Genomic DNA, 102,747 nt, shown 5'->3' on the forward strand with positions numbered 1-102,747 from the left:
CCAATTTTTATGTAAAGCCAATAATAAAATGAGAGAAGTGGAAACGTTAGTTGAGATATTTGTACCATTCTTATGAATAGCCCTGCAAAATTGCTAGAAAGGAAAAGAGATCTATCGTGTCAAGTAAACAAATGGGAAGCTTAATATTTTTTGTTTTTTTTTCTTTTATGATATAGGAGTAGATTTTCTGATCTCACATATGTTTAATATATTTCTTTTTTGCCAAAATGAATTATTATATTCAGAGCCCCAGCTTATCTGAAGCATACATTTCTTGTCTGTTACGTTAGTAAGAAAATGGCTTACCACTTATCATTATAAAAACAAAAAATAATTTTTTTCACTATAAAAAGAAAAATTCTTTATAGAATTCATGGAAATAATTACCTTTTGTCTACATTCTAAATTCACATCTCATCTTTATGGGAGACTAAAACTTTCTAAATTCTCACTGAGGTTGAATAGCATTTACTTATGCAGAGAACCATACAATGAATACCAGTTCACAAGATAAAAAAATCTGCAAAACCAGTAAGACCTCCTTATTTTGAATTAGTAAGAAAACCATTCCAAACAAGTGGAAAAAAGCCACCCTCAGTTATAAAATATCCTTAGAGCAAATTTCCTAGGGATACAAACATTAAAATTAAGCTCAGAAGCTCATGGACAATTACAGTGTAAGTCCTTTGAATATATAGGCAACCCTCCCTTTGCACAGTTCAAATATGCACAAATTTTAGTTATTACAAATTAGTTGAATAATACTAGGCTCCCAAAAACATGATTCCTATTTTAGTTACCATAATATATTAACTGGGTATAATTGCATAACTATTACAGTTCATGCACACACAGCAAACCATGTAGCTGTGTTGCTTCTTTGTCTCCCAGGGATAAACTCACATGACATTTTACAAAAATGCAACAGAGAACCGGCCAAGAAAGACGAAAGTGCACCACTAAATGTTACGTGAAACATTGGAAGTAAAATCCGAATCCGTTGCAAATGGAATTATAGAAGAAAGAGCAGACAGCGAGAATGTTGATACTGCTGACCTTTTAGAGACTAGAGAAGGCAAGTTTATCCATGTAAATGAGGAAAGTAATTGTGACTAAAAGGATGAAGATGTTCCGGAGGTAGTGATGCTAGCCAAAACAAATAAACAAACAAAGCTTCACATTAAAGCAATTCTCGGAGATATTTCACAACATTTAAAAGCACAGAGGACAAAATGTTGGAAGTGGATCCAAATGTGGAAAGGAATATGAAAAGTCAGAGTGGATCTGTGGATTTATTTTAGCTACCTAAAGCTGACTGTAAAGGCTGAGAGCTTTGCAAAGTTCTCCCTCTCTTTCTCATGTTAATGGAAATTAACATTTCCATTTCGTGACTACTTTCCACAATGATGATTGCCTTTTCTGTACCCTTCCCACCTTCTCTAGAGTGTTAGATCTCCCCCAGCTAGGATAAGATCATTTCCCTGAAAGTCTCTCTCTCAAAATCCAGTCTAAAATTTTAGACTTCCAGTTATGTAGGCCTATCTTTGATTTATGCAACAATAACCTTTATATTTGCTTTGACCAAGGGGAATATAGGTCATCATTTTTTCCCCCATGAATCTCAGTCTAGTCAGTATCTTCCATGAACTCAACCCCAAGCTCACACATGTATGCTACACTCAGGTTCTTACCAATCACAGACCTCAGATTAAACTATGTTAGTACTTCCTGTCAAAGTAGTGTACATACTTCCCATATCATATTTATGTCTACCAACAATATACTAGGAGATAGAATCAGTAATGAAGAATGAGAAAAATAATTGATTTTGCAGAAAATATCAGGTAGAGAAAAGGAACATACATTTTAGGTCATCATCTATCCTGGGAGCATTTGTATGAAGCCAATATCTCCAGTGTAAAGGTGAGATTTTCGTGAAAGAATTCAGCACGTTCCCCATTAATGTGGATAATGACTTAGAAAAAAAAAGTTAAAAAAAATTCATTTGCTCCCATCCCCTAGCTAAGAAATGGGAACAAAAGAAGATTTTATGAATAAGAAGGTTGGCACCTATCATTTAGTTTCATGGGAATACTAACTGATCAGTTCTTCACTCTTAATTGGTTTTGAAACTTTATGAAAGCTTTGTGAAGCTTTAAGAAATCACATGGAGTATATTGCTCTGTCATTCTACTTAGTGTCAAAAAAATAAAATAAAATAAATAACCTGCATTCAACCTCTTCTCTTCTGCTTCTGGACAGGCACTCCTTTCTCAGGAGTTCCTGACTCTGCTTGCTGATGGTGAAGAGAGAGTGGCAATAAACTCTATCTGATAGTCTGGGACAAACTCTGTTGCAGAAGCCCTGAGCCTGGCACCAGAATCAATGACTCTTTGTTTCTCGTGGGCTGGTGACTGATGCCTGCCTCATCAGTACAGTCTCCCAGGAAGAGCATTTCCAGCTTCTTCACCCTATCCTCCGAGAATTCAATCACGTCTGAGGCACACCTTCTCTCATGTGCCAGGCCCACACAATGGAGCTTTCTGTGCCAAAAGCAATGTCAGCTTCATCTTTTTGTCAGGGTGTGGTGAACCTGACTCATGCATTGATGTACAGTCAACTCACATGGTGACAGGAATCTATAATAGCATGTCTTCTAAAGTGACTTATATGACTGCATTAGTTTATATAATTATACAAGAGGAGAACCATGTCTTTTTCTTCTGTGTCCTAATATCTAAGCACAGTCAGTGCCTCCAACATATATAAGCTCTTACTAAATGTTATACTAAACTGTATACTTTTTGTTTGCTGTGTTTCAGGACTGACCCTTGCAATTAACTTTTGATCATTGCAAGTGCTGTGAGAACTGGAACCAAGTTGCGCAGAGTAGGCAGGCAATACATAATTGCATTTATCAAATCATTCATCTTACCATTCTGTATATATGACAGGACAATTTTTATTTCTGAGCTGTTCCACTTAAACAAATAGTATCTTCACTCTCCTCCTGTGCTGTTCATTCTATTTAAAACAACTACTTAGCTTTTCTTGCTTAATGTTACTAAGGCAAAAGTGGTTGATTGAATGGTGCCACTGAACTTTTATATACAGAGAATCTGCCATTGGAAGTTCTAAACAAAGCTTAGATTCCTGACATAATAAGTTTTATTCATTTTACAAGGTGATCTGGCAAAAACAGAGGCAGCAATCCTGAATACTATTACTAGGTACTTGCCTACAGGGTCTCATTCAGGATGTGCTCTTTCCAAATGTTAAGAAATATACTGAGGCAGCAGCATTTAAATATTTGCCCTGAGATACTATCAAATATATCCAGATGGAGACATTCAGCAGCAGTAAATAAGGTTATCCATTTCCCTATTGTTTATGCCTGTGAGGAACAGATGAGTGGCTCTAACATTTTATTAAATGAGTAAAGAAAAGCCTTTTGAAAATCAAATAATAAAAAAGTTGTAAATCTCTTTTAAAAATTAATGTTCCATCCATGCCATATACTGGAAGATTAATAAGAAACTCCTTATTAATTTGTTATGGCCTAAATTTCTTTTTTTTTTTATTTTTAAAGTTTTTTTTTTATTATTATACTTTAAGTTCTAGGGTACATGTGCACAACGTGCAGGTTTGTTATATATGTATACATGTGCCATGTTGGTGTGCTGCACCCATTAACTCGTCATTTACGTTAGGTATATCTCCTAATGCTATCCCTCCCCCGTCCACCCTCCCCACAATAGGCCCCGGTGTGTGATGTTCCCCTTCCTGTGTCCAAGTGATCTCATTGTTCAATTCCCACCTATGAGTGAGAACATGCGATGTTTGGTTTTCTGTTCTTGCGATAGTTTGCTGAGAATGATGGTTTCCAGCTGCATCCATGTCCCTACAAAGGACATGAACTCATCCTTTTTCATGGCTGCATAGTATTCCATGGTGTATATGTGCCACATTTTCTTAATCCAGTCTGTCACTGATCGACATTTGGGTTGATTCCAAGTCTTTGCTATTGTGAATAGTGCCACAATAAACATACGTGTCCATGTGTCTTTATAGCAGCATGATTTATAATCCTTTGGGTATATACCCAATAATTGGATGGCTGGGTCAAATGGTCTTTCTAGTTCTAGATCCTTGAGGAATCACCACACTGTCTTCCACAATGGTTGAACTAGTTTACAGTCCCACCAACAGTGTAAAAGTGTTCCTATTTCTCCACATCCTCTCCAGCACCTATTGTTTCCTGACTGTAATGATTACCATTCTAACTGGTGTGAGATGATATCTCATTGTGGTTTCGATTTGCATTTCTCTGATGGCCAGTGATGATGAGCATTTTCTCATGTGTCTGTTGGCTATATGAATGTCTTCTTTTGAGAAGTGTCTGTTCATATCCTTTGCACACTTTTTCATGGGGTTGTTTGTTCTTCTCTTGTAAATTTGTTTGAGTTCTTTGTAGGTTCTGGATATTAGCCCTTTGTCAGATGAGTAGGTTGCAAAAATTTTCTCCCATTCTGTAAGTTGCCTGTTCACTCTGATGGTAGTTTCTTTTGTGGTGCAGAAGCTCTTTAGTTTAATTAGATCCCATTTGTCAATTTTGGCTTTTGTTGACGTTGCTTTTGGTGTTTTAGACATGAAGTCCTTGTATGGCCTAAATTTCTAAAAACTCTATTTTAAAAATCTGCAGATGGCATTGATCAGTAGCACTACCCACTCCTTTTCCATCATGGCACATTTTCATCATTTTTCATGACCAAGGAGACTGGATCACCCCACATTTCAATAACATCATAGAGACCCAAAACTTAGCATCCATATTGTCAATAATCAAGTTGATGTGACCCCCACAAATGAATTCATCAATATAAAACATTATAATTTGTTATTGTATCTCCTCAAATTCTATGCAATTAGCCTTTAACAGCAGAAGATAATTCAGGAAGATTAGGGTTCAGACAGATTATAAGGGCAAGTTCAAAAACTCCTATGTAGGATATATTTTCTATGGCTTTTGACAAAGATGAAGTAATCCTAGGAAGGTGTTTTTGACAAGACCATGAGTCTCACATTTTTTTTTCATTATACTTTAAGTTATAGGGTACATGTGCACAACCTGCAGGTGTGTTACATATGTATACATGTGCCATGTTGGTGTGCTGCACCCATTAACTGGTCATGTACATTAGGTATATCTCCTAATGCTATCCCTCCGCCCTCCCCCCACCCCACGACAGGCCCCGGTGTGTGATGTTCACCACCCTGTATCCAAGTGTTCTCATTGTTCAGTTCCCATCTATGAGTGAGAACATGCGGTGTTTGGTTTTTTGTCCTTGCGATAGTTTGCTCAGAATGATGGTTTCCAGCTGCATCCATGTATCTATGAAGGACATGAACTCATCCTTTTTTATGGCTGCATAGTATTCCATGGTGTATATGTGCCACATTTTCTTAATTCAGTCTATCATTGATGGACATTGGGGTTGGTTCCAAGTCTTTGCTATTGTGAATAGTGCCACAATAAACATATGTGTGCATGTGTCTTTATAGTAGCATGATTTATAATCCTTTGTAATCATGGATTACAAGTAATGGGATGGCTGGGTCAAATGGTCTTTCTAGTTCTAGATCCTTGAGGAATTGCCACATTGTCTTCCACAATGGTTGAACTAGTTTACAGTCCCACCAACAGTGTAAAAGTGTTCCTATTTCTCCACATCCTCTCCAGCACCTGTTGTTTCCTAACTTTTCAATGATCGCCATTCTAACTGGTGGAGTCTCACATATTTCTAATTGGAGTTAAAGGAGACAATAGAAAAAGAAAAGAAAATACTTAGAGAGACAGTGGTTTATAATCTTCCAGAATGAATGAAAGAGCAAACTCTCTGATCCAAAAACAAACAAACAAACACCACAGTGAATTCCAAACAAAGCAAATAAGAATAAATGCATACCTAGAAAGAACATGGTGAAACTACAGAATGCCAACAATAAAAAGAGCCTTTAAAGAAGCCAGAAAAAGATATTGCCATCAAAACATTGCCAAACTGACAGCTGATTTTTCAGCAGCAATAGTGGAATAATCAAAGTGTTTACAACTTTAAGTTTTCAGATAACCATCTTTCAAAAACAAAGGAGAAATAAACACAATTTTAAAGACTATTTTTAGGGCAGTTGTAAAATTGACAGTAAAATTGAGCAGGAACAACCCTGCACACGTACAACCTCTCCCACTATCAACATCTGGCATCAGAATGGCATATTTGTTGCAATTGATGAAATTAAGTTGGTACATCGTTATCACCCAGAGTCTATAGTTTACATTAGGGTTCACTCTTGGTGTTGTACATTCTGTGAGTTTGGACGAACGTAATGACACATATCCACCATACAGAATAGTTTCACTGCCCTAAACATCCTTTGCGCACCACCAATTCAGCCTTCCTTTTCTGCTAACCCCTGGCAATTCCTGATCTTTTACTGTCTCTATAGTTTTGTCTTTTCCAGAATGTCGTATAGTTGGAATAATACAATATGTAGCCTTTTAGATTGGATTTTAGCAATCTGAGTTTAATGTACCCCATGTCTTTTCATGGCTAGGTAGCTCACTTCTTTTTAGTGCTGACTATTATTTCATTGTTGGAAGGTACCACAGTTTATTTAATCATTCATCTAATGAAGGAGACCTTGGTTGTTTCCAAGATTTGGCACTTATGAATAAAGTTGCCATAAACCTTCATGTGCAGGATTTTACATGGATATATGTTTTCATCACCTCTAGGCAAATATCAACAAGCGCAATTACTGGATCATATGTTAAGAGTATGTTTAGTTTTGTAACAAACTGAAAAACAGTCTTCCAAAGGGCCTGTACCATTTTTCATTCCCATCAGCATTGAATGAGAGTTCCTATTGCTCCACATCCTCGCCAATATTTGGTGTTGTTGGAGTTTTGAATTTTGACCATTTTAATAGATGTATAGTGGTATTTCGATGTTTTAATTTGCATTTCCCTGATGACATACAATGTGGAATTTCTTTTCATATGCTTACTTGCCCTCTGTATAACTTCTTTGGTGAGATAATGCTTAGTTCTTTGGCCCATTTTTTAAAAATTGAGTTGTTAATTTTCTTTTGTTGAGTTTTAAGATTTCTTTGTATATTTTGGATAACAATACCTTTATCAAGTAGGTCTTTTGCAAATATTTTTCCCCCAGTCTGTGGTTTGTCTTCTCATTCTCTTGATACTGTCTTTTTCAGAGCAGAAGTTTTTAATTGTAATGAAGCCCAATTTATCAATTATTTCTCTCAAGAATTGGGCCTTTGGTGTTGTACCTAAAAAGTCACCACCATACCCAAAGTCATAAGCTTTTTCCTGTGCTATCTTCTAGGAGTTTTATAGTTTTGAATTTTACACTTAGGTCTATAATCTATTTTGAGTTAATCTTTTGTGAAAGGTGTGAAGTTGTCCCATATTCTTTTTTTTTTTTTTTTGCATGTTGATATTCAGTTGTTCCAACACCATTTGTTGAAAAGATTGTCTTTTGTCTATTGAATTGCCTTTGCTTCTTTGTCCAAGATTAGTTGGCTATATTTGTGTGGGTTTAATTCTGAGCTCTCTATTCTGTTCCATTGATCTATTAGTCTATTGTTTTGCTAAATACCACACTGTCTTGATTATCAAAGCTTTATAGTAAGTCTTGAAATTTGGCAACATCAGTCTTTTGACTTCATTCTTCTTTTTAAATATTGTGTGACAATTCTGAGTCTTTTGCCTCTTCCTATAAGCTTTAGAATCAGTTTGTTGATATCCTCCAAATAACTTGCTGGGATTTTGACCAAGATTGCATTGAATCTATAGATGACATTGAAAAGAACTGATGTCTTGACAATTTTCAGTTTTCCTATACTTGAACACGGACTATGTCTCCATCTTTTTATTTCATTGATTTCTTTCACTGCAGTTTTGTAGTTTTCCTGATGTAGATCTTGTACATATTTTATTAAATTTATACCTAAGCATTTTATTTTTGGAGATGATAATATAAATGGTATTATGTTTTTAATTTCAAATTCTGTTTGGTCTTTGCTAGTGTATAGAAAAGCAATTGATTTGTATATATTAACCTTCTATACTGTAACTTTACTATAATCTATTAATTTGTTTTGTTGTTGTCATCTTTTTTTTTTTTTTTTTTTTTTTTTTTTTTTTTTTTTTTTTTTGCTTTTTAGAGACGGGTCTTGCTCTGTTACCCAGGTTGGAGTGCAGTGGCACAATCATAGCTCACTGCAGCCTCAAGCTCTTGGGCTCAAGTGGTTTTTCTGCCTTAGCCTCCCAAGTAGCTGGGACTACAGGTGCACACCACTGCACCTAGGTAATTGAAAAAATTCTTTTTGTAGAAACAAGGTCTTGCTTTGTTGCCCAGGTTGGTCTCGAACTCCTGGCCACAAGCAATCCTCCTGTCTCAGCCTCACAAAATGCTGGGATTACAGGCATGCACCACTGTGCCTGGCCCCAGGAATTTTTTTTTGATGTTGTTGATTCTTTCAGATTTTCTAGATAAACAATTATGTCATGTGTGAATACAGACAGTTTATTTCTTCCTTCCCAATATGTATATATATTTCCTTCTCTCATCTTACGGCATTAGTTAGAACTTCCAGTATCATCTTGAAATGTGAGTGGTGAGAAGGGACATTCTTGCCCCGTTCCTGATCTTGGCAGGAAAGCTTCTAGGTTCTCAGAAACAAATTTTTTGAAGACAAAAACGGAGATTTCTACCAACAGATTTATGTCAAAGAAATTTTTTAATGAAAGATTTTTGTTTCCAAAATGAAAGAATTTTGGAATTTTGCTTTGGTTTATGCGTCTTTGTTTTGTTTCACCTGCCATTCTCTATTACTGAAAGTTGATGGTGGTAGCTGAATACTCCATGTTTTCTTGGTTGCTTATTATATTCTTTTTAAAAACAACAATAGTACTTTATTGGGTACCGTTTACATATGGCAATATGCAGAAATACTAAGTGTACAGCTTAATGACTACACAAACAAATATGTGTAGATATATATATATACACACATATACATACACACTAATAAAATTTAGGTAATGCTGATATTCTAATATTAACAAAGTACACTTTAAGGATAAAAGCATTAAAAGATTTTCTTGATCTAAAATAACGGTGAAATAAAAACCAAGGAAAATTACAGATTAATCTCCTTTATGAATATATATGAAAGTCACCAAGGAAATATTCACAAAATAAACTACACAACGTACTTCAGGCTCAAGTTGAATTTGTTTCAGGAATGCAGGTTGATTAAACGTTCTCAAGTTTATTAATCTAATACTACCTTAACAAACTATGAAGAAAGAAAACATACAATTATCTCAATATGTAAGGCAATTATGGAGAAAATTTTAAAAATTAATTGGAAATGCATTATCGAGTTTCAGGTTGGACAAAGGACTTACATGTGAAAGGCAAAACTTTAAAACTTTTAGAAGGAAATAGAGGAGAATAAATTACCTCATAATAAGTAGGAATTTCTTTAACAAGACATCTAAAACAAATCATAAAGAAAAAGGTTAATACATTGAACTACATTAAAATGAATAATTCTATTCATCAATAAACCCCAATTTGTGACATATATACCTAGCAAAGGATTAGTCTCCAAAATATATGGAACTCAAAAGATAATTTTTAAAACTCAAAATCACTGAAAAAAAGACAGACAACCTAATAGAAAAAATTGGCAAAAGACACAAATGGGTATTTTCCAGAAAGACAGCGGGACTGGCAACAAACATATGGGGAATGCAAATTAAAATAACATAAAATACTACTTGTACCAATCACACCAGCAATAATTACAAAGTTGGATCAGTAACAAGTGTTGGACAGATTCTCAAGCAATAACAGAAGGCAAGTATGAGTACAGTTGGCCCTCCATATCCATGGGTTGTATATTCGTGGATTCAACCAACCACGGATAGAAAATATTTGGAAAGAAGAGGGTGCTTGCATTTGTACTGAACAAGTACCAACTTTTTTCCTCATCATTATTTCTTAAACAATACAGCATAACAACTATTTACATAACATTTACATTGTGTTGGGTATATTAAGTAACCTAAAGATTAAAGTATATGGAAGGTTATGCACAGGTTATATGCAAATCCTATGCCATTTCTACATAAGGGACTTTATAGTATCTGTGGATTTTGATATCTATAGGAAGTCCTGGAACAAATCCTCCACAGATCCTGAAGGATAACTGTATAAATTAGTACTGGAAAACGAGTTGGCATTATCCAGTAAATAAAGTTAAAGGTGTCCATGTCCAATAACGCAACAATTCTACTTCTAGGTAGATAAACCTAGATAAACTTTTGCATATGAATACCAGGAGATATACAAGAATGTTCAAGGCAGGCATGTTTGTAAGAGCCAAGCAGACACACAAATAAATAAAAGTCTATAAAAATTTCAATATTCATCCAAAGCAAAAATAAATTATGCTGTAAATTGTAGCATATTCATAAAATGGAATACTCTTTGGTGATGAAAAATGAATTATTCCTACGTGCCTCAACATGAACAAATCCCAAAAGATAATTTTTTAATATACATTTTTATTGCATATATTTAAGGTATCCAACACGATGTGATGGGATACATATAGTTACATATAGTGAAGCAAATTAACATATCCATAATCTCACATAGGTATCTATTTCTTCTTTGTTTCTGTGGCAACAGTAACTAAAATCTACTCAGCAGGTTTCCCAAATACAGTGCAATTTTATTGCCTATATTCTTCATGATGTACATTAGATCTCTAGTCTCATTCAGTTCACATATTTGACCTTCATCTCTCTATCCCCTGCCCATAAAAACAGTTTTATTCTCTATCTCTGTATATTTGACTTTTTCTTTTAGATTTCACAAATAAGCAAGATAACGCAATATTTTTCTTTCTGCATCTGGCTTATTTCCCTTAGTATAACGTCCTCCAGGTTCACTATGTGTGGCAAATGGCAGAATCTTCTTTTTCAATATTGAATAATATACGTTCAGTGTAAGAGAACTATATGTATATGTATATGTATATGTATATCACAGTTTATCCATTTGTCCATTAACGGACACCTAGGCTCTTTTCACATCTTGGCTATTGAGAATAGTACTGCAATGAACATGGGAGTGTGGATGCCTTTACAAGGTGATTATTTCATTTACTTTGGGTCTATGCTCAGAAGAAGGATTGCTGGGTCAGATCATGATGGTTCTCATTTAAATTTCTTTAGACATCTCAATATTATTTTTCATAATGGTTGTACCAATCTATAACCCTACCAACAATGTACTAGGGCTCCCTGTTCTCCACAACTCCACCAACATTTATCTTTTGTTTTTTTGATAACAGCCATCCTAATGGGTGTGAGACGATATCTCAATGGTTTTTGTTTGCATTCTTCTGACGATTAATGATGTTGGGTGCCTTTTCATATATCTGTTGGCCACTTTTATGTCTTATTTGGAGAAGTGTCGACAAGTGCTCTTTTCCCATTTTAAAATCAAGCTATTTGATTTCCTATTATTGAGTTGTATGAGTTCTTTATTAATTTTGGATATTATCCCCTTATCAGATGCATGGTTTGCAAATATTTTTCTCAATCCATAGGCTGTCATTTTATTTTGTTGGTTATTTACTTTGCTGTACAAATCTTTGTAGTTCAATGTAGTCTCATTTATTTATTTTTGCTTTTGTAGCCTGAGCTTTTTTTTTTTTCATTTTTTGGTGGGATATTCAAAAAATAATTTCCAAGGCCAATGTCCAGGAGCTTTTTGTGTTCTCTTTAAGGAATTTTATAGTTTTAGGCCTTATATTTTATAAATTTTGCATATGTGTGGAAATTCAATTTTCTCAGCACTATTTATTGAAGATCCTATCCTTTTCCCACTGTATCCTCTTGGTGTCTCTGTCAAAAATTAGCTTACTGTATATGTTTGAATTTATATCTGCACTCCATTCTGTTACACTGTGTCTGTTTTTGTGTAAGTACTATACTGATTTGTTTACTATAACATTGTAATATAATTTTAAATCAGGAAGTATGATACCTCCAAGTTTTTTCAGAAGACAATTTTTAGTGAAAAAACTGAGGTATGGAAGGAAACAAACAGCATGATTCTACATATGTAAAGTTGAAAATTATGTAAATTTAAGCAATAGATTGTTTAGACATATATACACTAGTTGCAAAAACTATAGAGACAAGGAAGACAACAACAAACATAAAATTCAGGCATATTAATATTAGCAGCCTGAGGAGAAAGACTTGCAACTCATATTTATTTTTAACCTACTCCTCTCCCTGCCCCCATTGTATAGACATAGTTAAGCAGGGAACTCAGTGCATTGCAAATTGGACACTGAGAAAGTATTAGATAAACCAGTTTGTGCTGACTTTCCCTGCTGTTTTCTTCTGATTTACTTCTTGACTTCATAAAATAATTTTTTTTCACAAAGCATGGAGTGGTACTATAAGTAAAGAATATTTATGTTTTCAAACAATTCTTCAGTTTCTCTTCTCTTCCCTCATGTAGTTCTACAGTCCTTCTAGTTGTTTTAGAAATCAAAGCTGTGCTAAGAACAGCTACCTTGAATATTTCAATAGCGCCTTTTCAAAAGCTGCCTCTCTGAACCCTTCAGATGAAAAGGAAATCATTTGGTCTTTCAAGTGACCTGATTGAGACTCTACATCTGACAAATCCAGCTCATAATTTGGATGAAACTGTCCATGATCTCATCCATAATCAGCATAAATTTTTGTGGTATGCTTCTTTTCAGTAGATGCATTTCTAAATAATACCTGAATCCCATTTTGAAAGAACTTATTTCATATGTACCAGAATTATTGACTATAACCGTGAGACGTAGACTTCCAATTATGGGTTCATGCTACAGTTTATAATTGCACCATACATTTCCTTTTGTAAAAATACGTATTTTCCTCATGTCTATTCTTCTTGGAGCTCCACTTTTCATGAAGAGTATCTCTGCAAGAAGAGAAAGCTGGTTTCTCCATCAAAGCTGAGGAACTGGCATGTCAGTGTTTTGTAGGATCTGAACATTTTTCAACAACGTTTGGGTCTTAATCCTAAGAAAATAAACAGAAGTTAATATGAGTCAAGCAATATAGACCTCTTCTTTGGAGCATTCTTGTGCTTTGGTGTTTAACATAGTCAGTGTCTGGCAGGTAACTAAAGTCAAAAAGAAAAATAGGGAGATTATCTTTCAAAATATAGTCATGAACTGATTTGTCATAAAATTTAGTATGTAATGCCAGAGAAAAAGCAGAACTATGTATAATTCACGGTTATATACTTCAGTTTTTTCTTTGCCACTCTTAGAGTATATAAATTCTCTAAAATATGCAAATTAACTCATTTATGTAATTGATTACTTATAGTTAATAATTATGTAACCATTTATTTTAAAAGGATACTGTACCCACTTCTGAAAAGGCTTCGGGGCAGTTTACATATTAACCCATAGTTCAAAGGCACATTATCATGTCTCAGTACTAAATGAATTAGACCCTGGAAAACATAAAGGAGGTGGTACTATCAAAGACCAGTTATGGTCGGAGTTTTTTGAATGGCTCCCACCTCAGACACTACCTCCTCCCTGCACTCTTAACTGGAGGTTGCTTGTTCTTGAACCTTCCACTTAACCACATGGGTTGGCTGGGCTGGTGGGCAGAAGCAGGAAGAACGACATGGGCAAGAGTGTAGACTTTGCAGATGACAAACTACCTGGTTTAGACACAGTTAGACTTTGGGCAAGTTATTAACCATCTCAGAGCCTTAGTTTCCTCATTTGTAAAATGGGAGTTATGGCATTAACCTCACAGATGAGAATTACATGAATTTAGTAAATGTACATGTAAAGCACTTAGAACAGAACCAGGTACACGGTAAGTGCTAAATAACTATTAACACTTGCTCATTCAATATTCCTCAAATGTCCTATGAAAATCCTTCTTCCTTTGAAACTTATGCCTCTCAAATTCACCATTGCCATCTTTTCTTGTTGTTCTTATCATTTCCTGACATGGTTTATGATTTTTCTCTCCCTCCCAAATCTACCATAATCCTGGTGTCTTCAGTGTCCATGTGGATGACCTTTGCAATACCCAGTGCCTTCCCTTCTTCAACATCACTGACCTTCATCTCCACACAGATATCAGCAACTCACCCCTTCCCCTTCATATTACCTGGAGCTACTCCACCTGTTCAGACTTCTTTCCATCAGCTCCTACAATCCACATTGCTCCAATCATACCTGCTTATCCTCCACAGTTGTGAAGCCCCATCCCTCTCTTTCCTCTTCTGGTTTTACTTCCTTCATCCTGCTTTGGTTTAGCTCTTCAACCTGTCTCTTTAAACAATACTTTCAACTTCTCACTCTTCTTGCTTTCTTTTCCTTCTGCAACACTTACCCAAATGTGGATTGATCCATCCTTCTTTGCTCCTAAAACCACTCTAAGTAAATCACTCGACCATGTGCACTAGAACCATTAACTCTTGGTCTGTGCCCTCACCTGAGCCCTTAACACACAGTCTGGCAGCCTCCTCCATGCCGCTAACTAGCTCTGTGTTTCTTTGCCAACCTTGCACTCCCCTCTTTGCTGAACTCTGATATACACTCACCAAGTTCTAAACCATTTCCTAAGTATGTCTCGAATCTAAAAGCCTCTTTTCATTGCTTCTCTGCAGCACATCAACTCAATTGGTCTCCTTTCCTCTTCTCCAAAATATTCTTTCTGTTGCCAAAGTGATCTTCCTAATATGCAGGTACCATCATGTTCAGCACATACTTAATATCCTTCAGTAACTCCCTCCCTACTGTTTGCTGAATAAGTCTCACTCATAGCTTGGCCAAGGTGCTTTGTGAGCAAGCCTCTGTTTACCTCTCTTACATTCCCTCCCAATTCTTCTAACCTGCACCCTATGCACTCAATTACTTGTACTTCCTCAGCTGTGTCATATTCTGTCGCATCTCCGTGTATCTCATATGCTACCTTCTTTGCAGGGAATACCCTGTTTTTCTTTATCTACCTGGATAATTCCTACTGTCTTTTTGGGTTCATTCAAGTGTCACTGCTTGTCAGCTCTGGTACAGAGTCTTCCCAAACCCTTCCTCTTAGAACCCACCACCAGGCTGGTTGAGTATCTCCCTTTGCTCTTCTGTAGTGCCGATCTCTATGAAGTACTTACCATGCCTGCCAGCAATTGGCACACAGGAAATGGCTAGTAAATGAATGAATAAGTTAAGACATCCCATTTCCATAAACTAACAATAAGAACTATCAAAGCATTTCATTTTACATGTGCGTTTGTAATAGAGATTTCGAAAACTGTGGAGCTGGTTTTGGTAGGGTATGTATTACAGAGTGACTGATACTCCAATTATCTGGTTCCTGGGCAGCCCAAATGCTCAGGTAACTATCTTAGGAAAACCAAAGACTTGACTGAGAGCTACCACTTTCTGAACAATGCTGGGAGTCCAACAGTTTCTTAGGCCCCTGGGGTTGTCTTCTCATTCCCCTCCTGGCAGCAAGATGGCTTCAGGAGCTGTGGCATCACATCTCTATGCAACAACACTTAAGAGTCAAACAAAGCTCCGTTTCTCTCTTGTGTTTCTTTGTTAAAGAGGCAACAGAAATCCTTTCCCAAACTCCTCCCCCATCTGTACCATCAGAATATTTTTCTCCAATCTCACAGCCAAAACCAGGTCACATTCCAAACCTCTAAACTGGTTACAGAAATGGGGAATGGGGGCAGATCAATGAGGATTTACTTGAATCACTTAAGGGTCTAGGGCACTAGTACACAATTAAGGTCTGTCCTCAAGGACATGGAGAGAAATGACAGTTGAATAGCCAACTCTCAGTCTTTGCTAAAACAAGTGACATAGTAGAACAAATATTGGATTTAGAGTCAGGCACACTGTAATTGGATTTCCATTTCTGTTGTTTCCTATTTGTGTGACCTTGGGCACCTTCCTTATCTCCCTGAGATTCAATCTCCTCATCTATAAGATGAGGATACCAAAATCTAATTTTTAAGATTACCAAGAAGATTAAATAAAATAACATCTATAATGTTGCTAACCCACAACGAACATTCATTCACTTAAAAATATTTTTGGACACTTACTATGTGCCAGGCACTCTGCCAGGGATATAGGGGTGAATGAGACAGATATGATCCTCCCTTCGTATAATTTATTAACAATTGATGTTAGTTTTTTAAAGTTTTCTAATTTTGCCAAGAAGTTCAGTCTTCTAATTTTGCCATGATGAGGATGACAGCAAAATCTAACTTTTTAAAATTTATTTCATTTCATTTCATTTCATTTCATTTCATTTCATTTCATTGAGACGGAGTCTCGCTCTGTCACCCAGCCTGGAGTGCATTGGCACGATCTCGGCTCACTGCAAACTCCGCCTCCCAGGTTCACGCCATTCTCCCGCCTCAGCCTCCGGAGTAGCTGGGACGGCAGGCGCCCACCACCATGCCCAGCTAATTTTTTTTTTTTGAATTTTTAATAGAGACAGGGTTTCACTGTGTTAGCCAGGATGGTCTTGATCTCCTGACCTCATGATCCGCTCACCTTGGCCTCCCAAAGTGCTGGGATAATGGGCGTGAGCCACCGTGCAAGGCCAAAATCTAACTTTTAAGATTACCAAGGAGATTAAATAAAATAACATCTATAATGTTGCTAACCCACAACAAACATTCATTCACTTAAAAATATTTTTTGAACACTTACTATGTGCCAGGCACTCTGCCAGGGATGTAGGGGTGAATGAGACAGATATGATCCCCTCGTCATATAATTTACTAACAATCGATGTTAGTTTTTAAAGTTTTCTAATTTTGCCAAGAAATTCAGAAGCACTTTGATTACCTTGACGATCAAGTTTTAAAGAAACCTAATGTCTCAGACGTGCTTACAGCTTCTGAGATTTTATATTTAATGTGTGATTCAAAACTTTTTTTTGCTTTATTCTATTTAATTAAAAGTTTCCTACTAGTTCAACCATTGTGGAAGACTGTGTGGCAATTCCTCAAGGATCTAGAACTAGAAATACCATTTGACCCAGCCATCCCATTACTGGGTATATACCCAAAGGATTATAAATCATGCTGCTATAAAGACACATGTACACGTATGTTTATTGCGGCACTATTCACAATAGCGAAGACTTGGAACCAACCCAAATGTCCACCAATGATAGACTGGATTAAGAAAATGTGGCACATATACACCATAGAATACTACGCAGCCATAAAAAAGGATGAGTTCATGTCCTTTGTAGGGACATGGATGCAGCTGGAAACCATCATTCTGAGCAAACTATCGCAAGGACAGAAAGCCAAACACCGCATGTATCTCACTCATAGGTGGGAATTGAACAATGAGAACACTTGGATACAGGGTGGGGAACATCACACACTGGGGCTTGTCTTGGGGTGGGGGGAGCTGGGAGGGATAGCATTAGGAGATATACCTAATGTAAATGATGAGTTAACGGGTGCAGCACACCAACATGGCACATGTATACATATGTAACAAACCTGCCCATTGAGCACATGTACCCTAGAACTTAAAGTATAATAAATAAATAAACAAATAATAAAAGTTTCCTGTCAAGAAAATGAAAAGACAAGCCACAGACTGGGAGAAAATGTTTGCAAAAGATATATCAGATAATAGGCTGTTACTCGAAATACAGGAATAAATCTTACAATTCAGCAACAAGCATATAAACAATCCAGTTTTAAAATGGACCAAAGAATTACACAGACACCTCACCAACAAAGGTATAGATGGCAAATAAACGTTTGAAAAGATGCTCCACAGCCTGTCATCAGGGAAATGCAAAATAAAGCAGCATCGAGATACTACTGTAAACCTATTACAATGTCCCAAATCCAGAACCCTGACAACACCCAGTGCTGGTTGAGGATGTGGAGCAACAGGAATTCTCATTCATTGCTGGTGGGTATGCCAATGATATAGCCACTTTGGAAGACAGTTTGGCAGTTTCTTACAAAACTAAACATTTTCTTAGCATATGATCCAGCAGTCGTGCTCCTTGGTATTTACCCAGAGGAGCTGAAAACACATGTCCACAGAAAAGCCTGCACATGAATGTTTCTGGCAGCTTTATTCATAAGTGCCCAAAGTGGGAAACAACTAAAATGTCCTTCAGTAGGTGAATGGAAAAATAAACCGTGGTACCTCCAGACAATAAAATAATGTTCAACACTAAAAGGAAATGAGCAATTCGACCATGAAAAGGCATGGAGAAACCTTAAATGCATCTTCGGTAAGTGAAAGAAGACAAACTGAAAGGCTCCATGTGTACATATGATTCCAACTATGCAACATTCTGGAAGGGCTAACCTATGGAGCCAGTAAAAGATCAGGGCGTGCCAGGGTTTAGGGGAAAGGGGGAAATGAATAGGCAGAGCACAGATGGTTTTTAGGATAGTGAAACTATTCTGTATGATACTCTAATGGTGGAGACATGCCATTATATGTTTTTCCAAAGCTATAGAGTGTACAATGTCAAGAGTGAACATTAATGTAAATTATGAACTCTGGGTGATAATGATCTGTCAATGTAGATTCATCTGTTATAACAAATGTATCACTCTGGTGGGAGACGCTGATAGTGGGTGAGGCTGTGAGTGTGCTGGGGACAGACAATATATGGGAACTCCCTGATAACTTTTGCTCAATTTTACCATGAACCTAAAGCTGCTCTAAGGAATAAAGTTTATTGAAACAAAACACAATTATCAGAGACATTTGTATTTTTGTGAGTATACTGTCACTATGAATACCATCCTGTTCCTAACCTAAAGATGACTGGCAAAGTGCAATTTTTAGAAAGTGGACAATGAAGACAATATCCAAAACAACCTTATAAGCCTAGAAAAAAGTTCAGATACATATGGTCACCTTATCTGAGTAGTCATGTACCTGGTCCAGAGTCAAGGCAGATGCAATTCACAGGAAGGGTTAACCTCCATTTAGTAGGAACAATCAGGTAATTAGAGTGACCCATTCCCCAGCCAGGTCCACTGAGAGTTTTTCCTCTTTTATATCAAATAAACAACATAGTTAAGAGGGATTATCAAGATACATTTGCTATGTTTTGGTGATAAAACAAAAAAATGTTCTATTAATCACAAACTCTATCCCATTACAAAAGTTTACTGTTTTGAGTTGGACTGCGTTATTTTTCAGCGAACACTCACTCCCTCCCACCTTTTCCTCAGAGCAGAATATGTTTTTCTACCTTTGGGCTTAGCTATGTGACGTGCTTTGGCCACTGGAAATTAGCAGATGTGACGCAAGCAGCAGCCCTCAATATGATTGAGTGGTGGACACACTGTGTTGTTCTCCAGTGATCTGCCTGGAGAGCAGGGCCTTTTTGGCCTCTGGCCCATCATCCTAAGTTGCAGAATAAAAAATGTAGAGGTGACCCAAACCCAACCCCAAACCTAGAAACAAACCCAGCCAACGTGCAACTTGAAGCAGAGCTGCCCTGCCCGGCTGAACTTGCATCAGCCCAGCTGAAGTTGACTGTGAGTGTGAGAATAAGTGCTTGCTATTGTGAGCCACTGAGCTGTGGAGAGTTTTGCCATTATGGTGGCAATAACTGTTTTACAGCTATAATCAGAAGTGTAAAGGTCAGGTTGCTATGACTCCTCTAATAGTAATGGACTTGGCTCCATTTACCTCACTCTGCACTGCTCTATGAAACTAGGGATTCAGATTTCAAGGTGTTTTAGTGCCTTGAAGGCCCAGGGGATCCCCATCAGATCCCTGTGAAATTTGAAGGGAGGTGGAAGGAGACAGAGATGGGTGTCCCTGGGGTTAGTGAAGAGGAGCTAGAATTTGGGACTTCTAGGGCCATAGCAACAATGGGAAAAATAGTGGAAGAGACTATACCTGCATTCAGGTTAGCAGGCATGCTGTTCGGCATTTACTTAAAAAAACGGGATGTCCTCCTTTGGAGGAAGATGTACAAAGAGTTATTTTAGAACACAGGTAAGTTATGTTTTTTAACAGCCAACTGTTGAGATCAGCAAAATTATAACCTAGGAAAAGTGTCACTTTCGAGGTAAAAACTGCATATATTTAGAGAAATGATACACTGTATATGCTTGCAGTGGGAATGTCAATTGGTCTAAACCCTTTGGAAAACTTTGGAGTAACTGGGAAAACAAACACATATTGGGTAAAGTTGAAGAAGATCGTATCTTATGAGACAGTGGTTTTGCTGCTGGGTATGTACCATAGGCCAATGGGTCTCAACAGGACTGGTGCCACACCTGGGAGGCAGGTCTGCTTATAATAGTGACGGAGGGTGTGTGCGTGTGTGTGTGTGTGTGTGTGTGTTACTGCCATTTAATAGGTAAGAGCCAGATATCCTGTATGTCCTGAAATTTGGATGGTCTCATTGAAAAAAGAATTGTCCTGGGTCCTTCATGACTTTAGAAGGATTAGTAGAACATTTATATAGATGGGAAACCTGATTATAATTATCTAAGAGTATAATATAACCCTCTTTTAGATATAAATAATAAGTACTCTGTAAGGTCTTAATTGTATGCCAAATTTTTCAGAGATGCAACTACTAAATAAAGGCAGCCTGAATTGTGTTTTGTTCAGAACGTTACCAAGAGTTCTTCACATCACCAATAGTTGCATCACTTGCAATGTTTGAGTTACCAGTCTCACAATCTTCTATCACTCTTCATCTGTGAAATGCCTCATCATGTCTCCTAATGTAGTGTAGTGTATTTGTGGTTACTGACATATTGAAACACATATTATTTTATTAAAATTACTGTTCTTACATTTTTACTTTACATCATAGAAAGTATATTGCAGTGATTTTTTAAAATGTGTGAAGATAAGTTATGAATTTCATTTCAAGATAGTAAGTGGGGTGATACAAAATATTTATTAATAAAGAGTATATCAGGTCTGATTGTGGTAAGAACTACAGCCCAAGATTAATTCACGTATGTGCCCAAAGGTAACATTAGGTAGAATTGTGTTCTCCAATACAATAGTTATTAATCTCATTAATTAAAACTAAACAGACTAAGAATGTGATTCTTCAGTCATGCTAGCTACATTTCAAGTGCTCCATAGCCACATGTGGCAAGTGGCAACAGTCTTGTTGAGTGCAGATATAGGACATTTCCATCATTGCAGAAAGTTCTTTTGGACATTTGGCAACAATATTTATGGTATCAAAAAACTGGAAACAACCTACAAATATCTCACTTATCCATTCCCCTTTTAAGAAACAGGGGACATGAAAGAATGGATAAGTAAGGCAACAGGGGACAGGGAAATGCATGAGAAAGTGAGATATTACACAGCAATGAAAATGAATGCTTACGTGTATCAACACAAATGAATCTCATAAATAACGAGTGAACAAAGCAAAAAGAAGACATGCATTTTTAGAGCATTTAAACATAAAATAGTACTATATGTGGTTTATGGATCCATATATAGCAAAGATATTTTTAAAATGCATGAGGTTGATAAATAAAATATTCAGGTTAGCAGTTACCTATGGCAGCAAGGGAGGAAATGGAGAGGAGTAAAATGGAGGTTTACCTGCAATGGTAATGTTTCATTTCTTCATGGGTGAGGAAGGCATATAAGAATTCATTATTCTTTATATGTTTTTGATATAAAGAATATAAGTTTTAAATGTATTTTTATATATTAGATATTGCAAAATAATTTTTTCAGTGAAGAAACATTCATGAGCTCCTAAGGGCATGGAGACCTGTTTTGCTCATGGTTCTATCCTTAATGCCAAACAAAGTTCCTGGCACAGAGTAGATGCTCAATTAATATTTGTTGAATAGTCAGCCAAACATATAAAGTAAAACTTCACATATTATAGTTTGGACTCTAACACAGATGTAATGTGCTTCCATCCCACCCAATCAGGGTATCCAGTAACATAAACTCTTTTTTTTTTTTAAGAGACAAGGTCTCACTCAGTTCCCAGGCTGGAGTACAGTGGTGTAATCATAGCTTACTGCAGCCTTAAACTCCTGGGCTCAGGTGATCCTTCCACTTGAACTTTCAGGTAGCTAAGACTACAGGTACATGCCACTATGCTTGGCTATTTTTTTTTGTATTATTATTCTTATTATTTTTGTAGAGACAGTGTCTCACTATGTTGCCTGGCTGGTCTCAAACTCTTGGCCTGAAGCGATCCTCCCGCCTTGGCTTCCCAAAGTGCTGGGGTGATAGGTGTGAGCCACCATGTCTGATCAGAAACATTTTCTTAATCATGCATTAAAGTTACAAATATCTATTAAGGGCCAGCTATAGGGCAGGAGCTCCTCCAATGTTAGGGATACAACAATGAACATAAACTAACTAAATACGGCAGGAGAGGGAATACAGATAATAAAGAAAAAATAAGTACAGTAGATAGTAAGTCACATGGAGACAAGTGCCCTTAAGAAAAATAAAGCTGGAAAGGGAAGGGGAAGAGAAAACGTTAGATGTTAGGCATTATTAAATAGGGTAGTCAGGTTGTTCTCTTTGAACATGTGACCTTTTAGCTAAGATTTGAAGTGAGGGAGGGGGTGATGAGCATCTGAGTGGGAGGGAAGAGCGTATACAGACCTCAAGGCAGTGGCTGCTAGGAAAAAGAGGCCAGCAGGGCAGAAGGAGTCTGAGTGCCTGGGGGAGGGTCAGAGACTGGGCAGAGCTTTCTAAATCACTGTAAGGACTTTGGCTTTTATTCTATGTAATACTGAGGATTTGCAGCAAAGGAATGACATCACCTGGCTTACATGTTTAAAGAATCACTCTCTTTTGAGAATGAGTGATGGTAGAGAAGTAGAAACAGGGAGACCAGTTAAGATATTATCACAGTCATTCAAGTCAGAGATGATGGCAGCTAGAACCAGAGTAGCAACAGAGGAGGTGATAAGAAGTAGTCAGATGCTTGGCTTATTTCGAAGATGTGGGCACAGCTATCATGTATCCAGGGTATGAGGAAAAAAAAAAAAAGAGCACTCAGGGATAACAAGAAGATTTTTGGCTTGGAGCTGCCATTTGCTGAGAAGAGGCAGGGAGCTGGTTGGATGGGGTTGGAAGTGCAGTTCAGTTTGGGAAGTGTTAAGTTTGAAATGTTTACTAGGCACCCAAATGGAGTTGCTAAGTACATAGCTGGTATATGAGCTTGGGGTTCAAGGGACACGTAGAGGCTAGAGGAATAAATTGGAGAGCCATTGGCATATAGGTGGTATTTAAAGGCAAAAAATAAGATCAGATCATCCAGGGAGTAACTGTAACTAGCAAAGAAGAGAGGACCAAGGGCCATGTCTTGAGGCACTGCAATGTATAGAAGTCAGGAAAAGGAGGGGGTGGAGGATCAGATAATGAGGTAGTAGACATCCATGCAAAGGCAGTGCCTTGGAAACCGAGTTGAGAAAGTACTTAAAGGAGGGGAGGAGTGACCAACTGTGTCAAATTATGCTCAGGATTTAAGAGGATGACAATAATAGACCATTGTATTAAGCAAAATGAAGGTTATGGAGGACCTTGGCCTGGGTAGTTCTGGAGGAGTGGTACAAGGGGTGTGAGACGCTTCTTGTACAGGGCTCAGGAGAGAAAGGAATAAAAAGATAGACAACTCTTTTGAGGCCATTTTCTGACTAATATGACTTTTAGACAGAAAGAGAATCCATGTATTCCTGACTAAATAGACACCAATACATACTGGAATCCAGAAATCTAAACATATCATATCTTATCTCAAAAGGATAGAACACAAAGCAGCAAGAAAAGTTCACTTAAGTATAAGAGTTTTCTTCACTTTCTAGAAACGAAAAGAACCACCCAGAGAAACTGTCTGAACTAGGGATCCTGGTAGAAGAAATACTCACCTAAGTGAGTTGATCAACTTTCTCTAATTTTATGTGATGTTAAATAAGCCTCCTTTAGTTGTCATTGAATCAGATTTTCCTACTTGTACATTAGTGATTGGAAAAATAGATTAGCTCAGCTCTATTATGTTATTTGCTAGAAAAGCCACTTATCTCATGAGAACTTTAACCCCAGGGACCAATTAACCTGTCGATTTATCCAGGATCAATACAGATGATTCTCAGATAAGTCAAGCTTAACATTCAAGAATCACGACAGAAAACCAAGTGTGGTCATGCGTGCCTGTAGTCCCAGCTACTCAGGAAGCAGAGGTGGCAGGATCTCTTGAGCCCAGGAATTTGAGGCTGTAGTTGTGCAATGACTGCATCTGCGAGCAGTCACTGCACTCCAGCCTGGGCAATATAGCAAGACCCTGCCTCTTAAAAAAAAAAAAAATAGAACCCCCAGTGAGCTCAGGAGAGTTAATAAACAAGATGTGCCGGAAGGACAGGCCTCCGACCCCTACACCTGCCTCCTCTCACCTTTACTCAGCCACTGTCTAAGGGGAAAGACTTACATGTGAAAGACTGACTTTAGCTTATCATCAGAAACACTTTTGGACACCCTTCAACAGCTGCTGTCAGACCAAGAGCTGAAGAAAAAAGAATAGACAAAGCAATTTCCTTCTTACAGTAAAATAGTTTGCTAAGTTATTATAATATAACCCCAGCGCAGTCCATTATAACAGAGGGTTAATTTTCTAATATAAGGCACTATTAGCTCTTCAAAAAATACAAGTTAAAACAGTGTCCAGAATTTTTCAGTAGGAATCAGTAAAGGAAGGAATACTTTTACAATTAAAAATTCTTATGGAATATGAGCAAATTATTGTTAGAGCTGAGAAAGCTGAAAGAGCTAAGAAGACAGACAATTTTCATCACATTTACAGAACTGAATAGTATTTATTGGATACATTCTTTCAATTTAAGTATTCCCTTTGTAGAATTAACTATTTTAACAGACAACAAAAATCTTAAAATGTGTTGAAGAAAGTCTTTTTTTTTTTTTTTGGTTGCTTTTTTGATGAGAATTTCCCCTTGCTCCAAAAACCAAAATGCAATCAGATATTTGTAGTCTTTTCCTCAAACAGAACATTTTCACATGAGCTCTTTATGTCGCGAGTAGAAAAAAATGAACTTTTTGTTCTCTCTGAACATATACACCCTCTAGTGGTTCTAGAATTTAATAATAATAAAAAAAAAGAATGAGAAATAACTGTATGAGCTAATAACTCGAATTATAGACTCTAGAGAGAAAGAATGCCTTAACCCTCATGCAGTGCGGGTAGGAAGGTAAATTGGAGGAGCCACTATGGAGAATAGCTTGGAGGTTCCTCAAAAATCTTGAAATAGAATTACCATATGATCCTGCAATCCCACTGCTAAGTAAATATCCAAAAGATAGGAAATCAGAATATCACAGCAATAGCTACATACCCATGTTTACTGCAGCACTATTCACAATAGCCAAGATATGGAATCAACCGAGGTGTCCATAAGCAGCTGAATGGAAGAAGACAATGGGATACTATTCAGCCATAAAAAATAATAAAATTCTGTCATTTGTAGCAACAGGGATGAAACCAGACGACATTATGTTAAGTGAAACAAGCCAGGCATTGAAAGACAAACATCGCATGTTCTCACTCATGTGGGAGCTAAAAAATATTGAACTCAGAGAGAGAGAGAGTAGAATAATAGTTACCAGAGCCTGGGAAGTGTAGTTGGGAGGCAGGGGATAAAGAGGGGTTGGTTAGAGGGTTCAAAAATACAGTTAGATAGAATGAATAAGATCTACTGTTCAGTAGCACAATAGTGCAACTATAGTTAATAATAATTTAATGTATATGTAAAAATAACTAAAGAATGGAATTGAAGTATTCTTAACACAAATAAATTCTTGTGGTGATGAATATCCTAATTACACTGATTTTATTATTACGTTATATGCTTGTATCAAAATATCACATGTACCCCATCAATACATACAACTAATATAGATCCATAATAATCAAAAATTATAAATGTCTTATAAAAATATTGCAAGGAGGGAATTATAAGAAAATTAGGGTTTGGCATATTAGAATATACTAGTCTGCATATTAAGTTTATCTTTGAATGTTGTCTCGGTATCTGTGGATTTGACACATTTGTAAAAGTTAGGGGAGAAATTAAGAAACTATTATCTGAGGAATAATCATAAACTTATTTAAATCTGAAAAGAGAAATTAAACATTCATTTGTAATGTAAAATACTTATATAAGCATTCAATATTTAAGTGCATTCCATGTTATATAAAGAGTATACTAGCATTCAACATTTATATGTATTTCACTTTATACTATATATTCACTGTGTTCTAATACCACAAATTATAGGGCCTTAGAAATCAACCAGTCTGTTTTCCTCATTTTACAGGTAAGAAAATTGAAGCCAAGGGAAGTTAAGTGCTTTGCTGAAGGCTGCAGTCATGCAGTGGTAAGATCAGAATTCAGATTTCTTGAATCTCAACAAAATGTTTCTCCCACTACCCCAGAATGATGAAGTAAAAAGTGGTACCCACAGCAAAGACTAAAATCCAGACATAAAAATAAATAATTTCATCCTTCTATGACAGAGACTAATAAGGGGACCCAATTTAGATTGGAGAACTTTTCTCTGCAGACCAAGAAGAGACTAAGTAAAGGAAATAAGCGGTTCAGGGAGCAGGGAGAATGCAAAGGTGCATGAGCTTTCTCACTGCTGAGGTGAAAAAGAGACCATCTTAGAAGAACTGAAAGATGGCCTGGAGTGTAGGGACCAGGACAGAGTCCCCAAAAGGCTCTGGGGAGACAGACAGGCCTGCCCAAGCAGACCGTGTAGGCCTGGACTGGGTTTATCCTCACAGTAAAAAAATTCACAGACAGATGTTAAGCAAAGGGGCCATGTGACTATATTTTGACTCTTTAAATTTTTTTGCCCTTGAATATACAAACTACATATACATGATCAAAGTCAGGAAAATAGTATACATTAAAAATTATCTCCCTCTTATTTCTGTCCTACAACCTCCAAGTTCTCTGTCCTGGACCAAATAACTTAAATGTCCATCAGCTGGAGACAGGTATATCTGCATATAATGTGGCTGTTAAAAGGGAAATTAAGAGGAATGAAGTCTATACTCTATTTGGTTAGGAATGCACAGTGTAGAATGGTATGCCTTGCTAGCCACCTGTGTAAAAAGTGGAGGCATTGTATAGAATGCTACTTTTTGGTTAAAAAAAAAGGAAGAACTGTACGTAAATGCTTGCCCATGCATAGAGTACCTCTGGAAGGATTTGCAAGACAGTGTTGACCCTTGGGAGGGGAATCAGTGACTGGGAGTTGGGGTGGAAAGCTGACTTAATTCTCATTCGATTTTCTGTTGTCTCTTTGAATCTGTGCTATGTGCATGCCTTTTAAAAGCTTAGAAAGTAAACACATAAAGAAAATCATTCCTCCCAGCTTCTTCCACACATACTGTCTCCCTCTTATTCCATTCACCTGCCTGTGGGAAGCTGGCCCAGCCTTTTGCCTGCTGTGCGGCCTCCACCCTCAAATCTGCACTCACTCCTTGATTACATGACCCTAGCCAACCTCCACTTTCTGAATTAATTCTTCACCAATTGATGTTAATCCCTTTTAGAAATGTTACATGCCTCATGGGAAAGCTTCTGCTTGAACTCAACCCTGCTGATAATCTTAATTTATTCTAACAACAAATTACATCATTCAGACTTCTGTATATCACTCTTGCTTCCTATTCTTTCTATTCTGTCATCCCAAGTTTTCCTTGCCCATGGAAAACTGAAAACTGTAACTATTATAAAATGTTTATGATAAAAAGTAACTTGATTTAAATTTCAGTAGTAAAGCTGAGATAATTTTAGAGTTGAGGCTTGATAGGAACGCCCCTTTTGAAAGACTGTGAGACCAAAGTGCAGGAATGAGTTGACCATGTGTACCTTTGATCCCTGAGAAACTGCCTTGTCCTAACATGTTCTGTTGCAGAAAAGGAAGCGGCAAAAACACATTTTAATGATGCATTCTATATATATATAGAGAGAGAGAGAGACAGAGAATACGTATACGATTGACATCTCATTACCTAAAGTTAATCTACAGAAGTATCTATCATATTATCAAACTACAGGAATCTGAAGCTTAGCACTCTCCACAAAGTAGTAATTTCCGTCCATAGTATTAGCCTTCAATTTTGGTTCTGTTGAGTTCAGCTACATGTTTTAAATTATTCTATTTATCTAAATTCAGAAGACAAAAGCTTTTTTTGAGTGATACTTCCCTTCAACCAAAATGGGAGAATGCAGAAAACTGTTAAACCAAGGACCTTTCTTAAAGTGTCTTCCAACACACTTATGGGATCAGTCATAATATTTATATATACTCAAGCACTTTGAAATCTCAAGCTGTTTTAACCATCTGTCATGTTGGTGTTAAACTTCGGTCATTTTAATGTGAAACAAAGGTCAGCAGCAAGTTTGTCTTATTCTTTTCCTATTAGTGAAATCCTTTATAGCTACTGAACTCTGCTTAAACTCCCAACAAAGTCACTAGTGCATACTCCTGTTATCTAGGTCACATGGAATATTATGATTGTTCACAAACAAAGTACACAGAAGAAAATTAAAAACACAAATTAGTATTTAAAGTATTATAAACAGCCAAACATACAAGCCTTTACATATTTGGCACTGATTATAATGACACATGTATATCTAAGACTAACCTCTTGTATGTACACAGCATCAATTCAATTGTCTATGTATCTCAAATAGGACAGCATGGATACTTCTTCATCCTTCATTCTAGAACCTATACTGTAAAGATTATTTCAATTTTTGTTAAATTTTTGGTCTTTAAAATAAAGATATGTTATTTATTTTTGAAGCTCATTCTCTCAGTTTATTGTTTAATTACAAAATAATATCTTTTGTCTTCCAATATGTATCCCTGATTTACCTGGAGATTTTTTCTAAATTTTTAACTCTGACCATAAAGAAAATTAGCTAATATTCATCAGGATAGTAAATTGAACATAATTATTTTATTATAAGGGTTAGCCATCATATAAAAAGTAAGGGCTTAGAATTATGCATTAAAATCATGACAAATGAGGAACAGTATTTGAATATACCCATTTAGTTCCCTTTAAATGAGCTTTAGCCCGTCTAAGAGATACATTCTTCTGTATAGTATTTTTGCCATCGTTGGCACCTAGTTAATTCATCCATCCATTGACCATAAATGCATTGAGCACCTACTATGAGCCAGGATCATTCTTAGTGCTGGAAAGCCAGTAGTGATTACAACAATAACTTACCCTCTGAGAACTTACACTTTAAATGAAAGAAATAAACACATGAACAAGTAAGTAGTAAATTACAGACTAAAATAAGAAGGGTAATAGGACAGAGAGTGACTAGGGGAGGCACTATTGTAGTTGTGGTGATGGATGCTGGCCTCTCTGGGGAGGTTGCATCTGAGCTGATACCCAATCATGAGATGTCAGAACAGCGCTTTCCAGGGAGAAGAGGCAGCAGCAAGAACAAGAAACCTGGGCTTGCATGTTCAAATAGCAAGAAGGCAGTTTATTAGGGGTGAGAGGTGGGAGGTGAACTCAGTGAGATGGGCATAGTCCCTCTGAGGAGGGCTCTGTGGCCATGGAAGAAGTTTGTTTTCTGCTCTAATGGCAGTGGGACACCACCACGAGGTCACTCTGGACACTGTGTGGAGACAGGCTGCAGGATGTCGCAAAGATAGTGACTGTAGGAAGATCAAAAGTTTTGGAGCAATCCAGGCAAGAGAGGAGAGGGATTTAGACTGAGGTTTAGCACAATTATGTGTGTGGTGTGTGTACGTGTGTTGGGGGGCAGGGTAGGCAGTACTGGAAGCAGTGGGTGCTGTCAGAAGATTATTGAACAAATGAACCAGTATGGATACTGTGGAACTGACTTTGAAGATAAAGCCAACAAAATTGCCACTGGATCAGATGTGGCTTGTGAAAGAGAAGAGTCAGGGATGATTCCATGGGTTTTGGTCTGAGCAACTAGAAGAATGGAATCACCTGTTACTGAGGGGGGAAGACTGTAAGAGGCACAAGTTTTGGGAGTAGGTAAGAATGGAGAGCTTGATTTTGGACATGGTGGATTTGAGGTACTAGATATCCAAGAGGAAATGTTGAGTAGGCAGTTGCATACATGAATTTAGAAGCTGAAAAGGGAGGTTGTGGCAGAAAATATACTTCAAGGAGGCACAGACTTTCATGAATCCCTTTGAAAGTCTGTTAAAACCCTCAGATTCCTTCTCTGAATATTTTTTTTTTTTTGAGATGGAGTCTCACTGTGTCACCCAGGCTGGCGTGATCTTGGCTCACTGCAAGCTCTGCCTCCCTTGTTCACGCCATCCTCCTGCCTCAGCCTCCTGAGTAGCTGGGACTACAGGTGGCCGCCACCACGCCTGGCTAATTGTTTTTTGTTGTTGTTGATTATTTGTTTGTTTGTTTTTAGTAGAGATGGGGTTTCGCCGTGTTAGCCAGGATGGTCTTGATCTCCTGACCTCGTGATCCACCCCCCTCGGCCTCCCAAAGTGCTAGGATTACAGGCATGAGCCACTGCACCCGACCTGAATAATATTTTAAATGCATAAAATAAAACATTTTTATATTTTTGGTGTATCTAGAATTGGTATAAAAGGAAACAAATTATAACAAAATATGTCATCAAAATATTTTAAAAGTTACCCTATAGTAAAATACATACCTTTAATTAACACATTAAATAATGAGATAAATCAGTGAGCATAGTAACTACAGTTACTTCAAAGCAGTCACACCCATACTTATTTCAAGATATCTGTAAGAAGTGATATGAGATGCAAATATCTGTAGATTTTTAAATTGGAGATACAGTCACAGCTACAGCTAATATTCCTATGGTTTGACTATCTAGGTTGACAATTGCAAGAAATGCTAAATTTCATCTCCGGGTCAGTGAAGATAAAGAAAATGGAGAAATGTGGGCTTAAAGAGGAAAGCAGTTACACGGATGTAGATCCAGATAAGTTTGTAGATACGATGATGATGGGAGAAGGAAGAAATTATCTTCTGTTGTTTTCATTTTCTTAGTGAAATATGATGCAAAACCACCAGTTGGGAGTGTGTGAAGGGGGACAGAAAGGAGATAAGAAACAGTGATCTAGTCCTGCAGGTGAGTGAATGGATTTGAGCTACAGAGTCAGACCCATAAAGGCCATAGATTCATGGTCATAAATTAAAATAAGGTCCCATCAGTGCAGTCATGTTTTTATTCAATCAGATTTGGCTGCTCAGGTGCTGGCCACAGTTGGCTGGCAATCTAAATTATCTTTCAACCTAAGTTCATATGCGTGCATTTATCATCAAAAGGCCCTGAGAAAAGATGATGAGACATGTCTGTTTCAGTGTAGTTTTATGTCTTTAGTTTTTAAATTATAAATAATTCAAACACTGGAAACTGACTAGTCCACTGGGAGCAGAGAAGTTCATTGTTAACAACCGGGGTGCATATTAGGAGAGTGTGTGCACCTTGGGCTCCTGTGGCTGATGCTGCGAGGAGCTGAGTGTGAACATAAAAGTTTCAAGTTTAATGGGACCTGCAGAGGCCAAAAGCTTGTGGCCAGTCCTGTAGAATACAGCATACACCAAAGCAGTCCAACAGGAACAAACACCACCCCATCTGACAACTTTTTATACTTTTGCACGATTTTGAAAATGCTTGTAAATTTACCCAAATCACAGTCATCCTATTTTAATTTATTTACAGATTAAATCTGTATGAAAATTAAAAGAGACAAATAAATCATCAAGAAATTTGCGCCTGTTTAAATATCTTCGATCTTATTCCTGTATTTGGCAAATAATCTCTGTGTACATGCTCCATTTCTTTATCAAGTCTTTTATTTACATGTTTGTTTCAATGTTGTTTTAGAAGTCCAGTTCCTTGATAAGGAGTCATGTCTGTATTTGGAAAAACCCAGTGTTTCCTACTGTATCCTGCATCCAGGGAACATTAATCACCAGCATTTTCAATTTCATATAAAGTAAATTTAATTTTCATATGAAATACCTCCATCTCAGTCACTGGGTTCTATTTTATTAATTAATAGTTCTACATACCATGCTCATGGATAGGAAGAATCAATATCGTGAAAATGGCCATACTGCCGAAGGTAATTTATAGATTCAATGCCATCCCCATCAAGCTACCAATGAGTTTCTTCACAGAATTGGAAAAAACTGCTTTAAAGTTCATATGGAACCAAAAAAGAGCCCGCATCTCCAAGACAATCCTAAGTCAAAAGAACAAAGCTGGAGGCATCACGCTACCTGACTTCAAACTATACTACAAGGCTACAGTAACCAAAACAGCATGGTACTGGTACCAAAACAGAGATATAGACCAATGGAACAGAACAGAGTCCTCAGAAATAATACCACACATCTACAGCCATGTGATCTTTGACAAACCTGAGAGAAACAAGAAATGGGGAAAGGATTCCCTATTTAATAAATGGTGCTGGGAAAATTGGCTAGCCATAAGTAGAAAGCTGAAACTGGATCCTTTCCTTACTCCTTATACGAAAATTAATTCAAGATGGATTAGAGACTTAAATGTTAGACCTAATACCATAAAAATCCTAGAGGAAAACCTAGGTAGTACCATTCAGGACATAGGCATGGGCAAAGACTTCATGTCTAAAACACCAAAAGCAACGGCAGCAAAAGCCAAAATTGACAAATGGGATCTCATTAAATTAAAGAGCTTCTGCACAGCAAAAGAAACTACCATCAGAGTGAACAGGCAACCTACAGAATGGGAGAAAATTTTTGCAATCTACTCATCTGACAAAGGGCTAATATCCAGAACCTACAAAGAACTCAAACAAATTTACAAGAAAAAAACAAACAACCCCATCAAAAAGTGGGCAAAGGATATGAACAGACATTTCTCAAAAGAAGACATTCATACAGCCAACAGACACATGAAAAAATGCTCATCATCACTGGCCATCAGAGAAATGCAAATCAAAACCACAATGAGATACCATCTCACACCAGTTAGAATGGCGATCATTAAAAAGTCAGGAAACAACAGGTGCTGGAGAGGATGTGGAGAAATAGGAACACTTTTACACTGTTGGTGGGATTGTAAACTAGTTCAACCATTATGGAAAACAGTATGGCGATTCCTCAAGGATCTAGAACTAGATGTACCATATGACCCAGCCATCCCATTACTGGGTATATACCCAAAGGATTATAAATTATGCTGCTATAAAGACACATGCACACATATGTTTATTGCAGCACTATTCACAATAGCAAAGACTTGGAATCAACCCAAATGTCCATCAGTGACAGACTGGATTAAGAAAATGTGGCACATATACACCATGGAATACTATGCAGCCATCAAAAAGGATGAGTTTGCGTCCTTTGTAGGGACATGGATGCAGCTGGAAACCATCATTCTTAGCAAACTATCACAAGAACAGAAAACCAAACACCGCATGTTCTCATTCATAGGTGGGAACTGAACAATAAGATCACTTGGACTCAGGAAGGGGAACATCACACACAGGGGCCTATCATGGGGAGGGGGGAGGGGGGAGGGATTGCATTGGGAGTTATACCTGATGTAAATGATGAGTTGATGGGTGCAGCACACCAACATGGCACAAGTATACATATGTAACAAACCTGCACGTTATGCACATGTACCCTACAACTTAAAGTATAATAATAATAAATAAATTTTTTAAAAAAATAGTTCTAATATGCCCATAAAACAGCTACTTTATCCGCTTGGATAAAAAGTATGTTAAATTTACCATTTTAAAATGAAAGCAACAGTTTATAATAGTTATTCAAATAGAGGCTTTAACTGGTTTGCAGAAGAGATAATATAGATATCTTTTATCTATCACACAGTACTCAGCCACAGTCAAAGTGGAGGATGCAAAGGTTGGTCATCAAATTGGGAAGTAAGAGGATACTGCTGAAGAGAAAAGCCAATATAGGTTTCAGTTATACATCCACAGGCAGATACTGTTAGTGTGTGCATCTAAAATGAAAATCTAGAAAGACTGGAAAAGCCTTGACAAATGGAAATGAAATTTCAACATTACGTCTACTGCTAAAGGGCACTTCCAAAGCTGTTAGATTAATTTATAAAAAAAGAAATGTAGTTTTCAAATATTCTTCTTTAGCTGAGCGTGGTGGCTCATGCCTGTAATCCCAGCACTGTGGGAGGCTGAGTCGGGTGAATCACTTGAGGTCAGGGGTACAAGACTAGCCTCCCCAATGTGGTGAAACCCCATCTGTACTAAAAATACAAAAATTAGCCAGGTGTGGTGGTGTGCACCTGTAGTCCCAGCTACTGGGTAGGCTGAAGCAAGAGAATCGCTTGAATCCAGGAGGCAGATGTTTCAGTGAGCCGAGGTCGTGCCACTGCACTCCAGCCTGGGTGACGACTCTGTCTCAAAAAAAAAAAGAAAAAAAAGAAAGAAGTATTCTGCTTCAGACTCTTTGCGTCAAAAGACAATTTAAAGACAAGTGGAAAACTTAAACACACTGAAGTTTAGGAATTATATTAGTGTTCATTCTGATTAGGTGCAATTCTTGCATTGTGATTACATAGAAGAATGTTCTCATTCTTGCTGGATGAATGCAGAAGTATGTAGGGCTGAGGTGTCTTATTGTCTACAACTTAAAGTTTTAGATGGTTCAAAAAAAGTGTGTGATGTGTGTAAAAGAAAGAAAAAGAAAGAAGAGGGGAAGGAAAATGTGAGGAAGTGTTAATTAGTGGAAGTCAGTGAATGGCATGGGGGTTGTTCACTGTACTCCTTTTTCAAGTTTTCTATATATTTGAAAGTTTTCAAAATAAAAAGCTGTGGGGAAAAAATCCACATAAATATATATGTAAATTTATAAGAGACATACCTATAACAAAACAAGTAGGTAATAATTTATACAGTATAAACACATTTTTTAAAAATTACAGTATGAATTTTATACAAACAGTTCAAAATCAAAAGCATTCAGTAGGATGTTTTATATTTACAAGAAGTATAATATAAATGAAGAATAAGATTCTTATATTCACAAGAATTATAATATAAATGAAGAATAAGATTCTCACTGTCTGGTCTTCACTCTTTGATAAGTCACATAATTCTCTAGGCATGTGCCCGATCAATCTCTAATCACGAATGAAATCTCAGTGTAGTTTAGAAATCACTGTTTCATCAGTCCCCAGTTTTTCAAGTTCTCCAAAGAGGGCATTTCCTATTTTCACCACTCTCAAAAGTTCTATTCCTGACTTCACAGATTATCTGATTTCCAATTTCAGAAACAACAGAAATATCAGATGGGAAGTCCTTCACCTGCATGCTACCAAATTTACAAATTATCTGCACTTGCTCTGTGGTAGATGCTGCCATTTAACTAATCTGTCATTCCCAAATCTTAACTCTCTTGCCTTCTCCTACTACAAGGGTAAAAAAAAAAAATCTTTCCCAGTCCCCCTTGTAGTTATGAGTGGCCATGGGACACAGTACTGGCCAATGAGCTGCAAGCACAAGTCTCCCGGAGGCCTCTGGAAACACTTTCCTGATTAAATGACCAAGTGTAGCCAATACCATCCCTTCCCCCCTTTTCCTGCCTTAAGCACAGTTTGAAAGGAAAAGATGAAGGCAAATGCAGTGATGTCAACCCCTTAGTGCTGACATCAACTTGCAGAAGCAATGTCAGCAACTGCTTACCCTAAATTGCTTGTCATACAAGGAAAATGAATATCTGCTTGAGTGAGGTACTATTGGTAGCTGGGTTTTCTGTTATTTGCAAGTGAAAGCACTCCTAACTGCTACTGATCTCACTCTTTCCTCCCTTTACAATTGAAGAGAGCACCCTTAGATGGGACTGTGGATCCCATCATTCTCCACCTTCTCAGAGGCCCCCTTCTATTGATTGCAACCCTCCCCCAGCCCCTCAGTATCTTCAGCCTTCCCCTCTCCTCCAGTTATTTCACATTACCAGTGCTTAAACACACTCAGGTCTCTCTCATATTAAACAAAAATGAAACCGTCCCTTGGCTTCCCATCTTCCTCCAGCTACAGCCTTATCTTTATCTCCCTTTCATTAACATTCTTCTTACAAGAACTGTCTACATTCACTATCTCCAATTCCTTATTTCCCATTCATTTCTCAACCCGCTGCATCTGGATTCACCCCTGACCACTTGACTGAAACTGTTAAGCGGTCACCAGCAACATCCTCAATGCAAAATCCAATGGGAACTGTTTTGTTCTTATCTTATTTGACCTCTTTGTAGCATTTGGCATGATGATCATTCAGTCCAATTTGAAAGACTTTCCTTCCTTGAATGTTTAAAAGCATTCTTTGTTTTTCTTCTCCTCTCTGGCAGATCCTTCTAAGCCTCCTCTTATTTTGCAAACCCTTTGGGTATTGGTATGAAATTAATATTTTTATGCTGGTGTCTCCTCAGTCTTTATCACCAAAGCAGCTCCCCACTGGACATCCTGAAACGTCCCAAAGACTACCCCCAAATCTGCTTCTTCTCCCGTGCTGTCTTTCTCCATGCATGACACCACAACCACCCATGTGCCCAAGGTGTCTGGAAAAATCCTTGATGCCCCTTCCTCTTCCTTGTTTCTTGAAACCTGTTAATCAGTAGGTCCTCCTCTTGAATCTGCCCATTTCGCTTAGTGCCACTAATCTCATCCCAGGTCAGGCTTTTTCCGTTATCAGTTCCCTAACACCTCTCTCTTGCTTGACCCCATCTCTCTGCTGCAGCTGAAGTGAACTTAGTTTAGTTTCTCCATAGCTGCCAACCTCTCTTTCATCTCTGGGCTTTCATACACGTTATTTCCTCTAACTATGATTCTTTCCACAAGGCTCAGCATCATTACTAATAATCTTTCCATTCTCAGTTTAAGCATTACTTCCCTGGTACCCGAGGCTGCAATGGATGCTTCTGCTGTGTATTGCTATAACATATTAGACTCCCACTATCAATGTTTCTGTTTTGTTCCACAAGGATACTTTTCATCTTTAGTAACCAGTCTCTTCCAATAGACTTTCCAATTGGATTATAATGCTAGGCTTTTAATTTTATTTGCACCAAGCCTACAACTGTCTATATAAGATTGGCACTCATCAAAGGTTGCTGATCAACTTCATGGAATATGAAAGATTTCCATTTATATTTAAGAACCACTTACTGTAAAATGAAAAAGAAACAAAAATGCTGGAAAACATAGTCATTAAAATGACTTTGGTCTCATTAAAAGTTATGTTCCACTTACTGGAATGTTTAAAAGCAAAAAGTGATTCTCCATTATCCCTGAGGTATATAAATTAGTTATTTCCTATTGCAATACAAATTTCTAGAAAGAATAACTATACAGAATACGTATATTTCACTACATCTATAGACATTGTTCAAGTAGAAAAATGTATAAAATGCACTCAAGAGCCTTGACATGACATATAAATGTAAAATCTAAATCATATAAGTATTAATAATCATCAGAGAAGCAGAGGCCAACAAGACTTAAAACAATGTAAAAATAAAACTCTTATGTAACAGTGTTACAAGTAAATTCAGAAAAAACAATGTGACATTATTGAAACATCCAGCTTATTTCCAGGATTTACTGCAATTAGTTTTCTCTACTTAATATGCATGTGCTTCAGATTATTAAACTAAGAAGCACATTTGTATGATGAACCAAAGGCTGAAACTTTCATCAGCTGAAACTTTTCACACATTTTCAACAATCTAATTGCCAACAAAGTATAACTTAGTGTGCAAAATGCTACTAAAGTACAGATAAATTTTAGCGTGAGCTAACTATTTTTTTTATTTCAAGGAGGAAATATATTTTTTTCCTGTTATATAAGCTATGTTGATAAAGCATAAGATCAAAAGGCTATATTGTCATATTTATTGCTAAAGCAAAACATATTCCAGTACAATAACATAACTTGTCAAAGGAAAAGTCTCTAAATACCAACACAGTCAACATCCAAAAAAAAAAAAATAGATAAAAAAGCAAAAAGTTCAAGGAAAAAAAATCAATTTTAGATTTTACCTGTGATCTTTTAAGTCAAATATGAGTTGGCTTAGGTATATGACTTGGGGCAAAATCTTTGGCAAAAAAAAAAAATAAGCTAGTCTCTTCCTTCAAGTTCCATATTCATCTGCTGTAGGATCCAGATCATTTCCTAAAAATATTATTATATAGTTTATTTGCAGATAAGACTCCATACTGTGTTTCCTTTTATCTATAGAATTCGATTTAAGCTCCCTGAATGTAGGTTGCAATGATGTCTTATTGCCCATTAAGCCCCACACAACATTATTATAGATAATAAGGGCCTGAAAACAAATTAATAAACCCCACATTACATATTGTGGCACACTACGTTTTGGAATCTGCATTGGTCACAGACTGGGGTGGCTGACTGCCTCAAAACACTTCTCTGGTTGCCTGCCTTTCTCTAGTTAAAAACTCCACTCCCTGACCACAGGACTGGGCACACAAACCAAGCTTAGCTAAGCATCCTTCTGAACCTTAGAAACTGATTCAGAGAAAGAGGAGCTCTTTTCCTTTCTGACCTCAGAGCTATTTGGATATGAACCTTGGTACCATAGAGGCTGCTTCTCCAGCTTCAAGGACAAGCTGGTTTTTATAGTTCACACACAGGGAAAGCAGAGAGGGGAGACAGGCCAGATGGGCCAGACCCCCCAAAGCCAGCTTCACCCCTGATCTTCCACAGTGAGGTTAGGAGAGCCAATAAATTCTACTTACTTAATTTCACAAGGTCATGTAAGGATTCCATCACTAGAAGCCAGAATTCTAACTAGTACAGACCCAGAATTGTATTACTGTAAGAACTCTTGGAATTCATGGGGTCCAAATCCTCATGTTACGTATTAGGAACATGGATTAGTTAGAGAGGTTAAGTATCTTGCCCCAAGTCCCACAGTGAACTGTAAGGAAGCAAGACACTGTGGCTGTAGGCTGGCTCACTCTGCACTCAACTCCTCTGTTGCTTGCCTTACTGTACTCCAGGGGCTGGGAACTGAAAACATTTCCCCATCTTCCCGTAGCTAGAGTGCAGGCATACGGCCGAAGCTTCTGACAAACAGAGGTGTCTGCCCAGGACTCGGATGAGAAACAAGCATCGAGACAGAATTTGTGTCTTCTGGAGAGCATGGAGGCGGAGCCACGTGGTTCTTCTGAGAAAACTGAGGTGGACTCTCTGGCATGCTGTGTCCTACCTGCCGAGGGCAGCAGTAGCTCCCTAGAACCCTTGGTATTTTCAGTTTTTGTTTTGACCGAAGTGTCCAAAATGGTTGATACGGCTCTCCCAAAATTCTGTGAGCCACCTAATAACTTCCAATAAACCCCTTTCAGGTTAAATTAATTAGAATGCTGTTTGAGACCAATAAATTTGACTTAGATAGAATTTGGTACCTGGAAGTGGGGTGCTGCCACCTGAAATGTAGAACTGGATTACTGAAGGAGGTGGGGCTTTGAGCAAAGATACAAATATTGGAAACCAGAAAGCTGTAACTCTTGTGATGCAGTAACATCAAAGTGTGTCAGACTGTCCCACCCTGCCCCCCAGAAAGCAGACCACGTGCTGCGAATGTTCTGTTAGAAGAAAGAGTAAGAAAAATTTGGTCCAGCATGAAAATGTTTAACAGGATTTGGAAAATAATTCTTCGTACGCAGAGTTCCCAAATTCCTTCCCAAATTCAGCATCATTTAGATTATTTTTAACTACGTCAAAAACTGAAAAACCAACCAACCAACAGCACAAAAACCCACAAAAAACTTAAACAAGTTGGGGGTTTATTTTTCTAATACCTGTAGAATAATGGACATTAAAGGGAGAATTAGTCTACCCATTTCATGTGCTCAACAGAGCAATCCTAAATCATCAATGAAAAAGTAAAACGATGGGAAATGTGCTAAGAGGAGAGGAGTAGGTCACATGCTGCAGAAATATCTCATTAAGATCACTTTGTATTTTGCTCATGTATATTGCTTTGCAGCTCAAAACATACTTTCACATTCTCTCCCCGTCCCTTTCTATCCTTCTTCCTTCCTCTTGTCCCCTTCTCCCTGCTGTCTTTCTTTTACAACCCCACAAACCTACATGCATCTGAGCAAGCATTATTATTATTATTCTTGTTTCAGACACAAAGAAACTGAGACTTTAAAAAGTTTGGTAACTTCCTCAACATTAAAAATTATGTTAACTAGACTCAATATTAACCATAAATAGAATGGATCCAGGGTTTTGTGAGGCCTGAAGCTAATACAAGTTATGGAAGTTTTGTTAAAAACTGCAGATAAAATGTCTTAGAAAACTTACAAAAGCATCTTGACTGTGTGAGCACAATGGTAAGGACTTGGAAGGGGACCGCACCAATGAGGTGGCTGGAGCTTAAGTTTCACTAGCTTTACAGTGAATATGCCTCTGCTCTTTCTATAATGTGGTTCTTGTTTTAATTTTAAAATGTAATATTATTTTGTATTTTAATTATAGTTTAGCCAACATTCTATTTCTCTCTTCATTTTTAATCATTGGGAGAGGAAGAGGCAAGTGGAAACAGAACAGAAATTTTCCCCATGGCACCAGTATTTCTAGGAAATGCTATTTCTCCTCATAGGAGTCAGAGTAGGGTTCCTGCCTTCTCCCATCCCCGACTTCACCTCTCTAAGCCTCAATCTCTCCATACGTAAACATGGAAGCTGGAGGTATATTGAATGTTATGGTGCAGTGAAAAGTTAGTTCATTGCATAAACTGAATTGAAGCCTTGAGAGGCCTGGTCCCTTAATGATCAGATCCAAAGCAAGTCCATTTCAGTTGCAGTGTGGGGAAAGCAAGGGCACTGTCGGAAAGGGCCCAGTGGGCCTAGGGCTGCACAGCCCAGGACACATGAGACCTCATTAGAGGGCACTAGGACAGAAGAGAGGCGTGCGGGGACATGGGATCCTAATGTAGAGGAGACTGGAACATAGGATGGGGATGGAGGTGGGGCAGAGGAAAAACTAAAGTGAACTTTACCAAGTTTTTTGTTTTTTTTTTGTCTGGGATCATCATCCTAAATTCACAATTCAGCTTACACAGAATCCACAAATATATACTGCCATAATTAATGTCAAGACTGTTTTAATGTTGATAAACTTGAAATAAATGTTACAAAATAGGGTATATTCTTGACAAATGCTTAAAGATATTAACATGCTCACAGGCAGCAGGTTATGCGTACTGCATAACCCATATAGCTTAGCACACATTGCCAAGCTCAGAAGGGCTAACTAATGAGTATTATAACTGATGATGGTGAGAAAAAGGAGGGATTCTTAGAGTTGTAACTGTAAAAATATGTGTAGTTACCCATTCCAGTCCCTGCTAGTGCAGTTTCTCTAGAAAAGATTTCCACTGCCATCTTCCATTTATGGACTAAAAGACAAAACACAACTTCTAAAGAATCCTAATAACAAATAATAGAAACGAACAAAAGCATACCTCAAAATAAGGCACAAATTTGTATTTGCATACCATGAAAGAGAATTTTTTTGTGGGTCATCTAGTTTGTATGATTACTATGAGAAGATTATAAATTTTTGTACTTATGCCACACACATACACACAAGATAAACAACTTGTTAAAAACAGAGAATAACCCTTTTGATCCCCTATAAATTAATAATAATTAATTTTATCTTAGGAATACAACTTGACACATGATAACGAAAGCTTGAAAAAATCATTTAAATTGTATTTGTAAAATTCCTTTGTTTTGTTACTCTTTTATTTAACTGATAGCCATTGCTTTGTTTCATATGACTGCTGATTTTAAATGACATGTATGTAACCGAGACAGCTCAATTTCCCCTATAGAATATCTGTAACAAAGATGGTCTGTAGTAAATAGATAGCTTATTATGGAATGAATCAATTCTCCTAGTTTGAAACAGACTTATGGTATAAATATGTACATTAAAATATCTAATTTGAACATTTTAAGAACTTGTCAATCACCTTTGAAAGGTGCAGTCATTTGGAAAGTCTCTGGAAAGGAGCGGAAGTCTGAGGTCTAGTTCTGCTTCTTATTCTAAATACCTGCCTGTCCTTAATTCAGTTCATTTCTTCATAACTTCATTTTCCTTTTCAGCAAAACATAGATCATATCAGCTTCCTAAGTGCTTCTTAGAGCTATTATGATGAAAAAAAAATGTTGCATCAGATGTGAAACACTTCAAGTACAAATGTGAGATATAATTATTTTAATCAGACCAATAATTACAGTAAATTTCTACCTTTCCCATCATGTTTATTCTCACTCACTGTCTCTCAAAACCCAACTTAAGGAATTCATTTGACAATTTAATTATGTGACTAAATTGGAGTTTATAGTCAGACCATGAAAAATAGACATAGGTACTGTTTTCAAGCATGTTTAATAAAGAGAAACTTCTAAACAAGATACCGTAAGTTGCTTTCACAATAACCTTTCATTTTAAGTTTAATATTTACTAATTTTAATTTAGTGAATTAAAATATGGCAATTACACTGCCAGGCAATTAATAGAGCACATATTTCTGTGTATCGTGAAATATCTGCACTGTGACACCTACTTTCTGTTTCTGGATTTTATCAAGCATCTAAACTTTCCCATATAATTCTAAATAGTCCCTAAGTTTATGTCTTGACCTTACCACACACTGGGCTACAAAATAAAACACAAGAAGTTCTTGTCGTTTTTAGAGCTTGATAAAGTAAAATTAATAACAGGTTGCAAGAATTATGAAAACAAGAAGCCTTTCTCCAAAAAGTGTTTTGAAGTAAAATATTTAGCCAATATTTTGTTTTTATTCTTATATAGAAGAATAAATTTTCTAAATAGTAAAAAAGTCTCAATAAAGATATTTGAGTTATTTTTACTTTACTATATCTAGGACTCCAAAATACATTATTTCAATTTTATTCTCTTCTAAAATTTAATAAGTGAGCTTTTCATGTTATTCAAGCTTTAATAATTCAGCTACAACAATTTTATATATTTTTAATTGATTCTTTACACCAAATGAAACTTGTGATAAATGGAACTAGACTGTAGGGGATTCAATATCTGGCCCTGTCCCTCATTAGCTGTAACATCTTATATATGACTTATAACCTCATGTATATACGTAGGACTCAATCTCTACGCCTGTTTTCTCATCTTTAAAAGGAACTACAAATGGAACCTACCTAAAAGAAAGTTGTCAAGAGCACTAAATGACTTAACACAAGTAAAGCACTTAACAGCAGCGCCTGCCACATACTAATCCCTCAATTAGTGATAATTGGATTTTTAAATAATACTATTTGTTATTATGCTATAAGAGCATAATTATTATTATTTCGTTTTTACAGAAATCACTTCTGGCTTTTGATACTTGAAACTAGTACAAAGTGATCTTCCCCCTTTCTAACCCTTTCCCTTTTGACATTCACCCATTTTTGTCTAGTGTAAATCATATACTAATGTAAACTGCTTCACAAAAGCCACAAAAATTACTTTAGTAAAATGTAGCTCAAATTAACTTTGGTATCAATGCATATAATTTAAGTAAATTCTAAACAAAAGAATGTAAATGCATATAATTTAAGTAAATTCTAAACAAAAACTAAGCTGGTATCAATGCATATAATTTAAGTAAATTCTAAACAAGTTTAGTTTTGAGAAATAATATATATTTGCAGAATGTCCCCTACCTACATTTAAAAAATATCAACTTCCATAGGATAAACAATAGAAGATCATTTGTACAATTGGCAGTTTCTGGTATTTAATAAACAAGAGTTTATGCTTCAATTCAGTGATTTAGGAGATATGATATTGAAGTCTCAGAAAAAATAATAAAAATTAATACCATTCTATACTCATCACATCAGGAACAAGAAAGTCTCTTTTCATTCCATTAAAACAGAGAACATAACCAACCAGGTGAAGGGTAATTACCTCTGCACTGCAAGTGTTTCCATTTATGTAATTTAAGGAGAAGTCATCACATACTGTACCTCAAATCAAGAAAACAATGGTTTTAGTTAACACCTGTTTCTAGGAATTGACGTAATGGTTTATTTTAAAAGCAAATTTCTACATCAATTACTTTCAGCAATTTAAGCTGGTATTCAACACATATATATTTTAAGTGTTAATTATTATTGTTACTGTTGTCATTATTACTTCAAACATTTTCCTATCTTTGATTAACACTTACTAAATGAAAATAATTACTATAGACCAAAATGTCTATAAATATAATCCAGAATTAGTAAAATGACCAAACCTTTGTGAATATGATTACTGACATTAAAAGTTCTAAAAAATTATTCAAACAGATAAAAGATGTGAATAGAAAGCTTATAAATAATACAAGACACATGAGTAATAATGCTGCTAGAAATAAATATATGGATAGAGGAAAGAAACTACCTAGACAAGGTGAAATTTATTATCCATAATTTAATAAGATATTGATTATACTTTGTTTAATTCTCTCATTTATATTTTTAAAGTAATCTCAAAATGCCTCAAATTAAAATAGATTAATGAAATTAATTTTAATGAGTAGTCACAATAGATTAAGACATGCGTTATAGGTTAAAATTTTTTAAAGGTAAGCAAAAAAAAAATCTAATTCTGAATATTTGATCCCTTTTCTAGTGAAAAGCTAGAAAACTTTCAGCAAAAATAGAAGAAATATTACTTCTGTTTTTATTGATAAAGAACAGCATGTATTAAGAAGTAGAAGTTGAAAATTTAAAGATTCACAACTCCCTAAGAATTTTTAAGAAAACCACATATGTGACACCCCAGTGCCTGAACATAGCATAAATATAAAGGTGGAGCAAGAAAGAAAGAGAATAGGATTGGGGTATGCTTTGCCATAGACAAATATATAATTCAAACTTGTCATAGAAATATAGATCTTTCAAAATATACACAATATGTGTATATATATATATAATAAACTTGTCATAGAAATATAGATCTTTTAAAAAATACACACTATAAAATAGAAGTAGTCCAAAATGTATAACCCATTAAACTGGGTTGGCCTGTACAATAAATATTTTTACACATAAGTGATTAACAATATTCCAACCCATTCATTTATACTGGAATAAGAAATCTGTTCTGCTTACTCCATTTAAATTTACTGTAGCTTATGCCACATACGTTTTTTCAGATCCTAAAATTTGAATGTGAACCTCACTATAATCTAAACCAGCTTCTTGAAACATGACACTAGTTCTGCACCAAAGTATATGTAATAAGTATATCCATGAATGTGTGGTAGATCAATTCTAACATTCCCTTAGTTTGGGATCCTGATAGAGTTTACCCATTTTGGATCTCAATAACAATTACAGTTAAAGCAACAGGGCAATCTAAATCATTTAAGGTTTATAAGTCATACACTAGTATAGTTTTAGCTTCAAACCACATTTGATATGTCATAGACTCAATATTCTTATTTTGTCATTAGTCTAAAATTGAACGTTTCTTCTTTGATCCAATAGTTACATATGACAGTGCTTTTTATATCTATAACGGATTAGAATTTTTTATTTTTGTTGTTGCTTAAGGTTTAATTATTAATTTATTGTACTACACGTGCCCAAAAAAGTGGTCTATAAAATACCTACTTTCTGAAAAGGATTAAGGTAGTTTTGAGGATACTTGGAAACAAGGTGTATGCGTGGTTTGATGGGGGAATGTTCTATCTGCAGCTATGAATTAAATCCTATTATATTATTCTAATATTTTCTGTCCTGTTAAAAAGCAATGGCGACAAAGGCCTAACTTGACAAATGGGATCTGATTAAACTACAGAGCTTCTGCACAGCAAAAGAAACTACCATCAGAGTGAACAGGCAACCTACAAAATGGGAGAAAATTTTTACAATCTACCCTAATATCAAGAATCTACAAAGAACTTAAGCAAATTTACAAGAAAAAATCAAACAATCCCATCAAAAAGCGGGCAAAGGATATGAACAGACATTTCTCAAAAGAAGACATTTATGTAGCCAACAGACACATGAAAAAATGCTCATCATCACTGGCCATCAGAGAAATGCAAATCAAAACCACAATGAGATACCATCTCACACCAGTTAGAATGGCGATCATTACAAAGTCAGGAAACAACAAGTGCGAGAGAGGATGTGGAGAAATAGGAACACTTTTACACCGTTGGTGGGACTGTAAACTAGTTAAACCATTGTGGAAGACAGTGTGGCAATTCCTCAAGGATCTAGAACCAGAAATACCATTTGACCCAGCCATCCCATTACTGGGTATATACCCAAAGGATTATAAATTATGCTGCTATAAAGACACATGCACACGTATGTTTATTGTGACACTATTCACAATAGCAAAGACTTGGAACCAACCCAAATGTCCATCAATGATAGACTGGATTAAGAAAATGTGGCACATATACACCATAGAATACTATGCAGCCATAAAAAAGGATGAGTTCATGTCCTTTGTAGGGACATGAATGAAGCTGGAAACCATTATTCTGAGCAAACTATTGCAAGGACAGAAAACCAAACACTGCATGTTCTCACTCATAGGTGGGAACTGAACAATGAGAACACTTGGACACAGGAAGGGGAACATCACACACCGGGGCCTGTTGTGGGGTGGGGGGAGGGGGGAGGGATAGCATTAGGAGATATACCTAATGTAAATGACGAGTTAACGGGTGCAGCACACCAACATGGCACATGTATACATATGTAACAAATCTGCATGTTGTGCACATGTACCCTAGAACTTAAAGTATAATAATAAATAAATAAATAAATATGTATTTATTTATAAAATTAAATTATATTTAATTTTATTTATTATATTTATTTATTATTTATATTTATTAATATAAAATTAAATTAATAAATAAAATTAAAATAAATCAACTTGATAAAATATTAAGACCTGTTAAAAATCTTCCATAGTAATTGTATTTCTTTTGTTTCTCTTTTGGTACCTAATAGTTCTGATTTAAGTGCCTCTATGCTGTTATTTGGCATATGAAGATGCATGACCACGTTATTTTCATTGGGAATATTTTACGCCACTTGAAGCCAACTTTACTATTGTTAACGCAAAATTTCTGGACAAGTCTCAGCCAGTTTAGGAAGTTTATGTTGCCAAAGTTAAGGATGTGCCTGTGACACAGCCCATTTGTCCTAAGCAGTTCCCAGCTTGACTTTTCCCTTTAGCTTAGTTATTTGGGGGTCCCAAATTTTATTTTCCTTTCACACTATTAATACCATCTCCTCTCCCCTATTTTTCCCCCTCTCATTCTCCTCCTCCTCCTCTTCTTGCTCCTCTTCCTTTTTCTTCTTGTTCCTTGCCCATTCTGGTTTTTTTTTCAACTTTCCCGCATTTTTTGTTCCAGTGTGCTTCCCAGCACATAGTTGGGTTGTGATTTTAATCAACTGCAAGACATTACCTGTCTTGCAGCATTATAGTATTTGTTTATTTCCACTACTATAATTTTGATTTAACTTGAGAAATCTTGTTTTATGCTTTCTCTTTTAACACATTGTTTTCTCATGTTTTGGAAGAGCCATTTACTGATTCAACAATATTAACTGAAGAATAAATGTCATATATTGTGACATATAACTGTGTTTTCATTGCTTTATTTTAAGTGCCTAAGAAGGTAACTCATACTCATCTTTCAGGTTTCTCGGTTTTTTGTTTTTTGTTTTTTGTTTTTTTAAGACGGAGTCTCGCTCTGTCACCCCGGCTGGAGTGCAGTGGCCGGATCTCGGCTCACTGCAAGCTCTGCCTCCCGTGTTCACGCCATTCTCCTGCCTCAGTCTCCCGAGTAGCTGGGACTACAGGCGCCGGCCGCCACGCCTGGCTAGTTTTTTTGTATTTTTACTAGAGACAGAGTTTCACAGTGTTAGCCAGGATGGTCTCGATCTCCTGACCTCGTGATCCGCCCGCCTCGGCCTCCCAAAGTGCTGGGATTACAGGCGTGAGCCACCGCGCCCGGCCTGTTTTTTTTCTTTTTAAAAATCATTTAGGTAAAGACTTCCTTAGCGGCTAAATTATGTTCCCCTATTATTCTTTTTCACAGCATCCTTTATTTTTTCCTCAAAGTATTTTGCAATTCTTTGTTTGTGAGGTTATTAGTATAATTTCTATCTACTCACTACATCCCAAGAGGATAGGCACCTTGTGTGTCCTGCTCACAACTATATACCAAGGGCCAAGAAGGGATTGCCATGTAGCAAGGGACTCAATAAATGTTAGTTAAAAGAATAAATGGCTGAATGTATGAATTAACGATATAGATAGTCTTGAAAATTCAACTGTGATTATCTTTAATTTAAAAACACTTTGATTCTCTGTTGAGTGATGAGATCAAAGACTGTTTTCATTTATTTTGCTGTTTACATTTTTTGTATTATTAAATGTTTTATGATGTTCGTTTTTGATAAAGAATGACATGATTTGATATGAGTCTCTTTTCATGTAAAGAAAAAACAATTTTTTTTACATCTCTCACCAACACTTATTTTTATTAATAGGGCTTGCATTTTTAAACCTAGGTTTTCTTGATTAACTCTATAACATACTTTAAATACATGATATAATTCAATTTGGTTACAGAAATAATACACAATTTCTTTATCTGGATATTTTTAAGGAAAAGAGAAGTTTCTGGAACAAATGAAGTGCTCTCCAGACACCAAACAGTGGGATGTACCATATAAGTGGCCAGAAGGTCTGTTACTTCCGATTCTACCACCTGTGTACATTACATTACCTTTCTGAACATAATCTCTAAGTCAAGACAAAAAATGTACAGGTTTTCTGGTAAAATTTGGCATCTATAAAACTTTCCTAATGCTTAACTTTTTTATAGGTGTGTTACTAAACTGTAAAGTTGTTAGTACAGGGCTCATTTGTATTGCCAATAGTATCTGTTGCTTAACATACAATGTGCTGAGTGAATACATAAATACTCTAGGAAAAAACACTGAGCGTAATAATGACTTCTGTCAAATAATTTGATCACTATCACACTTTAAATTTAGTTAGTCCCAGCTACTCAGAAGACTTAGATGGGAGGATCATTTGAGCCCAGGAGTTTGAAAGCAGCCTGTGCAACACAGCAAGACCCTGCCCATAAAAAAAATATTAGCTACACTGACATTCCGTCTTTTGCTTCACATGCAAACCTTTAAAAAATACTTTCAGCTGTTCTCATTTCCTTTTCGGTTGCTTTGGGCCCTCCTACCATGCAGACTGCGGTTGCTCTGAAACCATCATGGTAACAAGCATTCACCTGAACCATTTTTGAGTCAAAACTGACTTTGATAAACAATTTAAAATTGTCAAAGATTACAAATATAAACAATGAGATTATATAGGAATAACATGCCCTAGAATGGATCATACTACTGTACATGAGAAACTTTTTTAAATAAACAAAAACTATTCTAAATATATAAATCAGTAATTATGTTATTAATGAAATAATAATATTTATAAAGATAAAATATAGGTTTGAAAAAAATTGTGGGGAGATTATAATAGAAACATAATTTCTAATTGTAGAAAATTAGAAAAATACCAAAAAATTAAAAACTGTTTTAACCCTAGGTGGCTCTATTTTTTAACAAAGGCATATATAGAGAATATGTCTATAACAAAGTTTCAAGTAACTCACGGCTCTAAAAGTGTAACTGCAAACTGTATCATAAATGTTACAGATACTGGTTAAAATTATATGCCGAAAACTTGAAAGGCTGGCACAGTGCAAACTGACAAAAGCCCAAAACAAAACAAAAAAAGACCAAAAGTAAATTGAGACTTTAAGTTCATTATAAGAAATGTGTTAAAAACTATTTTTGAGTCACACTGAATTTAATAAACAATTAAAAATATTCACCAGTGGCTGGGCGCAGTGGCTCACGCCTGTAATCCCAGCACTGTGGGAGGCCGAGGCAGGTGGATCATGAGCTCAGGAGATTGAAACCATCCTGGCTAACACAGTGAAACCCCATCTCTACTAAAAATACAAAAAATTAGCTGGACGTGGTGGCGGGCACCTGTAGTCCCAGTTACTCGGGAGGCTGAGGCAGGAGAATCACTTGAACCAGGGAGGCGGAGGTTGCAGTGAGCCGAGACCCTGCCACAGAACTCCAGTCTGACAACAGAGTGAGACTCTGTCTCAAAAATTAAAAAAAAAAAAAAACACTAGCTGAATACTAAATAACTAATTACAGCTGCCTTTGAGTTTCATTTCTGAATTCAGACAAATATTTTGTGGCTTTAAACTTCATCGCTGTTTAAGTTTCCAATCACGCTTTTTGTTCTACTTGGGCAGAGAATTTGGAAACAGTGTATTGGAAGCAATCTAAATGTCTAACAAGAATGGGATGGTTACATACACTTTGATATATGTGGATAATGAAATGCTATGAAGCACTTTTGAAATAATGTTAAAGAGCATGTAATCATAAAGAAATACTCCTAATGTTAAAATTTTTTAAAAGATGCAAAAATGGTATACAATATGATCCAAATATTATATGTATTTACGTTCACATATGACTACCACCCTTTTTTTGTTTATGCTAGCTTAAACTTCTGTCACTTGAAATAAAAAAGTCCAAACTAATATATTTTTAGATTATTAATAGAAAATTTATAAAATTTTATGTTAACTTTCTATTAACAGTCAAGCTTTTTTAGCTGACACTTTATACTTTATACTATTTGAAACAATATTGCTTTGTAGTTTTCAGAAGCCTGTCTTAAAGTAAAAGGACAAAAGAAAAAATTTCATTACGGTGTTAAAAAAATGCTTAAATTTGATGTTTTCTGCCATTTCCATATCATGTCTAAAAAAAATATCATTTTGAGTATTATGCAGATATGTTCCTGTATTAAAATTTCAAAATCCAAACTAAACTTCCCCTCTATGACGCTTTATAATTGTAGTGCCAAAGTATACACCTGTAGTTTAAGATAAACAAGGAAAACCTCAAATTTAAGAAATTTGAAAGAGTAAGTAATATTTTAAGAAATCTTGGAAGAGTAAGTAACTATAAAATTTGTAGTTTATATATACCAATTAATCTTAATGTCATGAAACCAAAGATAGTCTGTGGACTTATCCCCCAAGTAAGGTTTCTCCCTGCTTTCTTTGGGAAATTAATATTTAACCCCTAACTAAGTCTCTTCCCTATGTACAATACATAGGGAAATTAGTGTGCTCCTCTCTCAAGTCTTAACAGGATAGAAAGTCTTATTAATGAAAGACGGAGCTAGGTACAATGGGGCATGACTCTAGTCCCATGACTCTACTTGGGCAGCTAAGGCCAGAGCCTAGGAGTTCAAGTCCAACCTGCACAACAAACAGAGATCACATCTCTAGGAAAAATAAATAAATAAAGGAAGAAGGAGTAGACCTCTTTGCTCTTTCAGCCTACACTGCTCTACCTTCAAAAGCTAAACATTGGAGAGAAAAACAGCATCACTTATTTTAACATAAAATCTGTTCCTACTTTTAATGAAAAAAATTGTTTTTAAAAATAAATGAAAAAATGCAAAAATTAAAGAATGAAGAATATTAGAAAGTCTCTTAAAGTGAATAATAACTTATTTTAACTTGTTATACATTTAAATTACATCACTGACAAGATCACAACAGGTCTTTTAAGCTTCTGAGCACATCCTTGTACAATGGAAAGATATTTATCTGCCTGACCAATGATACTGTCATTACTAAGTCAAATGTCAAAAAAGCTGGACTAATGATACCTTGACACAGTTCACATTCTGATCTTATAAATGCAGTTATGTGCCATTTCACACATCCTTGTCCATTAAATATAATCTCTCTCAACTAAATAACATCTAAAACACTACTTAGAATGAATAAATTATGGTCTGAGAATAAAGTGGGTGTTAAAAAGAATTGATTCTAAGGAAAGAGATGCATATCAGAAGATAAATAGTATATATGACTGCATTATTTGGTAAATGTAATAGATGTATAGTTTTTTTGTCAAGAGAAGCAGAAATCTTAGCTACTATCTTTAAACCACTGAGAGCTTTCTGAAATAATTTATTCATTCTAAGTTATTTAAACATATTATGGAATAAATATAAAGAAACTCTTTACATTCTCAAAACGAAGATTATAAAAATATTACAGTTTTATCACACTTGGATCTTTAGCAGTTATTTGATCAAACAAAATATTTTGTTTCTGGGAGCATGAAGTTGTTCAAGGAGCAAGGGTTTGAGTGTCTGAGAGAACTGAAGTTGAATACTGAGTAAGTTAGCTGTGTTTTCTCGGGCAAGTTACTCAATCTTTTTCTCCCTTCTCTGTAAAATGAGCATGATTTTGTCTTCTGTAAAATGAACTACATTGGAAGAAAGTTGTTAGGATTAAGTAACTCTAAGAAGCCTATCTCACACCATAGCAATAATAGTAGCATAGTTAGTGCTCAGTTAATTCTCCTCTCCTTTTCCCATGTGACCTTTCAGAAACCACATACATTTTGACATGAATTTCTAGCTGAAAACTATTCAAAGGAAAAGACATTATAGCTGATTCATATTCTACAATCTGAAATGAACCTTTAAAACCCCCTAGTATCTAAATGATTTGAAACAACATTGTTTCAATTGATTCAATAAAGTTCTCTTAGAATTTGTTATATTTTATGACCCAATTCGTTTTTGTTTTTTGTTTTTTGTTTTTTGTTTTTTGAGATAGAGTCTCACTCTCACCCAGGCTGGAGTGCAGTGGCACGATCTTGGCTCGCTGCAACCTCTGCCCCCTGGGTTCAAGCAATTCTCCTGCCTCAGCCTCCCCAGTAGCTGTGAATACAGGCGCCTGCCACCACACCCAGCTAATTTTTGTATTTTTAGTAGAGATGGGGTTTCACCATCTTGGCCAGGCTGGTCTTGAACTCCTCACCTTGTGATCCACCCGCCTTGGCCTACCAAAGTTAATTTTGTCTTTAAATATATACGCAAGAACTGGTTTAAAATTAAGGTGTCAGTCAAACACAAATATAACTGAACCTCTCTGTTCAGGCATATAATGTAACGAAACAGCCTGCAGTACAACAAAGCCAGCAAAGTAAACACTGCCAAGAGATAACCAGCCTTGTTGCCTCTGTTGAGCATGTCAAAGTCCTGCATCTGAAAATATTTGAAAAATCTGCCTATTTTCCATCTGCTATATTTCTCAGAGGATAACTGAAAGTTCATGTGTAAGTTCATTGCAAGTTCAAATGTGTCATATCAGGTCATTTACAGGGTAAAAGTTCACTGGGAGTTTATTATTCGTTTTTAAAGACTGCAGTGGAAAAAGAATAAATATACTAATTGAAGCTATTTTATATTATGACCACCGCATTTTTAAGCATCATAAATAAAAATTACAAATTTTAAAAGGCCACATGCTATGCATAATTACAATTAAAATGACCCTACAGAAGATGATAAAGATACTATTCCTTGGGACTATCCTTAGAGAAGTTATAGATAAATCTTGGTTGTTCTAGATATTATTTAAAGTAAAACAGCTGTCATATTTTACATTTTGTATTGAATGTTTTGTTTAAACCACACATTTAAACGCAGAAATATAGAGACATAGAAAAAAGAGGAAACATCAGAAATAGTAAGTGGATATCATCTTACTATTTAGCTGAATAGAGATGATTTTTAATTTGCAGTTGCTAAGAATGCTATTTAAGGTACAATATTTGTGAGATATTTATAGTAAAAGTAGGCAGCCAGGAGAAATATGTCTCATTTGGAATAAATCACTGAATCATTAAGAAAAAACCTAAACCACACAGCATTCGTCAATATGATTTGAATCACTGAGGCAAAAATTAAAATTTTTCTTTTGGATAAAACTATAATATTTTTTAAGATTTACAAGAATGCTTTTCAAGGAAAATAATAGTGAACACACATATACATTTAGGGGATAATTTATGGCTTCAAAGATTAAAAATAGTTTCTTTCTATAAAGTACTGGTACATCACAGGGGGTATTTGAAAACTGAGGCTAAGTCCTGCCAGCTTGAGTTCATAACAATCTTTCTTTTACTGCAAGCGGTAAGAGGAGAGTGGGAAATCAATCTGACCACCAACGCAGTGAGCCTTGGAATCAGTCCGAAGTCACCAGGGACCACAGGAATTCTGTCACTGATAGAGGGTCGTGACTGCAAGTTGTCCAGGTTCTTGGCATTTTGAATAAAGAACTGAACAAAACTCCCAGCAAAGCAAACAAAGAATGAAGCAACAAAAGAAGGAACACAGGGATTTACTGAAAACGAAAGTACACTCCACAGTGTGGGAGCTAACCTGAGCAACAGCTCAAGGGCCCAGATACAGAATCTTCTTGGGTTCAAATACCCCTTAGAAATTTCCCATTGGCCACTTCATGCTCACCTCATGTAAATGAAGTGGTAGCCAGCAGTCAGCCTGATTGGTTGCAGAAAGCAGCCAACCACAGGCTGAAGTGAAGTTGCACAAAGCAACCAATCAGACGCTAGGGTGAAGTTACAAAGTGATACTTCTATGCAAATGAAGACTCAGCTGGCAATCAGTCTGATTGGTTGTGGACAGCAACCATTCACAGGCCGGAGTGAAGTTACAAAGTTGCAAACAAAGACTCCACCAGCAATCAGTCTGATTTGCTGTGGACAGCCAATTTCCCATCTGCCAGTGCAGAAAAGGTGGGGGGTTTACAAAGGGAGTAGCCTCTGGTCCTTTTGTTACTTAGGCTTGGAAAGTTAGGGTTTTCCTTTCAATTAGTTATAGGCAGTCGGCGTGAAACAGCCTTAGGTTCCCAGCCTCCAGACTGTATTCTCCTGCCTCCATTTGACTGGGCAGGAACCAATCATGCGTAGCCCTTGTCAGGCCTCACAGCTCATGCAGTCCTATTCCTCTGACTTCTTTCCCTCGAATCCCTGCTCCATCCAGCTAGGATTCTCATCACAAGGAGCCAGACGCCGTTTCCGCACGTTTAGAAAAACATTATCTGAATTTCTATACTAAATACATCCATTCCTCTCAGTATGATTTCTTTCTCTTTGGCTCCCAGGCATCATCTGAATTTAGTCCTTGTCACACACCGATAAGTCATCATGTGATTTTAAGAGGTGTAATATTAAATATAGAAATTGAATATATAAAATACACAGTTTTGGATAATTGTTATTCATCAAATGTATCATTTGGTATAATGTAGTCACTTTTCCTCTGGTTTTCCTCCTGGCTGCTCTGAACCATAGTTTTCCCTGTTTTTCACCTATACGCAATATATGATTTCTCATACTGGGATGCTTTCTGATGGACAGTTCCTTATACCCAAGCCCCCTACTTTCAAGGGATTGTCTCCTTTGGTACAGTGGCTGAACAGCTATCATATGAAGTTGGTGATCCTCAGCAGACGTAACTTGTGACTCTTCCCAAGTGTCTCTTACTGAAATTCCAGGTCAATGAATAATATGGTTTTGTTCTTAAATGCTACATCTACACACACACACAAACACACACACGCACACACACTCCAGTCTTTATCATACAAAACTGCAATTGTTTCCAACTTCATACCATCCTTTCTAAGCAAAGTGTGGAAGTTGACAATTCTGTGATATGATCCATGGCACATATTTCTAAAAGGTATTGAAGAACAATAAAACAAGATATATAAAAATGGGAAAAAAAAAACATTTTCTTAGATGGAAAGCCATTATAATAAAAATGTCAATTCTACCAAGTTAATTATATACTCAAAACAAATCCAATTAGAATTTCCTCCTTTGGATAAGATAATCTTAAGGCTCATGTGAAAGAACAAATGCCAAACAATAACTATATATATATATATATATATATTTTTTTTTTTTTTTGAGACAGAGTTTTGCTTTTGCTGCCCAGGCTGAAGTGCAATGGCGCGATCTCAGCTCACCACTACCTCTGCCTCGCAGGTTCAAGTGATTCTCCTGCCTCAGCCTCCCAAGTAGGTGGGATTACAGGCACGAGCCACTACACCCAGCTAATTTTTTTGTATTTTTAGTAGAGATGGGGTTCTCTCCATGTTGGTCAGGCTGGTCTTGAACTCCTGACCTCAGGTGATCCACCCGCCTTGGCTTCCCAAAGTGCTGGGATTACAGGCATGAGCCACCGTGCCCTGTCGCAAAAATATTTTTTAAGAAAAGGGGATGAGGAAGGACTTGGCTTATCAGATATGAGAACATTTTATTATACCCCAGTATGTTAATATGTGTATATGCATTCACATCCATATATGATTATCTGAGGGTTAATACAAAGTACAAAAGAATATGTGTTTGGTCTATAGCATGATTACACAGGCAGAAGCAGTGCCAATAAGCAGGAGAGAGGAGCAGTGGGAAAAGAGGAGGCAAACAAAAAATAATAAGAGAACTACATTAAAGAAAGCAGATGGAATATGACCAGACTTATTCATTTATGATAAATCTTTTATATGGGTATATAGATAAAGAAATTAATTCTTTAAATGTTAAGAAGGAAAGGAGACAAAGTCAGAGAAAGGTGGAAAGATGAGAACATGGTTGAGAAATGACTGGAGATGCAGGCTGGGCAGGCACTACAGCACAGCCTACTAGGTGTCTTCCTTAACTTTCTTACCATAGCTGCCCCTCTTAGAACTCATGTGCTTCCTCCCACTACCTCTGAATCAGATGGACAAGAACTTACTAAAACCCAACCTGCAACTTCCCAATACACTCAACTTTCCCCTTGTCCTTCCCTTCCCTTGATTCCTTGATTCTCCCCTTGTGGTCCTCTACATCCCCAAACCACCTCATCCACGTCCATGGCTTCAACTATCAATGCTCACCCAATCTCAAGTAAATCTTAATGTCTTTTCCTCACATTTCCCCAAGCTGCTCTCAATTTCTTAAATGTCCCACAGTTACAAGAAACTAAATGAAATACTGCTGCCCGCTCCATTACTACTATTATTGCTAATGTTAAAACCACCACCATCACTGCTACCACTGCTTTACTACTAATAGTATTGCCATTATTTCTATTTCTACTGGGTGCCATTTATTTAGTATTTACTATATGTCAGGCACTGGACTCAGCCCTTACCAATGGCAGCTCATTTATTTTCATCTTTTTTTTTTTTTTTTTTTTTTTTTTGAGACGGAGTCTCACTCTGTCACCCAGGCTGGAGTGCAGTGGTCGGATCTTAGCTCACTGCAAGCTCCACCTTTCGGGTTCACGCCATTCTCCTGTCTCAGCCTCCCGAGTAGCTGGGACTACAGGCGCCCGCCACCTCGCCCGGCTAGTTTTTTGTATTTTTTAGTAGAGACGGGGTTTCACCGGGTTAGCCAGGATGGTCTCGATCTCGTGACCTTGTGATCCGCCCGTCTCGGCCTCCCAAAGTGCTGGGATTACAGGCTTGAGCCACCGCGCCCGGCCTATTTTCATCTTTAAACAACCCTATGAGTAGGTGTTATCCTAATTTTATGCTTGAGAAGCTCAAAAAGCTAAGAACTACATCACCATAATTAAGATAGGCAACATATGTTCAGATGCAGTAAAAGCACATGTCTGTTCTTGTGGTCATGTAGTATCAGTTGGATTCATTTATAAATATTTGATGAACATCTAAGTACAAAACAGTAAAATAGAGGTGAACATTTTACTGAAAACTTACTACATATCTTTGGCACTGTCCTAAGTGCTTTACATTTATTATTTGATTCACACCAACTTCCCACTCTACAACCTGACGAGCATAGATTATCCTTATTCTACAGATAGGTGAATTGAAGCAAATAGAAGTTAAGTAGCTTGACTCATCTCACAGAGCTAATAAGTGGTAGAATTAGGATTCCAGGTAGTGTCTATAGAATTTATGTTTTTTAATTGCTATTTTGAGTGAGACAATGCTATTATGATAAATTCCTAGATATGCAAAGATCCATCTCTTCAAAGAATTTGCAATCTGGTTGAATAGATAAGACTATCAACTACTTCAGAGTTGGAAAGCCCTTGCACTAGAAACAAGAGATAGGGAAACCAATTAAAAGACTATTATAGTAGCCTGCAGAATCTAGATGAGGAAACTGGCAAGTGTGAGTGAATATGAAAGGAACAAAATGAGAAATATTATGGGATTGAAACACTTATCTCATCTGGTGATTGATGGGATAAAGAAGACCATGGAAGAGAAAAAAGACTGCCTGAGTCCGGATTAGTGGAAGACTGACCATGTCACTGTCAGAAATGGACATGTCTTCAACAGGGGTGGATGATTTTGAGGTAAGAATAAAATTATAAATAAAGTCAAATATATTCAGATCTTTCCAGTGGAGTTGTGACACAGAAGCTCCAGTGAGAGGCCAGGGCACTGGACATAAAGTGTGGGATCCACCTGCTCTCCACACTGAGACCGCAGATGCTCCCCCTGAGGGAGACAATGCAGAGCCGTAACAGCAGAGGGCCCCAGCCACACTTCCCATCAGTGCCATGACACTCGTGTTTTCATTGCTTCCTGCCAGTCTGGCGTCACATGACAGCCAAGGAGGAGGAAGAAGAAACGATAGAGAGAAGAGTGAGCAGTGCCTGTCTGGCTATAGACAAGGCTCATGGAGGCAACTACTGTCTAGACTGACAGTGGTTTGGAATGTCATCTAAATGCTCCTGTTTTACACTAAAGCAGAGGCCTGTGTATTGTAAGCTTCATATTGGTAAGTGAAGCCGGACTTTGCTGGTGCATATTGCAGGAGTTTTTGAGAGCAAGGAGCTTCTAGGACCAAGGACCTTCTGCTACTTCTAACACCGAAGCCTTGGATGGAATAGGGTGAGAGAAAAAGTAAATCATGAGCATGTCCTGGTATTTAAGGTCTCAGTATATTCAGTGTATTCAGTCCTTAAAGCAAGAGGTTCTATTTCTATTTCAGGTACTACATTACTTTCCTAGGGCAGCCATAACAAAGTACCAAAAACTGGGTGACTTAAAACAACAGGAATTTATAGGCTCACAGTTCTGGAGGCTAGAAATTCAAAATCAAGGTATCAGCAGGCAGGGCCATGCTCTCTCTGACAGTTCTAGGGGAGAATCCTTCCTTGCCCCTTCCCAGCTTCTGGTGTTTGCCACCAATCTCTGGTGTTCCTTGGTTTGTAAATGCATCACTCCCATCTTCTGTCTGTCCAAATATCCCCTTCTAATAAGGACACCATTCATATTGGATGACAGCTCTCTCTAATGACCTCATTTTAACTTGATTACCTCTTTAAAGACCCTATCTCCAAATAAGGTCATATTCTTAGGCACTGGGGGTTAAGACTTCAACATACTATATTCTTTTGGGGGGGCACAGTTCAACCCATAACAGATATAATAATGGTTTAATAACAACAAACACTGATAATAAGTTAGACATCATAATATTATAATAGGCATACAAAAACATTGCATATTATTTTGAGGAAGTATGATCTTTAAGACACCTTAAAGAATTCTCCTACGCCCAGGGGCGGTGACTCATGCCTGTAATCCCAGCACTTTGAGAGGCCAAGGTGGGCAGATTACGAGGTCAGAAGATCAAGATCATCCTGGCCAACATGGGAAAACCCCGTCTCTACTAAAAATACAAACATTAGCTGGGCATGGTGGCACGTGCCTGTAATCCCAGCTACTCGGGAGGCTGAGGCAGGAGAATCACTTGAACCAGAGAGTCGGAGGTTGCAGTGAGCCGAGATCACGCCACTGCACTCCAGCCTGGGCAGCAGAGTGAGACTCCATCTCAAAGAAAAAAAAAAAAAATTCCCCTACAACTTAGTTCTGGATCCTAATTAGATAATAATGACTAGGATATAAAATCTGCTTGTGTTTAACAATACAAAGATATTTTTAAATGGGTACTACTTAAATACAGCTTAATAAATGAACAATAAAATTTATTAAATGTATATATTATATATGTGTGTGTGTGTATATATATACATATATATGTATATATATATACATATATACACACACACACACACACTGCTTCCTATCAGTCTGGCACCAAATGATAATCGGTGAATATTCCACCAGTACTCTGAGTACCACATTCAGTGAGATTGCCTGCAAGACTGCAAAGCAAATCAAAACCTGGCATAACTATAGTGAGAAAAATGTTTTAATATCTGCTCAAATATAAAAAGAATATATTACAAATAAAACTTTATTTTTAAAGGTATTATGATAAAAACAGGGAAAATGATTTGGTTTTATATCAATGTCATTTTGGTTTTGCTTATTTGTTTGTTTTAATAAAATAAGTTAATGACACAAAAAGGCTAGCTTGGAATCATAGAAAAAACACTCATCTAAGAATAATGGGAACCTAGACCAGGTGGTAAAGTTTGAGCAAAATGAGGTTAATGACATACCCATGTGGCTATGAGAATTAATACATAAAACTATGTGAAAGCACTATGGAAACTGCAGAGTGTTTCAAAATGTGACTTATAATCAGACTTGAAGTGTGACATTAAATGATCGTTATATTACAGGAGATAAAATTTATAAAATATTACTCTCCTGTTTGGTATGTTAATAAGCTAAAACTAACCAACAAATTCATTATTAAAACACATTTTTAAAAATCTTAATAATTGGAAGTTCTTTATAGAGTTGAGAATTTTGACCAGTATGGCATAATAAAATACTTTGGGTTTTAGTTATCTGACCTGTTTAAATCCAGGCTGTATCATTTAACTTACTCTGTAACTTTGGCAAATTATATAACCCTATTAGATATCAGTTTCCTCATCTCTCAAATAAGGATAATGATATCTACTCAATAAATACATTATGAGAATAAAAAATAATTTTATGAAGTACCTGTCACAAAGTATACAATCAGTAAGTGATAGTTACTTCGGAAAATTTCTTAAGTCTTTACATAAGACTTATTTAGCTTTAATAATCTGCAGTATTAAAAAACCGTAATTGGCCGGGCGCGGTGGCTCAAGCCTGTAATCCCAGCACTTTGGGAGGCCGAGGCGGGCGGATCACAAGGTCAGGAGATGGAGACCACAGTGAAACCCCGTCTCTACTAAAAATACAAAAAAAAAAAAATTAGCCGGGCGCGGTGGCGGGCGCCTGCAGTCCCAGCTACTCAGGAGGCTGAGGCAGGAGAATGGCGGGAACCCGGGAGGCGGAGCTTGCAGTGAGCCGAGATCGCGCCACTGCACTCCAGCCTGGGCAACAGCGTGAGACTCCGTCTCAAAAAAAAAAAAAAAAACCATAATTATATTCAGTTTAAAATGTATTTAGCATGACCTCCAGACATATATATTTTAATTTCAAAAAATAACTTTTACTGTAATATAGTTAAAAGTGTAAAATTACTGCTACTTTTATTATTAGACTTACAGCTGCTAATAAATCAAAATAATTACTTTTCTAACCAAACTATGAAAACACACAAAAGTTAATTATTTTATTTACAATACACCTTTTGTATGTAAAATATTTCTTTATATAAATATGTATTTGACATAAAGTAATTCATTCCCTTCTTAATCTAAAGTACAATTTAGATTACTGCCTAAATTCAAATAGAAAATCATATGGCAAAACTAAAAAAACCTTTTCATAAACACTTGAAGTAGAAATTTCACTCTGGAAAAGATGGAGTCACATGGACCAAATTTATATTCCTGGTTGAAATAACCAAGCAAACAGACAAAGTATATACAACAACAGTTTTCAAGATACTGCACATCAAGAAACAAAGAACAGTGATCCCTAAGAGATACAAAACAAATGAAGTGTGTATGTGATTGAGTTTCCAGATCATGCACCAGGAGGAGGAACTCAGGTGGGGACTGGCAGATTCCCCGAGTTGAAGAACTAAGAGTCCAAAAAGAACACAAACAGATTACCAGGAAGTGCAGGGAGTTCACAGGACAGATTACAGGAGAGAGACAGACATCTGCTATACAGATAGATAACTCTGGAGATCTACAGAGGGTTCCTCTGAAGTATTCTGCAGAGAACTAGCAGTGCATGGGTCTAAAGAAGCTACCTAAGTCTGACAGTAGTGCCTATTCTCACTAGCCAGACAGGGGAACCTCACATTCACAGGAAAATAGGCAGAATGCTCAGAAGGCTTTGCCTCAAAAGTGGGGAATTTAGTCCTAGACTAAATGCTGCTCTGGTCCTACCTAACATATCTTAAAAGCACGACCAAAATGGACCAGTTTCAAAGTAATTTAATCACAATCCAGAACAAAGCTCAAGATATGAACATAACTAGCAACTAACAAGGTAAAATTCACAATGTCTGTCTTCCTAACCAAAATTAGCAGGTATGCAAAAAAGCAGGAAAAGAGGCTCACATTGAGGGAAAAGAAATCCATCAATTACAATACACTCATATCTGACACAGATGTTAGAATTAGTAGAGAAGGTCATTAAAACCATTACTATAACTGTATTCCGTAAGTTGAAAACATACCCATAAAACAGATCCAAAACCAAAATCTCATTTCCAAAATCCAAATGTGAACTGCTAAAGATGAAACCTACAATTCTGAGAAGAAAAAAACATGGAATGTGATAATAGTAGATTAGACACACATAATAGCAGAAGAAAAGATCAGTTAACTTGAACACATAGCAATAGAGACTACTCAAAAGGAAACATTGGGAGAAAAAATGTATTTTTAAAATGAAAAGAGAATCAGTGAGCTGTCAAACAACTTTAGGTGACATAAAAATGTGTAATTAGAGTCCCAGGAAAGGACGAGGAAAAGAAAACATATTTGAAGGAATAAAAGCTAATCTTTTTTCAAATTTGATGAAAACCATAAATTCAGATTCAAAGAGATTCACAAACACTAACAAGAATAAACATGAAGAAAAGGCACATATAATAAAATGTTCAATACCAGTGATACAGACAAAATCTCAAAAGCAGCCCAAACAAAAGAAGATATGTACAAAGATAGGGGTGCAAAGATAAGGATGACATAGATTTACCATCAGAAGCAATGCAAGTGAAAAGGCAGCAGAGCAAAAATTTTAAAGTACCGAAAGAAAAAAAAAAAACCTATCAACCTAGAATTCTATACCCAGTGAAAGTATCTTTCAGAAACAATGATGGAACAAAAACTTTTCCAGGGATGCAAAGCTGAAAGAATTAAAACCAGCAGAAATATATTATGTAAATACTATGTACAATACTTCCTTTATGTTATATGTTAAAGGAAGCTCTTTAGGCAGAAGGAAAATGATAGCAAATGGAAATATTCATCCACAGGTTTCTGAAGAACACTATAAATGTTCATCACAAGAGTAAATATACAAGATTTTTTCTTAGCATTTAAGTCATTTTAAAAGATAATTTATTATAATAATACCAATAAACTATAAATAGCAATACTAAATAAAAACAACATTGTTGGATTTATAACATATGTAGAGGCAGAATATATGAAAACAAAGGCACAAAAGATGAGAAGGGAGAAAAAGAAGTATACAGTTTTAAAGTTCTTATACTCTATGTGAAGTATTGCAGTATCACTTGAAAAGTAGACTATTACATTGAAGATATAGACAACAAATGCTAAAGCCACAACTAAAAGAACATAAAGAGTTACAGTTAATAAGCCAACAATGGAGATAAAATGGAATCTTTTTTTTAAAAAACCAAACAAGGCAGAAAAAGGGAACAAAGAATAAATAGGGTAAATAGAAAACAAACAGCAAGATGACATTTAAACCTAACAATATCAATAGTCACATTAAAGCAAATGGTCTAAATATCCCAATTGAGAGGTTATCTGATTACATAAAAAAGCTCAGAAGAAAGTTAACATGGCTACATTAGTATCAAACAGGGTCGATTTCAGAGAAAAGACAATTACCAGGAATAAAGAAGGTAATTTCATATTGATAAAGAGGTCATTTAATCAGAAAACACATATAGTTGTAAATATGACTGTGCAAATCTAAAACTATAATCAGAGATTTGAACACCCCTCTCTCAATAAATGATACCAGTAGACAGAAAATAAGTAAGAATATAGATTTGAGCAACGCAATTCAGCCAACTTGACATGCATAGAATATTCCACCCAACAACAAAAGAACACACATTCCTTTCAAGTATACTTGATGTTTTACCAAAACAAATTATGTTCTGGGTCATAAAACAAGTCCCAATAAGTTTAAAAGGATTCAAGTCATACAAAATATGTGCTCTGACCACAATGGAACTGGATAAGAAATCAATAACAGAAAGATACCTGGAAAATCTACAGAATCCCTCTAACTACCCACTACTAAATAATCAATGGATTCAGATGAAATCAAATGGGAAATTTAAAAGTGTTTTGAATTGACTGAAGATAAACACACAACATACCAAAATTTGGGCAATGCCACATATATGAGTTTCCTATTGCTGCTCTAACAAATTATCACACATATAGTGGCTTAAAACTACATGAATTTATTGTCATACATTTCTAGCGATTAGAAGTCTCTCTGGGTTAAAATCAAAGTGTCAAGTGGGCTGTGTCCCCTCCAGGGGTACCAGGTGAGAATCATTTCCTTGTCTTTTCCAGCTTATACAGGCTGCCCAATTGTCTCATCTTGGGTCTCTCTTCCATCTTGAAAACCAGCAGTTGCACCACTCCAACCTCTGCTTCCTTCATCACGTCTCCTCTTACTCTGACCCTTCTGCCTCCCACTGAGAAGAACTTTGTTTGTTTGTTTGTTTGTTTGTTTTGTTTTGTTTTGTTTTGTTTTTGAGACGGAGTCTCGCTCTGTAGCCCGGGCTGGAGTGCAGTGGTCGGATCTCAGCTCACTGCAAGCTCCGCCTCCCGGGTTCACGCCATTCTCCTGCCTCAGCCTCCCGAGTAGCTGGGACTACAGGGGCCCGCCACCTCGCCTGGCTAGTTTTTTGTATTTTTTAGTAGAGACGGGGTTTCACGGTGTTCGCCAGGATGGTCTCGATCTCCTGACCTCGTGATCCACCCGTCTCGGCCTCCCAAAGTGCTGGGATTACAGGCTTGAGCCACCGCGCCCGGCCGAGAAGAACTTTTGAGATTAAATTGGCATCGCCTAGAGAATCCAGAATACTCTCCTCATTTCAAAATCCTCAACTTAATCATTTCTGCAAAATCCCTTTTGACATGTAAGGTAATATATTTACAGCTTCTGGGAATTATAGTATGGACACCTCTGGGGAGGGGCATTATTCTGCCTCCACACCGCTAACGTAAAATTTAGAGGTAAATAGCATCCAAAGGCCTCTATTATAAAAGAAGGAAAATCTCAAGTCAGTGACCTCCAGTTTTCATTCTAAGACACTAGAAAAAGAAAAGTAAATGAAACCCAAAGTAAGCAGAAAAAAGGAAATATAAAAATCACAGCAGAAATCAATGAAGTTGAAAAAAGCAAAATATAAGAGAAAATTAGTGAAACTCAAAGCTGATTTCCTAAGAAGATCAATAAAATTGGTAAACTTCTAGCCAAACTGAGTAGGAAAAAAGAGAGCAAACACAAATTACCAATACTGGGGGTGACAGATAATATAACTAAGATTCTACAGATGGTGAAAAATAAGGAAATATATATGATCTCATGCCAATAAATTTGACAACCTAGATGCAATATACACATTTCCTTAAAAGACAGAAGTAACCAAAGTTTACTAAAAAGGAAATAGATAACCTGAATAGCCATGACTTTATTTTAAAAATTAAATTTGTAGCTAGAAACCTTCCCACAAAGAAATCTCCAGGCCAAGGTGTCTTCACTGTAAATTCTACCAAATACTTATGGAAGAAATAATACCAATTCTACAAAACTCTCTCAGAAAATCAAAGAGGAGGGAATACTTACCAAGTCTTTGATATAAGCATTACCATGTTACCAAAATGTTGACAAAGATATTTCAATAAAAATATAGACCAGTATCCCTCATGAACATAGATACAAAAATTATAATAAAAATTTTTGAAAAGCAAATCAAACAACTATAAAAAGGATACTATACCATGACCAAGTGAGATTCATCCTAGTCATGAAGATTAGTTTAATATTCAAAAATCAATGACAGTCCAGGCATTGTGACTCATGACTGTAATCCCAATAATTTGGGTGGCCGAGGTGGGAGATCTCTTGAGGCCAGCCTGTACAATATAGGGAGCTGCTGTCTCTACAAAAAAGAAAAAAATTCAATGACTACACAAATAAATGGTAAGTATGTGAGTAATGCATACGTTAATTATCTTGATTTATCCATTTCACAATGCATATATATTTTGAAACATCATATTGTATACCATAAATTTATACAATTTTAATTTGTCAATTAAAAATAATTTAAAATTTTAAAATAAAAGATGAAAAATCAATTAGTATTAATCATCATATTAACAGATTGAAAACAAAAAAATACATATTCATCTTAACAGACATTTTAAAAGATTTCACAAAATCCAAACATCCATTCAAGATAAAAATTCTTAGCAAATTAGGAATAGAAAGGAGCTTTCTCGACCTGATAAAAACTCTACAGCTAGCATTATACTTAATAATGAAACATGAGAATGCTTTGGCTTAAGATCAGAAACAAGAAAAGCATACTTGTTGACATAACTGCTTTAACTATTTGTATTAAACATTGTACTGGAGGTTCTAACCAGGTCATAAGTCAAGACAGAAAATAAAAGGCATTCAGATTGGAAAGAAATAACACTTTATTCACAGGCAACATGATCATTTATGCAGAAAATCCAACAAAATCTACAAAAATACTGCTAAACTAACCAGTGAGTTTAGCAGTGATTTAGGCCTGATACAAGGTCAATATTCAGAAAGCAACTGTATTTCTATATAGTAGTAATAAATAATCAGATACTGAAATCATAAAGCAACATAATTAACAATAACATAAAAATGTGAAAAGGTGAAAAATCCATTAAAATATGTGCAAGTCCTGTACACTGAAAACTACAAAACATTTCTGAGGGAAATTAAAGATCTAAATAAATGGAGAGGTACACATTGTTCAAGGGTCCAAAGAATCAATACTGTTAAGATGTCAATTCTTTAAAAATAGATCTGCAGATTCCAGGCAATCTCAAACAAAATATCAACATTTTTTGTAGAAATTAACAATCCAATTCTAAAATTCATATTGAAATGCAAACACCAAACACAATGTTAAAAAAGGACAAAGATGACTTATGTGATTGCAGGACTTAGTATAAAGCTACATTAATCAAGACAGTGTAATATTTGCATTGCAATGATGAATAAATCAATGGAACACAAAAGAGAATCCATAGTCAACTGATTTTGCCCGAAGATATAAATGCAATTTAGTGGAGAAAGGATTTTTTTTCTAAAAATACTGCTAGAACAACTGAATATCCACATGAAAAAAAAGAACTTTTATCCATACCTTGCACTTTATGCAAAAATTAATCAAAATGGACCATACACCCAAATGTAAAGCCTAAAACTATTACATTTCCAGAAGAAAACATAGGATAAAGTCTTTGTGATTTTGAGTTAGGCAATGATTTTTTAGATACAACACTAAAAGCATAATCTACGAAAGAAAGAATTAATAAATTGAACCTCTTATCAAAATTTAAAACTTTCTTTTTAAAAGTCACTAGAGGAAATAGTGTATACATCTGTCCAAACTTTTCAAACTGTACACTTTAAATATGTATAGTTTACTGCATGTCAGTTATACCTCAATAATGCTGGGGAGCTTTTTGTTTGTTTGATTTTTGAGACAAGGTCTCTCTCAGTCACTGAGGCTGAAGTGCAATGCACAATCAGAGCTCACTGCAGCATCGACCTCCCGTCCAAGCAGTCCTCCTGACTCAGCCTCCCAAGTAGCTGGGATCAATGGTGTGAGCCACCATGCTCAGATAATTTTTGTACTTCTATTTTTTGTAGAGACAGAGTCTCCCTATGTTGTCGTAGCTGGTCTTGAACTCCTGGCCTCAAGAAATCCTCCCACCTCAGCCTCCGACAGTGTTGGGATTGCAGTTGTAAGCCACCACACCCAGTCAATAATGCCGTTTTTAAAAAAGACAATCAAGAAAAAAATATTATGTGCACTAACCTAAAATCATCTCTCCAATAATATAACCCTTCAGTGCAATTCATTAACTTAAAGCACAATGAACATTTTCTCAGCATATTTTTTCTTATAATAAAGGAAATGTAAAGTACAGAATAATGAATTAACAAATTTGTTTCTAAAGACATTTAAAATTAATCCGTGACGATGGACTAATAAAACATCTAGGTTAAAACCACTTCAGAAACATTTATTTCCTTTAAATTAAGCAAAGGAAGAATTTGTAATCCAATTCTATTTAAAGAATTTATGTCTATGTATACCATTAATTATTTTTAAAATTTATTTTTAATTTTTTAACTAGTTTTTTAATGTTAGTTTATGAAATATCGTAACTGTTTAGAGTAATCACTTTAAATGATTTTCAAAAGATATACCTAAAAGAGATGGCATTTAGCCTTTTTTTCATTCAGGCACACTGGAGAGGACACTGCCTGTCAACAGGTGCTCCCCTAGACCAGTGGTTGCCCAGGAGGGAAGGAAACGCCAGCAAGGGCATTATCAGAATATTTACGGATGGGAAGAAGCTAGTAGAGTACACTTGCTGAAAGTTCCCTGTCCCCGCGATTTTAATGGGGCATAAGCCAGCCAGAATGGACTACTGAGGATCCTTAATTTAAGGAAATATTAAAGCGGGCGTGGTGGTAAGCACTTGTAGTCCAAGCCGCTCAAGAAGTTAAGGTCAGAGGAGTGCTTTCAGGCCAGCCTGGGCAACATACCCAGACCTCAGTCTCTTTAAAATAATAATAATAATAATAATAATAATAATAATTTAATTTTAAGTTCCGAGATACAAGTGCAGGACATGCAGGTTTGGTACATAGGTAAGCATGGGCCATGGTGGTTTGCTACACCTATCAACCCAGCATCTAGGTATTTAAGCCCAGCATGCATTAGCTATTTTTCTGATGCTCTCCCCAGCCCCAAAACGGGTCCCACTGTGTGTTGTTTCCCTCCCTGTGTCCATGTATTCTCACTGTTCAGCTCCCACTTATAAGTGAGAAGATGCGGTGTTTGGTTTTCTGTTTCTGCATTAGTTTGCTGAAGATAATGGCTTCCAGCTCCATCCATGTCCCTGCAAAGGGCACGATCTCATTCCTTTTTATGGATGCACAGTATTCCGTGGTATATGGGTACCACATTTTCTTTATCAAGCCTACCATTGATGGGCATTTGGGTTGATTCCATGCCTTTGCTATTGTGAATAATGCTGCAATGAATGTAGGCATGCATGTATCTTTATAATAAAATGATTTATATTTCTTTGGGTATACACCCAGTAACTGAATTCCTGGGTCAAATGGTATTTCTGGTCCTAGGTTTTTGAGGAATCACCACACTGTCTTCCACAATGGTTGAACTAATTTACATTCCCACCAAGAGTGTAAAAGCATTTCTATTTCTCCACAGCCTTGCCAGCATCTGTTGTTTCTTGACTTTTTAATAATTGCCATACTGACTGACATGAGATGGTATCTCATTGTGGTTTTGATTTGCATTTCTCTAATGATCAGTGATGTTGAGCTTTTTTTCCTGTTTTTTGGCCACATAAATGTCTTTTTTGAGAAGTGTCTGTTCATGTCCTTTGCCCACTTTTTAATGGGGTTATTTTTTTCTTGTAAATTTGTTTAAGTACTTTGTAGACTCTTAATATTAAACCATTGTCAGATGGATAGATTGCAAAAAAAATTCTCCCATTCTATAGGTTGTCTGTTCACTCAGATGACAGTTTCTTTTGCTGTGCAGAAGTTCTTCAGTTTTAATTAGACCTCACTTGTCAATTTTTGCTTTTGTTGCAATTGCTTTTGACATTTTTTTCATGAAATCTTTGCCTGTGCCTATGTCCTAAATGGTATTACCTAGATGTTCTTCTGGGTTTTTATAGTTTTGGGTTTTACATTTAAGCCATTAATCCATCTGGAGTTAAGTTTTGTATAAGGTGTAAGGAAGGGGTCCAGTTTCAATTTTCTGTATATGGCTAGCCAGTTCTCCCAGAACCATTTATTACATAGGGAATCCTTTCCCTATTGCTTGTTTTCATAAGGTTTGTCAAAGATCAGATGCTCATAGATGTGTGATCTTATTTCTGATCCATTGGTCTATATGTCTTTTCTTGTACCAGTACCATGCTGTTTTGGTTACTGTAGCCTTATAGTATAGTTTGAAGTCAGGTACCGTGATCCCTCCAGCTTTGTTCTTTTTGCTTAGGACTGTCTTGACTATATAGGCTCTTTTTTGGTTCCATATAAATTTGAAAGTAGATTTTTCTAATTCTGTGAAGAATGTCAATGATAGTTTAATGGAAATAGCATTGAATCTATAAATTACTTTAGGCCGTATGGCCATTTTCATGATATTGATTCTTTCCAACCATGAGCATGGAATGTTTATGTCTTCTCTGATTTCCTCGAGCAGTGGTTTGTAGTTCCCCTTGAGGAGGTCCTTCATGTCCCTTGTTAGCTGTATTCATAGGTATTTTATTCTCATTGTAGCAATTGTGAATGGGAATTCATTCATTTGGCTCTCTGCTTGTCTATTGTTGGCGTATAGGAATGCTTGTAATTTTTGCAAACTGATTTTGTATCCTGAGACTTTGCTGAAGTTGCTTATCAGCTTAAGAAGCTTTTGGGCTGAGATGATGGGGTTTTCTAAATATAGGATCATGTTATCTGCGAACACAGACAGTTTAATTTCCCCTCTTCCTATTTGAATATGCTTTATTTCTTTCTCTTGCCTGATTGCCCTGGCCAGAACTTATGCCTATGTTGAATAGAAGTGGTAAGAAAGGGCATCTTTGCCTTGTGCCAGTTTTCAAGGGGAATGTGTCCAGCTTTTGTTCATCCAGTATGATATTGGCTGTGGGTTTGTCACAGATGGCTCTTATTATCTTGAGGTATGCTCCACCAATACCTAGTTTATTGAGAGTTTTTAACATGAATGGATGTTGAATTTTTTCAAAGGCCTTTTCTGCATCTATTGAGATATGGTTTTTGTCTTTAGTTCTGTTTATGTGATGAATCACATTTATTGATTTGCATATGTTGAACCAGTCTTGCATCCCAGAGATGAAACTGACTTGTCATGCTGGATAAGCTTTTTGATATGCTGCTGGATTCAGTTTGCCACTATTTTATTGAGGATTTTTGCATCGATGTTCATCAGGAATATTGTCCTGAAGTTTTCTTTTTTGGTTGATCTCTGCCAGGTTTTGGTACCAGGATAATGCTGGCCTCATAAAGTGAACTAGGGAGGAGTCCCCCCTTTTCAATTTCTTGGAATAGTTTCAGAAGAAATGGTAACAGCTCCTCTTTGTAACTCTGGTAGAATTCAGCTGTAAATCCATCTGGTCCTGGGCTTTTTTTTTTTTTTTTTTTTTTTTTTTTTTTTTTTTTTTTGGTTGGTAGGCTATTTATTACTGCCTCAATTTCAGAACTTGTTATAGGTCTATTCAGGAATTCGACTTCTTCCCGGTTCAATCTTGGGAGGAGGCATATGTCCAGGAATTTATCCATTTCTTCTGGATTTTCTAGTTTATCTGCATAGAGGTGTTTATACTATTCTCTGATGGTTGTTTAGTTTTCAGGAGTCAGTGGTGATATCCTATTTATCAATTTTTATTGTGTCTACTTGATTCTTCTCACTTTTCTTCTTTATTAGTCCAGCTAGTAGTTTATTTTATTTTATTTTTTTCAAAAGAACAGCTCCTGGATTCATCGATTTTTTGAAGGATTTTTCATGTCTCTATTTCCTTCAGTTCTGCTCTGACCTTGGTTATTTCTTGTCAACTGCTATCTTTGGGGTTTGTTTGCTCTTGGTTCTGTAGTTCTTTTAGTTATGAGGTTAGAGTATAAATTTAAGATCTTTCTAGTTTTTTGATGTGGACACATAGTGCTATAAATTTCCCTCTTAACACTGCATTAGCTGCATACCAGAGATTCTGGTATGTTGTCTCTTTTTTCTCATTGGTTTCAAAGAACTTTTGATTCTGCCTTAATTACATTATTTACCCAGGAGTCGTTCAGGAGCAGATTGTTCAATTTCCATGTAGTTGTGTGGTTCTGAGTGAGTTTCTTAATCTTGAGTTCTAATTTGTGCTGTGGTCTGAGAGACTGTTACGATTTCATGCCTTTTGCATTTGGGTTTCCCTTTGCAGGTGACCTGGTCTTTCTCTCTGGCTGCCCTTAACATTTTTCCTTCATTTCAACCTTACAGAATCTGATGATTATGTGTCTTGGGGCTAATCTTCTCATGGAGTATCTTACTGGGCTTCTCTGGATTTCCTGAATTTGAATGTTGGCCTGTCTTGTTAGGTTGGGGAAGTTCTCCAAGATGATATCCTGAAGTATGTTTTCCAACTCGATTTCATTCTCCCTGCCAACTTGGTTTCATTCTCCCCGTCTCTTTCACGTACCCCAATCGGCCATAGTTTGGTATTTTTACATAATTCCATAGTTCTCCGAGGTTTTGTTTGTTCCTTTTCATTCTTTTTTCTCTAGTCTTGTCTGACTGTCTTATTTGAGCAAGACAGCCTTCAAGCTTTGAAATTCTTTCCTCTGCTTAGTCTATTCAGCTAGTGATACTTGTGGTTGCATTGTGAAGTCCTTGTGTTGTATTTTTCAGTTCCATCAGGTCATTTATGTTCCTCTACAAACTGGTTATTCTGGTTAACAGTTCCTGTAATGTTTTATCATCATTCTTAGCTTCTTCGCATTGGGTTAGAACATGCTCCTTCAGCTCAGCAAACTTCGTTATTACCCACCTCCTGAAGCCTACTTCTGCCAGTTCATCCATCTCAGCCTCCTCCCAGTTCTGTGCCCTTGCTGGAGAGGTGTCGTGATCACTCAGATAAGAAGAGGCACTCTGGCTTTTTGAGTTTTCAGAGTCTTTTCATGGATTCTTTCTCATCTTCATGAGTTTATCTAGCTTCGATCTTTGAGGCTGCTGACCTTTGGATGGGGTTTTTGTGGGGACTATTTTTTGACCCTGTTGTTTTTGTTGCCTTCTGTTTATTTTTCTTTTAATAGTCAAGTCCCTCTTCCATAGGGCTACTGCAGTTTGCTGGGGGTCCACTCCAGACCCTATTCACCTGGGTCCTTCTCACACCTGGAGGTGTCACCCAAGGAGGCTGGAGAACAACAAAGATGGGTGTCTGCTCCTTCCTCTAGGAGCTCTGTCCCAGAAGGGCACCAACCTGATACCAGCAGAAGTGCTACTGTATAAAGTGTCTGGTGACCCTGTTGGGGGGTCTCACCCAGTCAGGAGGCATGGGATCAGGGACCCACTTAATGAAGCACTCTGGCTGCCCCTTGGCAGAGGGGGTGTACTCTACTGGGGGGAATCCCACTTGTCCAGACTGTCTGGATTCCTCAGAGCCAGCAGGAGGAAAGACTAAGTCTGCTGATCTCTGGAGATCACAGCTACCCCTCCCCACAGGCACTCCATCCCAGAAACATCAGAGTTTTGTCAGGAAACCCCTGGCTGGAGTTGCTGAAATTCCTGCAGGGAGGCCCTACCCGTTGAGCAGGGATGGATCAGGGTCTAGCCTAAAGAGGCAATCTGGCCACAATCTGCCACAACTGCTGTGCTGTATTACGGGGAATTCCTCCTGGGTCCAAACTTCTCAGTCTCCTCAATTTTCTTAGGCATCAGTGATGATGGTTGCCCCTCCCCCTGAGAACTGGGTAGCCTTAAACAGTCTTGAGCTGAGCAGCCATAGAGAATCTGCACAGTTCTGCACTTGGGACCCAAGGCTCTGGTGGCGTGGGCTCATGAGGGGATCTCCTGACCTGTGGTTGCAAAGATCATTGGAATCAGCATGGTTTCCAAGGTGGGGTAGCAGAATCACTAACTGCCTACCTTGGCTGGAGGTGGGAGCTTCCCTTGCCCCATGTGGCTACCAGGTGGACCATTGCTCTACCCTCCTTTTCCTCGCTCTCTGTGGGTCATGCCAACCACCTAGTCAGTCCCAGTGAGAAAACCTGGATACCTCAGTTGACAGTGCAGGATTCACTCACCCTTTTCTTTCTTCTTGGTGGGAGCCTCCAACTGCAGCTGCTTCTGGTCAGCCATCTTGGTCCCTCCCTCTTACCGATCTCTTAAAAAAACAAACATATGAACCTGAAATTTCAGTTAGACACTAGGTCAGAAAGTAAACCTAACTCTGTAAATTAGTTATTTCATCCTCATATGTCCATAAATTTACACACATACATGCACATTATGTTCAGTAATGTGAGTTCAGATTTCAAAAAAGCAAATCACTTGTCAGGCTCTGTGGTTATAAAAACATATGTAATACTTGAGTGTTAAATAAAAATCCTGCTTTGTGGTTATATTTTAATGTAATCTAATTTTTTAAAATGTCAAATGAAACCTATTTTTCCAGTTATAACTCACTAAAAATAGATCAGAGAAGAAACTGCTCATTAACATGTCCACAAACAAATAGAAATGTATTAGTGCCACCCTGTAGTAAACTTCACACCTAATAAAATTTTATTCAAATAAAAAAGCTATTGTGATTTTTTTTTAATGCAGACAGTTGAAACCAATATTTGTTTAATCAAAAATTCAGTTTTCTAACTTGTAAATATTTTTCTGGATCCCTTATTATATTGAGACTTTTCTGCAAGAAAATTTGATGTCTTTTATGTTTAGGATTCCCCAAAATTGTGCATTTCACATGCTCCATAAATGTTTACTGAATGTGCTTATGATGCATTAATACTTAAATGCAAAACTCTCTTACAGAAATCATCAAGAATAGACACAAAAGTATAGCTGGAAGGTTATTCACTATAGCTTATTTAAAATAGCAAAAAAAATTGGAACCAACATATCTATCCAATAATAAGTTGGTTAGATAATTTGTACCATATACTGGTATAATATACTGTCATTAAATATGGTATGGTGATGATCATCTGAGGTCAGGAGTTTGAGACCAGCCTGACCAACATGGTGAAACTCCTTCTCTGACAAAAATACACAAAATTAGCTGGGTGTGGTGGCATATGCCTGTAATCCCAGCTACTTGGGAGGCTGAGACAGGAGAATCTCTTGAACCCAGGAGATGGAAGTTGCAGTGAGCTGAGATCATGCCACTACACTACAGCCTGGGTGACAGAATGTCTCAAAAATAAAAATAAATAAATAAAATAAATATAAATAAATAAATAAGCAAAGAAGAAGAAATTACTCATGAAGCCAGTATCAACTACAGCAACTGGTATAAATTCTTTCCTGATCCTTCCCTATGTATTGGATTTTGATACTTTATGTTTGCAGCATATTTTAAATCAGACTACTGGTACACTTTTATCATCATACACTTATTATTTACCTGAAATTAAATGATATATCTTTTGCATATCTTATAACTGTTATAAACATATTAATTAATGATGATATATTACTTAATAGAGCAAAGAGTTTGCTTAGTCATTTCCTAACTGTTAGAGATTTTAAAGTGTGTATGGGTTTATGTCTCTTTAATATTACTTTATTAAATGTAATAAGCCTGGCACAGTGTACAAGACTGGGAGCTACTTTTCTCTAATCTTGTATATTCCCTCTACTATCAAATCTTGCCAGTTCTACCTCCTAAAAATTTATTTAATCAATACAATACTCACAGTTCTTTCTCATGCCCAAGCCACTAGCTCTCAATTGCCTTTCAGTAGACTCCTTATTTCCATCTGTTGTCTCTCAATCACTTTGTAGCCAGAATGATCCCTTCGGAACTCACATCTGATCATATAATTCATCTGCTTTTAATTTTCTTTAGTCGCTTTTTATTTGTATTCAAAGTAAAGTACAAAATCAGAACCATGACCTTTGAAGTTCTCTCCCCTCTGGCTCCCACCTATCTCTCCAGGCTCATCTCCCACCCTCCTTTCTCTGCAGGTCACCATTCTGGACTTCTCGGTTCCTGCATCACAACAGCATATCCCTCCAGGGGTTAAAATGTGTAGTGTAGTCTTTTCTAATGGCAACCTTTTATTTTTTTCCAGAACAAATTATATTCACCCTGAAGGTCTCGATTTCAACATCACTTCTGCTGAAAGACCATCCTCATCCCCTTCAGAACAGGGTAGGACCCCCAGTTATAAATTTTCTAAGCTCTCTGAGCATTTCCTTTTGATGCAGGACAGAGAAGCCCCAACACTGGGGCTTAACCCAGGAGGGTTCTTAGCTTCTCTCAGGAAAGAATTCAAGGGAAAGCCAGTGGTGTTAAACAGCAATCTTTTATTGAACAGTTGCAGAGCAGGGCTAACACATAGGCAGTGTGTCCAGAGTCAGCAATGCATGGGTTCCTGTCAGTTGTATTTATATTCATGTAAACCCAATGTCAATTACATGCAAATTAAGGAGTGGGTCAATGTAAATTGAGGAATGGGTAAATTAGAACTTTCTAGAAAGGGGTGGTAACTTATGAGTCATTGCCATGGAAATGAGTGGTCACTTTCCAGTCATTGTGATGGCACTGGTGGGAGTATCTTATGCCAATAAGCAATGAGGGCAGCTAGGGATGGCTTTTGTTGCCATCTGCTGGTTCCTGCCAGTTTCTTCACTTTATCCTGTCTGGATCAGATCCTGTTTTGGTCAGCAGGGTTGTGACCAGAAAAAAAGTCCTGCCAGTGTCCTACCTCATTTTCATAATATTCATCAATTCTCTGGTAACAATAAGCATGTTGTTAGGGCTTTAGAAACATGATGCAAAGTGAAGCCTGGTGATTTAAAGTATAGGCTCTAGACCCTAGGCAACTCACCTGACTTCCCTATACTCAAGTTTCTTCATCTTTTTTTTTTTTTTTTGTAGCTCTCTAAAAAAGGAGGAAATTGCTTCATCTTTAAAGTAGGATACTGACAGTATCTGTTTCATAGGGTTGTTATAAACACGTAGATATAATCTCTTCTTGCTCTTGCAAAGTGATTTACTATATTTCGAAGGTGCTAGTAGTTTATGTCTAGTAAAGAATGATGCTTCCTATCAAGCCAAAGTTAAGAATAAACATTATCAATATATTTCCTGAAAATACATGAGTTTTGTAGTGTTCTCTCTTATAATCATGAGGCATGTGTCCAGGGATTCCTGAAGTAGGCATGTTTTCCCAGGCCAAGTGCCAAAGCACTGGAGAGGACCTTTTTATAAAAGATGATCTCTGTATTGCCTCAAAAAGGAGGGCACACGGCTAGAGTTATGGAAAACAGGTAAAAGTCCCTGACAATTTCTAAGCCACCATAGCATCACCTGATGCTGCTTGGATACAGCCATTCATAAAAACTGCATATCACCTTATCAAGCCATTATTGCTACCGAGGATATTTTCTGCTACACTGCATTGACTGATTGCTGTGGATTGCCTGTCGACAGCACTCAAAGTCAAAAAGCAAGTTCCCTACCAAAAATTAAAGCTGAAACTGCTCCATCCTTAAGCCAGCAATATGGAATTTTAAAGAGTGTTATTATTTTGACAAGTATATTTTATGTTGTCTTCAGTTACTATCACAACAGGAAATAGAATTTCAGCTATTAAATTCTACATTCCCAGGCAGGTTCTACTTCTTCTCTCTGTTTAAGGTGTTACTGTTTCCACATTTGCTTTTTATGAGCAAATTAAAATCTCTGAGGGTTATTTTCCTTTCCATAAGGCAAAAATGGGCCCATGTTGTAATTCCATTGGATATGATTTAGCATTTTTGTCATCACATTGTGATCATTAAAGCAGAAGTCTGCCACATGCTAACGAATACCGTATTTAAAATAAACCAACAGGCAGCTATGGCAGTGAAATCACTCATCCAGTTACTATGTCGGTAGTGTAAAAACAAGAACCTCTTTTTAGAAGAAAGATAAAGATAAACTCAAAATACACTATCTACACAGCAATAGAACAACTCTACAATGTTATCTCCAGAACAATTTTCACAAATCGTAAATATAAACCTTCTGCATAGACAGCACATTTAGCAGGCCCCTGTGAAGGATGACAATGGCTTTAGAAAGATAAATTAATTAGCAGGACTCTTGTGTCTACACGCAAACAAATTAGTGTTTTGTGTACCTGACAGCTCGTATCAATATTGCAAATATCCATGACCAGTAAGAACTGTGTTTGGATTTCATAGGTTGGATTTTCCACCTCTTGCATTTCACTGAGAGCTAAAGATGGTGCTAAAGAAACAGCTCCAAGGAAAAGTATGACACTTGCCTTCAACATTTAGCTTTTCAAACTGAAGTGTTAACAAAAGTATTTATTAACTTAATTTCTCTTTGTCTTGTGACACATAGAATGTATCACTTGCAGCAAAATCCATCGGTTGGAACCAAATCAAGGCAAGATGCAAAAGGTGGATAATGGATTGTGTGAAATAACTTTATGATTTATAAGAAGCACAATTTCAGTTTAATCTTCTGTGTGAATTAGAAATGTCCAGAGTTATTTTAAACATTGCTTTCAGTGAAACAATACATCTTGAATACCATCCACGTAGGTGGCTTACAGACATAAATCATTAACCAGTAAAGGCAGCTGACATACCAGATTTTATAGAATAAAGTAACAAGAGACCAGAAAGATATTTCTAGAGCTCAGTCCTAAGAGTTATCTATTAATTACACCAAATTAAATGATCATAATTGTATAGTACATGGCAGGATGGCTTCTTGCTTAGGAGCATATAATATAAATGTCAATAACATCTCCCATGACATAATCTACAATGACAACTGTTGTATTCAAATCCATGCCAGCCTTCCTGGCCATCTTATGAAGGGCAGCAGCATACTTGGGGGCTCAGTGCCCCTGCACTGCTAAGAGCTTACATGCCTGCCAGAAGAGAACCACCAAAGTAATCACCCTGATAGGAGCTCAGTCACCAGTTTACATTGAGTAAACTGCTTTTTCTTCCCAATGTTTTTTTTTTTTTTTTTTTTTTTTTTTCCTTTTGGAGGGAAAACACTAAAGGCAATGACATCCACATATATTGAAATGGCTACAGCCACTTCTGGTGTTGATGATCATTAGATGCATGGCTAGTAAATGATATAAATAGTGATATAAAGGTTGTGTCCTAATAAAAATACCTGTGGGCTATTAAAGAAATGATTAACTTTAATTTTAAAAATTGTCTGGATTTTCTAAATAATCCTCTGGGGCTGACGGATACAGTCAATTACATTTCAGAAAATCTAATCTTACAGTGGTCTCTGAGAGTGATTTGGGAGACAGGCCATTTGGAATACAATAGAGAAACGAAAGTTAGAGATTAAAAATTCCTGATATTCTATACTAAGCAGGACTTTAATGATCACCTAATTCAGCAGTCCTTAACTTTTTAGGAGGCATTATCACTTTGGGGGATCTGATGAAAGCTATAGACCTTCTCCCTAGAGGTAAAATCTTCAGACATCTCAGAATCCCTGAAGCTCATCCTTGGACATCAATTTAAGAAACTTCATTTACAGATGAAGAAATTAAGGAGAAGAGAGACAAAGTGACTCATCCAGGGTCATGCAGCTTGTTAGTGACAGAGGCGAGATGGAAAGCCTGCTTTTCCTGCTCCTTGTCTGCTGTCATCTGCTGCATCAGGCTCTATGTGGACTTAAATGTTCTACTAAACCACTCCTATCAACTGGCCAAAGAACAGTTATTAAGTGTCTATAATTAGAATTTATACCCACTAGTCCTCTTTCTAACCAAATACAAAATCTTAATCTCTCTGTTCATTCTCCTGAACCTATTCAGGTCCATGTGAACTCACTCTATCCTCCTAGCCTCCTCCCCCAGCACCACCACTTTCTTAAAACTCCCTCCTTCCAGGGTTCCTGTGATCATTCAGATTCTTCCCACTTCTTCCAGGGTTCACCTCCCTCCCTTCATGTGTGTGTGTGTTTTTAAGAGACAAAGTCTTGCTCTGTCACCCAGGCTGGAGTGCAGTCATGCAATCCTAGCTCACTGCAGCCTCAAACTCCTGGACTCAAGAGATCCTCCCGCCTCAGCCTCTCTAGCAGCTGGGACTATAGGCATGCACCATGGTTCCAGCTAAGTTTTTCATTTTTTGTAGAGAAGTTGTCTTGCTATGCTGCCCAGGCTGGTCTTGAACTCCTAGGCTCAAGCGATCAGCCTGCCTCCACTCCCCAAAGCGTTGGGATTACAGGCACAAGCCACCACACCTGGTATCCTCTCCCATTTGTTATCTCCTTAGTTGCTACCATTTCTCCTCTCTCCAGGGGTTCCCTAAAGCTCAATCCTACTCTCCTTTAAATCCATTCTCAACCTTCTTACTGTTACTTCTATTGAATAGAACTCCTGTGAAAATTGTCAGTACCCAAAATGGAGTCATTTATGTCAAACGCTAACAAAACGCAGTGGGAAGCCATGAAGGAAGGGCCCTCACACATGTGTGCCTGCACCAGGAACCACCAGAAACCACTTCCTCAATTGGAAATTTCCAGTTAAGCCACTTCTATGAAAGCTCTCTCCTACCAACAGCCAGTACCACTAATAAGCAAACGCCACTGCATGTAACAAGACCCTGTAGTCAGTGGTCTTTATTTCAAAACAGGTACATGGATATCTTTTTGCCTTTAAAAGCTTCCTTTTTTCCCAGCTCCCTTGGATACCCTTATGGTCCTCCATAGCAGGCATGTATTATGTATTATGTCGATTGCAGTTCCTTGCTATTCCCCAGTAAGCTTGAGAATTAATCCCCGTTGCTCAATTTAGGTTGACACCATTCTCACCCTGTTTACAGAAACACTTCCCAATAATAGTTTTAACAGGTACCTCTATTGAATATAATTTCCTCCCCCTAACCTGTTCCTATTTCCACCCTCTCATATACCAGGCACTGGTGACTTGAACACTGCTTGTGCCCTGTGATGTCCAGCTCTATATTTGGCACATACATAGACAGCAAGAGCAGTATAAATGTGGATTAACTGACATGTGAGGGTTTCCTCACATCTCAGTGAAGATAGTATACAAATAGAAAAAAAAGTGATAGTATACAAATAGACAATTTAGCAATAATTCTGGTGATTTTATAAGAAGTTTTGCAAATTTGACAAAATTTACTTTTTCAAATGAAACTTTGCTTTCTTTTTTTGCAAGACAGTATAACTAGTTTTATTCTTTTTTTGGGGCAAGTGGTTTCTTAAAAGAGGATACAGCTCCCCCTCATGGATGATAACGATATTTTAAAGACAGCCCTTCCAACTCTATGATGCATTCTGAAATGTGTGGTTAATAAAACTAAGTCGTACATAGCAACAACATTCAGACTGTTAATTATCCAAAGCTCCTCATGTAGATCTAAAACAACAACACGTTCTAAGGAACTGATCCTTCTTAAGCAGAAGTGTATTTTCAAGACTTCAAAAGGAGATATTCAGTAACATCATTTGATATTCAGTACTCAGTTACAAAAGACTTTCTTCATTAGCTCAATAAATCAAACCACTGTGATAATGAGGCCAGAGTCCTGGATTTGGTTCTAGTTTGGGAAGCTGCTTTGATTGGTTCCATAGCCTCAAGTTTCACACTAACTCCCGGGAGTCATCATAAAATGATTTGTCCTGAATCACAGGATATCCGGAGTGCCAGAGAGCAAAGAAACAGTTCAGTTCTGACTTTCTCCGACTGGGAATCACCCCCCAAAATGCTGGGGCATTAAAAGTGGCTTTATATTTCTAAAAATTCTTTCACATAATGGCAACTGCCTTCTTTCCCCAGAACCACAAGGCGGCTAATAAAGCCCTTTTTTTCTGGAGATGGAGTCTCGCTCTGTCGCCCAGGCTGGAGTGCAGTGGCGCGATCTCGGCTCACTGCAAGCTCCGCCTCCCGGGTTCACGCCATTCTCCTGCCTTAGCCTACCGAGTAGCTGGGACTACAGGCGCCCGCTACCATACACGGCTAATTTTTTTATTTATTATTTTTTATTTTTAGTAGAGACGGGGTTTCACCGTGTTAGCCAGGTTGGTCTTGATCTCCTGACCTCGTGATCCACCCGCCTTGGTCTCCCAAAGTGCTGGGATAACAGGCGTGAGCCACTGCACCCGGCCATTAAAGCCCTTTTTAAAAAAATTTTACTTTAAGCTCCAGGATACACGTGCAGAACATGCAGGTCTGTCACATAGGTATACCTGTGCCATGGTGGTTTGCTGCACCTATTGACACGACCTCTAAGTTCCCTCGCCTTGCCCCTTACCCCACAACAGGCCCTAGTGTGTGTTGTTCCCCTCCCTGTGTCCATGTGTTCTCATTATTCAACTCCCACTTATGAGTGAGAACACACAGTGTTTGGTTTTCTATTCCTGTGTTAGTTTGCTGAGGATGATGGCTTCCAGCTTCATCCATGTCCCCGCAAATGACATGATCTCATTCCTTTTTATGGCTGCATGGTATTCCATGGTATACATGTACCTATTTTCTTTATCCAGTCTATCATTGATGGGCATTTGGGTTGGTTCCATGACTTTGCCATTGTAAACAGTGCTAAAATAAACATATGTGTGCATGTGTCTATTAAAGGCCTTTTAAATGTTCATCAAGTTACTTGCTTTTTGTGACTATGTAAGTCAGACAGTTTTACTAAGTGTGTGTGTGTGATTCCATCTTAAAATTTGACATTCCACTGAATACAAAAAATTAAGATAATCTACTTGACAAAATACTTTTCAAATTACCTTTTTATTTGGTCTTATATATCTGGAGCCATGGCAGTCTGTATAAAATCAGGAGCATATCCCAGGTCCTAAAATATAAAAATAAATGTATTATTCACTATTAGATATATTTGGCTATCAAAGGCAATAATGCAGACTAGTCAACCTTTTAATTGTTTCCAAGGCTATAATGAACATTAAGAAATTGTAATATTTATGTTGCTTGATGTGAACTAATCCCATGTGAATCTGAAATATAATCAATTGATGTAAAGATCTAGTATTATGTTCAAGACACACTAAACTTTCATTATCACCAAAGTGAAAAAATTGGGCTTTAAAACAACTAAACAAAGTAACCACTTCTCTTTTACGATCTATTAGCAGCTTTTTTGTTCACTTGTTTTTGAGGCAGGGTCTCTCTGTGTCACCCAGGAGGGAGTGCAGTGGCACAAGCACAGCTCATTGCAGCCCCAACCTCCCAGGCTCAAGCGATCCTCACGCCTCATTTTTTTAAAAAATTGTTTTGTAGAGACAGGGTGTCACTGTGTTGCCCAGGCTACTCTTGAACTCCTGGGCTCAAGTGATCCTCCCACCTCAGCTTCCCAAAGTGCTGGGATTACAGGCCTGAGCTATCACACCCAACTAGCCGCAGTTTTAACTGCAAAGTTTCACTAAAACCTAAAGTTACCAACATTATAAATGCCCTAAACATTCATTACTAAAAGCCTACACTATTCCTTAGAGAAACCAGTGATTTCACGTTTAGTTGATAGATTATAGAAACAGATACAGGAAAACCAAAAGGGTAGATTGGAGTAAGAGTCACCACAGGTGATGTAGCTATTCAAAAGTACCTCCTTTGTGATCAAACTGCCCTTTAAAGCACAAACTAGATAATTAACCTAGGTACGTTATGATGGGGACTTTTTAAATTAATTTCACCAAATCAAAGCAGCTTCTTACATAGACTACAAATCACAAAGTTGATGCTATAGCTGTAATAATACTTACATTTTCTCTAACAAGCTAAATAATTTGAATGGTTCTCTTGTCTAAATGGAATTTCTGCTGGGGTATTCCATGCCTCAGGCCAATTTCTAGGCCTTAAATATTAAAATAAGAAAATTTAATCCATCTGTAGCAACTGAAATATTTCAAAATTAAGACTAAAACATTTATCAGGTACTATATGTGATAGCATAAGCAGTTCTCCATGGTAATAAGGTTTTCCATAAATAAAATTTTAATGGCTATGTAAGATTTTACTGCCTGACTCTCTCCTCATTTATTTAACCATTTCCTTATTGTTAAGCATTTAGGTCTTTCCTTCTGTGTGTGTTTTATAAATAAGGCTACCATATCCATCTCTGTGAACAAAAGTTCTATAATTAGCTGCATTTCCTTAAGGTATTCTGATATAAAGATCATAAATAACCAAACTACTTACCTTTTTTCTAACAACAATAGCACTTAATATTTTTAAAGTTTTACAATAAATCACTTACATAAACACCGCCTTGTATAATTAGCCTTTAAGGTATTGTCTTTAAGGTCTAGCCTTAGCGGTATGGCTGGGGGCTATTAAGGTGACTACAATAGTTAACTTATAGGCGATTTTACTTTTGTAGCAGTTAGCAGGAACATAGTTTATCTCTGAGAGATAATAAAAAATCAAATAGGTTGACTAAGGCAGGCGGATTGCTTGAGCCCAGGAATTAGAGACCAGCCTGGGGAAATATAGAAAGAATCCATCTCTACAAAAAAAAAAAAAAAATTAACCAGGTGTGGTGGTTCATAACTGTAGTCCCAGCTACTCAGGTGGCTGAAGTGGGAGGATCTCCTGGGAGGTAGAGTCTGCAGTGAGTTGAGATAGCACCAGTGCACTCCAGCTTGAGTGACAGAGCAAGATTTTGTATCAAAAAAAGAAAATCATCTAGCTTCTTTCCATACAGTAGTTGTCTTAGTCCGTTTTTACGCTGCTGTAAAGATGCTATGTGAGATTGGGTAATTTATAAACAAAGGAGGTTTAATTGACTCACATTTCCACATGGCTGGGGAGGGCTCAAGAAACTTACAATCATGGTGGAAGGCAAAGAGGAAGCAAAACATATCTTACATGGTGGGAGGAGAGAGAGAAAAGGAGAGAAGGGGGAAACACCAGACACTTACCAAACAACCAGATCTCCCTCACTATCAAGAGAACAGTATCAAGAGAACAGTATATGAGAACTCCCTCACTATCAAGAGAACAGTATGGAAGAAATCACCCCGGTGATCCAATCACCTCCCACCAGGTCCCTTCCTGGACACACGTGGGGATTACAATTCAAGATGCCACTTGGTTGGGGACACAAAGCCAAACCATATCAGAAGCTGAGGAACTGGAAGAAAAACATAAAGTGTATTTTAGTTTTTAAAATTTAAATTTAACAATGAATTAATCAAAGTTGAAAAAATGTATGAGTAAAACATTATTTTACAGTACATTATCCAAATATAGAAGTTGTAGATATATTCTTATTCATTTGGAGGTACTTCCTGGCAACCCTCTCTATCTTAATGAGTTGTCGCTGTACTTTACATTTCAACCATTGACTTATTAGAGTGGTAATCCATATACTTAATCATGCTGACAAAAAGTAAATTACTATATGGTAACAGACAAGTAAGGAAAATACAGCAGCGGTGACAGATTTCCCTATTCCCGGTGATCTCCAAGAATTATTTCCTTCCAATGGCAAAGGTCTCATTTTAAAACAAATCATATATTTCCTTTACCCATTGTGCAATTGTCTTTGCTATTCCAAGTTCATAATTAATTAAGGCAAAAATTGATCCTGCTTATTGACATATGATGTAAATATGAGGGGTCAGTAGCATCCTCAAAGGAAAGATTTGCTGTTACCAAGCCCCTAGTTTTCCATAATCCTAAAATAACTAGTTTTCTTCAAGTTACTTCCTTATTAAAAAATGTTATGCAAAGGCAGTTCCAAGAGTACGAAAAAAGGGCTATAAAAGCCTAAAGAAAAAGTACCATCACAAGACAGTGTTGTCTTCTAAAACAGTATTTTTAAAGGTAGGAGCTTTGTCTTGATGTGTGTGTCCCCAGTCTCTTTCACTGTACCTGATGAGCACTTAGCAGATGTTGGCTGAATGATGGTTGAATTAATAGGAAAGCATATTTTAAAACAGCTCTTCACCTTAAGTTTCTTGATTTCATCTCTCTCACTTTTCATAAGCTCTCATGGCATACTCCAGGTTTTCTTGTCTCTAATTTCTTATTAACTACCAAAGAATCTTTTATTTTGAAATGCTGGAATTCCTAAAACCTACCAGAAAGATTTTAGGTAAAGATTTACCAAAGATGGAAATATTTTCCACTAGGTCAGAGGCATTGGCATAGCAGTCTTACGTAAATACATAAAATAAATGCAGCATTAAAAGTATTTTTTAATTACCGAAATATACATTTACACATTTTTTCTATATAATGCAACCGCAATACCCTATAAGACGGATGGTTTTTACAATCATAAAAGAGTAAACTCAGACATGATGTAATATGCATATGGAAAACCATTAAGATATAATAAGGGAAATACTGAAAGATAAATGGTCCAGTAATGAATTATACATTACTTCTCATGGATAATGATAACTTAAAAACAGCTCGTCTGTTTTTAGAGCACTTGAGCTCAGAAAAATCAACAGCAACTATTTCACAATGAGATGCAATACCCTCCAGTGAAACTCTGACAATCTCCAATTAAGCAATTCTACAAACTGCACGCAAAACAGTAACTTTTCCTCAAAGGCTTCAGCAAAGGAAGAAAAATTTCACTTTGGGATTTGACATTGAGATGTTTAGTAAAAGGGATGCAAGTGCCAAATTCAAACAGGGCACAACCAGCAGTTGTGTCAGTGATCGTGGGAATATTGTGGAAAGGAAGAAAAGAAAGACAAGAACAAATGGATGCCACAAAAATCAGACAAAGCTGGCTTTGTGAATGATGGATAATTCAAATGACTGCTGTAGGTTCCAGAAACAATGTAAAATCCGAGACGAAGATGTAAACTGCACTGCAAATTAGTGTCATGTATTTTTAAATGTTTCCGTCCTCAGATTCCTAAATCATATCTGCCAGTGTCTCAATAGTCCAGAAGCAAACAGAGTTGTCCATGAAATCTGCTTTCTTCAGGAAAGGTATTCGAATAAGTTGAAGACACCGTGGAAAACTCAAAAAGCAGTCAAATGGGCTGTCAGTCTTCCTTCCCTTCAGTGTGCAAGAATTGGCAAGCAGTCCAAAGCCAAGCCATTAAGGTTCAAGGATACAGCAGCAGCAGAGGTCCAGCTAGACAACCCTCTCCCACACTGTGCCCTCCCTCAAGCAAGTCATTCTCTACAAGGGATGGAGCCCCGGGGAGCGCAGCTGGACTCTGTCCCACTCCAACTGTGGGGTTGAAGGTTTCTAAAGAATTCAATGAACGAATGTGCTTATATGCTGTGTTCCTCAGAGCTTTAAAAAAGTAAATAAAGATGAGAAGATAACAGAAGTAATCATCTTAAAGTATTTCTCTATGGTTTATATTTACACCAGCTGTGGATTTTAAAAAGGTAAAAATTGTGTTAATTTTGGTATAAATCTGGAAATAAAAATATACCAAGACAGTATCCTGGGTTCAGGAAATAGGTCGTATTCTAGTTTGTACTCCCAAGATTTAGCACAGTGCTCAAGAAGTATTTATTGCCAAGTAAATGTGAGGCCAAAACAACATCTACATATTTCAAATTATGTAGTTGTATCTGAATTCCTGGTGAATAAATGTGAGGCAATGAATATTCCTGGAGAATAAATCTTTGTACAGTTGATCAATACTGTGCCAGGCAAGGATGAATAAATCCTGGTCCCAGTCCTAAAAGTGCTTACAAGGCTGTTTTACTTGATAGGGAAATTAAGGCATTTACTGGCCACAGCCAACTTCTTCATTGATGAATTTCTTTTAACTTCAAGTGCACTGTCTCACGGTCAAGCAAGCTGTTCTGCTATCCAGATCTAGAACAACTCTACCCTGGTTGAGCCCTCATATGTGGGGATCATCTTCTGGTGACCTTGCACCATTTTCTCCTTAACCTCCACATCTGGAAGAAACACAACGTCATTTGGGGAGGTGGGGCTGCTGGGGAGGCAGCTGGTGAGAAGGGTTTGGGGAGCAGGTGGACATAAGATAGGTCAGCAATGTATCTGGGTTCTTTAAGTCCTGTTTTGAGCCTGTGTGGTCATTGGGGAAGGGATTGCAAACCAGGGAAATGGTACATCACAACCAAGACAAGACGACTTGGGTTCTGAAGCTGTCCACATTTACCTAGGAGTCCTGTAGTCTGTGATTCTTAAACTTCAACAAACAAAAAATACAGAACTGAACCTGGATTTCAGGGACCCTCAACTCACAACTCTTTGTGTCCTAAGGCCTCAAATCTAACTCAGAGTCTAAAGAATATGGCCTATACCTTGAAGTTTTTGTGGAAAAACTCAAGATGAAAAGGGGAATCAAGCATAGCATTTATCTGCCTTCCTGCTGTCTTCAAACCGTGGCAGATAAAAGCTCATACGTATCTATACTCTAGCTGACCTCCTTCCTGTCCTCAAAGAGCCTGAACTGTATACCCCTTGTAAAGCTAGGCTAGACTACAGCAAGAGACTATGAGTACCCTGAAAATAAGGACATACTATATTTCCCTTTGAACCCCCAAAACCTAGCAATGTGTGCTGAACTAAAATAGACCAGTCAGTACTCATCTAGCAGGACCATGCTGAGGAAGTGATGACTGGCAGCTTGTCACCAGCTAATTATTTGGGTTTCATGTGAGTATGTTAAGTCGCTGAATTTGTGCACATGTTTTTTTTGACAGATTGAGATAATAAGATAAGATACAATAAGATAATGTATTGCCTTCTCAGGCACAACAGGACTACAGAAAATTATGCAGAAACAACAGGAAGTCAGACATTCAGTTCCATTAGAATGTGTAAATATAGGTATAGATCCTAGCCATTATTCATTTTCTAATTTTCAGTATGCTACAAGCACTGAAACCATTCACCCTGAAATGCTTTGCACAGTACATTTCACACAACTGTCCCCAGTAATATTAGTTCTATACATATAAATGTGGCTTTGTAGCTTACAAAATAGATTCACACATATATTCTCAAAACTGTTCATTTTCTAGCCTCCTCATAGCTGAGTCCTTTATGAACATTTTTGTTCCACCTTATGCCTAAAATAAACCTTCAAGATATTATGTTGTATCTATCACAAAAGTGTGGAAAATGGACCTTCTGAGAAGTTCACACTACCAGTGAGTGTGCAACCATGATTGGAAACCAGGTTTCACTAATTGTAAAGCCAGTTTTTTCCAGTATACAAACTGGCCTCACAATGTGATCTTTACTTTGGCCCTATGGTATAAATATTATGAATATAATTTATTCAATAAGGATACATTGGTAATCTTGCACACCAAGCACTGTTCTAGGCACTGGAGACAATGCAGTGATCAAAATGGACACAACCTCTGCCCTCTTTGGAGTTTACTTTCTGGAGTGTAGGTAGGAAAAGAAACAACAACAAAATATTTGTCAGCTGTCAAGTACTGTGGAGAAAACTAAAGCCAGGTAAGGGGTTAGGAAGTATCGAGAAGGCTGGGCACAGTGTCTCTCACACCTGTAATCTCAACACTTTAGGAGGCCAAGTGGGAGGATCACTTGAGCCCAGGAGGTTGAGACCAGCCTGAGCAACATAGCAAGACAAAATCTCTACCCAGAAAAAAAAGGAAAGAAAAGAAAAAAAATCTTAAAATTAGCCAAGTGTGGTGGCATACACCTGTAGTCCCAGCTACTTGGGAGACTGAGGCAGGAGGATTGCTTTAGACAGGAGTTTGAGGCTGCCTTGAACTATGTTCATGCTATTGCACTCCAGCCTGGGTGACAAAGCAAGACCCCATCTCAGTTAAAAAAATAATACCGAGAAGAATCCCATAGAATTGTAGCTATTGGATGTAAATTGGTCAGGGGACAGCGTCTTTGATAAGATAATATTTGAATGAGTAGAGACCTTAAGGAAGTGAAGTGCTTGCCAAGAACTCTTTGTGGAAAGAATGCTCCACATGACGTGCCTGCAGTGTTGGTGAGCAAAGGAGAGAGTAGAAAGAGATAAGACCAGAAAGGAAGATGAAACTAAATCACAGTCTTGCAGATCTCTAAATGAGATAAACCATTGGGAAGTTTTCATCCAATGAGGGATATAATTCTCCTGCATGAGTACTCTTGCAGCTGTGTGGAGAAAAAAAAACTTTGGGAGTGCAAGAGAGCAACTAGGATGACTAGATCAGAGGCCATTGATATAGATCAACTAGAAAGACGGTGGCGTGGACTAGGATGATGGTGGACATCAAGTTTGACTGCAAAGATTTTTGGCTTGAGCACGGAAAGACAGAGACTTCCAAGACTTGGGAAGAATCAGATTTGGGGTAAAGATCAGGAGTTCCATTTTGACCATGTCACTTTTGATATGCCTATGAAGATGTCAAGAAGGCAGCTGGCTACCTGAGTATGGATTTTAGAGGAGGACAAATCCATGTTGGAGGCATAAGTGTGGGATTCTTCCAAGGTGGTGATGTTAAATATCATAGATAGAGAGCACTTAGGACAGAGTCAGAGAAGAGGCCTAGTACACATCAAACTTTAGCTTTTAGAGTTGAGGACGAACCAGTCAAGGAGACTGAGAAGTAATGGGCAAGGAGGAAGGAGGAAAAACTCATGAGACTTCAAGAAAAAAGCATTTCAAGGAGACAATGATCACTTTGTTTAAATGCCACTGGTAATCGATGAAGAAGACAGCCAAGAATCGAAGACTGAATTTAGCAGTCACAGGACAATGGATGGAGGTTATTGGTCCCAGATTCCCTGAAATGAGAAAACCAAGGTTCCGAGAAGTTAAATAAATTGAACAACCAAAATCACATAGCCAATTAGCAGCAGAACTGAGTCCAGAACTAAACACTGAACACAGGCCATCTGAATACTGTTTCCTGAATCCCAGACCAGGACTTTCCTTCAGTAACATGATGTCATCCTTCTCACGGTAACTGTGATTCATTAGGGGGACTGGAAAAGAATATTAAGACTTTAAACAAAAGGCATAAACTTTAGTAGCAGAATGTCAATGACAGACAATGCTCAAAGGCCCTCAAATCAAATGAAACAGGCAGCCACGGCAACCAGGGCATGCCCAAGTGTCAAAACACACGTCAATACACAAAAAAGTTTACGGCCCCTCAAAAGAAATGATCTATTCATTCTATTTTGCTAGATGGTTTCTACATAAATACCCGAGGCCTGATTACCATCACTTGGTTTCTTTACTAAGTTGCCAAAAATGGGGTAGGGGAGGATTTTAGTAAATCAAACTAATGTTTAGGCAGAAAAAAGGCACAAGAAAGCCCTAAACAATTTAAGTATTAAAAACTAGTTTTAATCGTCCCTACCGCTACCCTCAAATCCACAACCACCACCAAACTAAGAGGCGCTATGATTGCAAGAGCCGACTCTGTTGCAAACCTCCGCTGGACAGTTTTGCAGACTAGGAAGTGAAGATTTCCAGTGGGAGGAAGAGCGAAGAAGAGGACATAGACAAGCTAGCAAAGGGAAGGTGCAAAATAGGAAAGTTACCAGGACAGGCAGGGAGGGACTGTCACAGGGGAGGGAGAAGAAGGAAGGCAGCCACTTTTCCAGGGAGAAGTTGTTTCCAGGTAGAAGTTGAGCAAAGAGTTGGCACCGGGCCCTCTCTACCTCTGGAGAGAAGGAAAAAGCAAAGCTGGTTCGCGTGGTAGAGGAGAGCCCACTTCCAGAGTCCAAATGGCATCGCCTGGTGTTCGTTGTCTGCCTCTGGGGCTGCAACTAACTCCTCATGCCTCTTTTGCCGCCTTTCCTCCCTGGAAAGAGGAGGTGAAAAGGGTCCCCGGGCTCGGGTGGGCATGATCGCGGGACGCAGGCACCCGGGGGTTACCTGATACCTCCGTGTCTCCCCAGAAGGCGCGGCGCCGCCCTCCAGCCCCACCCGGCCACTCCGCGGTCCTCGGGCTCTGGTGTCTGTCCAATCTCCGGGACCCGACGCCCGAGGCGGCCGTCCGCGAGACCCGGAGCACGAGCCTCACCCTCAACGCTGGGCACTGCTCAAGGCCGTTAGAGGAGCAAGGACACCTACTGGCCGCGCGGCTCGGCTCGGCCCGGGCCGGGCCGGGCGCCGGAACCCAGGAAACACGGCCCCGCACGCCCCCTACCGGGCGGACTCCATCTGCGCCCCAGCCGAGTCTGGTACTCGCATCTTGGCAGCCTCACCTACCTTGAGGTTCCCAGCTCCCTGTCATCCTGTGAGCAAGTGATTTCAGCAACCATCACAGCAAAACCTAGTCGAGGGTTGCTGGCTCACAGTTTCTCCACTTTTTTGGAGTTTGTGCCAAATAATTTAAAGACTTTCCCCATCTTTTTCCAAATTCTGGCGTTTGAGAAGGGAAAATTCAAAAAGATGGGGATATAGGAGCCCCTAAGTGCTCTCCCCAGAAGCCAGGGAATTGTATTTCTGTTTCTCTAGGGCCCTGAAGAACCTGGCTTTCTTGTAATTACAACTGCCTTTCACTGAAAAGTGGCTTCTTTCCTCCTGCTCCCTGCCCCGTGACAGTCAGTCCCTCCCTGTTCTGTCCTGGTAACTTTCCTGCTCTGCGCCTTGTTCCTGTGCTAGCTTATCTACCTCTTTTTCTTCTTTTATCCCGCCTTTTGGAAATTTTCACTTCCTGCTCTGCAAAACCATCGGAGCAAGGCCTGCTGCGGACATGAGGACCACTGCAAATATTTTTTTCCAGGTTCCGAGATGGATGCAAAAGACGCAGGAGCTGACAGTCTAGTTAATTTTTAGCTGACAAAGAAAGTCTCTCTCTCTCTCTCTCTCTCTCTCTCTCTCTCACCTACTATTTGAGTAGTTTTGTTTCCATCAGCACTCTTGTCTGTCCTTCCAGTCCTTTCATCCTGACTCTCTTCCTGAATTGAACTTAGGGAGGCAAGAGTTTAAATTAGAAGCAGTAAAATTGTATAATAAAAGGAAGAAACAAACCAGGCCTTGCTTCTTAACAGGATGACTAATACAGTTTATGGATTATCTTGGTAGTTACATGACTAATAATAACCATTAACATTTATTGAGTTCTTACTGCTGACCAGAAACTGTTTTAAGAGCTTTATTTATAATAATAATAAAATCAGCTCTTATGTAATGTTTTAAATGTTTACGTTTATTAACACATTAAACAAAACAACCCTGTAAGATGGGTAATAATATTATCCCCTTTTTACAATTGAGGAAATTGAGACAAAGAAGCAGGTACATTTCCTAAGGTCACACAGCTAGAAGTAAGTTATAAAGCTGGAATTTAAGCCCTGACAGCCTGGCTCCAATGCCCCTATTCTTAATACTCTTAGTTACCATGTTATACTGCCTAAATAAAACAAACAAACAAACAAAAAACACTATGATCCCAGGTCTCATTTAATTTTCACAATAAAGCTACAGGACGGGTACTGTTATCGCCTCCTTTTATGAAGAAAGGAAACAGGCACAGAGAGGCTAACTAATAGTCCGGAACACAGAGCTACTAACTTGTACAGGCAAGATTAGAACAGTGAATCTCGATCCTTAACTAACTATGGGAGGGAGATACTTTTTTTCCTACATTCAATCATGCAAAGGGAGAAAGAATTGCCTAGAAAATGTGTGATGCTTTCATAACCTTCAATTAGTGAGCCCCAACTGGGCTTGTTGGCTCTTGCCTATAATCTCAGCACTTGGGGAGGCCAAGGATTGATTGAGGCCAGGAGTTTGAAACCAATCTAGGCAACTACCAGGATAACATTGTGAGACCCTATCGCTACAAAACTAAAAAATTTAAAAAATTAGCTGGGCGTGGTGATGCATGCCTGTAGTCCCAGCTACGTGGGAGGCTGAGGCAGGAGGATTGCTTGAAAACAGGAGTTTAAAGCTGCAGTGAGCTTTAATTGTGCCATGAAACAGCAGCCTGGGCGGCAGAGGGAGAGCTCATCTCTTAAACAAAAACAAAAACAAAAACAGCCCCTTGTATGACGGTTAAACAAATCCAGCCCCTTGATTAGATTGAAGGATGCAAAGGATCCTGGGTGTGTCTGTGAGGGTGTTGCCAAAGGAGATTAACATTTGAGTCAGTGGACTGGGCGAGGCAGATTGACCTTCAATGTGGGTGAGCACCATCCAATCAGCTGCCAGCGCAGCTAGAATGAAAGGAATTTCATTCTATGTTCCTCCATGTTCCTCCATGAACAAGGAATTTCATTCTATGTTCCTCCATGTTCCTCCACAGGCAGAGGAACATGGAAGGAATAGACTGGCTGAGTCTTCTGGCCTTCATATTTCTCCCGTACTGGATGCTTCCTGCCCTAGAACTTCGGACTCCAAGTTCTTCAGCTTTTGGACTCTTGGACTTATACCAGTGGTTTGCCAGGGGCTCTGAGGCCTTCGGTCATAGACTGAAGGCTGCACTTTCGGCTTCCCTACTTTTGAGGTTTTGGGACTCAGACTGACTTCCTTGCTCCTCAGCTTGCAGGCGGCCTAGTGTGGGACTTCACCTTGTGATGATGTGAGTCAATTCTCCTTAATAAACTCCCTTTCATACCTACATCTATCCTATTAGTCCTGTCCCTCTAGAGAACCCTGAATGATCCACCTGGGCTTCAGGCTGAGTCCCTGAGAGTCGACGCCTGACATTAGGCTGAACTGTCGGTTCAAGCAGCTGCTCTCTTCCTGCACTCCACTAGCAATGCCAAGAGCACAAGGGGCCCTTCGCCAAACTCAGGGCCAGACTAAGGTCCAGCTATATTACCTACAGGTGAAACAACTGTTCTCTTAGGAGACCAGGGCATTACAAAAAAAAGCCTCCACACAGTGTGGCACATCGTGCGCTCTCATCCCTTCTGTGGCCAGGTCTCCTGGACACTTTGGGAAGGGACAACTAGGGGCGCCAGTGTCACCAAGTAACCTTTGCCCTTTTAGAGGAAATAACGTTGCTTTCTCCAGGAGCACAACAGTAATTGAAGAAGAGGCACAGAGGGCAAGTAGAACCATGACCATACGAACATCTGGAGTTATCAGAGTTTATGGCATTCATTTCTTTCTCCCTGCCGAGGTGAGGCCTTTCTCACCTGATAGAATGAATTTTTCAAGGGATTTTGAGGCTGATCAAGGGAAAAAACATAATCACGAAGTGGGAGTAGCACACAATGAGCTCTATTTGGGAAGCACTTTAGGTTTGCGTGGTGAGGGGGAGTCCCCCGCAGCGTGGACCCATCCAAAGCTCTGGCAGCATGGAGGCCACCACCCCGAAGAGAGGAGGATAAAGGAGGCCCTGAAGAAGAGGAATCAGAGAGGGGACTTCCATATTTAGGTAGCGTCCCTCAGCACACTGCAAAATCTCAGGATCACATACCCACAAAGGGCAGCTGCTGAGTGGGTTCTTTTTAGATGCAAAGTTTATCTTTGCAGAACTTGGGTGCAGTTGCTCAGGGTTGACGGAGCAGGCAGTTTCTAAACAGCTAAAAATCTGTTTATTTAGGCTGTGTTTAAAGCATTAAGATATACAAACATTTGACTTGTTGCCAACCTGCTGTTAAAAAAAAAAAATCAACAACCTTACCAACCTTGGCAACATAGTGAGATCCCATTGCTACCAATTTTTTTTTTTTAACTGGCTGGGCATGGTGGCATGCACCTGTAGTCCCTGCTACTCAAAAGGCTGCGACAGGACAATCACTAGAGCTCAGGAGTTGGAGATTACAGTGAGCTATGATTGTACCACTGCACTCCAGACTGGGTGGCAGGACGAGAGCCCCCACCTCCATCCATCCCTTAAAATAATAATAATAAATTGTAAAAAAAAAAAAAAAAAAAAAAAACACAGCTTAGAAGTCAATATGCAGAGGCGATTTGGGGGTCATTTATTATACCCTAACTGCTAGATTGGAAGTACCTCCAAACACACAGAGAATCCCAAATTCTCAATTACAGATTTTGACCTGAGGACCCATTTCAAATGCTGTTGACTGACACTAAGAACAATATCTACCACACCACCCCTTCAGCACAAAAACAGAGAAACATAACATATGGATAAGAACTTACACACATACAAAAAGAATGAGTGGGGGATATTTAATCTATAATAATCTATGTGGCAATTTGAGTGCACAGGTGTATCCACAGAAGTGGCTGTTGCTATCCGGTAATAAAATAACTTCACCAGCAGGTGGCTCTATTACACTATTACACTAACCATTAGAGAGGACTGGGCTTCCAACAAAGGACCTTAAAATACAGTTCTTTTCTTTTCTTTTTCTTTTTTTCTTTTGAGACAAAGTTGAGACAGGGTTTCACTCTGTCACCCAGGCTCTGAAATGGAATGCAGTGATTCAAACACAGCTCCCTTCAGCCTGGACCTACTGGGCTCAAGGAATCCTCCCATCTCAGCCTCCTGTGTATCTGGGACCACAGGCACACACTGCCAAACCCATCTAATTTTGTTACTTTTTGTAGTCTCATTTTGTTGCCCATGCTGGTCTTGAACTCCTGGGTTTAAGTGATCCTCCCACCTCAGTCTCCCAAAGTACTGGGATTACAGGCATGAGCCACAGCACCCAGCTAAAATAGAGTACTGTATTTCTAAGTTATTTGAATTTTGGTTTGAATTAGCTCTAATAAACCTTATGTATTCATCGAAATCTGTAATGATATATGCAACATAAAATCCATTCACAATGAAATCCAACAGATTCCTCCAAGCATCTCAGGAAATTAGGCACAACTAGATTATATCACAGAACGTACTAATTAACAAAATCTATTTACTAGACAGCCCACTCATTTCTGGCACCATAGAACATGAAACGGGTAAAATGACTACCACTCATTCTGTATTACCTGACATATCTAACAGCAAAGGTTTCATATATATGTATACATAATGTGTATACATATATCTGTGTGTATATATGTGAAATATTGTTTATAATTCTTTCATTTGAAAGCATTCCAGGGCACAGATAAATAGCTAAATCACATCCAAGCGATGTCATTTGGCGATCTGAAAGTCTTTGGCTTTTGTGTAGGCACAGGGCCATGAGGTAGAGCCAGAGCCGTTCTCCCCCTCTCTGCCTGTTCTGCCAGCTCTTAAATTCAGTCCAAATTCTGTCCTCAGGTTGTTTTCTCCTTGGAAACTCACTTCGCCTTCCGTCAACTCACCACTAGTTCTCATTCCCAAAGCTCTATCATCTCTAGCGTTCTGACACCATCTCCTCTTACAGGTCTCACTCCCACCCAAACTTAAAATGTTGGAAATTGGATTCATCATTTTCTCTCTTCAGTAAACCAGTTCCCCTTCTCATTTTCCTATTTATGTTAGCGTTCTCTCATATTTACTGTCTCTCAGAGTTATTATCCTGTGAAACTCTTCCCCCTCTCCTATGTCTTCATTCAGTCTCTCCGTAAGTCCTTTCTGTTCTACCTCTGTAAAGCGATTGAATTTCTGGAACACCTACTTCTGCAATGTGTTAAGGCACTGGGGCTTGGGGCCACTCTACTTTTTATTCTTTGGGCAGCATCGATGCCATATTCATCAATAAAGCAATATACATCAGTAAACTGGATTATCCACAATCTAATTTGTTTTTGTTTTGTTTTTTATTTTCATAGATTTAGGGGGTACCAGTGCAGTTTTGTTACACAAGTATATCGTGTAGTGGTGAAGTCTGGGCTTTTAGTGTAACCGTCACCTGAATGATGTACGCATACTCAATAGGTAATTTATCATCCCTGACCCTCTCCCACCCTCCCACCCTTTGGAGCCTCCAGTGTCTATTAATCCACTCTGTATGTCCATGTGTGCACATTTTTAGCTCCCACTTATAACTGAGAACATGCTGTATTTGTCTTTTTGTTTCTGATTTACCAAAATCTAATTTTAAGCTTCAATAGAAAAGCTATTGAAGTTTTAAATTCTTTTTGCAACAAGAAATGATTACGGCATACCTTCAGTATTAAATACTCTAACAAAGAGGAAGTATACAAGATTTGAGATTGTCTAATGGAAATAAGCCCTTCTTAGGTAAAGCAGGTATGGTTAATCTCCTGTGTAGGGCAGTGGTTCTCCTATTTTACTGTGTGTAACGATCATCTGGGGAAGCTTGTTAATAAAATGAAGATTCTTGGGGTCCACTCCCAGATACTCTTCTTCGACAGATCTGGAAAGGGGCTGAGGAACCTAACATTTTTAACAAAATGAAACAGAGTAATCTAAGGAGCGTTTTAAGAAATAGTCACGTAGAAGAAATTCTAAGTACTTAAAATAGAAATAAAACACTGTCTTTACATAATTAAACGGCTTTATACAACTGATCTTAGTTACCTGATTTGTATTTGATCCCATAATTATCATCTAATAGCTATTTTGTAAAATTCTCTCTTTAGATTCTGATGTCTTCAGTTTTCTCAAGTTTAAATTTCAGTCTTGGTAGAAGTAATACCTTAGGCGAGCTCAGTCTTTCCTACCTTACTTCATGTGAGTTTACCAGATCCTGTCATTGGGAGAGCAGGAAGTAGAGAGGGATTCCTGAATGGAGAAAGAAGGGACCACAACAAACCAAAGTAGGGTTGGGTGCTGGGGCCAGGCTGGGATGCACTGGTGCATTTCCTGACAGTAGCCAGAGGCTGTGGCAGCCTGAGGCCCAGTTGCAAATTCTAGTTGAGAAATGGAGTGTAGTGGGTGACCCAAGGTGCTGCAATAGTGTCCAAAATGTAGGTCATGACCACTTGCTGACTTGGAGCACAGCTGAGTGAGCTGAGCTAAAGCATGGGACCAAGACAGACAAGCCTAATGACAGGGTCAGGTGAAGGTTGCTTGACTTTCTCTATGACATACTCTAGCCCTAATTCTGCATATTCTAGAGAATTTTTTTAGGTTTATATAAGTCCAAAGTTGCACAATGCAATGCTATAAACTCCCTCATTTCCCCATCTTCTAGGATTTGATTGACCTTTGTTAAAGTTGTACTGTTCGGTTAGGGCAACCCACCTGTTCCAGGCAAGCAGGAGTGGTTCAGAGGCTGATATGGAGCCTTCTCTCCTTATATTTTATAGAGCAAATGAGGAGAAACAGTGACCAATGGCTCTAGGCAATTCGTCCTAGTGTTGTGATTTTCTAGGACTTGCCCGTTCCATTTTATGTTTATCATTCAAACTTGGAGTTGTTTTAAAACATGACACAATTTTGCTTTAGTTTTCCAAAAATTAAATATATATAAAGTTTCCTTCAGTCAACAAGTCACGGTGAGTGTCTTGCTCCTCTCCTGATCTACTCAAATGGAGCCAGGAGGATCACTGTGGTCCCTCCCAGGTACTCTCCGTCAGCTCTATCACTGACCCACACTGAGATCTGATTGCCTTGCTACACATTTTTGCTGTGAAACAGATGGTTTTGAAATGTGTGTATTTCCTTTTCTTGACTGATTTTGTTATCTTCTTAATGGTTATGTTCTCTCCCTCAAACTGCATATTAGTATATTATGTTTGTGTTTTAGTAATATTTAGTAATTAGTAATATTTTAGTAAAATATATTTTATTCACTCAACAAGTATCTATTGGGTGCACTGATCAAGCACCACAGATAATAACAGATAAAAATCTTTGCCTTCATGAGGCTTACATAAAATTTATTTTAATTAAGGTATTATTATATGATAATGAAGGTATTAAATTAAGGTATTGTATACTAATTGTATAATAATTATATTATATAATAATAACTATATATTATATAATAATATACATAATTGTATATATAATAATCTATAATATATTATATACAATATATTATTTTAATATATAATATAACATATATAATAATTGTATATAATAATTGTATTATATAGTAATAATTATATATCATATAATAATAATTGTATATAATTGTATATTACATAATAATAATTGTATTACATAATAATTATATTATATAATAATAATTGTATAACAATAATAATGAGGCTTTTATGTAAGCCTCATGAAGGCAAAATTTTGAAATGTTATGGGATGTGCTACCTCAATCCAATTTATAAGATATTCCTAACAAGTTATATTGGTCTTTTTTTTTTTTCGGAGAAGCTTAAATACAAGGCTGAGTAGTTTATATTTAACTGGATAGGAAATGGGAATTCCTTGGAGGATTTCGATGAGGAGAATGGCATCACTCACAAGCTCAGTAGTAATGTGTGGATGGTTGTCCTGGTGTTTTCTGGCTAACTTGCGCAGTGTTCCTCTCTCAGTATACTTCTCATTCTGTTACTTACCTACACTTGTCAAATCTCTGACAGCTCTAAATAGAAAAATATGTATATGTTGGCTTTGAATCATTCATTCTCCAGATGTATTGGGGCCTGCAGGTGGCAATAGTGAGCCAGCCATGAGCTTTGTAACTAGCCTCACCAGAAACCCAGCAAATGTTACCTTAACCTAGAGTGCTGCCCGACCACCGTATCTAAAACAGCACCTCCTCTAGTCTCCCATTTCCTTAATCCTTCTTCATTTTTGTTCACAGTCCTTGTCACTAACTGACATTATATAATATTTTGTTTATATCCTCTTTCTCTCCACGAGAATGTAAACTTATCAGCAGATACTTTGGTTCATTGTATAGAACAGGGCCTGGCAAATAGTATATGCCCAATATGTATTTACTAAGTGAATGACCACTTTGGTCTAAGCATCCAGCAGAGGAACACCGTGGGACAGTGTGCAGTTACCCGGCAGCCAAATTTTGTGGTGCATATTTGAATTCAGCATTATTTTAGGTATTATCCTAGATAAATTCTGTAAAGTTTCTCAGTCAGAGCTAGAAATAACTTAACATATCAGGATAATATGAGGAGGGGTATGGAGCCTTCCATAGCCATAGTTAGATGATGTAGTATTAAATATCAATAAAGTACTAATGAGGAAATTAACTTTATAAAGTGTAGTGAGATCCAAAGAACATATTGCTATGTAAATATCATGTAGTTTTCCAACCCAGAAGGATGCATAATTAAGCAATCAGTTTCCTGGATCTTGGTCAACAGAATTTCCTCTGTGCGGTTTATAAAAGATAAAACACGGTGTTCTAAATTTTGACCTAACCTTGTTTCTTTGTGAATGAGCTTGCTCTGGTCAGCCCGGAAGCCAGGCTGTTCTTTAGTAACTTGCAGCCGTAGTGTTATCCACCAAGAGTATGGTTTACACTCTAGGCTTTCTTGCAAAACATTCAATAAATATTTGGGTTTTTGACTTAATCTGTGATTTTGCAAATTGTTATCTTTGTTTACTTAGCGGAGGTCACTGCTCCAGCATTCAAGGTAAAGCATACACAGAAATCTACACTTGAAGAAGACTGACATATGTCACCTTTCATGGATGAAGCAAAGTCCTTCAAACTGTCAATAGAAAGTTAGCCTTTGTACACAGCAAATCCTATATGGATTTAACTTTGAAAGGACTATAGTGCAATTACACTAAGACAGTAAACTAACCCAAGTAGTTAGAATTTAAAACAAAGATCTAAATCTTATAAATGTTTGTTTGTCCTCATTCAAGATTGCAGGTTAAAGCAAATGTGTGTGTTAAGCTAGATAAGATGACTGAATTGCTTTGATGATCTCATAGCATTTTCTATTCTTCTTATTTTCTCTCCTTCTTTAGGAATATATATATATATATGTATTTTTTTTTCCTCCAAAAATAGTTTATATGACAAAATAACCACAGTGTTTCTCAAACAGGGGCCTGTCCACTTTCAACATAGGCCAATATTTCTACTCAAGGGTTAAAAAGTTTCTTCTTTCCATGTCACATTCTTGTGAATATAACTTGGCCCCTTTGTTGGTGGTGTTCCCCCCCCGCCCTGCCCCCCACACACTCATTTGCTCTTGTAAATCTCCTGCTAATCACATTTAGTAGTGAAAATTGTTTCATGGAGTGAGAGATTTGAAATCATAGATTACACAAAGATGTAAAAAAAAAAAAAAAAAAACCAGTAACAGATACCAATGTAGCACAGCAAAATACGTAAATCCAACTTCTCTGTTCCAATTTGTCTCAATCCAGGGCACCTCAGATCATTCCTTAGTCTCAAACTAGTATTAAAAATGGCTATTTTCCAACCTCTTTGGCCTCTGTAATTACCAATGGGATAATCCTTCTTTCTCTAGGCACCCAGTTATTTAATTTCCTAAATTCCAATCACAGCAGATTTTTCAATATCCCTGCCACTAGGACAGATCCCTCAAATGACACACATAATGAAACTTTATGAAGTTAAGAAGTACAAAACTCAACCTGTGGCTGCCGTTCTTCTGCCAGTGAGGGAGTCCATTTTACCTGTGCCCAATGTTGTTTTTGTCTTTGATTTACATAGTGAAACTAAAAGCACATTGTTAATAGA

General features: G+C 37.5%; 1 long non-coding RNA gene across 3 annotated transcripts; it reads right to left on the reverse strand.

The window, feature by feature from the left end:
• Nucleotides 1–9,187: 9,187 nt before the first annotated feature.
• LOC105463516 (uncharacterized) lies at nucleotides 9,188–92,407 on the reverse strand. 3 transcript variants are annotated; one of them, XR_976379.3, is made up of 6 exons: nucleotides 92,213–92,407; nucleotides 83,162–83,229; nucleotides 74,484–74,563; nucleotides 66,361–66,522; nucleotides 44,228–44,286; nucleotides 9,188–13,189 (listed from the first exon to the last, which is right to left on the reverse strand). It is a non-coding gene; the product is annotated as an uncharacterized lncRNA (long non-coding RNA). The 3 variants fall into 3 exon arrangements; XR_976378.3 differs by lacking the exon at nucleotides 44,228–44,286; XR_011620889.1 differs by lacking the exons at nucleotides 9,188–13,189; nucleotides 44,228–44,286 and adding an exon at nucleotides 34,475–34,646.
• Between the last annotated feature and the right edge of the window lie 10,340 nt (nucleotides 92,408–102,747).

The sequence above is a fragment of the Macaca nemestrina genome, chromosome 3 (assembly GCF_043159975.1).
Source record: "Macaca nemestrina isolate mMacNem1 chromosome 3, mMacNem.hap1, whole genome shotgun sequence".
NCBI lineage: Eukaryota > Metazoa > Chordata > Mammalia > Primates > Cercopithecidae > Macaca > Macaca nemestrina.